Here is a 144179-nt window from a genome sequence, read left to right on the forward strand (position 1 = left end):
TTCTTGGATGGGAGTTTAAGTTTAATATCTTTAGTAGATAGCCAAACCAACTGTTCTGGGTGGTATTGTGGAGCAGGTTGTCGATGTCGGTCAGCCAAGGTCTTTGACGGCGGATAGCTCTTTGGAGACGGACATGTGTAGCATTCCAGACATCTGCAACTGCGACGGAACCAATCATCGACTGCTGGGATGTTGGTAGACTCCTCATTCCAAGGAAACCGAGGTGGTTGGTATCCTAAGACACACTGAAAGGGGGTGAAGCCTGTGGAAGAACTGGTCAGGAAATTCTGGGCATACTCAGCCCATGGCAAGAAACGACTCCAATCATCTTGGGAGGTACTACAGTATGAACGAAGAAGCGTATGATCTCTTGATTAAGACATTCTGTTTGACCATTAGATTGTGGATGGTAACCGGAGGTGAGACTGACCTTAATATTCAGAGCCTTGAAGAAAGCAGACCAGACGTGGGAGGTGAATTGAGGGCCTCTGGTCGGAAACAAAGTCTTCAGGAATCCCATAAATGCGGAACACGTGATGGAACAGTACTTCTGCAGTTTCAAGAGCGGTGGGAAGCTTCTGTAAGGGTATAAGCCGACATGATTTAGAAAAAAAATCTATTGCTACTAGAATGGTAGTATAACTCTGAGAGCTGGGAAGCTCAGTAACAAAATCAATAGAAATATGAGACCAGGGACGCCGTGGAATTGGAAGAGGTTCCAGGAGACCAGAGAGGGGATGTCATGAAGATTTAGACTGGGCACAGATGGAGCAGGTGTTAACAAACTGGGTAGTATCTTGTGCCAGAGTGGGCCACCAGAATTTCTGTTTGATCAAGGCAGTGGTGCGATGGATTCCTGGATGTCCAGAAGCAGGATTAGAATGAATCCATTGAAGAAGTGTAGGACGTTTGGATGTAGGTACATAGATCTTATTGGAAGGACATGAGGAAGGGGCAGGATTAGAGGAAAGTTCCCTTTGAAGTTGATCCAAGAAATTCCATTTGATTGGGTCGACAATACAGGTAGAGGGTAGAATTGGATCATCAGATAGGGGTTCATGAACCGAGTCAAACTGACGAGAGAGAGTGTCTGCTTTGATGTTTTTTGATCCTGGGCGATAAGTCATGGTGAATTGGAAACGAGTAAAAAATAATGCCCAGCGCGCTTGATGGGGGATGAGACGTTTTGCTGCTCGAATGTATTCCAGATTTCGATGATCCGTGAGTACCAGAAATGGGTGTTTGGATCCTTCCAGCCAATGCCTCCACTCCTCAAAGGCCAACTTTACTGCCAAGAGTTCCCTGTTACCGATGTCATGATTCCTCTCCGCAGGTGATAATTTCCTAGAGAAGAACGCACAGGGATGGAGCTTTAGTGGTTGACCGTGTCTTTGAGAAAGCACTGCCCCGATGCCATTTTCAGAAGCATCTACTTCCACCACGAAAGGGAGATTAGGGTCTGGGTGCTTGAGGACTGGAGCAGTGGTGAACAAGGACTTGAGTTTCTCGAAGGCGACCTCAGCAGAATCCGTCCATAATAAACGACGAGCAGAGCCTTTTAATAAAGAGGTTAAAGGAGATGCGACTGAACTGAAGTTACAGATGAAGCGACGATAAAAGTTAGCAAAACCCAAGAAACGTTGCAACTCCTTAATTGTTTGAGGCTGAGGCCACTCAGTTACTGCTCTCACCTTCTCAGGATCCATGTGAACTCCACTGGCATCGATGATGTATCCCAGAAAGGCCACTCGCTGTCGATGAAATTCACATTGCTCAACTTTGACATAGAGTCCATTTTGCAACAGACATTGCAGCACCTGTCGAACCTGGGAGATATGTTCTGAGAGAGTAGAGGAGTAAACCAGAATGTCATCAATGTAGGCAATCACAAAGCGATGAAGATAAGGACGTAACACCTCATTCACGAAAGCTTGAAAGACTGAAGGTGCGTTGACCAGACCAAAGGGGATGACTAAATATTCATATTGTCCAGAGTTAGTAATAAATGCCGTCTTCCATTCGTCTCCTTTTCGTATTCGGATTAGGTTGTAAGCACTACGCAGATCAAGTTTAGTAAAGTATCGAGCTCCTTTACCTGTTCCAAGGCAGCAGGAACTAAAGGTAAAGGATATCTATATTTGACCGTAATTGCATTAAGTCCCCTATAATCAATACAGGGTCTTAAACCTCCGTCCTTCTTTGCCACGAAGAAGAAGCTTGCCGCAGCAGGTGAAGTGGATGGCCGAATTATGCCTTGTGCTAAAGCCTCCTTGATGTACTCCTCCATGGCCTGCGACTCTGGAAGAGAGAGAGGAAAAATTTTGCCCCGAGGTGGAGTAGAACCAGGGAGAAGATCAATAGCACAAGGACGATGTGGAGGCAGAGAGGAGGCTCGGGATTTGCTAAACACGGCAGCCAAGTCTTTGTATTCCGGTGGAAATTCAGGCGGGGTTGATAGAAACGGACTCTCGATGTGGGTGGCTCTGCAAGGTGAATTAAGACAGTTAATAAGGCAATGTTCTCCACAAGAAATAATAGTTCCCTTAATCCAAGAAATGACAGGATTATGATGAACGAGCCAGGTATGTCCAAGTATTATGTCAGCTCCAGGGAAATCAATCACTAAAAAAGGCAGTTTTTCAGAATGCTGGTTTCCGATGGACATGGTGATTGGCTTGGTTTTCTGTGAAACTGGACCGGAACCGATGGGTTGGTTATTGATTGCTCTGACATTAAGTGGTGGTAAAAACGGTGAGAGGGGAAGTTTCAAACGCTCTGCAGTTTGGGGACAGGTACTCACTGATGTCTGTGGAGTTGCCGAAGTAGATCCAGGAAGACTAGGACAGGCGTTTCGGAAAAGACCAGATTGACCACAATAAAGGCAAAGGCGCTGTTGAATCCTCCTCTGTCTTTCCTCAGCAGGTAGTCGAGTCCTTCCTATCTGCATGGCTTCTGGTTCTGTAACAGGGCTAGGCTTGAAAGATGATCTGGTGAATAACCGGGATGTAGTAGACAAAGATCGTTTGCCTCGGAATCTCATTAGGTTGTCAAGTCTAATGGCTAGTTGTATCAACTGCTCCAGATCGAGCGTTTCTCCCTTGCAAGCTAATTCTGCTTGTAAATCATCAAGTAATCCACGACGAAAGAGAACGATTAATGAAGGCTCACCCCATCCACTGATCTCAGCCAAGGTCCGGAACTCCAGAGTATATTCAGCGGCAGAAGAGGTACCCTGACGGAGAGAGAACAGTTTTTCACCAGCGTCCTTCCCGGCTGTCGGATGATGGAACACCTGTTTGAAATGTTCAAGAAATGCTGAGAGAGATCGTGTTACTGCCCCTTTACGAGCCCATATAGCTGATGCCCACTGAAGAGCCTTTCAGGTAAGTAGTGTAATATTAAAGGCAATCTTAGCGTAATCAGAAGGGAAGGAAGTTGGTAAATGGGCGAAATAAAGGGAGCACTGTAATATAAAACCCTCGCAGCGGTCTGGTGAGCCGTCATATTTGTCTGGAATGGCCAGATGTACAGGTCTGTCGGGAACTGGAGGAGCTGATGGGCCGGGGGTTGCTTCTGGCGTTGTCTAACTGGTGGACTCGAGAGGTAAAGCAGGTAATCTTTTCATTAACTGTTCCAGAGTGGAGTTGATCTGTCGTAACATTTCGTCATGTTCACCCAACAATGCCCCCTGAGCCATCAAAGCTGCAGCAACATCTGGTAAAGCCACTGGATCCATGTTAACAGCGAAGTCTTCTGTCACGTCCACAAGGACCAAAGGAAGGGATCCAAGTGCAGGCTAGAAGTTGAAGCAGATAATCCAATAAGGGCAAAATGAGAGAGAGAAAACAGAGACAGTTGAAGGTCGATTGATCAGGCGAACAGGCTAGTGGGGAGATCCAGAAGGGGTAAACGAGAGACGATAGCAAGAGGTCAAAAAACACGGAGAAGCAAACACGAAACAAGGCTCAGAATTGATTCTAGAAAGAAAGCAAGACTTCGCGATGAATCTATGAAACAGGGGTTAAGTACTGTGAAGGAGAGAGGGTTTGAATGAGGTGAATGAAAGATTGACCAATGATAGGAGAGGAGGACAGAACAGGTGCACCTGGTAGGAAAGAATGTGGAAAGACTGGTTTGACTGGACAAAGGAAAGGAGAAGCACTAGACTAGTATTCGGGAGAGGGAGACCTCAGGTGGTGAACTAAGGTAGAAGCAGGGGAGACCATGACACAATATGAAGTTTGAACAGCCTTCAGTACAACTAACTAGTAACATTCTTACAGAGGGGTGTGTGTGTGTGTGTGTGTGTGTGTATATGTGTGTGTTTACATATATACCGAGTGCAAGCTGGAGATCACGGCCCCAGGTTTCTTTTCTTTTTCTATTTCAGATCCTAATAAGATTCAGCCCTTCCACCACTTTGCACAGATTTTTACTAGATTGCAACTTTTACGTACAGAGCTAAAGAATGATAAGTCAGGCTAAATGGTCTAAACTTTAGAAAATCATGAATATGCACAAAAGTAAAAGAAATGTAATACAGAAAATATAATTGGAACTTTCAGTAATGAACATAATATCAGCAAATACCACTCCTACCCAAGACCTATATTTTCCTGTATTGTAGAATATATCAAACGTGTTAATTAAAGAAAAGGTAAATGTAAAGCTTGAATAAATACAAATATAATGTTTTAAATGTGTGTGTGTGTGTGTGTGTGTGTGTGTGTGTGTGTGTGTGTGTGTGTGATGTAAATGAAATGTAACGTTACTAAGTTAACTTAAGAAATCCTTAGAAGAACCATAGAATACATATGTAGAAACTGTGAAATTTCAATAAAACTCAATAAAAGCAGCATTTGTAATAATATTAGTAACAAAACATTAAATTATTTTAAATAAATATCTAATGTAATCCATTCATGCAATAAGATTAAGTAAATACACAATATGATTTAAGCAAAAACCTATGTGTGTATGTATATTTATATAATTTACACATTACAATAGCTAGGGTGCAGTCTGAAGACCTTAATGGTCTTGGTTGTATTGACAGTATGAAATTTGAACAGCCTTCAGTACAACTAACTAGTAACATTTTTACAGAGATAAAGAACGAAAACACAATTTTAATAACGACAGTAAGTAAATGAAACTAAACCACACTTATTTAACTTAAGAAATACAGTATATAACTGACATTTAACTGAGCACAGCTCTCTTTGCTAGTTAGATAACTCTCCAAGGTCAAACAGAAGCCTTATAGTAGTAACTTTCTTACAGAAATAAAGAATGCACCCCATGATGTTAAGAAAAAAAATAATTAAAAAATACTAAAGTAACTTTAGACATATTAAATATGTATCATTCATTAAGTATGTGTCTATAAAAACAGTAGATTTATACTTTTTCTAGAAAAATAATCTCCAGTCTCAGAATATCAGGGAGTGAGACCAACCTAGCAGCACATAAACACAATACAGACAGAGGCCAGTGGGAGCAGCAACCTTAGAGACCACAGCGAAAGATAAGTGCAGGGAGACACAGTCACACTAGAGTCACACCGGATCATGCATGAATCCAGCAGGTCTGTAGTGAGATAGGGTTAACACAAAACAATCAGGCACAGAAAAAGAGAGATTGGCTAGAAATAGAGAAAAACGATAAAAAAAAATAAAAAAATACAGACTCATTGTCTGTATCTAAGTAATGTACAATTGTGTTCAAACATGCACAGTGTACTGAAATACATGACATACTGATGTGATAGATTTGACTATTTTGCTACAAATGTTGAAATTTGAGAAATGCTTTATTATTATTATTATTATTATTATTATTATTATTATTATTACTAATATTATTATTATTATTATTATTATTATTATTATTATTATTATTATTATTATTATTATTTATTGGCAGACGCCCTTATCCAGGGCAACTTACAACATAAGTGCAATATAAAATGTATTTTCTATATCAAAGTCAATTCCGGTTGTAACAAAGCACACATAGCAAACAGAAATAGTCTATATGTTATATTCAAAATACTTTGTGGGCTTATTGCATATATCGATTTTATTATTTTTATTACACATAGGTCTCCTCAAGAGGAGTTTAAGCGGCTCTGTATGGGTTGGGGTGGGGGTCTGAGCTCAGGCATATCCAGAAGCCTTAATGCCCTGCTCTGTTTCAAGAGCCAAGTTTAGCCATTTGGCATTCCTTTTAACTGTATGTAGTCTGGTGATAACATAAAGCTGTTTTTTATGTTTACACATAGTGACACACTGACAGACAGACACAGCATTACCCTGAACAGATCTGTCAAATCAACAGCTGGGACCAAACAGCATATAGCTTAAGCATCTAGGGTTTAAAACGGCATCGCAGATTCTCATTCACCCGGCCAATAGTTTACTGATTATCTTTACAACGTGAGCAGAAACAGCACCAGCGCAATTCAGATTAATATTCTATACATTGAGCTGATGTAGCATAATTTCCTTCCTTCCTTCCCACCTTGTGTATGTTATTAACAATAAAGAAGCATTTCATAAAATAGATACCTCTCTGATTCTTATTTTGCACAAAAACATGTTTTTAACAGCTTGTGTCTCTCTCTGCTAAATCTGATTTCGCTTTACTGTACAACTCGTACCCCAAATAACGTTAAAAATCAGTAAAGTAGTTAAAAAGAAAAAAGTTATGCACATCAACCTGTTTGATGTGTCCCTGTATACAAATTAAAGAAGTATTGTTTTAATGAACTCCTTGACTTCTGTACACTCTGAATCATCCAATGTTTTGCTAAAAAGGGCTGATCTGACCGCGGAGAAATCGATGGGGGAGGAGAGTCCAGCTAAGAAAATTAAAAAAAAGCTCCGGCCTCTGTGGAGAGTCGCCTGAAAAGCTGCGGGGAATGCGGCCCGTACATTCACAGCCCCTCTCTTATCTTAACCCCCTGACACAGATCCTCCAGAGCAGACCGGACAGCACAATGTCACATTACAGCGGTGCAAACACAGGGTGTCTGTCTAGTTAGTTAGATAGTTGTATGAATTCTCAGCATTGACACTGTTAAGGCTGTACAGAAACGCATGAGAACTGCAAGGTCTTGATGTTTTTATTTTTCCTTACTAAGGTATTATCATTTCCAGACAGGATCAGTTAACTCAAGGAAAATAAAATGAAATGTTTGTGCTTTTAAAGATTAATTTCACTTTACATTTGTATTGATTTGTATTACAAATAACTTCAATAATAACTAAACTGACCACCCACCACCGTCTGTCTGTAAGCGCACTAAAGACAAATTAAACTTTCCAAATAGTGACATTAAAAATACACTAACTTGAAAGTGTAAAGATTGCATCTAAGAGGGGTTTAAAATTAAATGATTGAGATTTAACAGATTAGTAATTGTAAGAATAAGTAGCATCTTAATGGTTACCTTGAATTCAGGGCAACACAGTTAATGAACGGGCATGGCTATTAAGCCTGGTTGAACATTATTCAAAATACAACACTAGTGATCGTCTGGAGCGTTACACAAATTGGGGGACAGGATTTCTCAGGCTTTAAGGGGATTGAACCACCGTCACACGTTCCAGAGCATAGGACACTGACTCTCATAGCCAGTCATCTGTCTGCATTACCCCTGAAATTAAAAGTACAGCCTCAACAACATCAGTCTTTCTGGTCTGTCAAGAAGTATGGTGCCATGTGTATCACCTTTTAACTGCATGTTTAATAAAATCTTATTGATTTGTTGTTTTATTCAGCACATGTATTTTAAATCATATGAACACAGTTTCTATACTGGTGGACATATTTGGCTTTTGGGCCCGATGTAAAAGCTATTTTTAAGCGGGGTTTGACTTAAAATACAGGTTAAAGACAAAGGTTCATTTTAACAAAGATCAAGATTTTTTTTTTTAATTATTATTTATTCAACCTTAATCAAATGCATTATTATAAATCACAATGCTGAATACAAACAGGGAGCCTATAACAAATACTCAGGGGAAATCTGTTTTAGATTAGTATGTAATTTCAAATAACTAGACCAAATACCTCAAACACTGTTTACAAAGACTTTCCGTCTTCATGACATAGTCGGCTGAATAAGGTTTTCAAAGTAAAATAAAAGAAACAAATGTGTAACTTTAAATAAAAAAAAAAACATTTTACTCATTTGTGACAATAAAGAAAACTAAGTTGAGGCCCTAAAACAGAAACCTAATAAATGCTTAGAAACAACAAAACATTTGTGTCATTCAAATAAGAAAACTGAATAGCGGGTCACCACAGCCCAGGTGGAAGGGATCTAACTGTGTCTGTGTGTTAAAAAGTCACGAAACATGGTTGTGAAAACTCTGACTCATTACATAAGTTTGAATTACTATTTATTTATTTGTTTTTACAGTTTTCTTTCTGGTTGAGCATCCTGAAAAGAACTGCACATTCATATCAGATCAGGGGTTTGATACGAGAGAGCTGTGAACACAGCGATCGGTAATAAGCATCAGTCACAGGCTAGGGGCCCCAGGCCGGGGTGGAGCCGCTTATCAAAACCCCTGCAGGGGCAGAGCAGGCGCCTCTAAGAGCTCCTCTGGTTGGTAGCACAGACCGAGGACCTAGGTAGTAGGAAGTCAAGGAGTTCATTAAAACAATACTTCTTTAATTTGTATACAGGGACACATCAAACAGGTTGATGTGCATAACTTTTTTCTTTTTAACTACTTTACTGATTTTTAACGTTATTTGGGGTACGAGTTGTACAGTAAAGCGAAATCAGATTTAGCAGAGAGAGACACAAGCTGTTAAAAACATGTTTTTGTGCAAAATAAGAATCAGAGAGGTATCTATTTTATGAAATGCTTCTTTATTGTTAATAACATACACAAGGTGGGAAGGAAGGAAGGAAATTATGCTACATTAGCTCAATGTATAGAATATTAATCTGAATTGCGCTGGTGCTGTTTCTGCTCACGTTGTAAAGATAATCAGTAAACTATTGGCCGGGTGAATGAGAATCTGCGATGCCGGTTTAAACCCTAGATGCTTAAGCTATATGCTGTTAGGTCCCAGCTGTTGATTTGACAGATCTGTTCAGGGTTATGCTGTGTCTGTCTGTCAGTGTGTCACTATGTGTAAACATAAAAAACAGCTTTATGTTATCACCAGACTACATACAGTTAAAAGGAATGCCAAATGGCTAAACTTGGCTCTTGAAACAGAGCAGGGCATTAAGGCTTCTGGATATGCCTGAGCTCAGACCCCCACCCCAACCCATACAGAGCCGCTTAAACTCCTCTTGAGGAGACCTATGTGTAATAAAAATAATAAAATCGATATATGCAATAAGCCCACAAAGTATTTTGAATATAACATATAGACTATTTCTGTTTGCTATGTGTGCTTTGTTACAACCGGAATTTACTTTGATATAGAAAATACATTTTATATTGCACTTATGTTGTAAGTTGCCCTGGATAAGGGTGTCTGCTAAGAAATAATAATAATAATATTAATAATAATAATAATAATAATAATAATAATAATAATAATAATAATAATAATAAAGCATTTCCCAAATTTCAACATTTGTAGCGAAATAGTCAAATCTATCACATCAGTATGTCATGTATTTCAGTACACTGTGCATGTTTGAACACAATTGTACATTACTTAGATACAGACAATGAGTCTCATAAAGCAGTTTGCAAAACTAGTGAAATAGATCTGGTGTCTCACATATCTGTACAATATCACCCATGTTTCTGTTTACTGTGCATGATTAATAAAGACATTTTGAACTCTTTATTTGAAGGTTCGAAAAGGGTCTTTTGAAGAATTGGAAAATCAGAAGTGTTTCTTACACTTGCATTACAAGAGTCATTTAATTGCAAAAATGGTTTAAAACCATAAAAAGGAAGACTTAAAGTCAGACACCCAGATAAGAACTTCATAGAATTTATACAGAATATCATTTAGAGATGTTACTGAATCACGTTACTCAGACAGGGTAGAAGTGCCTGACCGCTGGATTTGTACAGGTTTTCTGGTGATAAATTCTCAGTCATTAGGGGGGCTAGTTTGTGTTGTTGATGGAACCGTGCCGCTCCCTGCAAACCGCCCCCGCGGTGCTGAGAGCAGGACGTGCTGCTTCTGAAGCCCCTCCACTGCAGTGTGATCCTGTCAGGGGCATCATTGAAATGACTGTGTAAACTGTTTTGGTAAAGCAAATTCTTAATAAAACGTTCAAATATTCAACTGTGTCGGTTTGGTCTGTATAACTCACCCTGTTATTATGGTTATTTATTTATTTATGTATGTATGTATGTATGTATTTTTTTATTTTTTTAATCGTTTTTCTCTATTTCTAGCCACTCTCTCTTTTTCTGTGCCTGATTGTTTTGTGTTAACCCTATCTCACTACAGACCTGCTGGATTCACGCATGATCCGGTGTGACTCTAGTGTGACTCTAGTGTGTCAAAAGCCGCCAACCCCAGCCCGAACCGCTGTCATCCCAAATGGCAAAAGCCCCACTGAAGAAGGAGCACCAATGTCAAGTACGAGCCGAGTTGAGACAGTACTGCCACCAAAAGACAGTCGGACTAGACATTGGCAACCCAGAGTCATTCAAGGAATCGGAGCTTGATACAGTGCTGTGCAGCATGAAGTCAGGCACTGCAGCGGGATATGAACACATCCTGCCTGAGTTACTTCAGCATCTGGGCACGATCAGGCGAAGGCATGGCTTGCAGCTTTCTACACACAGATCATACGGGAAAAGAGGGTGCCATGAGCTTGGCACCAGGCAAAAGTAATCACCATCCTTAAACCTGGCAAGGATCCAAACACTGTGGCCAGCTACTGCATAATATCCTTGCTCTCAGTTTGCTTTAAGCTTCTGGAGTGCCTGATTCTTCAGCGATTCAGCCTGATTCATTTCGGAACTGGAAAACATCATCACAATTGACAAGGAATATTTTAGGCAAGGATGCAGTACATGTGACCAAGTCCTTGCTCTGACTAAGTTCACTGAAAACATATTCTGGCAAAACCTTAAAACTGGACCAGTTTTCCTTGACCTAATGGCAGCATATGGCATGGTCTGGCATGCAGGCCTGTTGGTGAAACAATCCAAAGTGATGCTAGTAGTTGAAATTAGCGTTTCCTCCGTAACAGATGGTTTAGAGTGCATATTGGAGAAAACAAGTGAATGGACTACCACAGGTTTTGGTCCTGTCTCCAAGCCTCTTCAACATCTATACCAACGATCTGCCAGTGACACAATCACAAAGTTGCACATTCACTGAGGTAGAGAGCATGCTTAACATGATGGCAGAGTATTAGACTGTATCATGAGCATTTGAAGAAGACAGCAGCAAAAGTCAGCACTCGGAACAATCTTCTTAGAAACGTACCGGGTACAAGGTGAGGTGAAAGTGCCCAGCCACTCAAGACTGCAATTGCCTTGTGCTACTCAACAAAAGAGTACTGTGCTCCAGTCTCCACTCCACGTACAGTGTAACAAAGCACATGCGTTATTCTTGATGTCCCGTTGGGATCATGTTAATCCAACTCAAAATGTGTCTGTTGTTGAATGGTTAGAAATATGTGTTCAAATTACACACAAAAATACACTCAGATAATATTTTCAGTTTAATGTTGGACAAACTTGAGTTGGTAACTCATAATATTGAGGTAAATTTTACAAAATTATTTTTTTACGTTGAAATGCATTTCCATTTTAAATAATTATGACTATCTTTGCTGAATCGTTTTTCAGAATGTAGGTCAGATTTTGATTCAATCCAGTCCAGATGTTCTTAGGAAGATAGAACTGAAAAAACAATGCAAAATGGAAAGCATGTGCTTTGAAAAAACGAAATGAACAAAAATCACAGAGGCTTGTGTGCAAATCAATTTCAAATAATTTTCATTATTCACAAATTCTTGATGGCCATACAGTTTATAACTAATCATTCTGTGTCCTGGGACAGGCACATATGCTGGGGCTTATGTATTACTGCTCAATCAAGTACACTCTAAACTTTGTTAAAAAAACAAAATCAAAATAATATCCAGCACTCAAAGAAAGACATTTAAACTGGGCTATACACCGATCAGCCATAACATTATGACCCCCTGCCTAATATTGTGTAGGTCCCCCTTTTGCCGCCAAAACAACCCTGACCTGTCGAGGCATGGACTCCACTAGACCTCTGAAGTTGTGCTGTGGTATCTGGCACCAAGATGTTATCAGCAGATCCTGTTGCAAGGTGGGGCCTCCATGGATTGGACTTGTTTGTCCAGCATATCCCACAGATGCTCGATTGGATTGAGATCTGGGGAATTTGGAGGCCAAGTCAACATCTTGAACTCGTGATTCATCAGACCAGGCCACCTTCTTCCATTGCTCCGTGGTCCAGTTCTGATGCTCACGTGCCCATTGTAGGCGCTTTTGGCAGTGGACAGGGGTCAGCATGGGCACCCTGACTGGTCTGCGGCTACGCAGCCCCATACGCAACAAACTGCGATGCACCGTGTGTTCTGACACCTTTCTATCAGAACCAGTATTAACTTCTTCAGCAATTTGAGCTACAGTGTAGTTTTAACATGTTTTCACTGTACTTTACTAGTCTAACATGGCTTAGAAACATCTATAATGGTATATAATGGTGTTCCCATGATCCAGTGTAGTAAAACACACTGAAAGCATGCTGACCCCATAGGAAACCTGTATAATACAATGGTAAAACCACAGTAAAGTCATACATCTAAAACTACAGTAAATGATACATTTACCAGGAAAAGTTGCATCAGGGCTACAGGTGTGGAATGCAGGCATCTGCTCTATTAGTTGTGTATAGTGAGTGAACCTTTGGTTATTCATGTCACCTGTCAGTGGTCATAATGTTATGGCTGATCGGTGTATATGACTCTTATATAGGATGAAAAAGACTGAGAAAGTTTAAACTCCCAAACTTCAGATTTAACAAAGAGATCAGGATTCCAGACAAAGTTTTTGAAAAGGACACTGTCATTAATTTCTAACAATCTATCTTAAAGATCTACTTTTCACTTGTTCTGAAATAAAAATGCTTTTCATTAACGTTATTTTTGAACATAAGCATCCATGTCATGCTTAAGATTAAGTCTTTGGCAATACAGTTTCTGTCCTCAATGCTGAATTGTATTGTAAATAATGTAATAAAATAAATAACTAAATGTTAATACAACTTTTGTAAACGAGAAGCTGAGATGTTGATAAGTAACTATTAGAAGTAAGAAAACACAACTGTCTGACCTAAAATATGTCAATTGAAATAATCTTTGTGGTGGGTGAGACCATGCTATTCCTATTGCTTTATGTAAGTGTGTATGTTCCTATATCATTTAAAATGGTTTACTGGTTAAATAAACACATCAAAACAAACAAAGAAACAAAATAAAAAATCTCAGATCGGTGAACAATTTTAACTATTTGTATTTCATTAAGTGAAGATCTGAATCTGAGTTAAGTTTTTCATGTCATATGCACAGGAATTTGATGACCCTAATTTAATTATCCCGTCAGTCTACATGGCATATTTAATGCATGTGTTTGAGTTGAGCATCACATTTCCTATACCACACTGTTGCCACGGATACCCCAGAGTAGTTAGAGCTGCACTTTCCAAACGAAAATATATAATAACCATCACCTTTACATATTTCAGCACAGTCATATTTCATCTACAAATGTGTGTGAAGTCGTGTCATATCCATGGCAAGCAGCAATCATGATCATTGTAGATTTCTTTCAAGTTTATTTCTTTACTATGACATGGCAGTTGTTGTTGGTATCCTGGTTTTAGATAGATGATAGTAGGTATATGATTATACAATGAGTATGTGGAGTAAATATAATATAGATAGATAGCCAAATTTATAACATTATATACAAATTCTATAAATAGACTGATACTAATAGATAGGAAATAGGAATTTAAGTACACTTTGCACTCAGCACAGTATGTGCTGCTTTTGAAGTGGTCACTACAGATGGCTAAACTAATTTTATCTCCAAATGTGCATCTGTCATTCACTCCCCCCTCCTGTACCCCAAAATAATCTGTTTTGTTAATCTGGTGGAAATTAAAACAAACTCACTACATCATTTATTTTTAATTTATTTTTATTTTTTGGTTTGTTTTTCTAACACTAGCAAATTGTTATTGTCACCTGTTTCGACGCAGATTTAATATCTTTGTACACACATTGGATGTTACATGGTACATGGTAAAAAACATCAGCAAATAGAGTGTTATTTGCTGTATTTTACAATATGAATATTTCTGTTCTTGCAGAGGATTTGACTTAAAGGTTAAGCATGACATGAAATGTATTTTTAATCAGAAAGATAATGGCCGGGATTAAATCAAAATTTGACCCACCCACTAATAGAAAACTACAGAACTATACCCAGTTGCAGCTTCATTTTTAGTAAGATGCCACTTTCTCCTAATCAGAAATGTAACCGCTATGATGAACAGGTTTGTAGTTTGCGATTACCGGGTTCTGGTTCTGGTTCTGGTTCTGATTTTGGTCAAAGTTCTAAAAAAGCCTAGGTGAAATAATACTGTAGCAAAGAAAATGAGTCAAGGGCTGAGGCGGATGAAAATATCAGCTTATTTTTTATCTACTGGAAGTGAAAAATAAATATTTCAAAATAAGATATAAGAAAAGAAGTCACAGCTGGTTTTTGCTTTAAAATAAATATAAAATGAAGGGATGTATAGATTTTATTTTCTACTTCTTACATGCTAGCAGAACAAAATAGCCCAGTCCAAAGGAGTATGATTCACTTAGTCTGTACAGTAAATGCTTTTAAGGGAAAAAAGTAACATTTAAATAGCTTGGGTTCAGCTGAAGAGAAAATAAAGATGTTCTGAATGAATCATACAGTTTCTGGACCAAAATCAATAGGCTGCACAACTGAGGAGTAAAAAAAATAGAGAATTCTCCTGGGAATGCAGGTAATTTGTGGTATTAATTACTGTTTTTTCTACAGTAAATGTTAACTGTCAATGAATTAATGGAATACAGCTCTTTCGCTAATGAAAAGCTTGGAAGAATGATGTCATTCTTAAATGCCTAGGAGATGCTATTGATAATCATTTGATTTCTAGCATACTGTGGGACTACTTGAGCCCTACCCAGCATATTAAAGAGGAGAGATGTAAAGCAAGATAACCACATACACTGCAGGTAATACAACTGCAGCCATGAAACAAACCACAAATTACATCCAAAGGTCATTTCAAAGATGCAAATAAGAATGCAGGGCAGACAAAATGAACAGATAACACTCGTTAAACAAATACATGTATTAATATAAAACCCACCATGTAGATTCGATTAGAAGCAACAATTGAATATATAAATCATGTTCCTGAAGACCATTATCAATATCCTGTCAATGTTATAATCATTGATGATTGTCATAAAGCATTACAAATGTTTCATTTGCAACCACTGGAAAGAACCAGCATTTGGAATTCAGCCTTACCCAGTCAAGAGAGAAAATGCTTTTTGTAAAACTAATAATAATTAAAAAAAAATCATGTTGCCCTTAACACATTTAATTTGACTCTTCAAAGTTATTTGTTCACATGCTTATGTGTCATTTGTTTGCTTTATTTAATTCTTCAGTTCACCCTCAGGAGGCAGATCACACCCCTGGTCCTGAAACACCTCTCTCTTGCTGTGCAGACAGGGTTAAAATGGAATGGATGCATTCAGGATCCAATGACTATATGAAAAAAAAGGTTAACATCTTCTTTGTAATGTATTTCAAGATCACTTGAAACCTAGGGAGTACAAACCATTCAACCCTGGGGCTGGGGGCATGGTGTCCTAATGTTGTTGTTTTTTTATGTCATACCGAGCTCTCGATCACTTCAGTGTATTTATAGCTTGCCAAAACAGAGCTTCTTAATTACTTTAAACGGTTGGAGATTTCCAATTAAATATAAAATGACACAAGGCAGTTGAATTCTGCTACGTTTTTATACTGAGTGATTTAAAAAGTCAGATTGAGCAAAACTAAAATTAGATCCATTAAGATTGTAGCTGAGTTATTGAGAGCTCAGATGGAAGAAAGACCAGCTGGATGGTCTGCCCCCTAGGATCTGGGAGGAGAAGCACTGATCTAAGCCCTCACCTCAATGGTAGATTTGACCATCTATGTTGGAAGCGAATCAGAGCACCTGCAATTTCAACGGTTGTGTGGTTCTCCATCAAAGCTAGGCCTTCCACCAAAATCTATATCTAGATTTAGTTTGCATGTGTGTAGTCAGCTTTTCCTTCTGTGTACATAGGCTATGAAACTCAATTTCTAACAGCATATGAAATTCAGCCTTTTGAGGAACATACCCAGGGGTAATTTGTTCTTAACTTTTGACAGACTGCTGTAAAGCTCTGTTGAGTAGGCCATACTAAAATAGTCTCCCCCCACCCACCCTGTCCACTTGAAAAGCAATTTGGAACAGCTCAGTGTGAAAGCGCTGAACAAGTTGTTATGCTTTATAATGTATTGACTGACTTAAAAACTATATATATATATATATATATATATATATATGTATTTGCCCTGCTATATATATCTGTATTTGCAGGACCTCTCCATACATCCATTTGGATTCGACTCGTCCGTGGTGTCAGATAAATTGGCTGTGGTTATACAACTAAAAACACAACGATTACAACTTTCCTGGGGATTTGATAGCCTAATGGACAGAAGAATTGTGAGGGAAGTTTGATTGTCCGCCTTCATTAATGAGAGACAAGTCTGGGCTCTGGAGTGAGAGAAAGAGGTTGTTTAATGAGTATGAAATACAACTGTCTGAGTTTTTAATGGAATGAGATACTGTGTTTACTTTCAGCCCTATAGGCACGGCTGATATTTTATTTATATTCTGATATATTTACTCTGGACTCACCCCTATTGTGCTCATTTCCATCATCCTGGCCAGTCACCAATTGATCCAGTTTAATCAAATCATGGGAATAAATCCAAAGATGACTCTTTCACCCTAAGGTTATTATTATTATTTTTTTGTATCTGTACAGGTTTTCTTTGTTCATAAGAATTTAAAAGATTAACCTACTTTCCAGAGATCACGGTATCATTTGAAAGTATAATTTTGAAGCTTATATGATAAATACAATATTGAAATATTCAAACTACAGGGGAAATACTTTTGTTTTGCATGAAAGAAATACAAATTGAAAAATCAGATATCAATTTCTAGCTCCCGTAATCCAATAAATGACACCTTTTAAAAACAATATGCATTTGTACAATGCTGGGAAAAGTATAAATAAATAAATAAATAAATAAAGTAAATATATATATTCACTAAGAAAGGATAATATATTATTTATGTTACAGTATTGTAATTTGAAATTTTTGAAATCAGTTCATTTACACATTTAACAACTTGTTTAGGGGAACAAAGAATTAAATATAAACACAAAATACATAAAATGGAACACATGGAATATGAGGAAATGCCACACAATGTTATTGAATGTATGTGAACTATGGTTTGTCACACAACTTCTTTATATGCACGTGCTAAATGACAGTAGTAATGTATTTACTATAGGACATCAACACACAGTTGGCTGATGCAATGTTTGTAGTCAGGAAATGTCTCAGTCAGCATATACAGTACAGGGTAGTATTTCTAGTGGCATGAAACTATAAAGTGCACCCATCACAACCCTAATGTTTTTATTGTTTCTAGTTAAAGCTTCATACTAAGGGATCCATTTCACTAAGTACAGGAGTTCTGGTGTAAGGTTTGTACTTTATAAGAATTTTGAGAAATTACCCACCTGTCCATTTTATATTGCATTTATATTGTATTTTCCACAATCTGTATCAGCTACAAAAGATGTTTACATGAGCAGCAATGCCATTCCCAATACAATAGGCAGACAGTAACTTAAATCTAATTTGCTGGCTATTCCACTGTGACTAGTCTATTCTCCTTAAATCTGTGCATTTCAATGAGTACCTTTTAGTTTTTCTAACTTTAAAATTATGCAAATTCTGCCTTTATCCTCACTTAGAGTATGTTCCACAAACCCTCAGATTTTATCTGGGTCATCTGTTTATACCTTGGTTTCTGAACTATATTTAAAAAATACTGATCCTATCTGAGACTTACTACTAAATCACTCAGTAGGGAGTATGTCACAAAAAGCCACAGAGTCCAGCAGACTTGATTAATAAAGCTAATAACCATCCTCTTAATTATAATATTTTACAAATTATTGTAAAAAATAAAATAATTCATAAAATGGAACTGGGTCAACTGAAACTGCTGTTAAGTGTTAGGCAATGGATTACACTGGAGATATCTCTGCAAAAAGTCCCTTATACCCTACACCTTCTACACAACTCTCTATATTTAATAACTGCAGGATGAAATTGTCCATTACAATCTGGTTTTCAATCTTTAACTTTTTTGACACCTGCTAAATGCAAGTAATTAGCCAACAAAATCTGTCAGGTAAGATGTTGTATCAATCTCTAAAGCAGTAATGAGCTTCTTTTGAAGAGGCTTGTGGCAAAGTTGGAAGAAATGGCTGCAAATCCCAGTGAAAAACATCATGTATATATGTTATATGAGCTGCAGGTTAGTTGATTGCGTAGTTTCCTGCATCTGTATATGCAATGTAAATAGCCATAAACTGAAACAAACCCCTGAGCTGGATGTCAGCTTTTTTTAAATACCTATATAAGTGCAAAAAGTATGTGTTAAAAAAACATTTTTTGAATAGAATAGTGCAAAATGCTAATAAGAGATGACAAAATTAATTGGAATTAACTGATGTTCATTCAATTGAGCATCCTTGAATGTCAAATGTTTGCAGAAATATATTGAAATGACTGGGGAGGAGGAGAGACCAACGCTTACAGAATTATAATCGAAGAACGAAACTAAATTAGGTCAAATTAACAAAACGATTGTATTTAAAATCATTATTGGAATCACTTTTTTTCTTAAGGAATACTTTTACAAAAGGGGCATTTAACAGCTGAGATCCTTAAAATTGCATTCTTATAAGTCCCATTACTGCCACACACGATTTAATAAAAATACAGCTGTAATTATGAACTCAAACTGTGCCCTTCTGGATTCTAAAAGAAAAATGTTCCAGTTCTGTGTAAATACAAATTAGTTATTACTCAGTCTTTAGCTGGCATGCATTCATGTGGAGTGTAATTCACTAATGATTGAAAATCCTTTAATTGATTGTGTGAAATGTGCCACTTTGTGCTTATGACTTTCTCATAAATCTATAGCAATGAAACTTTAGGGTATAAGTATACACCTGAAACCAGCATGTTAGACACTCTGAAACATTTATTCAATACAATTGAAGGAAGCATCAGTGTAAATATCTGTGAACATGTTTGAAGGTGCTCAAATACATTGAAATGCTTGATGCATAATTGTAAACCTTTTTAATCAAAATAAGTAATTAATCCCCATAGAAACTCACTCTGAATAGAGCAAATCGCACTTACATTAAAAATACATTAATAAACAAAATGAAAACTTGGCTTGGTAGACCATCATACAAATAATAACATAACATAAATATAAATATTAGCTGTAGCAATATTCAACCTCTTTAGTTGACTAGGTATAACTGCTCCTTCTATCAACTCAGGCCATTGCAGTTCCTAATTTCCTTCTAACAGTGCGAATTAAATAACCTTCAATGCCATCCATTTTAACAGATCGGGAATAACTGAACTTTACAAATGGCTGCATCTCTACTTGTATAGCTAGCCTAAAGAATCTCCAAACCAACCAAGTCCTGCCCATATTTCCTTATCAAGAGAATTCTAACTTTTTCCATATACAATGGAAAAGAGGTCTCTGGAAGTTTAATCTAATGACACAACATGGCTGTAACTTTATATGCTCTACATCCCACACACTGTCATAAACACAACCATCCATACCTTCATGATAACAATAGCCCCTAAACCCCTACTGTGGTATGGGCAGCTTGCAAGGGAGAGGAATTCAAAACCAGTATAGCACTTATAGCAACAAAGAAAGGCCTGCAATCATACAGGCACTCTGATACAGTATCAAGATCAATATTAATTCTATATTCAAGATCCAATATGGCCATTGAGACAAAATGTCAATAAATAAGGATATATGTATTATCATATGGAAGACATACTAATAGAATGCAAAACAGTGACCCAAACAGTGACACTCTTGTCTATGAAGTGGCTTTGAATGAGGTAATCTATGAGAATGAAGTGAGGATGGATACTTAATTCAATTTCAGACTGGTGGACCTTTTGAACCTTATCATCAAACTACTGACTGATAGTTGTGTGTGTGTGAGGGCTCCACCAAAGGTTCACTCACTGTACACAACTAAAAGAGCAGATGCCGGCATTCCACACCTGTAGCCCTGGTGCAACTTTTCCTGGTAAATTTATAATTTACTGTAGTTTTAGATGTATGATTGTGGTTTTACCATTGTATTATACAGGTTTCCTATGGGGAAAAAGAAAGCAAAAAGAAACATGCAACTGCAAAAAGAAACACGCAATTGCATAAAGAAAAACACAAAAACAAAAAACTGTACTACAGTCTACCATGAATAAACCCTAGTTACCATTTTAAATATGGCTTAGAAACATCTATAATGTATGGTGGCCCTGAAGTGCAAAACACAAAAGCCAAAAGAAACATGCAACTGCAAAAAGAAAAAACGCAAATGCAAAATGAGAAACACAAATGCAAAAAGAAAAACGCAACTGCAAAAAGAAAAACACAAAAACAAAAAGCAGAACGCAAATGCAAAAAGAAAAACAAATGCAAAAAGAAAAACATAAAAACAAAAAGCAGAACACAAATGCAAAAGGAAGAACAGAAATGCAAAAAGAGAAACACAAAAACAAAAAGCACCATGTAAATGCAAAAGGAAGAACACAAATGCAAAAAGAAAAACACAAACACAAAACGAGAAACACAAAAACAAAAAGATTTAGATTGCGTCGTCTAGAGTCCTACCAATAGAAAATGTGTTCTGTCTCTTCATCCCAAACCGCTGTTCTGGGCAGCTAAACGCCCACACAGGACTGACGCGCTGCTATCGGTCAGTGTCTCTATTCTCTGCTCTGTGCTCTCTGCGCACGAGAGAAACGATCGATTTAAAGTAAAGTGCTGATGCAGGTTATATTACAAAACAACTGATTTCTCATTAATGAAGAACATCATGCTTTTATTAGCTGAACACTAAAACATTACAGATCACACAATATTGTCTGTGTGTATGTGAGCGCGTACATTTAATACATATGAGCACAGTGTTCATGTAAACACTGCAGGGAACACGCACATAACTGGTGCAATGAACATGAGTTAAGCTCTCTGTTTACACAGTATTTATTTCTGTTATTAAAAGTGATTTAGTCCCAAAGCTGGTATTTTTGAATTCTGTATTAACAAATATAGGTCTTGCGAGATATGAAATTAGCCTTCAGGACCTACATTTGTCACTCTATACAGTGCACCTCAACTTCTAATTATACTTCCCTGTAAAGAGTTTACAGTCAATAGAGTCATTATTTGTATTTTGTGTTTTTAATAAATGAAGCGAGAGTGACATTCAAAATTATCTTAATTCCAGGAGCTGCCAGATTACCAGGTCTGCATCAATACATATACTTTAAATAGAGCTCTTCTCTAGCGCAGAGAGCACAGAGCCGAAACGCTGACCAATAGCAGCGCTTCAGTCCTGTGTGGGCGTGTCGCTGCCCAGAACAGCGATTTGGGATGAAGAGGTGGGACACGTTTTCTATTAGTAGGACTCTAGATGATGCAATTTAAATCTTTTTGTTTTTGTGATTTCCAGTTTTGTGTTTTCATTTTTCTTTTTGCATTTGTGTTCTTCCTTTTGCTTTTGCGTTCTACTTTTAGTTTTTGTGTTTCTCTTTTTGCATTTGCATTGTGCTTTTGGTTTTTGTTTCTCTTTTTGCATTTGTGTTTTTCTTTTTGCATTTGTGTATTGCTTTTTGTTTTTGTGTTTTTCTTCTTGCAGTTGCGTTTTTCTTTTTTCATTTGTGTTTTTCTTTTTGCAATTGCGTGTTTCTTTTTGCAGTTGCATGTTTCTTTTTGCTTTTGTGTTTTGCACTTCAGGGACACCGTACATTATAGATGTTTCTAAGCCATGTTTAAAATGGTAACTAGGGTTTATTCATGATAGACTGTAGTACAGTGAAAACATGTTAAAACTACACAAAACCACTATAAAACTATGGTACAACTACATTAAAACCATGTGCTTGGTTTGACTATGATTAATTACTATGATATCATTACCTCATAAGGGAGGTCTTAAGGAAGTCAGAAGAATACACTACTAATGTTTCAGTTAGGTTATACACCGATCAGCCATAACATTATGACCACTTACAGGTGAAGTGAATAACATTAACAATCTCGTTATCATGGCACCTGTCAGTGGGTGGGATATATTAGGCAGCAAGTGAACATTTTGTCCTCAAAGTTGATGTGTTAGAAACAGGAAAAATGGGCAAGCGTAAGGATCTTTGACAAGGGCCAAATTGTGATGGCTAGACGACTGGGTCAGAGCATCTCCAAAACTGCAGCTCTTGTGGGGTGTTCCCGGTCTGCAGTGGTCTGTACCTATCAAAAGTGGTCCAAGGAAGGAAAAGCGGTGAACCGGCGACAGGGTCATGGGCAGCCAAGGCTCATTGACACACGTGGGGAGTGAAGGCTGGCCCGTGTGGTCCGATCCAACAGATGAGCTACTGTAGCTCAAATTGCTGAAAAAGTTAATGCTAGTTCCGATAGAAATGTGTCAGAACACACAGTGCATCACAGTTTGTTGCTTATGGGGCTGCATAGCCGCAGACCAGTCAGGGTGCCCAAGGTGTTGACTTGGCCTCCAAATTCCCCAGATCTCAATCCAATCGAGCATCTGTGGGATGTGCTGGCCAAACAAGTCCGATCCATGGAGGCCCCACCTCGCAACTTACAGGACTTTAAGGATCTGCTGCTAACGTCTTGGTGCCAGATACCACAGCACACCTTCAGAGGTCTAGTGGAGTCCATGCCTCGACGGGTCAGGGCTGTTTTGGTGGCAAAAGGGGGACCTACACAATATTAGGCAGGTGGTCATAATGTTATGGCTGATAGGTGTATATACAGTGAGGGAAAAAAGTATTTGATCCCCTGCTGATTTTGTACGTTTGCCCACTGACAAAGACATGATCAGTCTATAATTTTAATGGTAGTTGTATTTTAACAGTGAGAGACAGAATAACAACAAAAAAAATCCAGAAAAACGCAGTTCAAAAAAGTTATAAATTGATTTGCATGTTAATGAGGGAAATAAGTATTTGATCCCCTATCAATCAGCAAGATTTCTGGCTCCCAGGTGTCTTTTATACAGGTAACGAGCTGAGATTAGCTCTCAGCTCGTTACCTGTATAAAAGACACCTGTCCACAGAAGCAATCAATCAATCAAATTCCAAACTCTCCACCATGGCCAAGACCAAAGAGCTGTCCAAGGATGATAGCGACAAGATTGTAGACCTACACAAGGCTGGAATGGGCTACAAGACCATCGCCAAGCAAGCTTGGTGAGAAGGTGACAACAGTTGGTGCGATTATTCACAAATGGAAGAAACACAAAATAACTGTCAGTCTCCCTCGGTCTGGGGCTCCATGCAAGATCTCACCTCGTGGAGTTTCAATGATCATGACAACGGTGAGGAATCAGCCCAGAACTACACGGGAGGATCTTGTTAATGATCAGCTAAGGGACCATAGTCACCAAGAAAACAATTGGTAACACGCTACGCCACGAAGGACTGAAATCCTGCAGCGCCCGCAAGGTCCCCCTGCTCAAGAAAGCACATTTACAGGCCCATCTGAAGTTTGCCAATGAACATCTGAATGATTCAGAGAACTGGGTGAAAGTGTTGTGGTCAGATGAGACCAAAATCGAGCTCTTTGGCATCAACTCAACTCGCCGTGTTTGGAGGAGGAGGAATGAGCCCAAGAACACCATCCCCACCATCAAACATGGAGGTGGAAACATTATGCTTTGGGGGTGTTTTTCTGCTAAGGGGACAGGACAACTGCACCGCATCAAAGGGACGATGGACGGGGCCATGTACCGTCAAATCTTGGGTGAGAACCTCCTTCCCTCAGCCAGAGCATTGAAAATGGGTCGTGGATGGGTATTCCAGCATGACAATGACCCAAAACACACAGCCAAGGCAACAAAGGAGTGGCTCAAGAAGAAGCACATTAAGGTCTCCAGACCTTAATCCCATAGAAAATCTGTGGAGGGAGCTGAAGGTTCGAGTTGCCAAACGTCAGCCTCAAAACCTTAATGACTTGGAGAGGATCTGCAAAGAGGAGTGGGACAAAATCCCTCCTGAGATGTGTGCAAAGCTGGTGGCCAACTACAAGAAACGTCTGACCTCTGTGATTGCCAACAAGGGTTTTGCCACCAAGTACTAAGTCGAAGGGATCAAATACTTATTTCCCTCGTTAACATGCAAATCAATTTATAACTTTTTTGAAATGCGTTTTTCTGGATTTTTTTGTTGTTATTCTGTCTCTCACTGTTAAAATACACCTACCATTAAAATTATAGACTGATCATTTCTTTGTCAGTGGGCAAACGTACAAAATCAGCAGGGGATCAAATACTTTTTTCCTTCACTGTATGTGAACTTTCAAAAAAGAGGACATTCCAAGGGGGAGGGATGGGGGGCACTTATTTGTTCAATACATGGTTGTATGGGAAAACAGTGCAAAAATTGTTTTAGCAATAAATAAATAAAAAAACTCAAAAAACAATTGTGCTAAAAACATAACTTATAGCAATCAATAACATGAAAACAATAAATAACATAATCTATTAGTATCATGTTTCAAACAAATGATGTTCATGTTTGTTTGTTGTTGTTAATACATTAATTTATATTTTAAAAAGTATTAACTTTGCAGAAACAAAATGAGATTACATGAATACATTTTAACAGTAGTAAAAGATAAAATAGTACAAATATAAAACTAACACTACAACGATAACTAAAACTATACACTATAAGCTAAAATAGTAAAACTATGAAGAAACAGTAACAACTAAACACTATTTATTAGAGGTGAGAATATGTGGATTTCATGAGAACTGCTGTGACCCACGCCTTTCACTGCTGTTGCTGTGCTGCAGCTCCCCTCTCCTCTGAGATGAATAATTTTCTTCACCTAACCAAGTAAAACATCATCCAGTGCATCTTCTTCTATTTCAGCTAAACCACCTGTTTCTTCAAAGATAATGTTTAAAATATCCTGTTGATTTTCTATTAAAAATCACAAATTCTACCTTTTCACTCACATGCTCCCTTCACATCTCAACTTAACTTTTTTAACACCCCAACAATAAAACCTTCCCGATTGGTTGTTGAAGTCTTTATAGACGTCAGTCATTTGTTAACAAACAAAAGTTGTTCAAAAAGGCTTAACATAGGTGAACACTATCACCATACACATTATCGTTCATATATGATCGAATTCCAGCGTTTCCGGAGCAGCGGGAATTGTAGTTCAGCAAATTCTGGACATTTTTAGATATTTAAAAAATCATGACATGGAAAAACCATATGTATGTTAACCCTATTTCAGTATGCTTATGGAGAAGCAGTTTCTTATGACATGCCACAGGTTAACAATCAGTCCAGTCAAATCCTAAGAGAGATCAGGATAAATGAGGAGGAAGTACTAAAGGGACTAGCAGAATTAAAAACCAACAAATCACTTGGGCCAGATGGTATATTCCCAATATTACTTAAAGACATGAGGGAAATTATTTATAGGCCGCTAACTCAAATATTCCAAATGACACTTGAACAGGGGTTGTGCCAACTGACTGGAAGACAGCAAATGTCATACCAATTCACAAGAAAGGGGACAAAACTGAGCCAGGAAATTACAGACCAATCAGTCTCACCTGCATTACTTGTAAAATGTTGGAAAAAAATAATTAGACAGAAAATAGAGGAGCATCTTAATGAAAACCATATTCCTGGAGATAGTCAACATGAGGTAGATCATGTCTTACTAATTTATTCGAATTTTTCACACATGCAACTGCAGCTGTAGATCATGTGAATGCATATGATATGATATATTCAGATTTCCAAAAAGCTTTTGACAAGGTTCCACACCAAAGACTGATCCTCAAATTGGAAGGTGTAGGCATTCAGGGTAATGTAAGTAGATGGATTATTAACTGGTTGATGTATAGGAAACAGAGGGTGTCGATTAGAGGAGTTGCTTCTAACTGGAGTTCCACAGGGTTCAGTACTAGGGCCTTTGCTTTTCCTAATCTATATTAATGATCTGGACTCTGGGATAGTTAGCAAACTTGTCAAATTTGCAGATGATACTAAAATAGGTGGCTCAGCAGATAAAATCTTAGCAGCACAGGCTATTCAGAGGGACTTAGATAATATTCAGTTGTGGGTTGACACCTGGCAAATGAAATTCAATGTGGATAAGTGCAAGGTAAATACATGCAGGTAACACAAATGTCCACTATATTTACTCTATGGGAGGTACAGATCTAGATGAAGTAACGCATGAGAAAGATCTAGGAGTCTATGTGGACTCCTCACTTTCTCCATCCAAGCAATGCGGGGAAGCAATAAAAAAGGCAAACACAATGTTAGGGTATATTGTCAAAAGTGTAGAATTTAAAACAAGGGAAGTAATGTTCAGACTGTACAATGCGCTAGTTAGACCTCATCTGGATACTGTGTACAGTTCTGGGCTGCACACTTCAAAAAGGATATTGCTGCTCTAGAGGCAGTTCAGAGGAGAGCAACCAGACTTATTCCAGGTCTGAAGGGAATGTCCTACTGAGAGACTGAGGGAACTGAACCTTTTCACCCTGGAACAGAGGAGACTACGTGGGGACTTGATCCAAGTCTTCAAAATCATGAAAGGCATCGACCACATCAAACCAGAGGAGCTTTTCCAGATCAGCAGGGACACACGCACCCGGGGACACAAATGGAAATTGGGCTTCAAGGCATTCAAAACGGAAAACAGGAGACACTTCTTTACACAGAGAGTTGTCACAATCTGGAACAAACTCCCCAGCGATGTGGTAGAAGCTGAAAATTTGGGAACATTTAAAAATAGACTGGATAGGATCCTTGGATCACTTAGATATTAATGGACACCAAACGAGCACGATGGGTCGAATGACTTCCTCTCGTTTGTAAACTTTCTTATGTTCTTATGCATACTTCTATACAGCTGAGATGCATTTGTTGTAAGTGGGGTTCGAAAGAAACCACTGGGTGATTGAAGAAACCCTCTTAAACGGACGAAAACGGCAGCGCAGGAGTTGTGGTGCAAATGCAAAAGAAGACTTTATTGCAGGCCGGCCCGGAAGAACAACAGAGCAAACACGAGGCAGTCTCGTGTTCAAATAGCTTTCTTACAGTTCTCTTCCGGGTTTTGCATTTTATATCGTTCTAAACAAAAGGTGATTATGTCCAATCGGCAGAGGGCAGTGTCTCGAATGTGCATGTGGATTGGCTCAGCCCTCGCTTCTCTACTTCCTCTTCCTCCGCAAAGCATTGTGGGATGCACAAAAGACTATAGTTCCACATGTTTTTACACGTGGAACCAGACAAAGAGAGAAAAGTGGTTGTGCATGGGGAGGGGAGAGAGAGACAGATAGAGCTATACAACACAATATTTTACATATTCAATTCAAATAAATATATACATATTCATATACATTTGAATATTTATGCAGAGATGATATGTCTTTTATTGTATTTAAATCTCTGACAAGACCTCAGGTCTTTCAGTCCCTCCTTGTCCCCAAGAGCAAGCAGTAGAGGAACCGCAGAAAAGGGAAAAGGAAAATATGACTCTATGCAAGAAGTTAAAAACTAATTTGTGAGGACAGCTGTATGTGTGCATTCATCCCCTGCGCGGACACAACCTTATGCTCTGAGGCAGAGTGATCTTGTACTCAGTGTTGTCATTCCATTGACGACCCACAATGCGCTGTGGCAACACAGTGGAATTGATGGTGAAGTGCTGCTAGGGGAATATTTTTTGTTAGTATAATGTTAAAGGCAGTCTATGCCCTCCTCATGAAGACTTCTCGACTTGCGGCGGACAGACTGGCAGGCAGAGACAGTGGAGGTAAACAGGGAAGTGAGGGACTTTGTAGAAAAAAATAATTACACATTTCAGGCATATCAGCAAAGCATAGATTATTATTATTAAAATTGACAAAATCCCTTGAAATAGCACATATCCCCAATGTCCCATTATCCCTTTTAACCACCTTAACACCCCCCCCCCGCAGGAGGAGAAGAAGGAATCTCATGATGGTTTAAATCTGGGGAGATAAAAGGTATTATTTGATGTACCTCAGGTCTGTGACGGTAGCTTTCCTGTGGGATACAGAAGATTTGTTATTTTCAGAATAATTTTTTAGTTTTTCAAAAATTTTGACCAGTGCTTCCATCTGGATCCCCCCTCCTGTCCATCGATACAAACAGACGAGTCTGTTGTGAGGAGGACTGAGTGTCGGCCAGACCATTTGGACCTGAGGGCTGGTCTAGCAGGAATTATTTTGACCATTACTTTGGAGCCTATAGGGGGATGCTCAGGTGGTTGCAAGTCCTGTGACTCGAGATCGTGCATATTTTGGAGCTCCTGTGTGTGGGAGCGCATGGACTGTAACTGTGTACAGAGGTGCCGTACATATTGTTTCAGATAATCATTAAACGGAGCACTAGAGTCAATGGGTCCCCAGAGGTCAAACGGGAGATGCGTTGCCTTGCCTTTCATGAGCTTGTAAGGGGAAAGTTGGGTGCCCTTATTTACAGAGGTTCTGAGTTTAAAGAGAATGGCAGGGAGGGACACAGTGCAGCCTTTACCTGTTGTGAGCAGAGCCTTTGCTAAGCTTTCTTTTATAGTGCAATTTGTTCTTTCCACCAGGCCAGAGCTCCGAGGGTGGTAGGGGATGTGAAACCTCTGTTTCATACCAAGGAGCTGACAGGCCTGTTTCATAATTTTACCTGTCAGAGTCCATCTGTTGGGGGACACCCCAGCGTGGAATAACTTTGGCTGTGAGAATGCGGGCAGCAGTGGTTGCAGAGGAGACCTCAGGTCTTTCAGTGGTTTTCTTAAATTGAACATTTCTATCTGTCAAGACAAAATGGAGCCTAATTCATATCTCAAGCCAAGGCTGCAAATTCATAATAATATCACCTCGGCTTTGTTTATTTTGCGATATATTTGTCTAACCAAAGTCAAACACCAAATAGGGCAGATATCCAGGGTACATTATCAGGCTGCCTGACAAATCCAGGGCATTTTTACAATGGGGTAGTCTGCGATTACACTGACCATCAAAACTTGACCTTGCTGAGCACTGACACCTGAAGTCACTGCAACTCACAAATGGAACTAGTAGTCTTTGCAAGATGCATGACGTGGTTTGCTTAGCAGATGCAGAGAGTTGCACAACCAGTGGCTTCTCACAATACAGATCACATCCCTTTTTCAGCCACTTGTGTGCAATCCATTCCCGACACACATATAGCTCTTAACCAGCTCTTCAATATTGGAATGTGTGATCGAGAAAAATAATATCAGTGCGCAAGAGATCAATAAAAGTGTGTCCTTCTGCAGGATTAATTCAAACGCTTTCCACTGGCCAACCAAGAAGGCCTATTTCACTAATGAACACTTCAGAGCATGCTGTTCAGCTGCTCTCAGGATCTCAGTAAATTGTCTCATTAAAGAGTGCTTCAGTAGAGAGTTTTTTGTATAAATTCATCACAGAGTTTCATGTACTTTTGTTTAATCTGTGGTTAGAATATCTTCAATGGAGGATCAGATGTTTACCATGTAATCCTTGCTGAAGGAATGGGTGGAAGTCGCATGGTCATCCCCCATGGTTTCCAAAATGAACACCACAGGAGCATTAGACAGACCTCAATTTCTCCATTTCAGCCTATTTCGCATGACCCACCATTTTTTGTTTATGCTGTCACTCTAATACTACATTCTGCATAGGGTTAGAAAACAGCATGGGCTTCTTCAAAGGCCATTCCCTCAAAGATAGCATTGATATGTATTTGCTTATTCTTTTTCCCCAATGACCTGAAATATGAGGCAGCCCCAGAAATTGTGCACAGGGGGAAACCATTTTTAGGGAAAAAGTTTTCAGGGATATATCCATTACTGAAACTAAAAATATTAAATCTGACTTCATATGGCTTCCATCTGCTTAAGGGAGGTTTGCTTATGAAAAAGTAAAAAGTAAGAAGATTGATGTATATAAGAAGTCCAGAAACAAAGATCATTTTAAATCTAACTCCAGAGTATTGATAGTGTGCTGACTGCTGAGGAATGCCACAGTCCTGTAATAGAGTAGACAACTTTAACATGTGGTCCAATGTAAATTATTTTAAACTGGTTTACTAATCATATCACATACTGATTACACTTTACTCCCCCCCCCCCACACCATAATGTACTGTACATTTTACATCAAATGTGAGATAAGTCAACAATATGTATTTACTTGGATGGAAAGTAAATTATACTTTTCTATCACATCTATGTAATTTCATTGATGTGAAATGAAAACTTAGGTCCAGGAGCTGCACCGTGAAAACAAAAAACAGTTTCCAATCTGTTGTTTATTCGTGCTAATTGTATTTGAATTGCTAATACTTAAGTCCAATAGACTACAGGCATCCTGGTAAAAGGCAATAATCTCCTTATGAGATTAGATTTAAAAGAATTATCTCAATTCTTTCTTTTGTGCGTTCTTTAGATAGCAAGGTTGCAAACCTCTAGGGTTGTTGGATCTTCATATGTTTCCTAGGGGCAGAAGGGAAGTCAGGATCAAGCAAACCTTCTTGGAATATGTTATTGTCGGTGTCCTGGGTGAGATACTCTCTTTGAATAATTCATAAATTATTATCATTTCATACCAGCTGTTTGCAGGCTTCAGGAAAATATGCCTCTTGAATCTGCCACTACCTCTAAAGGCTGTGCAGTGGCAATACATTTTTTCTTGCTGTGATTAGAGAAAGACGAAATAAAAAAGCTTATCTGAAACTATTCTCATTCAGTCTCGGTCTCTTGTGTGCATCTATACATATATACATTTGTTTGTATGTGTATACTGTATGCGTATGTATGTAGACTATCTATGCCTGTATCCCTTAGGAAACCTTACCATAACCTCAATTATTTTCAAAAGTATTATTTTAGGATTTCTGAAAATCGGGGAGGAGGGGTAAACTTTCTTAAACATCTACATTTTCACTTCATGTGCAGGGATAACAATAAACTAGTCAAACAGATAAATGACATTCCAAATCTGTATTCTCAGCTGTGAGACTGTGTTGTGGAGTTAAATGGAATAAGGACTGTTATTATCAGTAGCAACTCCCATAACCCCAGATATACCTAATACAAATATTTCACCCTATGCCCAGTTTGCCTCTAAATTAATCTCCTCCATTAGCCTAATGATGCCCTGCACAAAGTAACCAATTTAATTGAAAGACATTTTTCAAATATTCAAGCATTCAGATTTATTTATTTTAAAGCATCGGTAATAAAAACACAACATAAACCCATTATCACAGTTTGAGATTTCCCTGCCAGTATGTTTCTTTGAGTAACACAATTGTATCTGAAACCAAGTTATAAATAAAACAAAGAAAGGGAGAAAAGTGCATGAGAGAAGCAGAGTCAGGGGATGTGTTGTGGAAGAGGTATGCCTTCGAACTTCAAAGTCTATTCACCCTAACCTACAGACATGGCTTTAAAAGGCAAATGCATTTATTTTGAAAACATGAGAACATTCTACATTGGTTCTAATGTCCTTGCCCCTGTGTCTGACTGCTTTGTTGTGGGAGATTTAAGAGGCGAAATGATTATTTTATCAGTAGAGGTTCTGTGCTTATATATGGTTTTGGTATGACAGGCAGAGAAGGGTGAAAAGTAATTTTGTGAAAGGGCCAGAAAAAGTTTGGATGCAAGAGTATATAGCAAATTGATGGCCCTACTTTTAAAGAAACCATCTGAGGCTACAGCTGTGTTTTCCATTAAATATTTAGTTTTGCTTTGTACTTTTGACTATACTCATTCCAACTTTTCAAGTTTACGGTCACATCCCAATTACGTTAAGTATACACTATAATAATAGACTTAGAGCATCAGACAAATGCTAAGGGATGGTTGTTCACTATCTTCAACAGGACACTGACCGATTGCACGATGTAGAAAAGAGGATCCATTGTGAAACATCCATCCATCCATCCATCTTCGAAACCACGATCCCAGCAGGCAAAGGGCAAGGCAGGAAAACACACTGGACAGGACGCTAGTCCATCGCTGCTCTGTGAAACATTGTAATTGTAATTTGCAATGAGCTTGTGGGTCAAAATATCTTAATTGGCCTGAGCTGTAGTCTCCAAACATGAAACCAAAGTTAAGAATAAGAAAACTAAAATGTGAATGAAATCCAAAATTTGTGTACTGTTTTCTCAGTTTGTCATTTTCCTGGGATGTATTTTAATTGATGCACACCATTATGCATTTTGTGTTATTGTCTGGCTTGCTCATTGGTAGGTATACAAAGCAATATTAGGCAACCTCTAATTTTAGTTGTGTTGTTGGACTGAGCATCAGAACTCTGATCCAAAGGTCTTTTAGATGTGTTTGCAGCTTATTTCCTTTACATGTGCCACATTTTGTTCAAGAACCTCTTGGGTTTCTCTCATAAGGGCTCCTTTGTAATCCCACAAACCATCACAGCTTCCATAATCTCACACCTAGATACATTCCCAGTCTCTTAATTTAATCCATTAATGTCACCCATTTATACCCAAATCAATGAAGGAAGGACAGAAAGGCCACACCAGGGGCAGGATTAAATAAAAAATGTTCGCAAGGTGCGAACGCGAAAAGTCGCTGAAGAGTCACAGGAGGGAATGTCGCAGCTCAGCTCCTCGCTGAATTGAATCTACAATAGGAGGAGCTGCATGCGGGGAGGAGACGTGTTTTGCTGCATGGCTTCCGGGATGGGCGGGCATCGCGAGAGGCACTGCGAGCCAATCACAGTGTCTGAAATTGAAGATAATTATTATTATTATTATTATTATTATTATTATTAGCAGATGCTCTTATCTAGGCATTATCTATTAGCAGGTGGATCAATGGTGTGTTGGGTGAATAACAGGTCATATTTAACAGGTGAAAATATTTTATTCAACGTCCACTTCCCAGCTAACACACAACACAAAATAGTAAATAGTGGTTACATTTATCATTGGAATAAACTAGCTACTAAAAATAAGCCGCAACTGTTAATTGGGAATCAGCTGTTTGCGCCTCTATGTAGGAGTTTCTGTGTGAATGCAAGTGTCCTGTTTTGAAGCCCGAATTCATCTATAACACCAACAGACATTAGTGTGAGTCCTTATGTACAGGTGCGCTGCCCAAAGACTTTCTTCTGTCATAGTGGAGTGCAAATAAGTTTGAAGTAGTTTTAGCTCACTGAACATCACAATAGCATAATATGAGCATATTACAAGTGACATAACCCTCCGCCACCAGCGTCAATATATCTACCTAATTGATCTAGCAGGTGTAACAGTATAGGGAAGCTCTGAGTATCTGAGCTGCGCAGTCGAGTGCTGAAGACTCTGTATAGGAAAGCTGAAGAAAGTGTTTTATGATAATGTTTTATATTGATGTTAGCATTAGAAATGGCTTGTATACAGACTGAGAAAATTAGTTTTATCTAGCCTAGCAAAACCAACAAAGTGGTTGTTAAAGATACATCCTATTGAAATTATTCTCTCTGCTTCTACTTCTGTTTTTGTATGATAAAAGAAATGGGTTTCTCCGAATGTATCGCCCATGGGTTTTCCCGAATGTACCCATCCTTGGGTTTGTCTGTGTGTGGATTTCCTGTTTCTCCTCTCAAAGCTAAAGATGTTACCTCGTTGTTAAGAAAACCACAAGATCGTACCGTTCGTATGCTGTAACAGGACCAGACATCTGCCTCTATGATGACCTCCTCCCTTGGGAAGGGCAGCCTACAAACTTTCCAGAGCTTGCATCTTTTGAAGCTTCTGATTAGATGAACCGCCACAAGATTCTACGTCATTTTTCCTATAAAGCTTCACTCATGTTTGTAAACATTAAGTTCTCACTGAAGGAATTTCCTAACGTGGTGCTTCCAAGCCGGCTTGATTAAAGTTCTATTTGCTTTATCTCGACGACTTTTCCAGTTATTTCAGAGACGGGGTCTACAAGTGCCAAACGGGGAGCTCCGTACGTGTATTTTTTCAAAATTGCCATGGCACCGTGCCCCACCCCAAGAAAAATACGCCACTGCTGGACACAATATTGTGATATAAATGACTACTGCAATTTGTATTATCATCACTTGAAACTGATGTGTACATCAGTACAAAGTACATCATTTTAATATCACTCGATGCCTTCAACTGTAAGAGGCAATAAGTACAAACTTTATGCTTGGTGTCTCAAGGTGCAGTTCTTACCTAGTTAACACACAACGTTGTGACAACATTTTGTGTTAGCAGGGTCCTGACAGTAGACCCTGCAGTGCAGCACACCTGCGCACTCACCATCTCTCTCCAAAGACTGTGTGAACTGTGGCCACACTGACAAAATATGTAATACAGAAACCTATATTCAATGTTTACACATACATGTTAAATATATGATCATGTTACACAGATCCATTGTACCATTGTTTAAATCGCATTTCCATAAATACTCTTTACAGTACACCTTATAATATGTCCGGTTGTGTGTGTGTGTGTGTGTGTGTATGTGATCCGACCGCCCATCGAGCCACCTACAAGATTATCTGTTCAGATTATTCTTATTTTTCTAAGATTATATTTATCCGCTACGTTTTGAAAATTTGCCTTTACCCGATTATTTATGTATGTATTAATGTATTTAATCCACCCAATGTGCAGTGAACAAACCTCATACACTGTAAAAAATCCAACTCGAGAAAAGTTTAAATAGTTAGACATATTTAGTTGATTGAGCAATAACCCTTGAAAAAGTCAGAACAGTGGTTGTAAGTGTGTTTGCAGAACATAATCAAACTGTTGTTGGCAATAGTAAAAAAAGGTTGTTGGGTCTAAAAGATTTAATTAGTCCAGTAAAAATTACACAGTGAACTTAAAGTCTTGAGTCAAGTCAAGCAAATTTGTGCTAGTAATGTTTTTTCAAGGTCATGATAATCAAATTAAGAAAACTAAATTACCAAAATAAAAACAAAAGCTGAATTTCACACCCAACATTTTTGAAAGGAGGAAGGGAAAATGTAAAGTAAATTGCATTTTAAATATATATATATATATATATATATATATATATATATATATATATATATATATTAGGGTTTGAGATCAAATATTGTCATCACATTGATTAAAGTGTAACCTTCCCTAAAATCTATTAGACCAAAATATTTAATCAAAAATATTATTTCAACTAAGATATTGGATCATTTTAAAACGTGTTGACCACCTATATATGTGCATTCAGTTTGGGATGGAAAAATATATTTATATTTAAAAATATATTCTAACTTCTTGTAGGGCCATATAGGTAGTTTCCCTCCAACTGCTGTGTTGCATAATACCCAGTCCACATGAACAAGGACGAGATCATTTTTCATTGGATGGTAATTTCAAACAGACCACGAGCGGGAAAGATGTTCGCTCATGTTAATGACTGACAGAAGAAGGGAGAAACATGTAGATCGATGCAAAGTTTGAGGTAAGTCTAATTTACTTGTTTATATGATTGTCTATATGTTATATATTGTTTTGGATACGATGACTATGGCAAGCCAAATTGTCATTTAGGGATATCTCAAAATACAATTCAAGATATCTTAAATTGAATTGCAGATCTCAAACTAACTCCATTTCAAGATATCTCGAATTGGAGCTTTAAATTGCATTTGAGATATCTCAAATTAATAACAATTTCAAGATATCTCAAATTCAGTTTGAGATATCTGCAATTCAATTTAAGATATCTTGAATTGTATTTTGAGATATCTCTAAATGACAATTTGGCTTGCCATATGATGACAACTTTTTAATGTGTTCATTTATTTGAATGTGACATGATCAGAAGGAAAACAAAAGTGAGCGTGCAACATTCTCCATCAATGGGAGACAGCAGCGTTTAATAATGTCACCTTTATTATTTTTTAACTGGCTGTTATTTTAATCAGACATAAAGAAAACACAATAATAAAACAGCTTATTATTTTCTGTTTAAATACTACTAGAGAACATTTAGACATATACATCAGTATATTTTGTACATCCATTTCAATTTTGGTTTCATCTGACCACAACACTTTCACCCAGTTCAGTATAGGGGTGGAAGTCCAGAAGAAAAGAGAGGAAAAAGGTACCTGCTCCAGTCCAGGCCGCACCCGCTGCCGAACCAGAGGTCCCGACCCCGGCCGCGCCCGCTGCCGAATCTAAGATCCCGAAGAAATTGAAAAGAAAAAAGAAAAAAGTACCTGCTCTAGTCGCCGAACCAGAGGTCCCGATCCCGGCCGCCGCCGAACCAGAGGTCCAGAACCAGGTCCCGATTCTAGCCGCCGCCGAACCAGAGGTCCCGATCCAGATCCCGATCCGGGCCGTCGTTGCCGACCCAGAGGTCCCGATCCCGGACGTCGTTGCCGACCCAGAGGTCCCGATTCCGGTCCTGATCCTGGCCTCCGCTCCCGAATCAGAGGTCCCGATCCCAACAGCCGCCGCCCAACCCGAGTTCCCAGCGGTCGCCGCCTTCATCGCTGCCGCCCAGCCCGAATGCCCAGCGGTCGCCGCCGCTGCCGCCCAGCCCGAATGCCCAGCGGTCGCCGCCGCTGCCGCCCAGCCCGAGCAGTTGCCGGCTCCGCCCTCGACGGTCCTGGTGCCTGTGTCTACGGCTCCGCCGCCTGATGCCTCCATGGCACTGCCTCCTGCAGCTCTGCCTCCCGAACCTGCTACAGCTCCCAAGGCTTCCATGCCTCCTGATGCTTCCACGGCTCTGCATCCTGATGCTTTCATGGCACAGCCTCCCGAGGCTATTGCGTCTCCGCCTCCTGTGGTTCCCTCGGTGCCGCCTTCCGCGGCTCTGCCTCCTGAGGCTACACCTACAGATGCTTCTACAGATCCGCCTCCTGAGACTGCGCCGTCTCCAGTGATACCGGCTCCTGTGGCCGAAGCTTCTAAGGCTCCACCTCCCGAGGTTCTTGCAGCTTCACCTTCCGCGGCTCCGTCTCCTGAGGATCCACCTCCAGATGCTTCCATGGCTCCACCCCCTCAGGCTGTGTCGCCTCTAATGATGCCGTCTCCCATGGTTGAGGCTTCTAAGGCTCTGCCTCCCGAGTCTCCCACGGCTCTGTCTTCTCTAGCTTCTATGGCTCCGTCCATCAAGACCTCCTTGGCTTCCACGGCTCCTGCAATTCTGCTTGCCGAGGTCCCTTCGGTTCCGCCTTCCCAGGCTACGCCCCCAGATGTATTTACGACTCCGCCTTCTAAGGCTCCCACGGCTCCGCCCCTCAAGACTCCCCTGGCTTCCACGGTACTGCCTTCTGTGGCTTTTACAGTTCCTGCAACTATGTTGTCCACGGCTCCTGCAACTCTGCCTCCCGAGGCCCCCTCGGTTCTGCCTTCCCAGGCTCTGCCTCCAGAGGCATTTACAGCTCCACCTTCTATGGCTCCGCCTACTGAGGCTTTCATGCCTCCCGAGGCATCGTCCGTATCGCCTCATGTGACTGCGCCTCCATGGGCTCTGCCTTATGAGACTTCTATGGTTCTGCCTCCCTTGGCGCCGCCTCCTCCCGAGACTTCCAAGGCACCGCCGCCTCCCGAGACTTCCGAGGCTTCAACAGCTCAGCCTCCTGCGGCTTCCACAGCACCACCTCCCGAGACCTCCGCAGCGCCGCCTTCCACTGTTTCACCATCTCCTAAGCCTTCCAAGACTCCACCTCCGACGGCTCCGCTTCCCACTGCTCAGTCAGCTTCGCCTCCCAAGGCACCTCTCTCGGAGTCTCCTAAGGCTTCAGTGGCTTCGCCTTCCCAGGCCCCGGCTGGCGCTAATGCTTCTGCGAGCGACTCGCAGCGTGAACATTTTTGATTTAATCCTGCCCCAGTTTCACAATAACATTTTCCTTTTTTCTGCTTCAGACAGGCTTCCCCAAGATGCCAGTGCCAAGAATACATTTGTCTGTGTTTGCACCACGTCTAACAGGGTGAATCATCTTCGAGTGACACTGAAGACATCAGGCCTTCAGAGTTTGGTCGGTGGAAAGTCATTCTTTTGCAGGCCGAAGAACCTCGGAGAACACTGGCATCATCCATGATGAAGCTCACTTCTGCGGCACACAGAGAGGTGAGGGGGTTCGGAATCCTTTTTCCTTTCCTTTTGGAATGTGATTTCCCAGCATGAAAGTAGACAATTGATTTGTTGAGATAAAACCAAACACACACACAAAAGTTTAAGTGTGAATCATGTTACTGTGTTATATATATATATATATATATATATATATATATATATATATATATTCATTCGGCATTCATGGTTTCATGTTCAGAATATCTTTTGACAGGCCAAAGAACAACTCAAGAATGTACCCTCAACAGATCTATAAAATAAAAAGATTTCCAGGAAATGTTTTAAAAGAAGCTAATCAAGAATCCATGTGTGTTTTGTGGCAACCAGCTTGATAAGTAATTACATGAGCTATTTCTATTAATGGAAAGCTATTTATACTAACATATAAACTAGTTATACTAATCTAAGCAGTAGGGGTTTAACTTTGTACATGTATTTCTCATCAGCAACACAATGTTACAATTATATTTTGTCTTTTCTCCAGAGGTGTCTCAAAGGAGTTTTTAAAAATGTCACTGGGTTCTTCTAAGTCAATATTCAAACGTGAGTAATTGCACATCAACAACTGTATTCAGTAATTTAAATCTCCTCTGGTAATTATTCTGTAATGAACCGTATTCAAATAATACCTGTGTTGATCATTTCTCTGACAATGCCAGTTTGGAATTAACTTGTATTACTACCAGTTTTCCACAAACAAAACAATAACATTTTTATTCACACAGTGATTATGAAGGACATGATTCCAAAATATGTTTGAGTATTGTGGATCTGCTCCCTGCACACATTAAAACAATTGCAAATGATACAAATCACAAACAATTATGTTTTGCTTTAGAGAAAAGAAAATGTTTGCTATTATCATTTTACTTAAAAAGTCAAAGTCAGATTATCAGATAATGCTCTGTTTTTAATAATATGCACAGAATAATGCCTTAGGAAAAATGCAGCTCTGTGCTAAAAGGTTTGTTTGTTGTATTTTTTAATGAAAATTAGCTTAATATTTAGCTTTTTCACACTGCACACCAAATTTTAAATAATGTTATTCAGTGAGATGCTTAAAATAAAATGAAGATGCACTGTACATAGTGCAACTAATTTGAACCTTTCTAATCTATTTGTGTTAATTATGTATTCATTACAATGCAGAAACTTTGTTGTATGACTGTATGATGTCCTTGGGCATTGATTAGGCAGACTCTAGTAATGAGGTGCTGACCACTTTAAATAGACACTACTAATAGAAAGATACATGTTTTCCTTGCAATAATATTTAACTATAAAAAATTGATTGTATTTTGCCATTAATATATATATATAAACTTGGAGGTGTTTAAAAAAGAGGATAACAAAATCAGACACGGCAAAGGAGAAGCTACAGCGAGCTAGAAGGAAGCACAAAGATGATTAGTATCTAAGGAGGTAGCTGGCAAGCAGAGCAAAGGAGGTTGAAGATCATGTCATTGCTGTACTTGTCACAACTCTAACTGAAGATGAGAACAACATCAGGCAGGGGCACAGATGGGATGGAAGCCGAATGCTCAAGGGAAAGAATCGCAAAGGAGGAGGTGCTGTTTTTTGTGTGTCTATGTCTGTTGCCACAAAGCAAGAGATAGAATCTGTCTCTAATCTAATTGGCACAAGTCCAAGATGGTTGGTATAGGTAAAAAACAAAACTATATATATATATATATATATATATATATATATATATACAGAGGGAGAGAACTAACAGTATGGGTTATTCACAGAGGGCCTCGGGAGCAGGCTTGCAATTCAGTGGCCTGACTGACTGATGTGAAGGAGGAGAGTGATGAGTCGCAGCATGGGATTCGCAGACGCTCCTCTTGTAGGAATGTCTCAAATTAAGCTGAGGCAGACCTGATTCCTAGGTAGGGAGTACTGTTGGGAACTGTGTCAATGCCGCACAAAATATTTGATTTATTCTTCCACTTTGGTCCAGTGTGTCACAGCCCATTTGCTTCATTGTTCATTAGGGCTGTACGATTTGGGGAAAATATCTAATTGCGATTTTTCTGACCGATATTGCGATTGCGATTTGATTTGCAATTTAATTTTGTAAAGTCAAGCTTCAGCACAATATTCTCAATAGTGTGCAGCACACACTCTACATTAGAGAACAACATTTAACTTTAACTGTAGACCCTTCCACTACCTTGTAGTCTAGCAGATGCAGTGTGCCTTTCTCTCCAATAGATGGTTAGCTTCTTGCTGCTAAAATGCAGTCATTTCTGCCTACAGAATGCATTCTAATTCAAGAAAAACAACTGAAAAGATATTAACTGATTCTAACATTTATTACAATTTATTTTTAAATATCCAGTAATTAAACACTCACTTTTCTCTAGTGCAAGCAATTGCCAGTAAGAACATAAAATGACCTTACCTTTCTGTAAACAAGCTCTTCTGACTTTGAAATAAGGTACGTCTAGCTTATACTGACAAAACACAAAATAATGATCACAAATGCTACACAAAATATTCACTATCAACTAAAACTGTCAGGACTGATAACCAGCATTTAATATATTGCACAGCACACATTCAAGTACAAATACTTTTAACTTGTTAACTTTTTCTTCACACAGTGAATGGGATCAGTGGATTTCTGCAGATCTGTGCAAAACTGTGGAAATCTGCGCAACAAAGAACACGACCACAAACTGCAGTTGCTGTCCGTGTTCGTGTGTTGGACAAACACAAAAAGCGAAAAGAAAAGAGGATGTGTGTGCAAGCTGACATAGGAATACACAATTTTTATTTTTTTTATTTTTTTTGTTCTGATTTCACGCATGTAAAAACTGGATGCCGGTGCCAGTGTGCAAAGGCCTTTAGCCTCAAGAGTTTACAGAACCTGCTTCAGTCTTTTTGCCACTTTATAAAACACTGTTTTAAAAGATGATATTTCTGTTGTCATAATCTGCAGGTGGATAGCGAATAAGAAGTACAGACAATAACAGTTCACGGGCCTCGTTGTGTGCACAATGGGACTCTCCTGTCAAACACAGCAGTATCAAAAGTGATGCACCCAAAGGCCAACAACTAGCTTGCAAAAATGGCTCCAATGTTAAATTAGACTGTTGGCTGAGGAATACTTTTTTAGATTACCTCAACAAGATGTATTAAGTTAAATTGAAAACAAAAAACATTATCAAAAACAAATTTTTAAAAAAAGTTTCAATCAAGCAGTTTGTTGGGGATCAGTCAGTGCTCTTCAGGCAATTTGAATAAGATAACTGTACATTTTGCAAATTATTATTTTATTTGATGATCAACAATGTGTTCTAATGTATTTGGTTATTATATTTTGGTCACCCATTCACCCTTTGTTTTGTTTTGCGACCTCCCAGGTTGAAGTCACATTTCACTTGTTAACTTCTAATCAGAAAGTTTCTACATTTTCATGTGAATCAATACTTACCTGGGCAATACTTAACTTATATGTTTAAATAAGGAACACACTTTATATTGTGTTAGAGTTATTTATATTGCAGTGCAGCTCAGTGTCCTTTTCATGATGGGAACTCTAATTCCTCTACATGAGCAGCATTATTCAGCATCTTAATTCATATCAGGTGCCTTTACACAAAACATAAATACAGCTCTCATTGGAAAAAAGCTTAGTTTTAAAAATGTGAACAGCAACATGTTGAGAAAAATATGCTTCATGGTTTCACAAATACATTGTTTGTGTTTTTAATATGTATTAAGCATTGCTCTCTGCTCCAGAATTAGCTTTTCTTTTTCCATATATGTTTTTTGGGGGGGAATCAACATTTTTAGGCAAACACAATCCATAGACCATCCTTGTTTGTGCCAAAGGCTATGCTTTTGATGAGTCAGGCATTAAATTATGTTAGAGGGAAGAGTAATGTGGACCATTTAAGGTCAAGAAGAGTCATTTTTATTTTTAGATTCATGTTAATTAAACACACACAAAAACTCCACAAGAAATGGTTAAAGCCATGTATTCTAGCAAAAAAGCTTTTGTAAATATAAATTTTTTCATAATATTTCATAAGTCTGATTTGTAAATAATTTCAAGAGATTGCAGCATGTTCTACAATATTTTTAGGTCTGTCTTATGTATATCAAATGATATACATAATTGGGGCACAGGTATTTGGTTAAGGACATACAACAATGTCTTTGATAAACATCTGTTGCCTACGAATGCTGACCAGCACCAATAATCTCATCAAACACTTCAACAACAGTAACAAACTTAGGTCTGTGTTAATTATTATGTATGTAGTAAACTATTTTGTACAACTGTATTTTAATAAGATTCAATCACTTCTGACAGAGAAGACTGTAACCCATTGTCTCTGAAGATACAAAAAGGCTCCTCCAACTCACATCCTTAGTTCTTTTCTTCACTTCATGTGAGAGGAGAGCTCCGGGTTAACGTGTATTTATGTTTTCTGTAATAAACTTGTTATCGGTGTATGCTGGGACTTACTAAAACCACTACAAAAGTGAGCCATTTTCAATAATTAATCGATTCACTGTATTCTTTTTTTTTTTTTTTTTTCACAAAGTCAACAAGAGGCATCAGGCTGCTGAGCTCTGTCTACATATACACAAGGTCAGTTGAGATTTGAGGTCCATTTGCTGTCATCTTCCCATATATCAGTGACTGCTTTATGGGAAAGTAATCCTGCCCTTGTCACTTTTTTTTAAACAGTTCAATGTATAACTCACATTCATCACAGGATAAAGCAAAATGTGGTGGTCTACTGGGGAAGATGACAACAACATAGCAACAATGAAAGAAGCACCTGATACACTAAAAGCCCTATTTTTCTTTCATCAAAATAGGAACTCAACTGCCAAGCCTGAGATTGATGTTGCATTAAAATCTCTACATGCTGTGAAGGATAGAAATGAAATAAATACCAGCAAAATGAACAACAAGTTCTCAAGAACCAACCACAGAGCCATCTGATGCTCAACAATTGAAATACAGATGTTTCCACATGCTGTTACAAGCTTTAGTTGACAACATCCGATTACTATAATTTAATGATAATGGGGGGCAGCTGTACACAACCCCACATCATGGCCTGTAGAAGAGGATGCAACAATTTTGTATGTGGACAATAAAGTTAGAAATCTGCAATACTGAAAAATATTGGGGGAGAACCTGAACAAACTACGAACAGTAGGTGTAATTCCTGTGTCTATTTCTGAATGTGAATGTTGCTTTAGTGCGATGAAGGTAATTCTGACTGACCAGAGTGAAATGCATGTAAGCACACTGAACAGCATGTGGGTTAAAGAGAGACAATATAGCACTATACCAAGCTGTTTTAGAACTCGATCCAGCCTGATCTTGCTGAAATTGGTGAGTTTAAATCATTTAATTGATCTTATGTTTATTAAAATGTAAAACTAAAATTGATTTAAGTAAAAAGTAAAAAATTGCTTGAAAGTTTTTCCATTTGTTTTCAATATGAAAAATACGCCTTCAACCTCATGTCATCAGGAGTCTCCGAATCAGTTTGTTATGGTAAATATATTAAGACTGTTTTAAATATTAATAGTAGATAAAGCTGTTACAATTTCCAAATGTATCGGCTAATGTTTCACTCTGCAGTGAGGTTATGTTTAACTGTGCAGGTTCTTTTGGGTAAGATTTTATAATTGGCTGTTATTATTATTATTATTATTATTATTATTATTATTATTATTATTATTATTTATTTCTTAGCAGACGCCCTTGTCCAGGGCGACTTACAAAATATAAGAGCAATACAAAGTGCAATAATACAGTGCAGTTCAAGTCATAATACATTTTACAAATTCAAAATTTAAGTGTATACGGGATATACAGTAAACAATATATAAGGTCTTACAACATAGATTGTAAAAGCTGATAAGTGCAGACAAGATGTTAAGTCACAGTCAAGGGCCAAGGGAAAGGGCATAGGGGAAATCAAAATAACAATACAAATACTAGTAAAGCACAGCAAGAAGTATTACAAAACATTGTATAAGCGCAGGGCGACTTATAAAATATAAGCGCAATACAAAGTGAAAAAATACAGTGCAGTTCAACGTATAAAACATTACAAATTCCAATTTACATTATACTAGTAACGCAAGGCAAGAAGTATGATAATACGTAAAGTGCTGTCTTACAGGAGAGTAAAGGACTAAATTACAAGTACTGTCTGAAAAGATGTGTCTTGAGTAAGCGCCGGAAGGAGGTCAGAGGCTTTTTGACTTCAATGGGAAGGTTGTTCCACTACCTAAGGGCCAGTGACTGGATGAGCAGCTGAGTCGAGTAGTCGGTGAGGAAGGGATGGATTCGGCGTATGTTGCTCAGGAAGAATCTACAGGTGTGTGTCAGCGTGGTGATGTGCTGAGTGTTGGAGAGCACAGGATCGAGGGCGACTCCTAGGTTCTTAGCAGAAGAAGAAGGAGAAAGTGTTGTAGATTCCAAGGGGATCGAGATGGAGAGGTCAGCAGAAGGTGAGGAAGAGGGGGGAAAAGAGGAGATCAGATTTGGAGAGGTTGAGCTTGAGGTGGCAGGTGTGCATCCAGGTGAAGATAGCAGACAAACAGGAAGAGACGCAAGAGGGGATGAGAGGGTCAGAGGAGGGAAAAGACAGGAAGATCTGGGCATCATTTGCATCAAAATGGTAGGAGAAACCATGGGATGTGATCAGGGGGCCAAGGGAGCGAGTGTAGAGAGAGAACAGGAGGGGGCCCAGGACGGAGTCTCGGGGTACGAATGTGAGGAGAGGTTGGGGGGTGGATGAGGAACCTTGCCATGTCACTTGGTAGGTCCGGTCGTTGAGGTAGGAGTAGAACTAGGTGAGAGCAGTCCCAGAGATGAGGGAGGAGATGAAGGACAGTAGTTCAGGAGCAGTCGTTTGGAGGAGGCGAGTGGGGAGAGGGTCCAGGGCAGAAGTTGTGGGTTTGTGATCTAGGAGGAGAGAGGAAAGTTCAGAGACCAAGAGAGATGAGAATGAAGAAAAGGAAGCTTGATCGGTGGGGGACTTGGGCAGGATGGGAGAGGAGGGAGGACTGTTGAAGAGCTTCCGGATGTCTGTGATTTTGGAGGAAAACAAGGAGGCAAAATCATCTGCAGTGAGAGATGAGGGAGGAGGAGGTGGAGGGGGGGCGAAGAGAGAGGAGAAGGTGGAGTACAGTTTGCGGGGGTTGTTGACAAAGGATTCAAAGAGTGATTGGTGGTAAGACTTCTTGGCTGAGGTGAGTGAGGAGGAAAATGTGGAAAGTAGAGAGCGGTAGAGTTCAAGGGCAGCTGGGAGTTTGGACCTCTTCCATTTCTGTTCAGCGGCACGCAGACTGGATTGGGTTGAGCGTAGAACGGAAGAGATCCAAGGCTGAGGAGGGGAGGAACAGACAGGACGAGACGTGAGAGGACAGAGCAAATCAAGGGAGGAGGTGAGGGAGGAGAATAAAGAGGAGGTAGTGCAGTTAACAGACAGATGGGAAACACAGTCAATGGAAGGTAAGAGAGTGAGAGCAGTGGAGGCAAGGGTGGAAGGTGAGATGGAGTAGAGATTATGGTGGAAGGTGACGGACTAGGTGGGGTGGGGAGGGAGGGGGGAGAGAGGGAGAAAGAGATGAAGTAGTGGTGTGAGATGTCCAGGGGTGTCACAGAGAGCGTCGAAGTGGAGAAGCCTCTAAAGAAGATGAGATCTAGCTGGCGGCCTGCCGTGTGAGTCAGGGGAGATGGGGAGAGAGTTAAAAGAGTGGAGGAGGGGAAGAAATCTGGCAGAGTGGGAGGGGTGGGAGAGGTAAATGTTGAATTCTCCCAGAAGGTTGGGAGGTGAGGACAGTGAGGGGAGGGAGGAGAGAAGAAAGTTGAGTTCATCCAGGAAGGAGGCAAGTGGACTAGGAAGAGCAGTAGAGAACTAAAAGGAAGAGGTGAGAGGCAGAGGTGAGTTCTACTACGTGGAATTCAAAGCTGTTAGCCATGATAGAGGAAAGAAAAGGGGGACAGAGAAGAGGAGAAAAGGGGAGAGCAGGAGCCCTGTTCCTATACCCCGCCAGGTAAGACGAGTGGAGTGGGACAGGACAGAGAGAATAGGGTGGCAGGGATGGTTGAGTTCTCAGAGGAGATCCATGTCTTGGAGAGAGCGAGGAAATCCAGAGAATGGTGGGAGGCGAAGGCGGAGATTAAGTCAGCCTTGTTGGAAGCTGAGTGGCAGTTCCACAGACCTACAGAGAGGGGAGGGAGGAGGAGGGGAGAGGCAGGGAGATGAGGTTAGATAGAGGTATTAGGGAGGCAATGGCATGCAGGTGCACGCCGAGAGGAAGGAGAGAGCAGGACTGGAATCGGAGAAATAGTCATGGCTGCCTGCTGTTGTTGTGCGGTGTTTCCTCTCAGTCTTCTCCTGGCTGGAGTCACACAGCTAGAGTCCCTGCCCTTTGGAGATGGGGCCCTTCGGAAGGGGCACTGAAGGCTGCTGGTGCTAATTGCTGGCGCAGAGGTCCTGGGGGCTGTTAAATACTTCACCTGTAACTAATTAGGAGGGTACACACCTGCATCAGGATTGCGCAGTCCCGCCCAGGCAGGACTGCTAATAGCACAATTAATGGCCGCATTAGATCTGAATACAGACAAGGGCAGTGCTGGACACACACAGTTACACTGATCAATAGCTCGCAATGATGCTAAATAATAGAAGCCTACAATGTAACTGCTTCTGATTTACAGAAATTGTCAATCTTTGGACAAAGTGCGCTAAGTAAGTCACTATTAACTAACAAACAGTTGCTGCTGTTACTGCAAAATAGGAGCAATATATATATATATATATATATATATATATATATATATATACATATATATATATATATATATAAAAATCTCTTAACTAAACTAGTAAACACGTACAAAAATTATACTTAGCTGAGCTGAGCTAGGTGACTGCTCTACTGGCTTGTTTGGCCGTCCAATTTTGAACGACAACAACAATGCCTGTATATTTACCTTTTTGATAAATATATTTTCAGGTCAATCAAAAGTGTATGTTACTCCTATACTTTTTTCTATTCAACATTTTAACACACACACACAATTATATACATGTGGATTTTGGAGTGTCACTTATCCTGTATTACAGAAAATAATGGGACAGAAGATAATTATGCTTTGGTTAAATTATTATTATTATTATTATTATTATTATTATTATTATTATTATTATTATTATTATTATTATTATTATTATTTCTGTGGTCCAGGCTATCTTATACACGTTTCTTGTTGGTGCGTGTGTATGTGTGTTGTCAGGCTATTGATTTGTCTTCTACCTTTTTCCAGCCCACCCATGCTTAAAGTGCTCCAGACTTTTGAAACACAATAATCCCAGGTCAACTTAATAGAATTCGTCACCCTTAGGGCTTGCATATTTAGCATTTGAATGTTTCGTTCAGTGTGTTTCGTCCAAAACAGCATAAGTAAACATACACAAAAGGTGTTTATATACAACAGATGTAATACTTTCCTATTGATCAAAGCTGACAGCTACATATGTAAGGTACAAAGAAACAATACTGTGATGTATTGCTGTTGCAGTATTTACCTCAGAGGCAGTGCATCTCTTTATTATTGTTATTTTTTATTATTATTTATTTCTTGGCAGACACCCTTATCCAGGGCGACATACAGTTTACACAAGCATACAAAAGTGCAGTTATACAATTTAAATTAAGCATTAATACAAAGTTCAAAGACATGATGCAGTGAAGTCATAGGTATGTGCTAAAGGGAGGGGGGGCATATGGGAAATCACAGTAAAACAAAAGGAAATCTAACAATATATAAGTAAACAGGAGCATGATGAAGCATAGTTATATAAAATGCAAAATTACAGGAGTGCTGAACTCTGCAATAGTACAAGTACAGTCTGAACAGATGTGTCTTGAGTAATCGCTGGAAGGTGTTCAGGGACTCTGCTGTCCTGACCTCATTGAGAAGGTTATTCCTCCCGTAAGGAGCAAGGGTTGAAAAGGAGCGGGCTCTGGAGGAAGGGAAGCAGAGAGGGGGCAAAGTTAATCTTCTGGCACAGGAGTATTGGAGAGGTCTGGAGTGGATGTACGGAGAGATGAGGGTTAGCTCGCTGCATTCTGGTCGAGAACGGTAGGTAAGAGTCAAAGTCTTGGAACAAGATGTGAGATGAGATTGGGAGATAATGGAGGGAATAGAGTAGTGGAGTAGCGTGTGCAAATTGGGGCAAAGAGAACACAACATTCTTAGTGAAAGAAGATGGAGAGAGTGTGGAGAGATCATGAGAAAAGAGGAGGAAAAGAAGAGCAGATCCAATTTAGAGAGGTTGAGCTTGAGGTGATGCAAGTGTATCCAAGAGGCAATAGCATACAGAGTGGAAAAAATCCATGGGCTTCTATGAGGGGATCCAAAGAGCATGTGTAGAGATAGAACAGGAGGGGGCTCAGGACAGAGCTTTGGAGCACACCTGTGAGGAGAGGTAGCGGTGTGGACGAAGATCAACGTCATATCAATTAATCAATCAATTTTTATTTGTATAGCAACCTTTGCAGGGTAGCCACAGAGCGCTTTACACAGTGGTAAACAACAAACATACAGCAAAATAAAATAAATAAAATAATAATAGACCTTTAACAATTGTATTGAACAAAAATAAATAAACCATCATTAAATAAACCATTAGGCACAACAAAGCCTAGGCCTAATGGTTGCCTCCCCTCCAAGCAGTATAGTTGTTACAGCAGCAAGGAGATCAGAAAGTTCTTAAACGGTGCTGCTGGCTGTGATCTTCCCTCTGGTGGGAGCCTCTCGACGGACCTCGGGGGGCAATGGCTCATCAGACCTTGGGGTGTTGGTGCACTGTTAGCCCTCCATGGTGGGGTGCCTCTGGGGTGGATTGTGCCTCTTCAGGCTTCCATGGTGGTGGGACATGGTGCCTCTTTGGCCCCTCAAAGGGGGCTATTGCTGGAAGACAAAAATAAAATTGTGCTCAATAGCAAGGCTGGCTGCCCTAATAGAGCATCTAGAAGCGAGGCCGTATATCTACTTGCACAAAATGTGGCGCGGGCAATCTAGCAACTTGTGCGCCTTCTGCACATTAACGTGGCAGTGAACCCCTGATCCTGCAGGAGTGGGGCCACAGACCCACTGAATAACACACAGCTGACTAGTTCACTGAGTACCTACAGCTGGACATAATAGTATACACAGCGCGGCAGCAGGAACATTCATGCTGCCTCCGCGCAGCACAGGAAAATCATGTTCACTGAATGGTACAGAGCATCCAGCTCCACTGTGCTGTCATAACAACTAAACACATCACGGGGTGCAGGAAGCAAATCATGCACCACCACGAGTGGGTAAAAGTCAGAGGGACCAAGGAGAGGGAGTCAGTTTCAGTGGAGTGAACAGTGGAGAAGTCAGATTACAGAGTATCAAGGAGTAAATGATGGGATACAGATGATGGTGAACAGCCCACACGAGGACTTTTGAGAAGGAGGGAAGAAGGGAAACGGTGGTAATTCTGAGGAGAAGTTGAATTTAGGGTGGGTTTTTGGAGGAGTGGAATTACAGAAGCTTGTCTAAAAGTAGAGGGGAAACAGTCAGAGTGGAGTGAGGAGATGAAGGGGAGTAGATCAGAAGCATTTGCCTGGAAGAGGTGAGTAGGTAGTGGATCAAGGGCGCACATGGTGGGTTTGTGGCAGAGCTCAGAGAGAGGTCAGAGGAAAAGAGGAAAAAGAAGGTCAGTTAGTAGGAGATGTAGGAGAAGGAAGGGTGTTGAAGAGTTTGCAGATATCAGTGATATTAGAGGAGAAGGAGACAAAATCATCTGCAGAGACAGAAGAAGGTGAAGGGGGTGAAGAGGGAAGATAAGATGAGGAACAGTTTGGGACTCATGAATTATAAAACGACCTTTTTAATTATTTGCATTATGTTAATTTGTTGTATTAGCACAATTTGTATCACAACATTGACTTAAACCTAGGCACTCATAAGCTGCCCCACACTCAGGCTCTGCACAAGTTTGATTTATTATGAGGATAATAATCTTCAAATAATTTCAGACCTTGTATGCGCTACATCATTAGAAGTGTTTACTTCTAAGTTTCCAGTTCTACAAAGGGGAATCCCTGCACTTAGTTTTGATCAGGCTGCTGGCAGAATTGAGAAGACTGAAGAAGAGTAACTACATTTTTTGACTGGACACCAGCTTGCTCTCGACGTCATAGCTTCAAAAAATGTAGTTAGTCACTTTTCTTCAGTCTTCTCGCTTCTGCCAGCAGCCAGATCAAAATTAAGGGCCGGGATTCCCCTTTGGAAAATGAGCATCCGTAGTTTTCACTCCACTGTAAATGGCAGTCCCTCAAATAAAATAATCATGTAAAATAATAGTGACAGTTCTGGGTGGTGAAATAAACTTTTTATGATTACAAACCACTGGTTCTTCCGGAAAATTGGCTGATGGAGCCATCGAATGTGCATAAATGTTAGTTTTTAATGATTTTTGTGACTTTTATGATTTTCCTATTGACTTCCAGCAAAGCAGTTCCAGAGTTAGCACCTGTACATAGAATGAGCTGAACAGGATAAGCACACTCCACAGAATATGTTTCTACTTATAGAATAACCTGAGAAACTATAGAATTTCGGTGCAGTTCCTCTTTAAATCAGAGTTGCTCAAAGTCTGGTCATGGGGGGGCAGATCTCACAGGTTTTGCAGGTCCTCTCATATGTTTAAGACCTCAGACAGATAATAACTGTGATCAGTAAAGTACATACTATAGCGACCAGTATACTGTATTGGTTTCATGAATAAGTGGTGATTCTTTAACTTTTCTTACTCTCCAGATCTCTGACCCTTCAGAATCTAGTCAGTTCTAGCAGGCCATTAAATGTATCAAAGATGTGCTGTGTTGTCTTTAATGTCCACAGTTTTTGGGGGATATGGACATCTTTGTAGAAAGCCATCATTCAGGAGATGGGACTTCAGCCAGCTTGGTGCCAGCTTGACACTTTCCTACACAATCGAAATCTACTGAGTGCCGAGCAGCGCATTTCTTTTCGTATCCTCATGACCCTCCGTGTGGAGCTGTTGAACAGAGGGGAGAGAGAATTCTACTCAAACCCCGTAAATTAATCTAGCCTCAAGCACATTTTCTTTGTGACTCAGACAGATTGTCTTGTGTCCACCGCAGCGGTTTCAGCATGCCAAGAGAAAAGGATCTGTGTATTTGGAATCCCCCGTCTAAACTGATCGATTATGTGACACCTTGATTTAAAATCATCCTAATTATCACTGCTGTCTGCCGTGCTTTACAGCTGTCTTTCTGCTTTCATGAAAACACCTTAATGTCTTTTCTTAGATTCCAGCTGAGCTTGTTATCATTTGTATTCTTTAGACGCTATGTGTTAAGAAAAAAGAAAAGGAAAGAAAAAAAAAAAAAACATAGAGGGTCCCCAGTGGCGTAACATGATAAACTGGCACATTCCATGATGTGTGAGGTTTGCCACGTGTCTTGGAAATTGATGGTTTGGGGGTGAAATGCCAGTCTTGTGTAAGGTCTCATGGGGAGTTCAGAGATTTAATCGCAGACCACACAGAGGTAGGGAGCCATAATTGTCATGCACCCTGTAAGTGCAAATGGAAATCACTCAGATTGAATTCTGTCCTTCAGGGAATCAGAAAGCTCAAGAACATTTGAGTCCGTTTGCTGAGCGAGAGAGAGAGGGGGAGAGAGAGAGAGAGAGAATATATATATATATATATATATATATATATATATATATATATATAAAGGATTTACTTAGTTGTGGACTCATACCTTAATATACACTTTATCAAAATAAAATAAACAATGATATTGGGAATGTTTTACTGAAATGTAAAGAATTGGCTTCAGCTAGTGATTTTTATAAACATGTTTTATCATCGTTAAAATAAAATGCAAAAGAGCATATGATTTTCTATTCTTTTACCGGAGGCTTTTCTCACCAGAATATACTATTTCCTTCTCAGTTTGTATTCACAGCTGTGAAAACTGAAAGTAGTCTGGCAACTTTTTGGCACTTCTCAACTTAAGCAGGATATCTTCCTCCAAGGCATATTGATACTGGTTGCAGGATCTGCACTAGCATGGTCAGCTTTTTACACCTTAAGGTAAGGTTAGTGATTCAGAGTTTAGGGTATTTGCCTTCTTTTTTTCCAAATGTCAGAGATGTGTTGTTGTCCCCTCCACCCCCACCTCTGAAACATTATGCAACCCTACCTACATGCTTGCCTTCCAAACAAATCCAAAACACATCTGTTCTATAATGCATAATCTCAGATGTGTGTGTGCATGTGTTTTTGTCACGGGCGGTGCGTGACGGGCAATTTAATCACTGATTAGTTAATTATTGTATTTGTTTCTTTCACTTTTATATTGTTGCGTGCACTTTAAATTGATTATGGTTATTTTCACTTATGAAGTATGTTCTTTTACTTCCTTATTTTGGTTGTATCATTCTCTGTGTATAATTGGGTTATTGGGTTTTTAATTGCTTTATTGTTTGTCTGGCCTAGTACACGCCGCCAGATACATTCTCACCTGGACATACCTGCATAATCTCTCCCAATCACCTTCACCTGCACCCCGGTTCTCTGCCCTTGGTATATAAGCTGAGAGGGATCCTTCAGGCAGACATAGAGATTCACAGAAAGAGATGGTGTGTGAGGTGGTGAACAGCAGGCTGTGGAAACCAAGCCAGTGGGGGAAGCAGAGGAGACTTTTGTGGGGCTGATGAACTCTTTATCTTCTGGTGGTTTACAAATAGTACGACGGAGACTCTGAACCGGCTACGAGAGATTTTAAGGACTTGGCAGTAGAGCAGTGACGGCGAGAGCTTCGAGCAGCTCAGTCCATGTGTTTTTGTTGACCTGTATGTGTAACAGAGTGGTAATTAGTGAGAGCACAAGTGAAGCGACTTTGAACATGGAAATCAAGAGGCATATGCATTAGTACTGTTGAACTCTGCTTTATTTGGAACTGGGTGCATCCCCTCTCCCCTGGTATTCACCACATTCAGCTATATTTAGAGAAGAGAATTATTATTGTGGATCATATTGCAGAGTTGTGGCAAGAAATGAACTGAATTTTTCTCCTTACCTGAGGTCTTCTATTTCCAGTCTGCAGCTGTCGGTTTGGCCAATGGGGTGCTGTCGGGCTATGAGGAAGAAAGAGAATGAGAAGTTAGAACTGACTCACCTGTGTGATTGGAGTGTTGATCATATTTGCGAGAGTTATTGGTGTCTTTTGTACATGAGATATAATTGTATAAGAAATGGTAGTTTTATAGGATTTTTTTTTTTTTTTTTGGTTATATACACAAGGTAGGGTTTTTAGTGTTTTATTGCCCTTCTAATTAAAGGCGGTTTTAGTTCGGTTTTACATAGTTACTTTTTATATAATTCTGTACAATTATCCAGTACAGTCTTCATGCCCTGTCTGGAGCTTTGTTAAATAAATAGTTATATTTTACCTGCCTGTGTGAGTATCTTGGTGTCCCGTCGAGCCTGCCGGGGAAAGCGAGCTCCTCCCTCGTATAATAAAGGAGGTGGCATGATTGGGTAGCGTAGTCACCCCTAAGCACCCACTAGGGTGTGACATTTTCTCTTTAATTGTTAATCAGATTTTTGGTACAATATATTTTAACTTGGAGCCCATAGTGACCCATTTGTCACATACAGAGGGCTGGTAAATGTTTGAATCTGTCAGGTCAGGTTCCTAAGAGTTCATATAATTTCAGAAGTTTATAACCCCTGATTTGTGAACTGGTGTGAGTAGTGTCATTGTAATGATGTTTGTGACTTTACTCGCACGCGCGCACACACACCTCCTTATGGGGAATGAGCTGAGGACCTGTTGCAGAGGTGTTTTCCTAATCGTCTTTGGATCAGTCAATAGTATAAATACATAGATATATATTCAATTTCAATCCTAAAATGAATTACACATTCATGCATTTCATATTGCTAGGAAACAAGATGTGATTCCACTTGTGATTTTCTTTATCAACCAGAACGAAATCTGTCCCTGCATTTCCACATGAGCATACCCTACAATAAAAGACTGAGATAACGATGTGCACTAACGAGAGATAAGAAAAACAATTGGATTAGTATCTCCTATCAGTCTGCTTATCATTCCTGTAATATATTTTACTCAAATTAAACTCATGCTGTCCTTGATTTTAATAAGTCAGTGTTTTGTTTGGCTTGCCTCTAATGCAAAGGGCTTATTGACTTTGCCAAGATGCCGTTAAACAAACGAGCTGTAAGCTACAACTGTGAATGTAATAGGTTTAATTCATTCATGAAAATGAGAACTCTAATAAATGTGGTGTACTACAAGAACAAAACTAAAGAACCCCCTCCCCAACACACACACACACACACACACACACACAATTCAAATATGAAAAATAATTATTCATATTTTAGCAGAGGAAGTATTACAGACAGAAGTGGCAGGATACACAGTGTCACTGACAATCTTCAATAAACAACAATGATCAGGGTAGCAAACGGCTCTTGCATGTAGCACACACAAAATGTCCTGAAGAATTAATTTAACTGCAGTATTTATGCAAAAATACACATCACAAATTAAAAAAAAAGACAAGGAGGTTCTCGCCTGTAGTTCACTCGAATTGTTATCCAGTTTTCAGAATCCATTTGTTAGAACTCCAGAAAACTAATAATCACCATGCGCAGTCTAGCTGCATCACTTGGTTGAAATTCTTATTAGCTGTCCTTATCAATAGATCGGTTGATTGATCAAAACGGAGGATTTTGAAAATGTAGGAAAGCTTGAGAAATGTGTCCAGTGCAATTCCCCATATACAAAGGGAGGAGGAGATATGGGTTTTTGGAAGCATGACATGACCTTGAACCCCTGCCACCACTGACCTGTCTACTCATAACAGAAAACTGTTCCATACATCATTAATGAATTGACAGATTAGGTAAAAATAATACATCAAACATAGCATGTATAATTTTATCAATCATTTCAATAAGTTCAGAAAGATAAGCCTTTAATTGTACAGATTAATTTGATCTTAAAAAATCACCTAGACAGACATACTGCAGCTTTTATTTGTGCAGATCATGAATAAGAAAATGTATTACATTTAATTAATTCTACTATATTATCTGGTAGGGCCACAGTCTCTCTGTTTAAGTAGTCACACTAATTAGAGGTTGGTATGTTAACGGAAGCTGTGGATAAACATGCTCTATTTATGCTTCATTTATGAACATGCTCCTAATTAATGATTATATACAAGATATGTATATTGTATTGCATTCTGGTGCCTCAACCTTGAACAAACATTTACATTTCTACATAGTACTCATATTGTCCAGTTTTTATTATCCAAAAAAAACTGTACTCATTTGCCTATATTAATTTCACAGAGGTTTTAAAAAAAAGAAAAAACAGATAACATGCCACAGGTTAACAATCAGTCCAGTCAAACCCACAGTACTACTCAGGTTTTTCACAAAAACAAAAAATGTGACCTTTTTCCTCCATTAAAGTCTATGGGAAATATATTTTTTTGAAAATGTTATGTTGTAAATAGCAGAATAAATTAACAGACCTGCCAACAATGGACATTTTTTTGGAGTAGCACATCAGCAACATAAGCTAAAGATACTTAAAATTGTTGTGTGCGTTTGCGCAACATTCCACAACCTGTCAACCAGAAAACAATACAGTATGCATATATTTCAAAAAACAACTCCTGATATCAGGATAGTGCTCCATTTTCTCAATATAAAGTGCAAGTAAATGACAATGAGGAAAAGAATCCCCCGTTTTTAACTCTAGCCCCCTGTTTCACCCTACATTTCCCCCCATGCAATATTTCCCCCCATTTTCCCCCCATGGCTTCAGTGTCTCCCCAGTCTGGCAACCCTGCATCCTGATGTTAGAGCTGTGCGCGCGGTAGAGCCTATTGAGCGACAGAGGGTGTGACAGAAGGCGGGATCTTGTGAAATTATCAATCTTCCATATTTTGAGCCTGGATTAGCTCTGCTCAATGTTTTAATCAATCGGGTTAATAATGGCAAGTGTGCAGAACTTCAGCCCTATTTTTGTGTATTTTGGTGTTACAATGTGTACCACCGTACTTTGATGTCAAAATGCGTACATGCTACACAAAATGCGTGCAGGTTGGCAGGTCTAAATTAAGGAATAATTTGTATTTGAAAGAACCTAACCTTAGATTAGAGAAAATGTGTACCACAAAATACTTGCAAAGGGGCCATTTCTCCATTATAAGGGCCACAAGTATTTGAGACCACTCAAATGAAATCATACAAACTACAGAGTCAGTTTCTGCATTGTTGATCATGATTAGATGCACTCTATTGCAAAACACTACCACCTTTGTTTCCAAGATAAATAATAGCATAATTATGATTTATGACATTTTTTTACAATTTTCCCTTAAAGTACTATGCATTGTCAAAATGCATAAATGCAGTTTAAAACAAACTGGATGACAATTTGATAAAAAATGAAGGAGTTATGATCATTTAATTTTTAGGTATTAAAATTACCAACATCTTTCAACCTATTTTGCAAGTCAGTATCGCCACATATAAAAACAATGTATCGATGTAACAGTGCCAGAGTTATTAATACATATATTTCAATCCGTCTGCTTCCTGGGTTCAAACAGGATAAATAGGAGCATTACATATATAGAAGTCATAACATTAACTTGACAAAACCATTAACTGGGATGGCGTGAACCCATCAAGTACTATGCAAGTACAGTGTTTGCAAAATATGTTGTTAGTATCTGCATACCATTTAAATACCATATTTTTGTTTTTGCCTTCCTCCAGATTCTGAAAACTGTTCTTTAATTCTGAAGAGCTGGCACATTTGAACATTCACTGAATACCATCCTCAAATGATAGCTTCCATAATTTGATTCCCGAATTACTACCTGAGGATCATTTAATGCTCACTCTCTGGAATCTGACCACTTTCAGAGGTCAATGTGCGGTCCAGGTAATAATAGTTATAATAATAATAAACGAAATTGCAGGTAAATGGGGGATTCTGCCTGAATGGCCAAAGTCAGCTGGGGCAGATACAAACTGTGAATGTTGGCACTGTATTCTGACTGCACCAAAGTGTACGTGTATTAATATGTGGCATTTTGAAAGATAGACCATTACTGTGCTGAATACTACTGATGAATATCACTTTGATTATCCCAGAGAAGCTCCATGTAGTGCATTTACATAAATCACACCTGCTGCATTATAAATCATACAAAATATGCAACACGCTAACTGGATTTTAGGAGGTTTTCAGTGTCTAGAGCTTGTGACCACATATTCATTGTGGCTGACTTAAATGACATGATAGACAGCATAAACAGTGAGTGAACACACAGTGCCAGAACATAGGAGAGCTACACTGTGGGTGAAACTGGAGAAGCTGCAATAAGATGAGAAACTAGACGATAAGATGTGACGTTTTGCTTTTCTTGGACTGACTGGAAGGTAGTTTGGTAGTATTGATTGAATATGTGAAGATTATGTTAGGGGAAAATAATGTGTTCCCCCTAATCCAAGGAGAGTTCTGCTCGAAGGGAACCCTGCTGATATATTGTCAAAGGACGTTTAATTAAATAGTAGGATACGATTACAGAAATTGCTTTAAGGCCGCTTGGCACCGTTCAGAAGTACATTTCATGATTCTTCATTCTACAGCTTTATACATTACTGTTGTTAATACTATAAAGCCCTTCTGCTACCTACTACACTGTAACTAATAACCATTCTGAGCATGTGAGTTCACTCACAATGCAGAGTCAGTCACACCAATCCCTTCTACTCCACAGAGATAAAGGTAAGAGCCCAGAACTCTAAACATTAATGGTTCAGGACTCTAATATTTGTCCAAGGAATCTTTATAGTGTGCAGGCTATTTCACTTCCTCAACATCACAAATATTTTCTCATACGCTCTGCGTTTTTCCATCTCAGAGAACTGTGCAATAGTAATGCTGGAACCAAATTTAAGAAAGACGAAACATCAGTAAAGGATTTTCCAAGAATAATAATTGTATCTTGTGACTTGACTTTAATGTATTTTTTTAATTTCATTTTTAATCTGAGGCCCCCTTTTGTCCCTGCATATTTAATGGAAATTTTGGGAGACAGCCATCATGCTGTTAATTATACCAAAGTCCAAATGTAATTAATTCTTTTAGACCAGTTAATCGATTTCTGATGAAAAGGAAGATTAAACAGATAGATCCCTTCTTCATTCATTTAGCCCCCTTCTTCTTATTCAATTCAGCTGGATTACTTTGGGAAGTCATTATTTCTAAATCAATTTGTAGCACTTTTCTGGATGTTAGCCAGCCATAATAAATGGGAAAAAACCTTTCAGATTGTGCATTGGGCAGATTGTAATATTAAAAAAGGGTACTGCTTTCAAAAGAATATATATTCCTTAATGGAGGCCTGAATTGCATCTCGTTAACATTTAAACTATTGTGAAACTGATCACAAGGCCAGTTGTTTCTTGGGAATTTTAAATACACTTTCTGCCAACACCTGCAGTTTTGAAACTATCTTTAATAATCAGCTTTACTTCTTGCCCCCTTGTTTCCTTCCGTATCCCCGGTTACATTTCCATGTGCTGTCAATCCATTGAATTACAAATGGACTTATTCATAATTAAAACCCATTAACTAGCCTCCCCCTGTTCAAACACAACAGCAGCAACAACAAAACATATATAAGGTCTCATTTGCCAAGAGTGCTTACTGGAGTTTAAACTTCCACTTGGTTGATTGTTGTGGCAAAAACAAATAATAATAAAACTCATTTAACATCTGTAGCTGGTGCTATGGACACCTGCTGCTAAATCCCTAATTATGATATTGAGGTAGCTTATTGTTTTTGATGAGAAGCTAAAAGCAGCTCATTACCTTCAAGCATGGAACAGGTTTTTTATAATGTGACCAGGCCCAAAGACAAGGAAGACAGGAGAGAGCACTAAAACCCATAACCTGGCAAGGTCAATGAGGTTTTTAGCATGGGAGCAATGCACTGCACAAAGCACATTAAGGTTTAAGTGTCTCTCCCATGGCCTTCAGAAAATGGTTCTGGTAACATCTGGCTTGAGCTTCACACTCATGCAATCTTTGTTACCCTGTTGAAAGAGAGGACTAAATAACAGTTTACTTGGTTAGGCCAGCAGGAAGAGGAAGACCAGAGTAAGTGACACAATACTAACCTTCGTTAAGTCAGTGATCTGACAGTTATTCCATGCCATGCTATGCAAACCCAAACATCAGGTTAGGAGTTAAATTTGTATCAATCAGTTGCACGACAGAAATACTTTGCAATGTGTATATTCCTACAGTTTCAAGAAGTCACAGTTCTCCTCTCAAAACAGGAACATTCATTGATTTCAAACTCCTTTCATGGTAGCAATCTCCAGCAATCTAACCCCTGTTGTTACAACAAGATTAACAGATCCCCTTAAAGTGCAATTGACAGCACGCTTCTACAGTAGAAGATGAGAATGTCAAGGGAGGGGAGATACAATGACAAAATAAAAGGAGCAGATGAGGCAGAAAGGGATGTTTGAGATATCAGATGTAAAAAAAACAAAAACAAACAACATTTCCCTGCGAAGTGCCAAAGAGGAAAATATAACTGGAATGATGACAGCACCATCAACCAAACAAAAAATAAAAATAAAAAAAAATAAAACACTTGGCAAGTTAGAAAAGCAGGGAGGATTCACACCAATTCTGTTTTACTTCTTCTGTAAAACAAATCCCAAAACAGAAATAAATATTAGCTTTTTGGCACAAGAGGAATCTTTGATCCTCTTTTCTGCAAAGTTTAAAGGGTCAAGTCTGGCAACACAGGTGTGGAAAAGAAAAATACAATATATATATAGATTGGGGAGTGTTTTCTACCTTTCATAAAGGGATGAAAATGTTGAGTAAATATTTCCACTGGAAATAAAGCTGTCCTGATAGTCTTTAGGCTCTTTCTCATTTTCCCTGGTCATTTGGGCTCCCGCTTGTGCCATGTGTTCAAGCAGATGTTGATGTAAAGAAGGACAAAGGGTGAAGAGGAGATTCACCCAGTAAGGGAAATCAATTAATTTGTGGTCTACAGAAACATGGTCACTTAGGAACCTTTTCCATGTTCTGTAATGCGTTACTAAGCTGCAGAGATGATGGAAGGGAGGGCTTCAGACACTGGCTACCAATTAATGATGAGTTGGAAGTACCCTGTTGCTTTCAAGGGCATGACAAGTGCAGACCTACAGGTGTGTTCCTATACAGGTGCAGGCTGTGGTATCTCACCTGACATTGCCCATCGGTTCTCAAGGAAATTCACGTGTCGGTCAGAGGCAAGACGCTTGGCAGTACATCCCAACAAGGGTGCCAGGCCTTCCCTTGAAATCTTCGTTATGTAATACCACAGGTGAGTTTTTCCTAACTGGCAGTTTAACACTGCCCTCTCCTGGGTAGATAATTTAAGCATTCTCAATTTTTATGGAAACACACAGGATTCTAAAGTAAAGTAACACATTTGTATTTTGTTTTACTGGAAACATTGAGCGGTTGATCTCAGGTCAAAGGAAAGTTCAAATGAAATAATTCCGGGCACACTTATAAGTGTTAATATCACCCAGCCAATTTGCCCTTTACATTGATTCCATTCACCTCAGATCAAATCCGACTTTGATTACAATATGAACGGTCAGTTGAGTGAACAAACATATATTTTAACCTTCATTGGGTCTTATTACTTCCTAGTGTAAAAGCAGACGTAATAAAGTTCCACCAAAAAAGAAACTCCCCATTAGTTAATTTATAGTTCGTATCCTAACAGAAATAGACATGTTTGGGACCGTGTAAACCCACAGAGCTTATCTCTCACACACAGCCATAGGTGTAGGTTTAGGGGGGCATGGGGGAGGTTGAGATAATGTGAAATTATGCCCCACAATAATATGTGCCTGGCTCCATAGGTGTAGTGGATGCCCCCTCCCCCACCACACACGCTATTACCCCTCGGCCTCGATCTGAATGATGGTGAATCTGTCCCCAACCTCTTGGCAACTCTGCGCACATGCCCCCCAGCTTGACAATTATACAAGCGCCCCACCCGTGGACTAGAAATCCATGTCCCACCCAATTCTGAAACCAAACCTACTCCCCGGCACACAGCATTGATATATTCACACAGATCAGGAATTTTAAACATTCAGATATAACGTTGTTTGTGTCCTGTTTTTATCAATCCTTTTCATTTGATTCAGTATGAGTGCTATAATGTTATATGAGAGGCACTCATAGATCTGCTAAGAGTGGCAAAATCTTTTGACTATATTGCAATACTTAAAATGACAATCACATTTGTGACACTAAGACATACATGACAGCTTGATTGTGATAAATAGTTTTTCATTATTTTGGATGTTATTCTTATCGTATTGCAAAGTGTGACAGGTAATGTGGCATGTTTACTATACGTGGGTAAAATGTTTTGACTTCGGGAATGAGATGCAACCCCAATACAGACATTTGATACTGTCTTCCTGACATGTTAACCTCTGTGACTCTCAAGGGGAATTCTGTCAATGTTTGACAGAATGACACCATACATATTTCAGAAACACTTTACAATAATGGGCACCAATTCTTAATGTATTAATATATTCATATATGATTCCCATAGGAATAACACATGAATACCTCATGCACTTCCACTCAGTTCTGATGTCGATGACATGTATAAGCTTACCCACAACCTAGTCTGTAACTCCCTCCCTCACCTTTATTAAACATGTGCTTAACTGTGAGGGGCCATTCAATTAAAAAATAACAGAAAAAATAAATCATATACCAAAGTCCATATATCATATAGCAGAAAAAATAATGAATATACCAAAGTGGATATATCATACAGCAAAAAAACAAAAAATCATATACCAAAATGTATATATCATATGGCACAAGACAAAATAATGAATATACCAAAGTGGATATTTTTTACAGCAGAAAAAAAAGAATGTATAACAAAGTTTACATATATCCAGAAAAAATATGTCACTGAAAAAAAAAATATATATACCACAAAAAAATATGTCACGTTGCACAAATAACATATACATTGTGGAGATGTTGGGTTGGACATGCGCAGTGCGCCAGTTGGTTAGAGATGAGAGGATCCTTCACAGGGTCACAGGCATTAGAGCCAAATGAGGGAGACATCGATGCGAATGTTTATGAGCATGAGATGATCATTATCGCTGAGTGTACATATACATTAATATACATATATTATATTACAATTATAACAGTTTTTAAATTATTGGTACTGTATTTGTTATTTATGATTCATTAATAGCTCCATTTTTAAAAAAAAATTAATGTAATTTGGTGGTGAATTCTCGATTTATGACCAATGTGATGCTGTTCAAGTTTATAACAAATAGAGGCAGCATCAAATTGACCAAACATATCGGCTAATGATCAAAATCAAGGCAAGCCAATTCAAATAGTGAAACCAATCTAGTTTCATGACTGTAAAGTACTGCCCTTACATTCTTATTTGTTATTTGACAATAATTGACAAATATGGCCAAATGAAGAATTGACATGTTGATTTCCTGTATAAAAAATTGCGGGCTATCGATAAGTGTTGTTATTTCACTTTTTAATTAACCATTATACAGCTTTCACCTGTGAGGATTAGTGGTCAGGACTCTGGACTCCTGAGTGGAAGGTTGTGGGTTCAATCCCAGGTGGGTGACACTGCTGCTGTACCCTTAAGCAAAGTACAGCGGTACTCCAGGAAAAAACAATCTGTATGTTCTGTATCTGTAATTCTATGTAAATATAATATGATAAGTCATTTCCATCTGCTAGGAAATATTATAATAAAAGAATCAGCTTCCCAATGTTTCAGTGTGCATTTTGTAATCTCTTTCTCTGGGAAGCATGCTCGCATCTGACTTGTTTTTGACTTGTTTTTATTCTAAGCTATATTCGTATTGGTATAATTGTGTTAAGTGGGTTGAGAACGACATCATTGTTGTTCTCATCATTTTGGTGATATTAATTAGAATAAAACTTAATCTGTCATTGCTTATTCATAATTTTCCTGTTTAAATTATGCTTGTTCTGATAGTCAGCTTCCAGAACGCATCAACATGTGGCTTGTTTAATGTTTAACCAATTAGTGTTTATTATAGTTAGGACTCATTCAGATCTTTACATCTGATTGTGCCCTACCAACGCATAAACCCACGGGCCACCACTGGAGGTCTGACCTCTATTTGCTTTCATATTTGGTCTGACCAGATTCTGCTCAGGTGTATGGTACAGCATGAAGTTACTTTAATTGGAAAGGGGTGAAACATGGCCCAGAAGTATAGTAGCAGGGTATTGACATATATATAACATTTATAACATTGCATTCATTTTTATCACACAAACACAGCAGTATCCAAAACCAACAGTTTTTAATGTATTTAATTTGGAACAAAGAATTTGACTGAGATCTTTATTTTTAAAGGCATACATTCAAGCTGGGCTGTTATATAGAATGTGATGCATTGTCTTATGGTTGTGTTTTCATGAAATGCTGTGTCGGAATGTGAATTTCACATTAATTGCATTGCATATTCCTTATTATTTGACATAGTTTGTGCAGGGGGCAACATCTTTCGTCATTCACTTTAACACTCGTGGCTGTATTCTATATATGGAAGGGTTGGATTACACTATAAGAAGTTTAATTAAACCCTGTATTTCAATTGACTGTCAATACATGCAGGGTTGATTCAGACCTGCTTCGAGGCTTGTATAAATTTCCACAAACCTGATAAAATGAAACCTTACATTTATAATAACAGCAGGCAACACAACAAAAAAAAAAAAGGATTTTCAAAACCGATTTAAATAATATTAAAATCTGAAGCAATACAACTGGGACATCGTTAGCTCTACCAGCAGATGACTACCTGCACAGGCAAATGATAAGAGACAGCATTTGGAATCCCCCCCAGCAGTTTTGTAAAACTTCCTAAAATCAGCTGACATTCTGAAAACGTACATGCAAAAGATACAATTAATTCTCAACACCCACTTCTAGTGTTTTGCTAAACCTCTGGATGGTGTGCTTAAATATTAACACTTTAGCGAAGGCACTGTGCTGCGACTACATTATATAAATTGTTAATACACCGAAACACATAATCCAGCTATAATGAATAACGTAGCTTATTATGGGTGAAAGATTTCACAAAGCTAAACAGCAAGTTTTTTCTTTACAGATGCAACTAATGTAATGAAAGTTACAAGAAACTTTTGAAAGAACTTACATAAACAACTCCGTTCTATTATTTATACAATATAGCCAAGTGCTGTAATGGAAGCTTCGGTGTTGACCAGCGAATACTTATTTATATGGATATGTCTTGTCCACTTTAGATGTCTAATTAAAATCAACATCTTGTTGTTGTACCCCCCCCAACAGCGCTTGGGTTTCTATTATGCAACTACAACACCAGGCAGCATGATTCCAAGGATTTAACAGAAACTGCTGTTGATCTGTTTGAGACGGAAGAAGGATGGAAGGAACAGCAGAGCTTTTGTTTGTTGCAAGCAGCAATCAATTTTGACATTCAAGCCACACAGCCTTCACAAACATAATTAACCCTCAACCAGAGATGTGCAGTAAAAGTGTACCCCTTTGCTCTTTTCAAAAACTCTTCTACTTCGACTCACAACCGAAATATGAAAATGGGCAATGGCTAAGCAATCCTGAGCTTGGCACGGTGAAGCACTCCAAACTTTACCACTCCAAATTAATTTTAGACAAGCATTTACATATTTCAGTCAGACACTCTCAGTAGTGACCTGCATTTATGTGCAGCTGTAATGACCTTCCTGACCCACTGCGATCCCTTCTCTTCATCTTGCACACTGACCAATATGGAACGAATAAACAGTATTTTGTCAATGTATGGTAGAGATGTGTGATCCTTATCATTATCATATGCCCCACTTGCCCCCTTTCTGTATATTTAAAATATATGGGATATATTTTAAGTATATTTGAGTTTGTGATCTATACATTTATTTTATATTGTAGCGTGTCAGGGGAGTACCCCCCTCGACTAGTGCTATGTGTGGCAATATTGTGCAAGTCAATAATAATTTACCGTATGAAAAAGGAGTGCTAAGGGCACATATTATTTATTTATTTATTTATTTATTTATGTATTTATTTATTTATTTTCTATTAGCAGATGCCCTTATCCAGGGCGACTTACAAAATAATAGCATTACAAAAGTGCAATAATACAGTACAAATCAAAACATAATAGAATTTCAAGTTCAAAATTACAGAAGTGCATGGGAAAATATACAGTTAATACAAATTAGTCTACATCCTAGATTGTAATAGTTAATAAGTGCAGACTAGGTGTGAAGTCATAGTTAATAGCTAAGAGGAAGGGGGCATGGGGGAAATCAAAATAAACAACACGAGTGCTAGCAATGCAAAAGCAAGAAGTATGATGAAAACATTATATAAGTGCAATTTTACAGGAGAGCTGAGCCACACAGGGGAATAAACAACTAAACTGAGTAATCGCCAGACACATCTTTTCAGACTGTAGCTGTAATTTATTGTATATGGCATGTAAATGTGGAAGGCTTCCTGCTAAATTAACTCCCTATCATGTGTTAGAAGGTTATGTTTATTGTCACCTAGGGTGAACGTGTGGGCATAGGTGAAGTACTGGCAGGGGGGTTGGACCTGCACGGTACTCATGCATAGTGAGGAGTTCATATAGAGAGTGTGGGATCTGGAGACTTGACACCCCTAGTGTGGAGTTACTACGTGAGCTGGTTCTGGAGAGACTGACCACGAGGTGAGTGGGCTTTACAATAAATGTCCCTATCAAATGGTCCCTATCAAACTAATGTCTTAGGTTTTTTTCATCCCTGTGTTTCGTTACGTTGGTGTTGGAAGCAGGGATGTTAGTCCATGTTTCTCCGGGAGCCAAAAGCAAGGAGGAAGCCGGGGGACACCCAGGCTGGAGACCACTACTTGTGGACATGACAGCGGTGAGGGCCAGATAAGTTAAAGATTACATCAACAGAGAACCATGGGTTTCCTGGGCAGATTCATACATATTCTGCACAAGTTTCTATTTTGGGGACAACATTGTACTAGAACTCGTAATTGTTTGTATGCATGACAAACTAAAATATCACCCAGTGTCTTTCCCTTAATTTAAAAGACATTGGGAGAAAATGACATATCTCTGGTAAAGGGGAGTTTTTTTTGTGTGTGATTAAAAACAGAGAACAAACAGAAACTTTCTGAGATACACTGCTTGACGACTCAGATGACTGCTGAATTCCTGCCTTGAGCACACACAGTAATTCTTTGAAACACCTTCTGGTAGGTTGCTAAACATTAGCTGGTGCAATGGGGGCATTGATGTACATTTTTTTTTTTAAGTCTTTCCAGTGACACATCTGACAATCTTCCTCCATGCACAACACTCTCTCACACACACAACTAACATGTTTACCTGGGCAAAAGCCTGAAGCATGCGTCTCTGATCTTGTACTTGTTACTTAGTGTGACGTGACCAGAGTCCCTTAAACATCTGCACTTCTATTTTGATTAAAGGCAGGGCCAGGTAAGTCCTTTGAGAAATCCCCCAAGTATGATTTTCAGATATTGTGGTGTCTAATGTCTTACATAAGATTCAAAGTTATTCCCATTTCTAATGTGTGTGTGCGCTGTCTCTTGTGTTGATTTAATAGGCGCACATAAAGCCTGGAATGGAGATAAACGGGGAACTGAAGTGACACACAGGGTCTCAAATGGTTTGTTAAACACACTTTTACTCTCTGTTGTACAAATAAAAACAAGTTATTTAAATATGAATTTCCATAAAGGAACAAAATGCTTCCTGATGGAACATTTTCAGTCGCAATGGTGTTTAATATTCATGAAAATGTTGCTTTGATTGCCTCTTTCCCCCCACAAGTTTGACGTAGTTTGGGATATGTATCTAATGCATGTACCCACACATCCTGCAACAGAAATGATTATAAATAACTAAAGAGAGACTTAAAGACACAAGTCTTAGTTATGCTTCTGTGGGGACAGAGCAGGGGAAGAGTTCAAATAAAAGAAAATAAACCAAACACAAAACTAACAAAAAGGGATAAAAGGATGCAATTGCCTTCTATTTGAAGTACAAAGTACAGTTGTTAGGGTGAATGGTTGAAAACCATTTGTTCAAATTTTCATGTGCATAAGATTGTATATGTGGTTGATTTGTACCCCTTACTTGAGCCAGTTAAGATATTGTAGCATGTCAGGGGGCTACGCCCTCGTCTGGTACTATGCAGGGACTAGTTCCTCTTGCATATCAGCATAGGAATACACCGTATGCAAACAGAGTGTCAGGACAATGTGCATGTGATTGTGGGAGGGTGTCTGCTAAATTAAGTCCCTACCATGTGTTTCTGTTGATGTATAATTGGTTAATTGGTGGTGATCACGTAGGGTGAACGAGTGGGAATAGATGTGCTACCAGCAGAGGGGTTGGACCTGCACAGTTGTTATGCATAGTCTGGGTATATAGTCTGGTTTGGTAGGGTTCACTTTAGTCGGCGCCCCATATAGAAGTGGAGCTTTTCCACAGTAGAAGTGCCTGTAAATAAAACCTTTTGTAAGTAAGAGCTGGACTGTCTCAGTTGGGAAAATCACTACAATATTTTTCCATATTTTCCATATACCTTCCATATCTGTAAGACACATTATGTTTTCTAAATCCGTCATTAAGTCAGATGACAATGTATGATCTGATATAGTTTATGCATTTACTCATTTGTAGTTGTCTGTCTATGTATTTATTTATTCATTCATTCATTCCAAAAGATATTCTATTACATTATTCGGAATCTGTGTGTTTGTATCCATGGTATATCCTTCTGTGCTGTTTGACAACATGTCTGATTCAAGCTATGTATTTAGCACCTAACTAAATATCTGTGTCAATTATGGAACTAAGCCATGAGCAAACTCTGCTAAAAATAATCCACACCTTTAGTCAGTCCCATCAAGCATATTAACGGGGCCCTCAGGATTTTACCCCACCCTTTATAAATTGAAGCAGTTGAAGCACTATGCCGTAGCACAGGGAAAAGTGATGAAATTTTACCAAATAATGCCACTACCAAACTGTAAAACAATTGAAGACTTGTAACTAGTTTGAAATATATTAAATTGGTGGGGTCCAGGTAGGATAAGTCCAACCACGATTTATCACATATACTTGAAATAAAGCAATAGTTAGTAGCACTATCACACAATAATTAGAGAGGAAAACATAAATTAGCTGCATATAGGACGTTGAAGATAGAGCCGTAAATTCTAATCTAACAAGGAGTTTTGATATAGAATACAAGTCTGATGTTTATTATTATTTTTTTATTATTATTTTTTATTTCTTGGCAGACGCCCTTATCCAGGGCGACTTACAACATAAGTGCAAAAATACAGTGAAGTACAAGGCATCATCAGCGTAGAAGTGGTAGGAACCATGAGAAACCATTGAAAGTGATGAGGGGGCCCAGGGAGCGAGTGTAGAGAGAGAACAGGAGCGGGCCCAGGACAAAGCCTTGTGGAACACCTGTGAGGAGAGGTTGGGGGGTCGATGAGGAGCCTCGCCATGTCACTTGGTAGGACCGGTCACTGAGGTAGGAGGAGAACCAGGTGAGAGCAGTCCTAGAGATCCAAAGGTCAGCGAGGCAGGAGATGAGGATGGAGTGATCAACGGTGACAAATGCTGCAGAGAGGTCAAGGAGGATGAGGACTGAGGAGAGGGAGAGGAAGGGAAGTAGGGAGACAGGGCGGTAGTTCTGAGGAGAGGTGGGGTCAAGGGTTGGTATCTTGAGCAGTGGGATGACAGCAGCTTGTTTAAATGCAGAGGGGAAACAGCCAGAGAGGAGGGAGGAGTTGAGGAGGGAGGAGATGAAGGGGAGAAGATCAGGAGCAGTTGCTTGGAAGAGACGAGAAGGGAGAGGGTCCAGGGCACACATTGTGGTTTTGTGATGTAGGAGGAGAGCAGAAACTTCGGCATCTGAGAGGGGTGAGAATGAAGAAAAGGAAGCTTGGTCGGTGGGAGGTTTCGGTGTGATGGGAGATGAGGGTGGAGTAGTGAAGAGCCTGCGGATGTCTGCAATCTTGGAGGAGAAGAAGGATCGAAATCATCAGCAGTGAGAGATTGGGGAGGAGGAGGGGGAGGGGGGGTAAGGAGGGAGGAGAAGGTGGAGAAGAGTTTGCGAGGGTTGTTGACAGTGGATTCGTAGAGAGATTGGAAGTAAGACTTCTTGGCTGAGGTGGGAGAGGACGAGAATGTGGACAGTAGAGAGTGGTAGAGTACGAGGGCAGCTGGGAGTTTGGTCCTTTTCCACTTCTGTTCGGTGGCGCGCAGACTAGTTCGGGTTGCGCGGAGAACAGCAGAGAGCCAAGGCTGAGGAGGGGAGGGAAGGGCAGAACGAGACGTGAGAGGATAGAGAGAGTCAAGGGAGGAGGTGAGGGAGGAGAACAATGAGGAGGTAGCACAGTTTAATATTCAAAGAATGGTGTGAACTAAGAAAAGTCACTCCAACCAGGGTTCAATTGAACCTTTTCAGTTTTCCTCTTCGCAAGACTTTTAAAACTCACGAGTCCATCTTCTGTCACTGTTAAATAAAACTGCTTTGCCCTTACATGACAAAATTGTTAAGGAATCCATAGAATCCATAAAACCTACTTTTCATTTTCTCTTTGTCTCTCTCGGCCTCTTAGGCGTGTCTCTCTAGGCATGTCTGCTATGCCATTATGCCTTTTATTATATACATCACAAGAGTCCCGGAAGAATTCAAAGTCTTATGCCCATTTGTCACCAATAAGCCACTGCTTGAATGCGTTTACAAGACTTAAATAGACCCAAATGCCCACTCAGTGAGCTATCATGATAAGCCTGCAAGATCTGTGGACGTAAGCATACTGGAATGTAGATCTGATGTACGACATTACACAGTCGAAGATTTCCAGTACACTTTATCTTCAATGATTATAAAGAAATATGAAGCAGTCATTATCCATAATGTCCCCTTTTTCAATAATGTATTGATATAGTGTGTGGATTTGAGGCTCATTTTGTTGGACTTGCCAAATGACTTCATCACTGATGGGAAAGTGCATAGAAGGCTGGATACTAGCTTGTACCAAAGCACAAATACTGGAATTAGCCCACTGGAGCTCTAGACAATGCATCTGGGATCACATTAAGTTTTTCTTTCCGATACTCTATATTGAAAGTAAACTCCTGTAATTGTAAAGCCCATTGAATTAATAGTGATCTAGGTTTAATTGTTTGAAACACCCCCAACATAGATGAGTGGCCCGTAACAACTGTAAACAGTTCCCCTTCGAGATATTGTCTCCACTTCTAATTTGTGATGTATTGATGTGGATAATGAGTTTAATTTTTTGGGAAATATATAAAATGTGCCATGTAAAGCATATGCACCACACACTGAAATACTCTTTAATTTGAATTTGGGGGCCATTCTATTTTCTAGCTAGCCCATATATCAAGTAAATCAAAACCATCAGGGAGATTCAAACATTACTTTATGTGTAACCCAATGGCAAGGAAAGAGTCTGTGATGGTCTGCCAAGGGGCCTGTCACTTTAAGACTTTAAATTCTTCTGGGACTCTTCTACCTCGAATGCTCCAGTAAAAACACAGCTGTATAAATGGGTATTTGTAAATATAAAACAATGGGACATAGTGTAAGTTTGAGGATAAGAGTGTTTCATAGGAAAATAAATCATAATAAAATTAAACAGATGCATTACAAGGTTTAAGTTAAAATGGGGTTAAACCCAAGTTTTCATCAAGGTGATATACTTTTACATATAAACTGGGAACACAAGTGGAATTCAAAATTATTCATATCACTAATTAAATGAGATAATAATCACATAATTAAATGTATTCAGCACATTAAGTATACTGTAATTATAGTGTACCTACACCAATTGTTAAATTATCAATTCAATTAAAGGTTCAATTAAGTAATCGAGAGCTCGGTTGGAACAAAAAACAGCAGGGTAGGGGGTCCTGCAGAACCAGGGTTGGGGGCTGCTTGGTGCACTGCTCTCAAGTAGGCTATTTACTGACTATTCTCTTATATAGCCTAACCGCCTGCCTGTTTCCATTAAATGTTCATGTCATCATTAAAATCTCGATTTCAAATGTGTGTTAGTGATTCAGGGACTGGAGTCAGTATCCACCCCACCATCGTGTAAATGGCCACGAGTTGCTCCTGGTGATTTCACTGGCTACTTCTTAAATTGGGAAGAGTCTACTCTTAACACTGCTTTGTAGTATGCAGCTATAACACCCTAAAGCAAAGATTATTGTATGTATGTATTTACATATTTGAAGGGTAGATGTGAGGTCTTTAAGGAGCTCAAAGATAATAAATAAATAAATAAATAAATAAATAAATAATGCCAGAAACTGCAATCCACTTAATGTCACAGGAGAGATATGTCATATAGATGTTTCGCTGTCTGTTTCGCTGTCTGTTTCTCAGGGTGCCAATCGATTGCCCACTGAGATTTTATGTTTTGCAGTGTTATTTACTTTAAGCAGAAGGGGATGAAATCAGCACAGCTGAGTGCTCAATCACAAACTGATTGAGTTAATTGCAGCGTTTTACTTTCAATAATGGCCTTACTGTGTTTTTTGGTTCCATTATTGCATGGTTTGTAGGGGAACTTTTTTTTTTTTTTTAAGTAGGCTGTAAGCATCTTTGTTGAATGGTCATGAGCTGTCCAGTTTAGCTGAGAGAGACATATTTTATTTTCAATTTCATGTTAAACATCACTGTGAAACTTCAACAATTCCACACTTTGAACTTTAGTTAAGTAAGCTCAGTTCAGTTAAGTAAATGCTATGCTACTCAATTTAGTGTTTTTATTAGGTACGTCTACTCCTTACCCGTTAGTGATGACTGAAAACACTCAGGTTAATGGGTAACACTTTACAATAAGGTACTGTGATTCCTCATTAATTAATATATGAATACCATAGGATTTAAACATCAATACATCATGAACATCATCTGAATTCTGATGTGGAGCACATGAACTCTCACTAACTCTAACCCTAACCCTGTTATACATGTGATTAACATAAGAACTCAGATTAAGTGCATGACACATTCACGTGTTCATCTGTGGTTTTCATATATTAATGCGTGAGGAATCACAGTAACTATGGGCCAGATTAAATCAAAACTTTGACCCGCTAATAGAAAACTACAAATCTATACATAGTAGCGGTTACATTTCTGATTAGAAGAAAGTGGCATCTTATTAAAAGCCACAACTGAGTACAGTGTTGTAGTTTTCTATTAGTGGGTGGGTCAAAGTTTTGATTTAATCCGGCCCTATTCCTACTTGGATGATCTGAAAAAAGCAGTTTATTCTTAAAAACAACTGAAAAGACTGAAAAGCACTGAATGTGCTTAAATTCAGCACTTGTGCTTAAATGTGCACCATTCAGTGCTTAAACTCAGATTACTAAATCCATTGTATGCAGTCATGCTTGTGGAATTCCTTAACCACCATTTAACATAAAGACCACAGAAAGAGAGATGGGGTTGAAACTAGAGTGGAAGAGACAGAGCATACCACCTTTGATACAAACAAGAACGCACAGGGGGACTGCATGACTGACACAGAGTGGCATCAACCACCCACAGACTGAATGAGAATCATTGGAATTACACGGACAGGATGTCACATAGCATATAAACCTTTATAATAAACACATTCCAGTCTTGTGTTGCCTTGCAATCCAATTTGCATGCTGTACCATTTACTTAATTTATTAGTTTTAAGTCTTCATGAGTTCATATTAACCTATCATTAAGAAAAACTATTGTTCTTACTTATCAGGTTCCCCAAATACATGTATTAACGATTAAATTGAATTTCAAAAATGTACATCATGGAGGGCTATTTTAAATTATACATACATTTAAAAAGAGGCCTGTTAATTCAGATGCATAAAAGTAAACGTTACAGAAGAGTCTTAAGAAGAGTCCTTGTGAACTGCAGCACAATAATAATATACATTGATTAGATCTTAATTTTTTTCAACTCCAACAATAATAACAATTACAAATAATATTAATAGGTGCAGCACTGCCTCACTCCTAATGGGACCTTTGATTGATTATGGCCTTGGGTTTTCTGCCTGTGTCCTGTTCTCCTGGGTTTTTGCAGAGTGAAACACATGCCAAAGACAGGTTGCTTAGGTTGACTGGCAACTCCGAATTGACCTGCAGTAATGCATGTATGTTAGTGTGGCTCTCCTAATTAACTTTGCCTCTGCCTAACTCACCATGACCCTGTACTAATGTAATTATCGCAAACCTATACTGGATGAAGTGGTTATTGAAGATGGATAGATAATAATAATAATAATAATAATAATAATAATAATAATAATAATAATAATAATGAACCTGTACTTGATTAAGCATATAGATGGAAGGATATAATAATGCAACAATGGCTGTGTCTTCGCTGCAGGTCACCAGGTCAGTTCCTCTGATGGTTTTCTGAACTTTCAGAGAGAGAAATTAAATTGCAACTGCAAGTTTACATTTATGAATAGTTTAACAATTGCCCTCTAGATTGCACATTTCTGGACACTATCCAATGACATTAAATTATGTGGGGATGCTGACAAAAGCAAAAACCATTCACTGTGATATTGTTAGGTCTGTACAAACCTGACAACAGACTCAAAGGGGGGTATGTTTGAATGAAAGTGAACTAGTTTTACTGAAGTCAGATAAGTTCATTTAGATGAATGCAAACAACTTTATGGTATACAGAGCACTACTCATGAAAGCTAACTTTTGAAATCGAATAGGAGTGATAGCACCATAAAAATCCACGCTGTACACGAGGAGCCTGTTATAATATCACATTTTTAAGAGTTGTGTCAGGGTTAGCTAATTCTCACTTGTCTGCCCTTTTTCAAAGATAAAGCATGGTGGCCCAGTATATTTACGCAAAGTAAGAAGTGCATCACTCCTCATTATCACTGACACTCTGCCTTCCCACAAATCCCACGAGTAAAAGGCATTGGATGGCACCCTGTTATGATCACAAATCTAAATGAGATCTTTGCTGATTTAAATACAAGCTTCATATAGTGAAATGCCAATTCATAGTCCAGACTCCTGAAATGTTCAGTGGTAGTTTACATTAAAAAATGCCACCAACAAAGGGTCTAAATGACCAAGCTTAGGGTGTAGAGTCATTTTGCCTGGAATCACTAAATTAAAATAAGAAACATAACAAAGTTTACAAACGAGAGGAGGCCATTCGACCCATCAAGCTCGTTTGGTGTCCATTAATAAGTGATCCAAGGATCCTATCCTGTCTATTTTTCAATATTCCCAAGTTTTCAGCTTCAACCAGCTTCAACGCTGGAGAGTTTGTTCCAGATTGTGACAACTCTCTGTGTGAAAAAGTGTCTCCTGTTTTCTGTCTTGTCCAAAATGTTTTGGACTAGGAAAGGTAAAGTTTCAATATTTGTTCAATATGTTAGCAAATGTAGGAAATATACTCAGAAATGCCAGTTAAATAAAATAAGCTTCAACTGACCATGTGCAATTGTGGAATGTGCTGATTAAACAATACATTTTAATTGAACCTTTAATCAATTGTAATAAAAAAAAATGCAAGGCAAGAGTTCGTGGTTTTATTTATAATTATAATTTCAGATAATACATTTTTTCACTTTTCATATGACCAGCACATCTAAATTAAAAAGTTATTTTTAGTAGTTGCTGGTCCCATTATTGATGTATTCCTCACTCTCATGGTTAGCAGAGTCAATTTGGTGTCCCCACATCTTAGCAAAATCTGTCTAATGTCCTTCATCACTTCTAGGTAATTTTGAATCCCTGGGCAGCAAGCTTAGGAAGTCAATGTATTGCCTTAATAATAATAATCAACATCAACTAGTTTTACTGAAGTCACATTAGTTAATTTAAATTACTGCAAACGATTTAACTGTTTCTTTTATTTCCCAGTGGTTTAGTTTCTAAACCAATAGGTTGCGTAGGCAACCCCGGTTACCTGAAAAAGGAAGCACTGCCCAAGGGGGAGGGGTTTCTGCCCACTTCCGTAGGAACCCGATCGAAACGTCACTCTATCAAAGCTGCCATTGGCCCCTGCGCTCGTCACTCAGAACAGGTCCCTTCTCACTTCCTGTTCTATAAAACGTGACATCAGCACAGGTTCGTCCCCTTTTGACGGGAGCCTGGACTCCCGCGCAACCTTGCAACCCTTGGGCAGTGCTTCCTTTTTCAGATAACCGGGGTTGCATACGCAACCTATCGTTATCTTTCAAGTCGGAAGCACTGCCCAAGTGGGAGGGGTTACTGTATAACAAAACCGTCGCAAGGGAGGAGGCAGCGAGCGGATAAGGGAGCCTGCCCCGAGGTGCACCGCTAGGGAGCCTTGGCAACACAACTCCAGACAGTAACCTCACGCTCTACCGGGAACTGTCTGCAATCAGCATATACAAAGCGGGGCTACAGAGGTTAACTCTTACGCCCTCTGCTTACAAGAGCAAGGCCGGCTGCTCTACTAGTGCATCTAGGAGCGAGGCCGTAATCTACTTGCACAATGTCTGGCACGGGCAATCAAGCACTTGTGCGGCCTCCGCGCAATATCATGGCAGTGGATCTCTGATCCAATAGGAGCGGGGCCACAGACCCAGTGAGAAAAATACAATATAATACATAGCTGGCTAGTCAACAGAGTAGCCGAGCTGAACAATATACAATTTAAACATATCGCGTGACAGCAAGACCTTCGTGCTGTCAGCGTGCAGCACAAGAGCATCCAACTCAACTAAACAGTACAGAGTGGAAGAGCTCCATTGTGCTGACAATTTAGATTTCGTACAAATTAACTATATACACCACGGGGCGCAGGAACGAAGTAATGTGCCGCCCATGGAACACAGGAGCAGTTGACACCTACTGGTTAGACCTGCTAACACAGGGCAACATTAGTTCTACTGTGTTAACAAAGGAACTATATACACAGCGAGGCAGCGAAACTCAAGCGCCATCAGCTGGGAACAGCGGCAGTGAACTCCATTCTACAATTTTAGAACAGAGCCACAGTCCTGATGTTTAACACATAATACAGATACACATATATACATCACGCGGTGCAGGAGCTGGCTCATGCACCACACGTGGAACACAGGAGCAGTTGACACCTGTCGAATAGCGCAGCTAACACAGGGCAACTACAGCTTTTACTGTATGAATAAATGAACTATGTACACAGCGGGGCACTGGAGAACTCAAGTGCCCTCCGCTGGAGGACAACAGCAGCAGTCCCCTGCTCTATGGCGTAATACAGCCAGAGCGGGCCACAGACCTGCTGACCAATATACAGAGCAGGGTACAGGCCAAACACATGCACCACCGCAACACAATGCATAATGAACAAACTATATACAGGGCGGCCTCGTAAGGCAACATGCCTGTATGCCGCATGACAAGCCCTGGGAAACACATCGACAGGGCTGTCTGTACATCCAGGAGCAGCTCGCGTGGGTGCTCGACTGGAAGGCATAGTCCGGTGGAAGGGAAAGACACGGTTCACTAGCTCCCTCAGGATGCAATTATAGGGGCAGACTGGGAGAGGAAAGGCAGGAGCCAGAGCCCATAGGCTACTGGGGCTTGACTGCAGCCAACACCGGGTTCCCAGTGGAAGGGACCGGTCCCATCACATCCAAGCTGTAGAACCGGGCAAATGTAAGCAGCGAGGCCCAAGCTGCAGCCGCACAAATGTCTGCCAAGGGGGCACCTTGAAAAAGGGCCCACGATGTGGCAAAGCCTCGAGTCGAGTGGGCCACCAGGTGATCAGGCACCGGGGTCCAGGTGGACTCGTAGGCCATGGTAATGGTGTCCACAATCCAACGCGAGAGGCGCTGCTTTGAAAGTGCCTGGCCCTGTGTCCACGCTCCAATAGACACAAACAGTTAGTCTGAGTGCCGAATGTCCTTAGTGCGTTCCAAATAGCACCTGAGGGCCCACTCGTTTTGCAGAGGTGATTGCCAGCAAAAACGCAGTCTTAAGTGACACCAGCTTCAGCTCAGCTGAGTTCAGTGGCTCATATGGAGCTTGGGAAAGTGCGTCCAGCACTACATCAAGACGCCATGCGGGCAGTGAAAGGGTTAGAGGAGGCCGTAGCCGTCGAGCTCCCTTTAGAAACTGCACAGCCAGAAAATGAGACCCAGGAGGCTCGCCATCAATCCGAACATGACATGTGGAGATGGCTGCCAGATACACTTTGAGCATGGACAGGGACTTGCCCTGGTCCAACAGCTCTTGTAGAAATTGCAATATGATGGGGCAATTAATTGGGTCTTGACCGCCGTCTTGGCACCAGGTGCTAAACGTCCAGCGGTAGGAATACTGCGACCTCGTAGAGGGAGCTCTCGCCAACTAAATAGCAACTACCGCGTCCGACAGACCCCAGGCATTCAATCGCTCAAAGGAGGCCCGGATTGGGGTGCCAAAGGGACAACAAGTCCGCTCTCACTGGGAGCTGCCAAGGCTCTCCTTGGAGGAGGGTGATCAGGTCCGCGAACCAGAATCTGCGAGGCCACAGTGGGGCTATCAGCAGAACTGTCTCTCGTTCTCTCCTGACCTTCTCCAGGACCACCGGGAGAAAGGGGAACGGTGGGAACACGTAAAGGAGACAGTGTGGCAACTTATGGGCTAGCGCATCGATCCCTAGGGTCCCTGAGCGGTCTTGGATGGAAAACCATAGTGGGCAGTGTGTGGACTCTGCCGAGGCGAAGAGATCCCACTCAAGAAAAAACAATAAACCCCAACATAAACAACAGTGCTACTAGAAAACAAAAGACAAAGAAGTATATAGATGCCCGAATGCACTGTTGGTAGGTTGATCAAAGTAAATAGTAAATAGGAAATAGGAAGCTAGAATAGAAAGGTTTGAAAACAATAGTAATAGTAATGGAGTCACCCCATCACGCAGCTATGGCTTCCCTATATATACACTAAACAGGGGCTGCCTAGGCTGTGATTGGATAATGGAGGATTTGAATGAGCCAATGGGGGAAGAGATAGAACCAGAGGACTGTGGGAAATGAAGTTTTTACCTGGCCAGGCTACTAGTTAAAGGGACAGGTGGGTGTTTAGTCACCCATTGTGAGTGTTACAACATGTCTGTCCCGCAGGACTGGCAGGAAATGAGACAGTCCAAGGAGTACTGCCTGTAACTCCAGGATGCTGATATGGAGGGCCTGTGCGGGCTCCATCCACCTGCCTCAGACTCCAAGTCCATCGCAGACAGCTCCCCAACCCTGCTTGGAGGCCGAAGGCCCAATTCAGAGAGGCGGCCTAAAATCAGGTCCGTGTGTATCCGAACCTGTTCCCTCGAGTGAGAACAAACCAGCCAGTCATCTAGATAATTGAGGACGCGGACCCACTGGCAACTCAAGGGGGCTAGCACGACGTCCATGCACTTGGAAAAAGTGCATGGCGCTAGTGACAGGCCGAAGGGGAGAACAGCAAACTCGAACGCTCGGCCCTCAAAGGTGAAGCGTAGAAACATCCTGTGCGCCTGCGCAATGGGGATGTGAAAGTAAACATCTTTCAGATCCACTGTGGTGAACCAGTCGCCGGGCTTGATGGCCTGGGACATGGTGCGCAGGTTGAGCATCTTGAAGCACAGCACCTTGAGGTGGTGGTTCAGGCGCCTCAGTTTCAAGATAGGGCGGAAACCACAATCTTTCTTGGGCACAAGGAAGTATGGGGAATAAAATCCCTCGTGCTGCCCCAGCGGGGGCACTTCGTGGATTGCTCGCTTCTCCAGGAGAGTGGCAATTTCGATGCGAGGCGCCGCACACTGCAACAGGTCCCTCACTCGCGTCCACACCACGCCCTGGAAGGGGGGTGGACGTGTCTGAAATTGCAGGGAGTAGCCAACTGATATAATTTGGAACACCCAAGAGTCTTGGGTGCAGAGTTGCCAATTGGAGAGTTGCTGGGGGGTTTAAGGGTGGGCCAGAGGCTGCTGGAACGCCTCAGGGATGGGGCTCGGGTGGTGTAGGAGGTGGGGTTGGACCGGGTCCCCTCCTACCACGAGCTGATGTGGGCTGCCGGGGGCCAGGGCGGCCAGCCTGGGGGGGCGCCTGCCTGCCAGTGAGGCGCTGGTGGAGATCGGCAGGTGGGCGGGGCTGTGACCTGGACTGTGGCCTCCCCGCCGGCGAGCTGCCGCAGACGGCCTGCGTTGCTGAACCTGAGGTGCCACTGGGTACACTCGGGCCAGCTGCAGGGACTTCTCCCTCTCCTGAAGAGTGCGTGATAGCATCTCCTCTACAGAGGGGCCAAAAGTAAAACACGTTGAGAGTCCTGTCCGCCTCAGGGACCCGCCGTGCCTGGGACAGCCAAAGTTGGTGGCGTGCCGCCACAATGGCTGCCAAGGATCGCCCTGTTGCCCTTGCCCCCTGGCGCATCACCGTGACCAGCTGATCTGCCGCCGCCGCTATCTCCGAGATAGGGGGAGGGGTGGGTGATGCACCATGTTGCTCCAAGGGCTCTGCCAGCTGAGCCAAGTACAACACTAGCAGGCTTTCCGTATTCCGGAGGCGATCCGCTTGGGCTCCAGCCTCATACGCCCTCCGGAGCAGCGTCTCCGTGACGCAACTGCCTGTTGGGGCAGGCCAGGTGGCGTGGCTCCGCGGACAGCAGAGGTAGGGAGACGAGCGCGGCTATGGTGGAATTTACGTGGGGAAAATCCACCAAGCCCGCTTCTGCCACGCCATGGGTCCTGGCATAAGCCTCCCCTCTCCTGGCTAGGGTGGGGGCTGTTGCCGGATGGTCCCAGGTAGCCCTCAGCTCATCAAGGAGGTCAGGCAGCAGCGGGAGGGCCCGTGTGGGCTGCTGCGCGCACTGACCCCTCTTGATCCTGGAGCATGGCGGGGCAGGATCAGAGGGCCAGGGGAGCTGAAGAGACTCCACAGCCCTCTGGATGACTGCCCAGAACTCCCTGTCCTGTCCCGTGGGAGCAGGAGGGGCATCGATGCTCAACGGAGGAGGAGGGGTGGGAGCAACCGGCTCCTCCTCTATGAGCTCCGCCTCGAGCTCTGAGTCCTCGTGAGGACCCAGAGGCAGGCGGTCCTCCTCCCAGGTGGCCCGTCTGCTGCTCTCCTCCTGGGATGGGGCAGACAGACTCCCCTCAGTCTCCACCGGCGCGGTGTGAGCCGGCGGTGAAGCATCATGGTGTGGGGGGGGCGGCATCTGTTGCGCTGCTTGCGCTGCTTGCGCTGCCTGCGCGGCCAGAAGAGTGCAGATTTGGTCCATCCTGCTGTTGAGAGCAAGGATGGCCTCATTGCACTCTCTGTCCGCTGAGCCTGACCTCCTTTGCCGACGGCGTGGCAGGGAGGAGGCCAGCGAAGACTCAGTTGAGCGGGATGGAGCCCGGAGGCGTCGCTCCACCGCTCTTCCTTGTCGTTCGCATACACGTGCGACGGCGCACACCGCAGGCACGTCAGGCAGGGGCAACGCGGCTGTCGCAGGGGGGCCAGTGCGGTGGCGCCCGGTAAGATGGCGGACCTCCGGGTGCGCCGTAGCGGACCCAGAAGTCACAGCCAAATTGCGCTCGCTGTCGGTGCCCAGACAGACGGGGTATAAGACTTCCCCACTCCAGGCGGGCAAGGTGTGGTGACCGCAAGCGGCACAGTGGCAGGGGCGAGAGGAGCTCATCGCAGAGCGCCTGAGCGCACACGCGCGTGCACAGGGAAACGTGAAGCTGAGGCGCTGGTCAGTGATTGCACCGGGGGCACACAACAACTGGAACATCTCTGCAACAAGTGGAGCGCCTAGCGTATCCGCCGCTGTAAGTGCGTCTCCACCCGGCAACGTTTATATACACGGGGCGCTGCGACACCAACCACACTCAACCTTGCTGTTGCCAGACTGAACACTGTGTATACCAAGCACCAGGTGCTGGATACAAGCGCCGCGTAGGCCCATAGGCAAAGGCAAGAATATGACAAAACATTGTGCAATCTTACAGGAGAATAAATTACTAAATTACAAGCAGAGTCTGAAAAGACTAGAATTGCTTTCTAGTGCATCAATGTGTTCATTTCTGTGGTGTAGGGCCAGTCCCTGAGCCATTATACTGACCCGCCATTCAATACAGACCAGCTGTGTCAACGCTTTATTAATTATTATAATTATTTGTTCTACTCTGATACTGTTAAACACAGGGATATATATTCAAAAAATTTAATAAAACAATAAAACAATCTGTACATAAGAAATAACATCCACACATCGGGACCTGACCCGCAACCCTGAACTCACAGCCCTGTTCATAACCACTGCGCCGCCAGAAATGAAGATTCATCTGACACTGGATTTAAGAGCCTACAGCCACCGCAGACAGGGGTCCTGATTAGTTGGATATGATTGAATTATTGGAATCTCCAATTAAGGTATTAATTCAGAAAAAGGCAACATAATATGTGTACATATTTATATAGCATTCCTATATGTATATGTACTCTATACACAGCTATAGCCACTATAGTTACTTCAATCTAGACTATAGCTGTGTATAGCGTTAACTATATTATATTAACTATATCACTCAGCACTGGATCACCAAAAGATGTTTCAAGTGAAAACATCTTTGAGTGATCCACTGCTGGGTGATATATAATATATAATATCACAATTTTTAATATAATTAAAAAACGAAAAATAACATTAACATACTGTATATGCACAAATGGTGTGGCAGACACTTAATTGACAGTTTGATCAAAATACGTATGTAAGGGCAGTCATGAAACTAGATTGGTTTCACTATTCGGATTGGCTTGCCTTGATTTTGATTATTAGCCAATATGTTTAGTCAATGTGATGCTGCCTCTTTGTTATAAACTTGAACAGCATCACATTGGTCACCACCAAATTACATAAAAAAACAAAACAAGCTAGAGCTATTAATACATCACAAATAACAAATACAGTACCAATCATTTAAAAACTGTTATAATTGTAATATAATATGTGTATATTAATGTATATGCACAGTCAGTGATAATGATCCTCTCCTGCCTTGATTTTGATCATTAGCCGATATGTTTGGTCAATTTGATGCTGCCTCTATTTGTTATAAACTTGAACAGCATCACATTGGTCATAAATCGACAATTCACCACCAAATTACATTAATTTTTTTTTTTTAATAGAGCTATTAATGAATCATAAATAACAAATACAGTACCAATAATTTAAAAACTGTTATAATTGTAATATAATATATGTATATTAATGTATATGTACACTCAGCGATAATGATCATCTCATGCTCATAAACATTCGCATCGATGTCTCCCTCATTTGGCTCTAATGCCTGTGACCCTGTGAAGGATCCTCTCATCTCTAACCAACTGGCGCACTGCGCATGTCCAACCCAACATCTCCACCATGTGACTTTGGTATATATTTTTTTTCCTATGTGAAATATTTTTTCTGGTATATGATATATGCACTTTGGTATGTGATTTATATTTTTGTGCCATATCATATATACATTTTGGTATATGATTTTTTGTTTTTCTGCTTTTTGATATATCTAATTTGGTATATTAATTATGTTTTCTACTATATGATATATCCTCTTTGGTATATGATATATCCATTTTGGTATATTAATATTTTTTTCTGCTATATGATCTATTCACTTTGGTAAATGATATATCCATTTTGGTATATGATTTCTTTTTTCTGTTAATTTTGAATTGAACAGCCCCTCATACTCAACGAGCCACCGTAGTATATAACTCTGAAATGTACATTATTTTTCAGTTATTGGTAACCTAAACTTTTTTTTAAAAACCTCTGGCAATTTAGCGCTTACCTTTGTATCGTTTCAGGTTATTCACTGGACTTGAACTGCTTAAATTTCAATAACAAATGGAAAAATGGGGGTGTTCTAAAACTTTTGAACGGGAGTGTATGTCAGTTTATTTCTTCAGGTCGAGCATCTGCTTTGTTAATACAGTGAAACAGTTAGCATGGCTAATTTTGATCTTATGTCCTTGTTTGTGGAGTGCCCGATCCATAAAGTTATAAAGAAATAAAGAAAAGCAGTTGTGCGCACAATACATTTTGGGTAAGTTGTGAGACCTGTAAGCTGTTCCTAACTGATTCATCATCTCTATAAAGGCCTCTAAATATGGGTACATGCTGACAAAATCCAAACCAGTGAATAGTTTCAAGGTCTTAATTTAACAAACAGTCACCACATGTATTATTCAATATCCCGTTAACCCCCAGTTTTTCTTTTCTTTTGATGTTCACATCACTGTACAGATACTCTTTTGATGTAAAATAAAGGGATGTAAAGTCCCAAATGAGACTTTCAAACATATAACACAAAATGTTTCTGGAAAAGATTGCATACCCTACCTTTAATTGATTAATAACTCACATGTGTTTAGGGTGACCTATAAGAACTGGATTGGGGCTCTCCAGGACCAGGGTTGGAGACCCCTGGTATATGTGATCATTGAGCTAGCCAATTGTGATTTACCCTTGTTTACACCCAAAATAATTGGATCACTTGATGGAATGGAATTATTGGGAGAGGGTGGGTTTGTTAATTGTTATTTAAAATACTGCTATGGTAATTGTAATGGCTACCTGATGAAGACACAGTAGAGTCGAAAATAATTGCTATTCAATAAAATGAAACTTTTTAAATACAAGAAATAATCCTGTCTAAATAAAAAGTGAGTGTGTGGCTACAAAATACATTTTTCATTATATACAGTGAGGGAAAAAAGTATTTGATCCCCTGCTGATTTTGTACGTTTGCCCACTGACAAAGAAATGATCAGTCTATAATTTTAATGTTAGGTGTATTTTAACAGTGATAGACAGAATAACAACAAAAAAATCCAGAATAAAGCATTTAAAAAAAGTTATAAATTAATTTGCATGTTAATGAGGGAAATAAGTATTTGACCCCTTTGACTTAGTACTTGGTGGCAAAACCCTTGTTGGCAATCACAGAGGTCAGACGTTTTTTGTAGTTGGCCACCAGGTTTGCACACATCTCAGGAGGGATTTTGTCCCACTCCTCTTTGCAGATCCTCTACAAGTCATTAAGGTTTCGAGGCTGACGTTAGGCAACTCGAACCTTCAGCTCCCTCCACAGATTTTCTATGGGATTAAGGTCTGGAGACTGGCTAGGCCACTCCAGGACCTTAATGTGCTTCTTCTTGAACCACTCCTTTGTTACCTTGGCTGTGTGTTTTGGGTCATTGTCATGCTGGAATACCCATCCACGACCCATTTTCAATGCCCTGGCTGAGGGAAGGAGGTTCTCACCCAAGACTTGACGGTACATGGCCCCGTCCATCGTCCCTTTGATGCAGTGCAGTTGTCCTGTCCCCTTAGCAGAAAAACACCCCCAAAGCATAATGTTTCCACCTCCATGTTTGACGGTGGGGATGGTGTTCTTGGGGTCATTCCTCCTCCTCCAAACATGGAGAGTTATGTTGATGCCAAAGAGCTTGATTTTGGTCTCATCTGACCACAACACTTTCACCCAGTTCTCCTCTGAATCATTCAGATGTTCATTGACAAACTTCAGACAGGCCTGTACATGTGCTTTCTTGAGCAGGGGGACCTTGCGGGCGCTGCAGGATTTCAGTCCTTCACCGCGTAATGTGTTACCAATTGTTTTCTTGGTGACTATGGTCCCAGCTGCCTTGAGATCATTAACAAGACCCTCCCGTGTAGTTCTGGGCTGATTCCTCACCGTTCTCATGATCATTGAAACTCCACGAGGTGAGATCTTGCATGGAGCCCCAGACCGAGGGAGACTGACAGTTATTTTGTGTTTCTTCCATTTGCGAATAATCGCACCAACTGTTGTCACCTTCTCACCAAGCTGCTTGGCGATGGTCTTGTAGCACATTCCAACCTTGTGTAGGTCTACAATCTTGTCCCTGACATCCTTGGACAGCTCTTTGGTCTTGGCCATGGTGGAGAGTTTGGAATCTGACTGATTGATTGCTTCTGTGGACAGGTGTCTTTTATACAGCTAACGAGCTGAGATTAGGAGCACTCCCTTTAAGAGAGTGCTCCTAATCTCAGCTCGTTACCTGTATAAAAGACACCTGGGAGCCAGAAATCTTGCTGATTGATAGGGGATCAAATACTTATTTCCCTCATTAACATGCAAATCAATTTATAACTTTTTTGAAATGCGTTTTTCTGGATTTTTTTGTTGTTATTCTGTCTCTCACTGTTAAAATACACCTACCATTAAAATTATAGACTGATCATTTCTTTGTCAGTGGGCAAACGTACAAAATCAGCAGAGGATCAAATACTTTTTTCCCTCACTGTATAATTAATAAAGAATAATTATCTAGAGTGACTTACAAAACATAATAGCAATACAAAGTGTAACAATACATTTTGTTTTGCAACATCCATGGCTACATTTAATTTAGAAACAACACAAAAGTATTGGCATTAGAAGGAGAGTTCTATATGATGACAATGATAATAATAATAATTATAATCAAAAATGTATGTAAATATATGTATTTATTTCTTTATTTACTTTATGTATTGATTTATGTGTTTTGTTGGTCTTGTCTTCTGCTCCCTCAGTCCCTTTAGTGAAGTTTAATTAATAGGATGTGAAGAGGTAGGTGGAACTGAAAGGTCAGCCTGTACCATAAGCTTTGAGATGATTTAAATGAGATCAATTGAGTCATACATTGGGGACAGGAATCCATGCATAGCTACTAATTCAATGGTATCCAATAAAACCACCCGAAGAAACAAAGCTCCACTTGGCTTCACCTGAAGTGCAACAATCCCACATGATAACAGCATATATTTAAAGACAGATTTCTCATTAATCTTAAAGTATCTAATCCCATGATGTTCAATACATTCAAGAATTTAAAAGGATATGATATTGCATTGTAAGGTGTAAAAACAGTGAGTGGTCTGTAAAATCAAATTATCATCCTTTGCTCTTGACAAACTAATATTTCTTCATATTGTTTTATTTGAATGCTATTGTGTAGAAAGGTATTATATCAATATATTAGCTTTAAACACTTTAGCTGATTATTGATTTCAGTTCATTTGTTTGTTTTCTATTTTTGTTTCTATTTATTTATTAGTTTTGAAAGTTGTTCAGCTGAATGAACAGGTTTAGAATGCTTATGTCTGTCCACACCCTGAAAATGTAAGGTTAATTAATTCCAATTGAAAGTTAGTAAGTGAGCTCTCTGGCCACAGGGGCATTTAAATGTTACAGATCACATACACTCTGATCACTGTCCTGTGCCATCATGTCAAAATACAATCACACTCATTAATCTGTTTGTCATGTTGAATGCAGTACGTGCGAGAATGGGCTTTATAACCCGTTACTTAGTGTGCAGATGTACTGAAATACCAAGGTGTTTCTGTGTTTTCATTCGTTGCACACGTCCAATCAAACCTCCAGAACCTGAAATTCCTAGCAGTCAAAATAAAACTAAAGTTTTTACTGAAGACATTAATATGCAGCGCGTGAAGTTCATTTAAAAAACATGACTATACATGGAAAGTTTTAAAGGTTGGGAGTTGGTCATCTTCATAAAATAGATGCCAGATAACCAAATAATGTTGTGGCAACACTGCAATAAAATATTGTAGCAACAGAACTTTGTAGACTTCAGGGGGTTTGTGAGTCAAAATGGTCTAAAACAGCATTGTAAATTAACATAAATAACTGCATTGGAGAAAAACTAAATCAAAAATGGCAAATACACAGATGAAAATGTTTAAGTAAAAAAAGAAAAAACTAAATTAACATAATATACTGCCTATATGCAAGTTGAGCTTGATATGTATGGGTGAAGAGAAGTGACTGCGATATGTGCAGCAATCAGAGAACATTGACAACTCGGCCTGGTCAGGAAAATATGCTTGTACAACATTTTTCTCATATTTTTTGTCAGAACCGAAATACAGCCAAACTACAACCTCACACAACATTGCAGAATGGGATCCCATCTTTCATCACGAACATTTCATCACCAGCGTCAGTTCATCACCAATTTGCATATTCATCTGCAATTTGCATATTCAGTTAAAAATTACACAGGGACTTTTAGACCGGCAGTTGTAGTCGGTGTTTTAAAGTACATATTCAATTCAGTAAATAAATATGGAGGGTAATTTGTGTCAAAATAAATAAATACACACACATATATATATATATATATATATATATATATATATATATATATATATATATATATATATATACACTCACCTAAAGGATTATTAGGAACACCTGTTCAATTTCTCATGAATGCACTTATCTAACCAACCAATCACATGGCAGTTGCTTCAATGCTTTTAGGGGTGTGGTCCTGGTCAAGACAATCTCCTGAACTCCAAACTGAATGTCTGAATGGGAAAGAAAGGTGATTTAAGCAATTTTGAGCGTGGCATGGTTGTTGTTGCCAGACGGGCCGGTCTGAGTATTTCACAATCTGCTCAGTTACTGGGATTTTCACGCACAACCATTTCTAGGGTTTACAAAGAATGGTGTGAAAAGGGAAAAACATCCAGTATGCGGCAGTCCTGTGGGGGCGAAAATGCCTTGTTGATGCTAGAGGTCAGAGGAGAATGGGCCGACTGATTCAAGCTGATAGAAGAGCAACTTTGACTGAAATAACCACTCGTTACAACCGAGGTATGCAGCAAAGCATTTGTGAAGCCACAACACGTACAACCTTGAGGCGGATGGGCTACAACAGCAGAAGACCCCACCGGGTACCACTCATCTCCACTACAAATAGGAAAAAGAGGCTACAATTTGCACAAGCTCACCAAAATTGGACAGTTGAAGACTGGAAAAATGTTGCCTGGTCTGATGAGTCTCGATTTCTGTTGAGACATTCAGATGGTAGAGTCAGAATTTGGCGTAAACAGAATGAGAACATGGATCCATCATGCCTTGTTACCACTGTGCAGGCTGGTGGTGGTGGTGTAATGGTGTGGGGGATGTTTTCTTGGCACACTTTAGGCCCCTTAGTGCCAATTGGGCATCATTTAAATGCCACGGCCTACCTGAGCATTGTTTCTGACCATGTCCATCCCTTTATGACCACCATGTACCCATCCTCTGATGGCTACTTCCAGCAGGATAATGCACCATGTCACAAAGGTGGAATCATTTCAAATTGGTTTCTTGAACATGACAATGAGTTCACTGTACTAAACTGGCCCCCACAGTCACCAGATCTCAACCCAATAGAGCATCTTTGGGATGTGGTGGAACGGGAGCTTCGTGCCCTGGATGTGCATCCCACAAATCTCCATCAACTGCAAGATGCTATCCTATCAATATGGGCCAACATTTCTAAAGAATGCTTTCAGCACCTTGTTGAATCAATGCCACGTAGAATTAAGGCAGTTCTGAAGGCGAAAGGGGGTCAAACACAGTATTAGTATGGTGTTCCTAATAATCCTTTAGGTGAGTGTATATATATATACACTTTTTTATTCATCTGTGTATTTATTTATTTTGTATTTTATTTATGTATTTATTTATTTATTTATTTTATTTATTCCAAACTTTCCTTTAGAATTCAATCTTGATCACATTGCAAACCCAGGTTTCTGGATCAATGCCTTGATCAGTCACCTGTTTGATCATGAATGCTAATTCTTTTGTATTAGTGTAAGGCACTGTAGTGTTGAAAAGTGTTGTAATAGACTGAGCCATTTCAAAGTGCTTTCATTGCAAAATCTGTACATATTTCAGTTTTATACTGTTTTTATAACTGGTTATCTATGTTGTATAATTATATAAGTGCTAAGATATGTGCATACCGATTTATAAACCAGTTTGCACAGTTTATTTTCTAACTTTCCTTTTTAATAAAATTTGTGGTATTAGGTATAGGGCAGGCTTGCTGGTGTTAGTGTTTAGACAATTCTGCATCTATACAGGACTGAAGGTACCCCTCGGCTTTCATCCAGCTGCCCACTGGCACACAGAATAAAGCACTGCCAGGTTACTAAATGCAACACAAACAGACCTGTTTAAAAGCATGTTTTCTGCATTGATGTGCACAGCAGTAATAGACAGATGGAGCCATTTCAATGTGCTTCACGTTGTATAATGTAAAAAATAAGTGTATTGTATTATGTATTAACATTTTGAGTCTAATAAAATAATATGTATAAACTGTTTTATGTTGTACAATATATAATATAATATATTTTATTGAAATTAATATTATTTATGTATGTATTTATTTAGCATATGTATTTATGTCTTAGCAGATTCCCTTATCCAGGGTGACAAAATAAGATTAACTAAAACTTAAATACTTAACTGAGTACAACAAAAAACTTACATTGAGTGACCACAAACATCAGATATTCACCTGGTGCACTGTACATTATGGTTACATGCTGGTTCATATGTAAGTATTCCTCCCAATATATAATACTGGAATATTAGATCATGTAAACAGCTTCCTCACACTGACTGCAGAAAGTCTGCACAACTTGAACACACCCGTGTAAACAAGCCGACTGAGTGATGCATTAATCAATAAAAAGGGGAGAAATTAAAGTGTTGAAAAACATTAGAACTAAGGGTGGGTGAAATTCAAGAGCTGAAAAACAGACTACAACCGCCGTAACTGTAGGATTTGATAAAAGTCGGTTTTGGGTCATTAAAGAATATTCAATATAAATCAAAAGAGAGTGTGCATGTGTGTAGTTTGTAACTGAATATGCAAAGTGCTGATGAATATGCAAATTGTTGATGAACTGACACTGGTGATGAAATATACGTGACGAAATGCCAGTGATGAAAATTGTGTGATGAAAAGATGTAGACCCAATGCGGATAGGAAATCAGTGTACAGGACCCAGGCGTGGAGAGAGAGAGGATGGTTGATCAAGCACGGGGTCATCGGCCAGCAACAGGAACAACGGAGTAAGGCTAGAGACGTGGTAAAACAGGGTAAGCTAAAGATCAGGTCTAACTTTAAGTCTTAGCCTTAGTCTAAGTCCTGTGAAATTTGATTTACATAAGACGTTGCGATAAGACCGTTGCATGAAGCAAAACCTCGCAGCTCCCGTGTCAGCCCTGGCTCACCTCCTGATGTTGCTAAGCAACAAAGTCTAGTCTTATTATTTTTGTGATGAACGTACAAAAAAAATGGCTGCTTGTAAAGTAAAAAAGATCAGTTTTACTGAAATTCATGATAGAAAAGCATGTAATTTTGGGGAGGTTAGGGGGCTCCCTAAAAAATAATAAAAAAATAAAGCCTGGGACAAAATAACGCAAAACGTCAATGCCATCAACCCTGCCTTTATATGCACTGTAAGTGAAATAAAAAGAAAATGGAACATTATGCTAGCTGAGGCAAAAACTCTTATACCATTAACAGCACTAATTATCAACATCTATGGAGAAAAGTGTCCCATATTTAATGGTATAGAAGAAGGTGCCAAGACTGGAGTAGAGGACGATACACAGCTATTAACAGTAGTAGCACAGCCATCAGCAGTAGAAGTTGTAGCAGGTAAACCTATTGTTACAAATTTCAATGTTTAAAATCTAGCAACAATTTTTTTCAAATACCATTTAATTTTAAATGTAGGCTATTACATGTGTACATATATACGGCTATCTGTCTATAAACAGAAAACACTATTCTTGTACAAATATATATATATATACACCAATCAGCCATAACATTATGGCCACTGACAGGTGAAGTGAATAACACTGAAAATCTTGTTATCATGGCACCTGTCAGTGGGTGGGATATATTAGGCAGCAAGCAGCATTTTGTTCTCAAAGTTGAAGTGTTAGAAGCAGGAAAAATGGGCAAGCTTAAGGATCTGAGCGACTTTGACAAGGGCCAAATTGTGATGGCTAGACGACTGGGTTATAGCATCTCCAAAACTGTAGCTCTTGTGGGTTGTTCCCGGTCTGCAGTGGTCAGTACCTATCAAACGTGGTCCAAGGAAGGAAAAGCGGTGAACTGGCAACAGGGTCATGGGCGGCCAAGGCTCATTGATGCACGTGGGGAGTGAAGGCTGGCCCGTGTGGTCTGATCCAAGAGACGAGCTACTGTAGCTCAAATTGCTGAAAAAGTTAATGCTGGTTCTGATAGAAAGTTGTCAGAACACACAGTGCATCGCAATTTGTTGCGTATGGGGCTGCGTAGCCACAGACCAGTCAGGGTGCCAATGCTTACCCCTGTCCACTGCCGAAAGCGCCTACAATGGGCACGTCAGCATCAGAACTGGACCACGGAGCAATGGAAGAAGGTGGCCTGGTCTGATGAATCATGAGTTCAAGGTGTTGACTTGGCCTCCAAATTCCGCAGATCTCAATCTAATCGAGCATCCGTGGGATGTGCTGGACAAACAAGTCCGATCCATGGAGGCCCCACCTCGCAACTTACAGGACTTAAAGGATCTGCTGCTAATGTCTTGGTGCCAGATACCACAGCACACTTTCAGAGGTCTAGTGGAGTCCATGCCACAACAGTTCAGGACTGTTTTGGCGGCAAAAGGGGGACCTACACCATATTAGGCAGGTGGCCATAATGTTATGGCTGATCGGTGTATATATATTTGGTAATTATTCATTTTTAAAAGTACTTGTGTCGTTTACATTAAGTTTAAATACAGTACAATCAATAAATAACAAAGTGGAAACCACGCCATGGCATCCTGATGATTCCGTGGAGCTGCAGCAGGGTTTCTTTGAGAGCAATAGTGTGCTCAGTGAGTTGTTTTTACCACTGAATGAAAGCACTTTAAAAAGAAACACAGGTATATATAATACTCACTGACATCTACGTTTAATGAAGCACATTGACGGTGGGCGAACACTTCCTGCTTTTGCTCATTACATTTCTTAACCCTCTACTAGGCACTGTGACAGTTTCTGAAAAACCTACCCAAAGTGACAAACCTCACTTTTCTCACATGGTGTGATATAATATATTTTAAACACACTTTTTATATTAAAAATATGAATAAATCACAGACACATAATATGGGTATTTGGGGAATAGTGTTTAATGCAAATACACATGTTAACTTAAGGCTATTTGTATATTTACAATTATTAATATATATTGCTTATTTTACAGTTGTTTTACCAACTACATAACAAAAAGTAATTTACTGATTTAATTGCAGATTTTGAAGATGTTAAAGTTAAACGGGGAAGGAGAAAAGTACTGTTGTTATTATTTTGAGTTGTTGGAACATTTGTTATTTTTTATAATACTCAATAATAGATATGTTTTGTAAATTGTATTGTAATAGTTCATCTAGATAATTAAATTAAACATTTCAGTATCAAATTAGTTGCAACTACACTTAGTCCAATTTCCATTGTTCATTGTCAAGTTGAGTATTCAAACAATTTTAAAGCTTTTGCATTCTCCTTTGTTATTTATGAATTATTTCTAGGAAAAATAGTTATTAGTGAGCACAGTCCTTGTTGAACTCCCTGCACTCTCCATTTCTTCATTGCATGCTACATCTTGTGGTACAGAGTCGTCGGGAAGAGGGGTATCTGCAGGGTCTCCAAGATTTTGTAGTCTGTAATGAAGTAAAATACGTACATTTTATACAGTTGTAACAGTTTAATAATATCTTAAAATAAAACATTACTATATATATTGTAACGAGGTGAGGGGCCGGGTCTTCGATCATCGCTATGTGCCTGCCTTAATGCTCTCTTTTGCCATAGACAGGACCATGGACAGCAGAGCCAGACCCTCCATGGATCAGGACCATGAACAGCCGGTGGAAAAACACTGCCAAGGCAGCAGAACAGCCACACCTGCCTGTGATTACTAATCACCCAGACTGCAAGCAGGTGCGGCTGATCAGTGCAGGCTATATAAAACTCACCCTGTGGTTCCTTCTTTGTCTTAGAAGTTGGGGAGTGGATGGAAAGACAAGGAGGGCGGCTTGAGGAGCAAAGAACGGACAAACTAACTGAATTGAAAACTGGATGACAACTTGGACTGGCTGAGGACCTCGAGCGGCGTTTGGATTGTTTTGGAAGACTACGACCCTGGTGAAGACCCCTGGAACCCTTTTGACCACGAGACTGCCTAACCCCTCAAGACTTTTGTTTGTTTTGTCCGTTTTTGTTAACCCTGGGAAACCGCTTAGCTGTCCAAGGCTAGTTAGGGATTTTGTTTTGGGTAGCAGACCATTCCGGCTACAGATAGCGCTCCTTACAAAGAGCTAGGCTTTTGTTTTCAATTTTTTCCCAATATCCGAGGCGGGACTAAAATGAACCAACAGCCTGGGGCTGTATTTACCCTCTTCCTTGGTTTGTCTTCCTGTGTTTTTGACATTGTTCCCCACCTCACATTCATTGGCTGCAGTAGCCCAACCCTGCACCTTGTTACTATATATATATATATCTATATATATCTCGCACACATGAACTGATTATTCAAAAATCACAGCAAAATTACATACCTTGCAAAATTATGTAGTGCTGTGGTTGCACAAATTATTTGCACTCCCTATCTGGAGCCATTATGATTTCTCCATGCTAGATATGAAAACGCCTCTTCCAGACTCCAGTGCATCTCTCCACAGTGTTGCAGGTTTTGCAATGAGCCTGGTTGTAGTTAACTGGTGCAGGACTTTGCAGGTTCAGGTATGGTGTCACCAGCCAAAGTTTTAGGGGATATCCACTGTCTCCTAGAAGAAATCCCTTCACAGCACCAGTTTCAAAAGCTGACTATGTACTGTACTGTACTGTGTGTACTGCCTGGACACCGAGCTGAGATGTTGTTTATGAGCAGGTTAGCTTCCGAAATTAGTTGCACATTAATTGAGTGGTATGCCTTTCTGTTGCATAAACATTTTCATTATGATTTGGAGCCTGAATTGTAATACTGTATATGTCCCTGCACTGCACTGACGATGTTTGGAAATCCAGCGATTTCGAAGAAGTTTAACTTTAAGTTTTCTAATTTTGCTTGGATCGGTTGGAAATGCAACAAACTGTGTGATCTTTCTTTTCAGTGCCAGTGAGACTCGGTGGACAATCCTGCTGGCTGATGACTTGTGGATTCCCACAAAGTCTCCCACAATATTTAAAAAATGAATTGCCACACTCGCCTGAATTACTGCAGGAATGCTGTGGCTTTTAACACTTCGACCAAAGTTAGGATGTCTTCTGTGCCAAAACGTAGCCTTTCAAAAACAGCAATGTTATTGTAATTTTCTAATGGGTTTTGTCTATCCTTAAATATTTTGTCTCGATTAAACGCCCTTTCATTTACAAAATCAAAATCAACATGGCAGCACACATGCCAGTTAGTTTTTGTCAGTTTCTATAGCAACAGATACTTTTTTCCCATTTAAGCCTGGTGTGGGGTAGGCTTAAAAAATGACTTAAAGTTAAGACCAAAATGATATAGATATTTTTTGTGCAACAGGCCTATTTATTTTGGGCTTAAATGTAAGTCTAAGACCTAAAAAATGGTCTTAAAAGCATTTAAGACCTGTTGTGCAACCAGCCCCAGGTGATCAGGAAAACCAAGGGAATCCAACGAGCTTAAACAAGGAAGGCAAGCAATGAAGAGTCAGATCAAAGAGATGAATGCTCGGTAATGATACTAGAAAGTAATAAAGACTTCACAATTAAGTCTGTGAATCAAGGGGTTTATATAGTGACGGAAAGGGCAGAGGTAACCGGGAACAGATGTGTGGAAGGCTGTGAGAACAAAGCTGAATTGGGATGGTCAAAGTGAAGGTAACCAGTAAGCCATGGAGCATCGGCGACCTTGGGTGGTAATCCAGGGAATTTTCATAATGGGGACATCACACTAATTGACTTCCTGTCTGAATTTCAAAAATGCATAATAACTGATGGCCTTAGCATACTGTGACCACTGCTCTAAACATTATTTGGGGACAATGTCTGGAAACAATGGTGAATTTGACAACATGTTGAGATCAATTCAATTTATGTCCATTGAACACTAAATAAAAGGTGTCTGAAAAAATGTATACACTATTAATGCATGTTATGGCTGATGTGGATACATTTTGAGACACCGTATAGTAAGCAGGGAAGCTTGTTAATTCCTTTGAGAAATAATGTTCCTCAATTTAATTAAAGCTAGAACAGCAAAGATACAGACATTCCCTGCTTCAGTAATGAAGATCGCCTGCTTGCTATTGAAATGTCTGAAAGCAAGCTGTGTGTGTGAAATAAGTATGCTTAGAGAATTAGATGTTTTGCTGAACATGAAAGATTTTTTTTTTCCCTTAAATACAAAAAATACTGCCTGTAATATATAAAGCATACAGACATGGTCAAGAGGTTTAGTAGATGTTCAACCAAAAATTGGAATGGGGAAGAAGCGTGATCTAACTTTGACCATGGTGTGATTGTTGGTGCCAGATGTGATGGTTCCAGCATCTCAGAAACAGCTGATTTGGGATTTTCACGCACTACATTCTCTAGTTTACAGAGAATGGTGCGATAAACACAAAACATCCAGTGAGTTGCAGTTCTGTTGGCGAAAACACCTTGTTAATGAGAGAGGTCAGAGGAGAATGGCTAGACTTGTTCAAGCTAACATGCAGATAACAAAAATGTCCACTATAATTACACTATGGGAGGAATAGAACTAGATGAAGTAACTTGAGAAAGACCTAGGAGTCTATGTGGACTCCACACTTTCTCCATCCAAACAATGTGGGGAAGCAATAAAAAAGGCAAACACAATGTTAGGGTATATTGTCAAAAGTGTAGAATTGAGAACAAGGGCAGTAATGTTCAGACTGTACAATGCACTAGCTAGAGCTCATCTGGATACTGTGTACAGTTCTGGGCTCCACACTTAGTAAGACAAGTAAGATATCGCTGCTCTAGAGGCAGTTCAGAGGAGAGCAACCAGACTTATTCCAGGTCTGAAGGGAATGTCCTACGGAGAGACTGAGGAACTGAACCTTTTCACCCTGGAACAGAGGAGACTACATGGGGACTTGATCCAAGTCTTCGACCACATCAAACCAGAGGAGCTTTTCCAGATCAGCAGGGACACACGCACCCGGGGACACAAATGGAAATTGGGCTTCAAGGCATTCAAAACAGAAAACAGGAGACACTTCTTTACACAGAAAGCAGTCACAATCTGGAACAAACTCCCCAGCAACGTGGATAAGCTGAACATTTGTGAACATTTAACGTCAGACTGGATAGGATCCTTGGATCACTTAGTTATTAATGGACACTAAAAGAGCACGATGGGTCGAATGGCCTCCTCTCGTTTTTAAACTTGCACTTGTCCACATTGAATTTCATCTGCCAGGTGTCGGCCCACTACTGAATATGATCTAAGTCCCTTTGAATAGTCTGTGCTGCCGAGATTGTATCTGCTGAGCCTATTTTAGTATCATCTGCAAATTTGACAAGTTTGCTAACTGTCCCAGAGTCCAGATCATTAATATAGATTAGATACTGATACTAATACTGATCCCTGTGGAACTCCACTAACAACCTCACTCCAGTTAGAAGCAACTCCTCTAATCGACACCCTCTGTTTCCTATACATCAACCAGTTCATACTCCATCTACTTACATTACCCTGAATGCCTACAGCTTCCAATTTGAGGATCAGTCTTTGGTGTGGAACCTTATCAAAATCTTTTTGAAAATCTAAGTATCATCATATCATATGCTTCCACGTGATCTACAGCTGCAGTTGCATGTTCGAAAAATTCCAATAAATTAGTATGACATGATCTGCCTCGTCTAAACCCGTGTTGACTATCACCAAGAATATGGTTTTCATTAAGATGCTCCTCTATTTTCTGTCTAACAATTTTCTCCAACATTTTAAAGGTGATGCAGGTGAGACTGATTGGTCTGTAATTTCCTGGCTCAGTTTTGTCCCCTTTCTTGTGGATTGCTATGACATTTGCTGTCTTCCATTCAGATGGCACATCCCCTGTTCTAAGTGTCTTTTAGAATATTTGACTTAGCGGCCTATAAATATTTTCCCTAATTTCTTTAAGTACTGTTGGAAATATACCATCTGGCCCAGGTGATTTTTTTGTTTTTAATTCTGCTAGTCGCTTTAATACCTCCTACTCATTTATCCTGATCTCTCTTAGGGTTTGACTGGACTGGTAGTTAACCTGTGGCATGTTATCCATTTTTTATTTTGTAAGAACCTCTGTGAAATACTCATTTAGAACATTTGCCACAACTTGTTTGTTTTCCAAGATACTTCAATTTTTCCCTTTAGCTGTTTCACTTCCTCCTTTATTAACCTCTTGCTGTTGTAGTATTGAAAAAAGCTCTTTGCATTAGTTTTAGCTCCAAGTGCTATGTTTCTTTCTATTTCCCTCTTTGCTTTCCTGATCCCTTTCTTAAAATAACTTTGCAGCTCAACATATTCTTTGTATTTTGTTTAGTCTCTATCCCTTTTGTGTGCGCTATACAACATTTCCTTTCTCTTGATATTTTTTGCATACTTCTATTAAACCATTTTTGCCAATGTTTTTTGGTCCTCAATTTGCTAAGTTTTGGTACAAATTTCTCCTGAGCCTCAAGTAATATATTCTTAAAATATAACCATCCATTTTCAACTGAATCTGTATCCAGTGTGCTCCAGTCTAACTCTTCTAAGTGCTGCCTCATGCTTTCAAGGTTTGCTTTTCTAAAATTGTAGACCATTGTTTTAGACTTGGTCTTTGTTTTTTGAAAGAATGCCTCAAACCATATTGTGATCACAGTTTGCCATTGGTTCTCTAACTAGTGTCCCTCTGACTCTATTTGGTCATTTGAAAATATCAAGTCAAGGCATGCTCTCTCTCTGGTTGGTTCCCTGACAAATTGAGTTAGAAAGCAGTCATTTACCATCTCAACCATTTCTATTTCTGATTCTGTAGTCCCAACTGGGCTTTCCCAGTCTACGTTTGGGAAATAGAAATCCCCCATTATAACAGCCACATCCTTGCTACATGCAGTCCTGATAACATTGTACAATGCAACATCTTGCTGAATATCTGAGTTGGGTGGTCTGTAACACACTCCTACCACTAATCCTCTGGATCTCTTGTTCAAAAGTTTGGCCCACAAAGATTATGTCCTCTTACTGGGATCTAATTTGAGTTCTTCTGCCTCAGTGTCATTTACCCCACCTCCTCTTTGATTTTGCCTGTCCATCCTAAACTGTGTGTATCCTTTCAACTTGTATTCATCCCCATCAATTTCTGTAAGCCATGTTTCTGTCACTCCTACAACACCATAGTCACATGCCAAAACTGTAGCTTCTAGGTCTACCATCTTGTTCCTTATACTCCTGGCATTGAGGTACAAACATTTCAGCACTTTCCTACTAACAGTTTCCCTTGGTTTTCTTTCCTTAGTGGAACATCTCCCATTGTCAGAGCTCCCTGCCCCCCTGGTCCCTAGTTTAAAAGATTCTCAATTACTCTGCACATACACTCTCCCAATGCATTAGCCCCCCTTCTGTTTAGATGTAGACTGTCCGGTTTGTACAGGTCCCATCTATCCCAGAAGAAAGACCAATGCTCCATAAATCTAAAGCCCTCTTCCCTACACCAAGATTTCAACCATGTGGTAAACTTTCTAATCTCAGCCTGTCTCCCTGGCCTGGCACGTGGTACCGGAAGTATTTTGGAGAAAACTACCATGGAGGTTCTGCTCTTTAGTTTAATTCCTTACTCTTTAAATTTGTCTTGCAGAACCTCTGCCCTACCTTTTCCTGTGTCACTGGTTCCAATGTGGATCATGACCAGTGGATTCCCCCCGGCTTTGGCCAGTAGCCCGTCTACTAGTTTAGGGAGATCTGCAACCTGAGCACCAGGCAGGCAAGATACCATGCGGGTCTCCTATTCACTAGAACACACTGTGTGATCTACACCTCTAAGAATTGAGTCTCCTACTATAACTACCTCCCTCTTCTGGGGGGGAGTGGGCACCATGGTGCTCTGGTGCTCAACTACCCTCCCATCACAGTTGGAACCTGTTGGGCAATTCTAGCTCTTGGGGTTGTGCACGCCATTTTCTGCAGTTAAGAACAACTGTAACCCAATAGGTCCCTTTCCACATCCCATTCCATAAAACGTGATGTCAGCACAGGTTCGTTCTCTTCTGCCATTTTGCCTGGACCCTAGAACGTGAGCTCTCTGTGTCTTTGTCTGTGCGTTAGACCCTTATTGTTATTTAACAATTATTATTCGGTTGGCTTCACGGCTGTACTGTTCACCACCGTTTATTATTGTCTGTGTATGCTTGTATTATTATTAGTTTTTATTCATAGCTAATCCGACTCTGTTCTGTCTGGCTCCTGTGCGCTTTCGGTTTCAGTTTCGGCTACAAATAGTGCACTTTAAAAATAATAGTTGTTTATGTAGTGCTCTATATATTCCCAATGCTTGCTGTGGTTTTTTTTTTTGTCCACAGGGCTTTTACCTCCACAGCAGGAGCGCTAGCAGCGGCAGTAAAATCCGAGGCCTGGCTTGCACCCGCACTACAGCCTGCGACTGCTAGCCCTCCCCGTCCGTGCGTGTAGGCCTCGGTTTTAGATCCCACTACGGCTCCCACGGGCTCCTCTTCCCCTTCTGGGTCATCCCCTGCCTTCTCCCTGCCACGCCGTCGGCAACGGAGGTCAGGCTCCGTGGACAGGGAGCGTGATGAGGCCATCCTTGCCTTAGACAGCAGGATGGACCAAATCTGCGCTCTCCCCGGGTTAATTCCACCATAGCTCGTCTCCCTGCCACCACTGTCTGCGGAGCCATGCAGGTGGATCTCCATCCAAGACCGCTCTTTAAGAGGGCAATATCTGTAATTATGATGTATATTGCTGATGTTTTTTTAACATGTAAGCTGCATTGGATAGTTAGCAAGTTAGCTAGTTTGTACTAGCTATTCATAGTTACCGTAGTACCTACCTTACACTTACCTGTTTTTTGTGTAGTGCTATGCTGTTATTTTACTGCATTTAGAAATAAATATGTAAAGTTACCTGAATACGCATTTGTTATTTGTATTTGCAGTTTCACACTTTTATCCAAATAAAGCTTCTAAAAGATATACCCCGTCTTGTGGAGAATCATTTCCATGAGTGTTTAGTCAACTGGGTAATTACATTCAGCAAGGCCAGTACAGTAGTAAAAGGGCTCTCCTATCGACACTGCATTAGTGTATCACAGGAAAAAAGGGAAAGACAGAAGTGGAAAATTTGACCAAGCTAACTTATAATTAGGGATACAGATAAGGGCAGGAATGGTCTAATGGGTACATTTAGATAGTTTAAAGGATATTATTTTCCAGAAGGCACTGCTGGGGAAAATCTGTTGTGAGTAATTCACAAAGCTATATTTATAAGTGATACACAATTGCACTGTGGTATGTTCCAATGAGGCACCCTCAAGTGCCAAAAAGAGTAATAATGGATATGTGTGCAGCATCATGAGGGTAGCAAACAAACGTAAAACAACATATATATACTAGTTCAATTGACTCCAAAGGGATCCAGTGCACTACTTAATAAGTAACTGTAACAGAGTGTGTAGGTCAACACTTTCTCTTGTTAAATACTGCAGTTCTGTGTATTCAAAAGGTATACATGACTTAACCCCCAAGAACAGTGTTGGAGTATGTGAATGACAGGTTTATTAGGCTATAGTATAGAGATATATAGGAACGTTTTGACTGAGAAGTGATTTTAGTGTTCTTGGTGGTATTTTTTTTTCTAGACCCTCAACAGTTCAGTTACCTCATAGTGAACATTGACAACACTATGTCAGCCACCATGGTGGAATTCCAATTTGTGGATTTGCATACATGAGTGTCATAATGGAATTTATGATGTTGTGGAACAGGTGTTTTGTGTCACTTAAGAGCACTCCACTAGACTCAATGAATTACTTTCCATCTGAAATTCGTATTATAAACACAAAACAAAGCAAAAACATTAAGGATATTTTGCCTATCTTTTTCCTCCCTTAAGGGCACTAATTAAAATGATTCAAACAAAATCTGCTACTCAATCTGCTACTCAGATACTGTACATATATTAAAGAACAGAAGTTCAAGACATTTATCTCTTTTTGCTTTTTTCAAATTTGTCAAACATATTGGTCAGATGACACAGTCAGATTCTAGGGATGCACCTTTTTGTTTTTTTAATAGCCATGATGTGACAGAAGAGCGCATACAAATGACACAGACGTAGCCAAACTGGGGAACGCACCCCTACACCAACTCACTTGAAGATATTGAAAGTTACAGCAGTAACACGTGTAATGGCAGAGAGGTTTTCTTCTTGCAGATAAAAGCCAGTAGAGAGAATGGGAAGCAATATGGAGCACCAAAAACATGCACACATTACATGCTACATTTAGTAATAGAGAAGGACTATCAATCTGTCATCTCATCTTTTGTTACTTAGTAATGGCTGTTCCAAATCCTGATCCTGGAGTATCCCTGTGTGGAGCTGGTAATTGAACCCTTAATTGAGCTAATGATCACCTTATTTCAACCTTCTCAGATGTTCTCCGCTCTTATGAACATCGTTCAGGAATGTAACTGACAGCTGGGCTGGAGTGAAAACAAAACAAATGCAAGAGACAGAAAATATAAGCCATTAATAAACTGCATGCTTTTTCAGATTATATATTAATGTATTTCTTACATTGGTTTCCAGTAGTTTACCTCTCCTGAAAACTCACAGCACAGCCCACTGCTGTTCATATTCAATACACAGCTGTGAGTACCAAAAATAATACATAATTATAATAAAACCTATCAATACAATTATGAACACCTTTGTTTGTCTGTGCATATGGTGTGTATGTTAGTGTATTTGTGCGTTATCTAAATCAAGTAAAACGTGTAACCAATATGTATCAGAAACCCTTTTATATATAAGTTAGAAACAACTTGGCAGGATGTGAAAAAAATGACAAGTGGGTTGCTTCAATAGGTTGAGAAACAGATGGTAATGCTTAACTTTATATTTTTAATAACCCTGATATATATCTATATCTATATATAGTTTTACTCAGAACTGGTGTTGGTTTTGTGTAGGGATATAAGCAGAAATAATGTGTTTTTCATGAACACAGTAATTTGTTGGTTTTATTCAACATGTTGGTCTATTAAAGCTAAACAAAATATCAGTTTAACAAAGAAAAACTGTGTTGTTGTTCAATGTAAACAGAGAAACCATAATATAAATCTAATTTAAATTAATACTGTTGTAAACATGTAGCAGATGCCGTCATCCAATTAAATTATTTTTAAAAACTACCTTGTAAGCTAGTATTGGTTGGTCAGAGCATTGAATGATCTTGCGTGACTATACAGCTCTGGAAAAAATTAAGAGACCACTGCAAAATTATCAGTTTCTCTGGCTTTACTATTTATAGGTATGTGTTTGGGTAAAATGAACATTTTTGTTTTATTTTATAAACTACTGACAACATTTCTCCCAAATTCCAAATACAAATATTATCATTTAGAGCATTTATTTGCAAAAAACTGGCCAAAAAAAAAACAATGCTATGTTGTCAGACCTTGAATAATGTCAAAGAAAATAAGTTCATATTCATTTTTAAACAACACAACACTAATGTTTTTAACTTAGGAAGAGTTCAGGAATCAATATCTGGTGGAATAACCCTGATTTTCAATCACAGCTTTCATGTGTCTTGGCATGCTCTCCACCAGTCTTTCACATTGATGTCGGGTGACTTTATGCCACTCCTGCCACAAAAATTCAAGCAGCTCGGCTTTGTTTGATGGCATGTGACCATCCATCTTCCTCTTGATCATATTCCAGAGGTTTTCAATGGGGTTCAGGTCTGGAGATTGGGCTGGCCATGACAGGGTCTATATCTGGTGGTCCTCCATCCACACCTTGATTGACCTGGCTGTGGCACATGGAGCATTGTCCTGCTGGAAAAACCAATCCTCAGAGTTGGGGAACATTGTCAGAGCAGAAGGAAGCAAGTTTTCTTCCAGGACAACCTTGTACGTGGCTTGAATCATCCATCCTTCACAAAGACAAATCTGCCCGATTCCAGCCTTGCTGAAGCACCCCCAGATCATCACCGATCCTCCAACAAATTTCACAGTGGGTGCGAGACACTGTAGCTTGTAGGCCTCTCCAGGTCTCTGTCTAACCATTAGACGACCAGGTGTTTGGGCAAAGCTGAAAATTTGACTTATCAGAGAAGATGACCTTACTCCAGTCCTCTACGGTGCAACACTAATGTTTTTTTTTTAATCTCAGCCTGGCTCTTCTTTGCTTCTCATTGATGAAGGGCTATTTTCTAGGTTTGCATGACTTCAGCCCTGCCCCTAGGAGCCAGTTTTGACCCGTCCTCGCAATACATTTCACCTCAGCTGCCGTTTGCCATTCTTTTTGTAGGTCACTTGATGTCATCCTATGGTTGTTGAGTGACATTCGAATGAGCTGGCGGTCATTCCAGTCAGTGGAGAGTCATTTTCAGCATCTGCCGGTCTGTAGCTTTGTTGTCCCCAATGTCTGCTGCTTGACCTTGTTCTTATGAACCCCCGTCTTTGACATTTTAAGGATGGAAGCAACCAGACGCTCACTGTATCCCTCTACCAGTAAAGCCAGAATTGAACCCTTCAAAACTTTCTTCTTCAACTCTTTTGGCATGGTCAATAGTTATTTTTTGATTCCAATTACTTTTGAGGTACTACTAGCACTGTTTTTGCCATCCAGCTGGTCCTATTGCAAGAGGATAGTGATGACCACAGCAGTGGTTTTTATACTTTTCCTCATTAAATAAGATTTGGTTCAGGTGATCACCTAATCAGTACCTCATTCAGTAGAAGGTGGTGTGCCTGTGTTGGAATTCAACAGACACTGGAATGGAATGGCTGCCATACATGTAGAGATGCTGATTTCAGAAACATTTTTTCCAGAGCTGTATGTATGGCTAGTAGAACTGCGCTGAACTGCGTGCTATTATTATTATTTTTTTTTTATTTTTTTTATTATTATTATTTTTTTTTTATTATTTCTTGGCAGACGCCCTTATTCAGGGAGACTTACAAAATATAAGGCAATACAAAGTGCAAAAATACAGTTAAGTACAAGGCATCAAAGCATAATACATTTAAACACTTCCAATTTACACAAGTAAATACAATAAGTGAGGTCATACATCTTGGAAAGTAAAAGCTAAGTGCAGTCAAGATATTAGGTCACAGTCAAGGGCTACGAGAAAGGGAGCAAAGGGGCAATCAGAAATAAAAGTATTAGTAACACAAGAAGCATGATAAAATGTTGTGAAGCGCTATCTTACAGGAGAGTTAAGGAATAATATTACAAGTACTGTCTGAAAAGATGTGTCTTGAGTAAGCGCCGGAAGGAGGTCAAGGACTCTGCTGTTTTGACTTCGGTTGGAAGGTCGCTCCACCATTTAGGGGCCAGGGAAGAGAAGGAGCGGCCCAGAGGAAGGGGAGCGAAGAGGAGGTAGAGTTAGTCTTCTGGCACCAGAACACCACAGTGATCTGGAGGGGATGTATGGGGAGATGAGGGTCTGAAGGTAGCTTGGTGCAGTGTGGTCAAGACAGTGCTAGGAGAGGGTATTCTGATGAGTAGAGAAACGTTCAGTTGTTGAAAGTGAGTAAAGTGTGCAAAATCACTTATAGTTAACCTATTAGGATAAGCTATTGAAAGTTTTAAAATGCCTGGAAGATGTAATTTTAATTTAACATGGCTTAAGAATAAGGAATTGTGGCAGGGAGGGGGTTAATTGTCCCTCCTTGCCTGCTCATGGACTGCAGGTGTTTGGGATGATTGATTAATTAAGGTCAATCAACACCAACCACCTGCTATATAAGGAGGCCTCAGCCTCCTATTAGGAGGTTGGCTTGGTTTGGGAAGGGTTGGAGCTGGGGAGAGCAAGGCGTGCGTGCGTGCGTGCGTGCGTGCGTGCGTGCGTGCGTGCGTGCGTGCGTGCGTGCGTGCGTGCGTACTACTCTGTTTAGTTAGTGTTGTTAATACACAGTGAAGACGTGGTCCACCCTGTGTGTCTTTTGTTTTGTTTGTTTGGTGTATCTTTTTGGTTGGCCCTCGTGCCCATTTAATTTGTGTATCTGTAATAAAAGTACTGTCTCTGAGCCTCCATTCCTGGCCACCCCACCACAGTAATATAAAAATTGGCTGCAAGAGGATAAAAAACAAAACAGAAGGCATGGTGTTGGGTTTGTCAGAAAAAAACATTGATATAGCAATATGGGTGAAAAAAATTTGACGCATTAATAATTTAATTGATAATGTTGTTACACCATCCCCTGTCGAATTTAGAGACTTTGTTCCCAGTGATCGGGTCGATGTGCTTTACATGTTCGCAGGATAATAATGCCTCATATGCAGATATTTTGAAAGTTTGCAGTTGTTTGTGGCACGGTCTAGCGACCCTGGAGTGGCTTTTCATCAATACAGAGATGGAAATTGAAAATTTGCATGAGGAATCTTTAATGTCGCAATTAATTATTGTTGATCAAATTACATATCTCGGCGGCATAAACAATGTAAATATCAGATAGGACCTCGTGTAGTATGCATCTGGTGCGAGGCAAAGATGCATGTCCGTCTCGAGCGCGAGGAGTAGCGACCAGTACAGGAGAAGCGTACCTCGCTGACTGGAATCGAGGAGCTCAGGAAAAAGAAAAAGAGTCTGAAATCTGCAGATGATTATGCGCTTAAAGTGCCAAACCCTAATATTAAAAAAAAATCTATATTTCCAAATAGTATGTTATAATAGTACCATTCACAAAATATATATACACATGCATTGTGTATTGTTTTGTGCAATATTGGGTAAAAGTTGTTGAAACAAAAATAAAGTATTTTCCCCGTCAACAGATTATTCACCCCTTAAAGCTTTTCTAATGCCGAAATTGTGATGGTGTTTAGTTTACCGAGAAACGCAGATAAAAAAATAGCTCTGCAACCTGTACAAAATTAACAGATTTAAAAAAAAACCTAGAAAGAAGTAATCTTCTTTAACACCACCTGTCAAGAAGAAGCAAAGCAGTTCATAAACTGGATATAAAGTTTGTCAGTTTGTATTTATAACTATAAACATATGTGATGTTGTCATGGTCCCCTAGCACTCCCCCTCTATCCCCACTAGGGGCTGCCATTTCCCTGCCTTCTCCCTGCTCTCATCACTCATTCAGTCTGTTCACATTCCGTACACCCTTGTGCACTCGTGCTTCCACCCTATGTTCCCATTGGCCATGCACCTGCCTTCCCAGTTCCTGTTCCCCTTCTTAAACCCCTCACTGCCCTCACTCGGGGCGAAGTTTTGCCAGTGTCAGTTCCTACTGCAATCCCGAGCCTTGTCCCAGTGCCTGTTCCAGTCTTGTTCCCTCGAGCCCTGTACCTGCCTTGTTCCCTTGACCTGTTTTCCCGACCACGACTCAGTCTCACCTTTGCCTGTCTGTATGCCTGATCCCACGACCAACACCTGTGACTACGACCACGTCCCTGCCTTGCCTTCATTGCCTGCTTTGCCGTTTTCCGAACCACGCCTGTCCAACCATCCTGCGATCCAGCACTGCAATTGGGTCCCCTGTTCCCGTGCCCCCGAGGGTAATCATGACTGAAAACTTCGCCTCCAAAATGGACCCAGCAGCGCTCCTCTTCGAAACACGCCAGGGAAACCGTCCTGTGGAGGCATATATGGAGGACTTTTGCGCTCTTGCTGCCGAGGTAGATTTCAACGAGGTTTGCCTCAAGGACCTTTTTCGTTGGGGGCTGAGCGAGCCCATAGCCTTCTTGATGCCGGAAGGTAAATGTGACTGGATCTTGGTCACGTATATAGACCCCGGTCCCGACCCCGGCCGCCCAGCCAGAGATCCTGATCCCGATCCCGGCCCCGGCCGCTGCTGCCGCCGAACCAGAGGTCCCGATCCCAACCCTGGCCGCCACCGCCGCCGAACCAGAGGTCCCGATCCCAGCCCCGGCCGCCACCGCCGAACCAGAGATCCCGATCCCAGCCCCGGCAGCTGCCGACGAACCAGAGGTCCTGATCCCGGCCCCAGGCGCCGCCGCACAGCGTTGCCGGCTCTGCCCTCGCCCGTCCTGTCACATGCGTTGCCAGCTCTGCCTCCCGAGGCTTCCACGGCTCCACCTACCACGGCTCCGCCTCCCGAGGCTTCGCCCGCTCCTCCAGCACCTCCTCCACCGGACCCCGATCCTATTCTGGAGCCGCCTCCCAGACCTTTTGTAATCTTGACAGATGTATAGATTAATTTAGCATAACTATTTAAATTAATGAATTATGTGCTTCATCTAGATTATAATAATGATACTGAGACTCTGTATAGGATGTTGAAGAAAGTGTTTTGTGATAATTATATAATGTTTTATATTAATACTAGCATTAGAAGTAGTTTGTATACAGACTGAGCAGATTAGATTCAGCAGGACAAGTAAAGGGTCAACAAGGTTGGTTTGTTAGAAACTCCTGTCAGTAATGAAAGATCACACAGTGCCGAAATAGCCCACAGCTGTTTGCTGAGAATTTGTTTATGACTTAACCGTTTCTCAAGATAGGCAGGAATTGTTTCTGTTAATGGGCGATTGACACTAGGTAAATGACGACCATGGGATCGCATCTTCCTAGTGCACATCAAAGACAGACATCTGCTTTTTGTATCCATCACCTCTTCACGGGAGGACAGATCGTAAACGGACCCGTACCTATATCTTCTGATTGGATGAACGGCCATAAGATGTTACGTCATTTTTCCTATAAAGCTGCACTCATGTTTGTAAACATTAAGTCTCACTGAAGGAATTATTCCTGACGTGGGGCTTCCGAGCGGCTCGATTAAAGTTCTATTTGCTTTATCTCCGCGGCTTCTCCAATTATTTCCGAGACGGTTCTACAATACATACCAATCTTTTTAAATGTGCTACTGTGTAGATAATGATTTGCAGTAGTTAATTAGTACAAACTGCAATTACAACATTGAATGTTAATTTACACATTCAAATTGCTATATATGATTGCTATCTTCACTGTCATACAGATTGCATACAACACCAGAAACACAGCAACAGTGGATTTCGCTGTCAGAAGCCATGTTGTCTTTTCAACTTGTGTCATCACACCCACTTTTGGCCTTTTTGGAGCATTCTGTATTTTTTGGACTTTCAAACAGCCATGTATATCAATCCATCCATTTTCGAAACTGCTTATCCTACAGTCATGTACATATAGATACATATACCTAAAGTATAGCAATTAAAAGCATATAGCCAAAAACTATTTTTTCTATGTGGGATATGGACATTGAGGTATTGCGCTAATATTAGGATGCTTGGTAAATTACCTTGATTTCTGACCGATCTTTTCTACTAGGTTAAATGGCAATATACACTCACCTAAAGGATTATTAGGAACACCTGTTCAATTTCTCATTAATGCAATTATCTAACCAACCAATCACATGGCAGTTGCTTCAATGCATTTAGGGGTGTGGTCCTGGTCAAGACAATCTCCTGAACTCCAAACTGAATGTCTGAATGGGAAAGAAAGGTGATTTAAGCAATTTTGAGCGTGGCATGGTTGTTGGTGCCAGACGGGCCGGTCTGAGTATTTCACAATCTGCTCAGTTACTGGGATTTTCACGCACAACCATTTCTAGGGTTTACAAAGAATGGTGTGAAAAGGGAAAAACATCCAGTATGCGGCAGTCCTGTGGGCGAAAATGCCTTTTTGATGCTAGAGGTCAGAGGAGAATGGGCCGACTGATTCTAGCTGATATAAGAGCAACTTTGACTGAAATAACCACTCGTTACAACCGAGGTATGCAGCAAAGCATTTGTGAAGCCACAACACGTACAACCTTGAGGCGGATGGGCTACAACAGCAGAAGACCCCACCGGGTACCACTCATCTCCACTACAAATAGGAAAAAGAGGCTACAATTTGCAAAATTGGACAGTTGAAGACTGGAAAAATGTTGCCTGGTCTGATGAGTCTCGATTTCTGTTGAGACATTCAGATGGTAGAGTCAGAATTTGGCGTAAACAGAATGAGAACATGGATCCATCATGCCTTGTTACCACTGTGCAGGCTTGTGGTGGTGGTGTAATGGTGTGGGGGATGTTTTCTTGGCACACTTTAGGCCCCTTAGTGCCAATTGGGCATCGTTTAAATGCCACGGCCTACCTGAGCATTGTTTCTGACCATGTCCATCCCTTTATGACCACCATGTACCCATCCTCTGATGGCTACTTCCAGCAGGATAATGCACCATGTCACAAAGGTCGAATCATTTCAAATTGGTTTCTTGAACATGACAATGAGTTCACTGTACTAAACTGGCCCCCACAGTCACCAGATCTCAACCCAATAGAGCATCTTTGGGATGTGGTGGAACGGGAGCTTCGTGCCCTGGATGTGCATCCCACAAATCTCCATCAACTGCAAGATGCTATCCTATCAATATGGGCCAACATTTCTAAAGAATGCTTTCAGCACCTTGTTGAATTAATGCCACGTAGAATTAAGGCAGTTCTGAAGGCGAAAGGAGGTCAAACACAGTATTAGTATGGTGTTCCTAATAATCCTTTAGGTGAGTGTATAGTGCTGGGCTTTGCCATAGTTTTGTGTTGAAAAAATTACAAATGAGGTCCTGGACAATTTTGGAATCAGTCCTTGAAAGTGCTTAAAAAATCCTTGAATTGTAATCTTCTAAAAGCATACAAACCCTGTAATAAAGAAAGCATTTAATTTCCCCATAAATAGGGCAACACCCCCATTTTACAGACTTGGTATACATTCACACGAAAATGATGGTATTTTCCATATTATTCCAGGCAGTTGCAATATTGTGTTATCAGAACAAGATAAAGAACATTTATAAGGATACTTAACATTTCCTGTCTAGTTATTTGAAAGCAATATTCAAATATATATATTTTAAATAATATATGGCCCTGGTATGATTTATGTGTATATAAATTCACTTTATCTTCTGACTTGTGGACCTTCTGACATCAGTCCCTGCTGGGCTCCACTGTTCAGATGACCAATGAGAATACATAATGAATATATAAACGGGAGTAGACGCAGGACAACAGCAAGCTCTACCATATTGTGATAAATGAACTATACACACCGCAGGGTGCAGGAGCCAACTCATGCACCTCTCGTGCAACACAGGAGCAGTTGCCACCTGCCAATTTAGCACAGTCCACAATGTACACAGTGGGGCAAGGAGAGCCAGCTCCAGTGCCCAGCACCAGTGCCCTCTGCTGGGGTCAGCGGTAGCGGCCACAGAACTGCTGTCCTGGGAACAATCTACAGGGCAGTCACCAAATTCAGGAGCAGCTCACATGGGTGCTCGACTGGAAGGCATAGTCAGATAGGAAGGGAAAACAGTTTGACATCCAAGGTAGACCCCAGGATACTCTCACAGGGGCAAATGGGGAAAAAAAGGTCAGGAGCCTGTGCCCATAAGCAACTGAGGATCAACTGAGGCCAAGACCGGATTCCCATTGGAGGGGGCTGAGCAGACAAAAGTGTGCGGTGAGGACCAAGATACAGCCGCACAAATGTCTGCCTGGGGGCTCCTTGAAAAAGGGCCCACGATGTGGCTACCCCTCAAGTTGAGTGGGCCACCAGGTGTTTAGGCACCAGGGCCCCAGTTGACTCGTAGGCCATGGCAATAGTGTCCACAATCCAATAGAGAGGCATGGCTTTGAAAGTGCTTGGCCCTGTGTAGGGCACAAACAATTGGTCCAAGCACCAAGTGTCCTTAGTGTTGTCCAAGTAGTACACCCGCACAGGGAATAGCAGGAGAAGAGAAGGGAGGAAAATGAAAAGCCATCAACTCAATAGGCCAGATGACATGAAATGGAGACTAGGCTTAGGCTAGTGGATTAGGCTGGAATGTAACCCTGGAGCCATCTCCCGTGGGCAGTGAAGGGGCGCAGCCAGGAAATGAGTCCCGGAGGCTCACCATTAATCCTCCAGATACACTTTGAGCATGGACAGGGACTTGCCCTGGTCCAACAGCTCTTGTACAAATTGTAATATGACCCCAATGGGGCAAGTAACTAGGTCATGACCCCCGTCTTGGCACCAGTTTTCGAAACGTCTGCCAGCAGTAGAAATACTGCAAACAAGTAGTTCTGTGAGCATGAGCTCTCACTGACTGAATAGTGGCTACTACTGCATCTGACAGACCCCAGCTCATCAGGTGATCCTGCTCAGGGGCCAGGCTCAGATCTGGAGCAGGCACAAGTTGGGGTGCCAAAGCGTGTTCTGCACCTGGGACAATAAGTCCTCTCGCAAGTGGAGCTGCCAGGGCTCTCCATCCAGGGGAAAACCGTCTGGGGCGGTTATCAGCAGAAATGACGCTCGTTGCCTTGCCTGATCTTCTCCAGGATCACCAGTAGAAGGGGGAACGGTGGGAACGCATAGAGGAGACAGCGCGGCCACGTGTGAGCTAGTGTCTTGATCCCCAGGGTTCGTGAGAACCATAGTGGGCAGTGAGTGGACTCTACTGATGCAAAGAGATACACTTCTGCTCTACTGTACTGGCTCCACAGCTATTGGATCACAAATGCATGGAGGCACCATTCAGAAACCAGGGGGCCTCCCCGAGAGAAACAGACGGCACGCTAGACGATACGTGTTGTATGTCCAAACCAGCACCTGTCTGTCCTGTAGGACAGGCATAAAATGACAAAGTCTGAGGAGCACTGCCTGACACTCCAGGACATTGATCGGGTTCCAACAGAAGTGCACTGAAACCCCTCCCCCTTGGGCAGTGCTTCCAACTGGAAAGATAACACATTCCTTCTAAGTGTGTACCTCTCACGGCCTGAACTCGTCACACAGGTAGCAGAGTGGTGCAGTACATTTTGACCCCACCCCCTGAAACAGCCTTCCCTGTCCTCTGCATCATGACATTCTGGAATCAAATACATATGTATATATTGCATACCCAGTGTATACCCACTTGAACTTTTTTTCACATTTTGTTGTGTCAGTGCCTCAGAGATTCATGCATTTAAAAGAGGATTTTTCCAACTTATCTACACACCAAACTCCACACTGTTAATGGGGAAAAAATGTTTTGATTAAAACAAATATATACACTACCGTTCAAAGTCCAGTGAATAACCTGAAATGGTACAAAGGTAAGCTCTAAACTGCCAGAGGTTAAAAAAGAAAGTTTAGGTTACCAAAAACTTTCAGCGTTGTATACTGTGTTACTACACCCTCTTAAGCATTATTTTTTCAGAAAAAAAGGGTACAAAGTCCATATTCCTGTGCAGGACTTTTACAGAGATAATAGAAAATAATAAAATCTAGCTAAAATAATTTGTATTCTACCCACGAGTAATAAAACGTTTAATGACATCACCAATGGTAAATAAAAATACATTTAAGCATGAAAAAGACTAGCTACTAAAACCTAAACAATATATCTCTGTATCCACAACAATTTTGAAAATAACAAAATCCCTCTCCTTACAGTCCAAGCAAGTGGATCTCTCCATGCAGCATCACACCAGTAAGTGTTATTTGCTGTAGTCCTAGAAATGATCACCGATGGGGTCTTTAACTCTAACTCTATTCTTCTTCTTCCAGGGACACGGAACCCCATTCACACGGAGCCACAATGGAGAGATCCACATGAACTGTAAGTATTATAATACATACACCTGGCCATGAACAGCAGCAGAACACCTCAGAAGTCACAGCAGTGTCAATTCAAAGCTTTCTTCGCACATTTGTCTGGAGTCCTTTTCATGACTGTGCAGTTTTCTATCCAGTTATTCCTGCTGTCATTTCCAGGCTGTTGTTTTTCACCCCCTTTATTTTCCTAGTGACTGAACTTTGAAGAGATAGCCTGGTACCGTAAGGACATGCTGAAATGGTACATTAGCATTCTTACGTTATAACTTAACGCAGTGACTGGGAATGGCTCCAGGATTGTCGGGTCCCTAGGCTGCATTGTCAGTGCTGTTTAAAGAGGCAAGACTTTCTGTATTTATTTAAACTGACAAGGTTTTCATCATAGACTCCTGAGGCATAAGCAAAACCCTTCCTCATGCTAACAAAACTACTTGTTTGCAGATGTAAACCATTGAACATAAAACTGCAGTATGGAATATTGGGGTTGGGCATGTGGGCATAGTTATAACCTGTGCTATTTTTTTTCTGTTGTCTATTTATTATAATAATTTATTCCTCTTTGTTTGCAGTCGAGAGAGGACTTGCGAGAGTTGACAGATCAGGGAGAGTGCCCTGGGTGGCCCACTGGGCCGGTAAGATGACTGGGCGTTGGTCCGGACCGGAGAGGAGGGTTCGGTTGGAGACGCCACCACGATTGGAAGAGTATACTGTTGCCGGGCAGGGATGGCTTGGTGCCAGCAAGGGGTTTCCAGTGAGTGAGCACGTACTTTTGTCCAGAGGTATGGACTTCTGCCAGAAAAGGATGTTCTGGCTCTCTATGGGAGGCAGCTGCTGTGAGGGGTTCTGGCTAGCCAGCAAACAGCCCCTTCTATTTTTGTATTTAATTGGACTTTTTGATAGGGCACTCCCCAGTGACTGTGGAAACTTAGACTTTGTTTGGTGATGTCTGCAATGTATTGGATTGTTCCAGGTTTAAGAGGAGACAGATTGGGACATAGCTCGATTGCTTGGGACTGGAACAATACGGACATTATACAATTGTTGCTGCTCTCGTTTATAGTCTGAGTAATGAAGAATACTGAATATGTAGATTTTAAGTAAATTAAGAGTTTAATTTTTTATTGATGTATAGCGTGAATGTATGTGAATGTTTTGATACTTTATTGATTTTATGTATTAAGGGTTTTATTATGCAAATTAATTATTGATAACGTGAATGCTGTTCTTGGTGCACTCTCTGGGATTTATAATGAACCTAGGGGATCGGTGACCGTGAGGTTCCCCTCCACACATTAACCCCAATTGGGGTGGAATAGTCTTGCAGGTGGGATTAACGATATAGTTACTGGGGGTCTCCCGGGTCTGGACCTCGCTTTGTGCACGGGGGTATTGTCACTGCTGAAACAGGATAGGGCCTTCCCCAAACTGTTGCCACAAAGTTGGAAGCACAAAATCATATAGAATGTCATTGTATGCTGTACTGTTAAGATTTAGAACTAGCACAAACCATGAGAAACAGCCCCAGGCAATTATTACTCATCCACTAAACTTTACAGTTTGCTACCTGCCCGAATGCATAGTGCCAAACCCAGATTCATCCATCGGAAAGCCAGATGGTGAAGTGTGATTCGCGTTTCTCCAGAGTCCAATGGCGGCGAGCGTTACACCACTCCACCACTCTTGGTATTGCGCAAGGTGATCTTAGGCTTGTGTGCGGCTGCTTGGGCATTGAAAACCCATTTCATGAAACTCCCAACAAACAGTTATTGTGCTGATGAAGCTTCCAGAGGCAGAGGTTTGGGACTCGGTAGTGATTGTTGCAACCAAGGACAGACAATTTTTACACACTACACGCTTCAGCACTCAGTCACAGCCTCTCCCCTCCTCCCCTCTGTCTGCGTGCATCCCTGTTTCTGCTGAACAGTGTAATTTAATGATAGTTGTAAGTGCACCAGTACTAAATAAAGAGTTCATGCTTGGCTGTTTAGAGGAAAACTATTGCAATATCTTAAAACACAGTCTAATTGAGAAGATTATTGAATGGGTTAAGTAATCGATAGCTTCAACTGGAACTTAAACCAAAAGATGTTGAGGCCCTCCAGCAACTAAGTTTGAGAAGACTGGTCTAACACATCTGGTTTGTACATTCTTTGGTTTTATATCTGTTTGTTTGTGTATGCATAAACATAAACAAAATACTTGAGGTTAAGTGCATGAGTAACAGTTTTGCTGAAGAATAAAAAATACTCTTAAAAGCCTGATTCTTTGGGAAGTTTTTCTGTTGTCATTGGATTGACCCAAAAGTCACAAATAATTCACTGCACAAAACAAACATATTTTAATTCTTTATGTTCTTTGATTTCCTGAGAGGTGTAATACTTAATGTTATGACTGAGCTATTTGCAAGGCAATACAGGAAAACATGCCCCCCCTTAAAAATGTAAGAGTATGACTGCACTGGATGTATATCTTGTTCATGTTTAAAATAAATACAAAAAATAGTACATTGTTATGTGTTGGGGTCATCCTTAGGCAACAACAGATGACTTAAGGGGTCAAGGCAGAAATCTTGCAGAGCATCCCAGTGGCAAGTCTTGGCTAAAGGCTTTTTACTTTCACTGGTTTAACAATGTAAAATTAACTAACTTTTCAAATGAAACTGGACCTTTCACTTTGTGTATTGATTGAGTTCTTGAAATTCCTGGCAAAAATCTATCTATTCTTGATTTCACAATTTAAAACAATTCACCCTTATCCATTTGACATTTAGAGTACACTGGCTATTGTTCTTATCAGTCAGTACTTGTACCTAGAGTCTCGATAGCACATTATCAAAACCCATGCCACTCATTCACCTTCTCTTCTGAATAAAAGTAATTTTACTAACATTGACTGCTGAGACACTGCCAATAATTATTTAAAGAGGGAGTTCATATTTTCAGAAACCCACAGCCCATTTATATTATCAGATATCACCGTAAAACATTCATTATGTGAATAAAAGGGCAATGTCGCTAGAAGAAAATATGAATAATTTTACATTGTAGCCAGATAGCAGAAAAACTAGGTGAATACAAATGAATCCAAGAAGAATTTATTTGCACATTCTCTGTGGAAAGCCCACTTTTGTTGGAAATGCAACATAGCTCGTGGCAGAAATCTATATCAGGCGAGATCTTTTAAACACACTATTAAATCGAACATTTCAGTGTATTGTTTGGTGGTGTTGCAGTCATTGTTTTTATTGTTCTCAGAGTTCACAAACCTTTCATCATGAGGTTAGTAGGCAGACTTCACTACTTTGTAAGCATATACCATGTTGGCTGTGCACAGGCAAAACTGACCAGTACTATGGTAACATTTCAGTTTATCATCAGCAATCTGTGGGCCAGGCAACAGTAAACCCACAACCCTATATCCCCCCTAACCAAACAACATTGGGCTGCAGTTTCCCTACTGATTGGTTATTCAGTTCTTATCTATATAAATTGTCTCATAGAAAACTAGAGTGACACATCCCTTGATATTTTGGTCAGCTGTTTCTACATCTGTTTATCAGCATACAGCATACAGCATTTTCAATGGCAATCTGTCCAGCACTGGCAAATCATTCTGTATTAGTTAATTTCACCTTTACACCTTCAAAAGGCCTTGCTTACCTGTCTACAGCCAATACTAGTTTAATCTTTCTCTCTGAACTCCCTGTAGGACAATGAAGAAGACAGTGGTGTGACTTATATTTTAAAATACAAATTACATTCTTTGCAATTTATCACCTACGTACATTAATGATATGTGCACATGATCCTTTCACATGACACATGATCAGTAATCATCACATTATATATCACACCCTTTCTAAAATTAATTTAGGTACAATTGACAGGCTGGGATCATTTTAATTCCAATCACCTAAGAATTGCTGTCTTTCTGGTCTGAATTGTTATGGAACCCTGAACCACTGAGCTCTTAACCATTGGCAACTCTGAACCGTGTAATATCAACATTCAATATTTTTGGGAAACTACAGAGATCCTCTTTTTTTTTATCTTGTTCAGATACTATACAACACCTTATTTTTCTGACCTTCATGACATTGAAGTAGTTTGGCTTGTTTAGAATGCTGCTGGCAGCCTGCTCGCTCACAGTCACTGTTCATGGCACAACACCAAATTCCTAAAATCACTAGACTAGATTTTCTATAAAATGTGTATTTTGTTCTCCACTTATGATGCCCTTCATGGTCCTGGGCATTCTCTCCTCCAGGAATGACTGGCTCGTTATTTTTCTCATTGCAGGAGTATTGAATTGTGATTTCAGAGGCCTGCAATTCAATTGGCTGAGTGCTGCAGGGTTGGGTTGGGTCAGGTGGCATCAACTTGGGGGTAAAAGTGGAAGCCAGCTGGGGAAAAGTCCACTTCCAGCAATCGAGTGACTCGTGCGGTTTCTCGTGCGCTCGCTTGTTCAGGGTCTTTAGTGTTACATCTATATCAAATCCTCTGGATAATAGACTATAGATAGTCTATGATTGCAGGTTTGGGAATAAATAGGGGATGCATATTGGACGTCTGCTGTGTCTAATTAATTGATTCCAAAATTTGGAGCGAAAACAAAAGGGGGGGGAGTAAATGTACAATTAAAATTTGAATGAATAGCTGTTGACAATATTTTTAAGATCATGAGAGATTTAACTGCAACTATTGTACCTCAAAATGTTGTTGTTGTTTACTAATAATCTAATCAGAAAACAAACATTCTTATTGACATTATGCAATTTGATTCCATGTTAGTTTTCACAATTTTCACATATTTTGGCATTTCAAAAAGAGGCTTGCTTAGCAGGTATTGCTAAAAAGTGTGACTATTATGAGACTTTTTGTTAAGTTTGAATTCTAGGGCTGAATGTTCTGTAGAAAGGGAATATTTCATATCACGTTAGGATAGTTTCCTTGTTATTCTACTGTTACTGTTATGACTTCCCTCTAGCACGAAATACACACAGGCGCCAAGTTTTATTTTACATACACAGGGTAGCACTTCTGTAAAGCTCAGTTCACGCAGTTGTGTTATTATGGGCCTGAGCTGGCACTGAAGAATCATGTTGGGCTGTGTGAATTGCCTATAAATGCACAGCAGTGATATATTGTATGCCACCTCTGAATTAACTCGGGAAACTGCTCCGAGATACTCATGTAAACAGGCTGTGTAAAGGGCTTTGCCAGTAATGAAACAGTATAGTTAGAAAACATGCCATATGAAAAGTAAATGTAAATCAGACTTATAAGAGACACAATAGTTCATCTACAGCTGACCAAATATGGGATTTTAAAAATGAGTCATTGAGTCAAAAATGAGTCAAGATTTCTGGCTCCCAGGTGTCTTTTATACAGGTAACGAGCTGAGATTAGGAGCACTCTCTTCAAGGGAGTGCTCCTAATCTCACTTTGTTACCTGTATAAAAGACACCTGTCCACAGAAGCAATCAATCAATCAGATTCCAAACTCTCCACCATGGCCAAGACCAAAGAGCTGTCCAAGGATGTCAGGGACAAGATTGCAGACCTACACAAGGCTGGAATGGGCTACAAGACCATCGCCAAGCAGCTTGGTGAGAAGGTGACAACAGTTGGTGCGATTATTCGCAAATGGAAGAAACACAAAATAACTGTCAGTCTCCCTCGGTCTGGGGCTCCATGCAAGATCTCACCTCGTGGAGTTTCAATAATCATGAGAACGGTGAGGAATCAGCCCAGAACTACATGGGAGGATCTTGTTAATGATCTCAAGGCAGCTGGGACCATGGTCACCAAGAAAACAATTGGTAACACACTATGCCGTGAAGGACTGAAATCATGCAGCGCCTGCAAGGTCCCCCTGCTCAAGAAAGCACATGTACAGGCCTGTCTGAAGTTTGCCAATGAACATCTGAATGATTCAGAGGAGAACTAGGTGAAAGTGTTGTGGTCAGATGAGACCAAAATCGAGCTCTTTGGCATCAACTCAACTTGCCGTGTTTGGAGGAGGAGGAATGACCCCAGGAACACCATCCCCACCGTCAAACATGGAGGTGGAAACATTATGCTTTGGGGGTGTTTTTCTGCTAAGGGGACAGGACAACTGCACCGCATCAAAGGGACAATGGACGGGGCCATGTACCGTCAAATCTTGGGTGAGAACCTCCTTCCCTCAGCCAGGGCATTGAAAATGGGTCGTGGATGGGTATTCCAGCATGACAATGACCCAAAACACACAGCCAAGGCAACAAAGGAGTGGCTCAAGAAGAAGCACATTAAGGTCCTGGAGTGGCCTAGCCACTGACCTCTGTGATTGCCAACAAGGGTTTTGCCACCAAGTACTAAGTCGAAGGGGTCAAATACTTATTTCACTCATTAACATGCAAATCAATGTATAACTTTTTTGAAATGCGTTTTTCTGGATTATTTTGTTGTTATTCTGTCTCTCACTGTTAAAATACACCTACCATTAAAATTATAGACTGATCATTTCTTTGTCAGTGGGCAAATGTACAAAATCAGGAGTGGATCAGATACTTTTTTCCCTCACTGTATATATATATATATATATATATATATATATATATATATATTAATAATTTTAAAGAGGAGTCCTCAAGGAAGTTGGTTACTTCCTGAATGTTTCAGTGTGCAAAGCTCGTAATATACAAATATCCCCAAATATCTCCACTTACAGTGGCTCTCAAAAGTATTCATCCCCCTTGGACTTTTCCACATTTCATTAAATTGGAATGGATTTAATCAGGAGTTTTTGCTACTGATCATCACAGAAAATGTCAATAATGAAAAGTGAAAAATATAATCTGCAAATTGTTCTAAATTAATTACAAATACAAAACAGAAAATACTTGCATAATGCATAAGTAATCACCCCCATCAGTCAATATTTGGTAGAGGTACAGTACTGTGCAAAAGTTTTAGGCAAGTGTGAAAAATGCTGTAAAGTAAGAATGCTTTCAAAAATAGACATGTTAGTAGATTATATTTATCAATTAACTAAATGCAAAGTTAGTGAACAGAAAAAAAATCTACATCAAATCAATATTTGGCGTGACCACCCTTTGCCTTCAAAACAGCATCAATTCTTCTAGGTACACTTGCACACAGTTTTTGAACTTGGCAGGTAGGTTGGCCCAAACATCTTGGAGAACTAACCACAGTTCTTCTGTGGATTTAGGCAGCCTCAGTTGCTTCTCTCTCTTCATGTAATCCCAGACAGACTCGATGATGTTGGGATCAGGGCTCTGTGGGGTCCATACCATCACTTCCAGGACTCCTTGTTCTTCTTTATGCTGAAGATAGTTCTTAATGACTTTCACTGTATGTTTGGGGTTGTTGTCATGCTGCACAATAAATTTAGGGCCAATCAGATGCCTCCCTGATGGTATTGCATGATGGATAAGTATCTGCCTGTACTTCTCAGCATTGAGGAGACCATTCATTCTGACCAAATCCCCAACTCCATTTGCAGAAATGCAGTCCCAAACTTGCAAGGAACCTCCACCATGCTTCACTGTTGCCTGCAGACACTCATTCGTGTATCCTTCGGCAAACAAACTGCCTTCTGCTACAGCCAAATATTTCAGATTTTGACTAATCAGTCCAGAGCACCTGCTGCCATTTCTCTGCACCCCAGTTCCTGTGTTTTCGTGCATAGTTGAGTTGCTTGGCCTTGTTGCCACGTCGGAGGTATGGCTTTTTGGGCGCAAGTCTTCCATGAAGGCCACTTCTGACCAGACTTCTCCGGACAGTAGATGGGTGAACCAGGGTCCCACTGTTTTCTGTCAATTCTGAGCTGATGGCACCGCTGGACATCTTCCGATTTGCGAAGGGAAGTAAGCATGATGTGTCTTTCATCTGCTGCAGTAAGTATACTTGGCCGACCACTGCGTCTACGTTCCTCAACATTGTCTGTTTGTTTGTGCTTCTTCAAAAGAGCTTGGACAGCACATCTGGAAACCCCTGTCTGCCTTGAAATTTCTGCCTGGGAGAGACCTTGCTGATGCAGTATAACTACCATGTGTCTTGTTGCTGTGCTTAGTCTTGCCATGGAGTATGAGTTTTGACAGTAAACTGTAAACTGTCTTCAGCAACCTTTGATTTAGATTTTTCTTCTGTTCACTCACTTTGCATTTAGTTAATTGATAAATATAATCTACTAACATGTCTATATTTGAAAGCATTCTTACTTCACAGCATTTTTTCACACCTGCCTAAAACTTTTGCACAGTACTATACCTTAGGCAGTAATTACAGTAAAAAAAAAGCTATTTTTTGGTCTCCTCAGACTAAAGAATCTTCCTCCACTGTCTCAGAGTCTCCCACATGCCTTCTAACAAACTCTAGCCCAGATCTGATGTGAGTTTATTCAATATTGGCTTTCATTTTGTCACTTTCCCATAAAGGCCACTTTTGTGAAGCACCCAGGCTATTGTTACAGTATGCACAGTGTCTCCCACCTCAGCTGTGGAAGACTGTAACTCCTTTAGAGTTGCCATAGGCCTCTTGGTGGCCTCCCTGACTAGAGCCCTTCTCACCCGGATACTCAGTTTTTGAGGACGGCCTGATCTAGGCAGATTCACAGTTGTGCCATATTCCCTTAATTTCTTAATAATGGACTTTACTGTGCTCTGGGGGATATTCAATGCCTTGGAAATGTTCTTATATCCTACCCCTGATTGGTGCTTTTGAAGATTCTGATTCTGGATTTGCATTGAATGTTCCTTCATCTTCATGATGTAGTTTTTGTTAGGAATTATACTAACCAACTGTGGGACCTCCCAGAGACAGGTGTATTTAGCTTGAAATCATGCGACAGACCTTAATTGCACAGAGGTGGACTCCATTCAACTAATTACGTGACTTCTAAAGACAATTGGTTTCACCACAGCTCAATCAGGTGTGTCATAGCAAAGGGGCTCATTATGTATGCATTCAATTATTTTCTGTTTTGTATTTGTATTTACTATAGAACACTTTGCAGATTATATTTTTCACTATTTTGATTATTGACATTTTCTGTGTTGATCCATTCTGATTTCATGTTGTAACACAATTACATGTGGAAAAGTGTGTGTGTGCTATAAATCATATGACCTTATTTTGGCAAATGTATACAGAAATGCATATACCTTGCTAACTGAGAAATTTAGGACTGTGGTAAAGGACTTTGAAGTTCTGTGTTTTACAACAGGCCTGTGCTCACCTAAGTATGACAGATAACACACCACCATGCTGCAGACCCCCCCACTGACATATGGGCTGCCATGCCCCATCTCCGGAGAGACTAGCATCACATTGAAGATTTTTTGTGTGAAACTCAGACATTCAAGGTACTTTATATATTCCATAGACCAGGGCAACAAACCCAAATACAAACTACATGCTGCTAACAGAAGTGTTACCCAGCTTCTTCCTCAGTTTGATACAAAACAATAAAAGGTGACTTAACCTAAACTTAATGACACTTAAGTAATTCTACCTCAAAACCAAAACATGCTCAAGCCATGTTTGGTCTTAAAAGCTAAAACAACCATTGGACCATTTATATTTCAAATACAATGCAACATTAACATTTGGTAAGAGAATTATTCACATATCCTAATTTATCCCCCACTGACATGGGCATCAGACCAGCCCCCCCCTGAAATCCCTAGAAGAATGAACACCTGGCTGGTCTGGTATCAACTGTAAGGTCATGTTTTGAGGGAATTGAAAATGTAATTGCTAGAAATAAAACTTGACAATATAGAGAGTTAAAAACTCTAGGTAACATTTGAACCATTTTCACATTCCTCATCACACCCCCAATAAACATTCTGTAGGAATCAAGGGAGAGGAATGGCAAAGACTACTTCGATTCGAATTTCAATTTTATTATCCCAAACCTGACCAATCAGAAGTTTGGAAAGAGATTATAATGTCTTTATCTAAAATGTATAAAAGCAGAATGTTAAAACTAGCAATTTGGAGTGGAGTGGAACAACCTGGGAGAAGAAACCAAGGAGACGAAATTCAGGAAGACTGAACGGAACCAAAACCAGAACTTCTCCACCAAAAACCTGAAATCTTTGCAACCATCCTCAAGTGGACGCAGTCTGCAAGCCCTCTCCAATATCGCACATCTGCTTAACTGAATCTCAGTAAACCACACAGGTAGTATATTGCGTGTACTATTCAAGAATTAGGTAAACCACAATTACATAAAACCTGGTTGTGTATGAGATCTAAATTGTAGGAACGGGTAGCGTAATCATAATACTTGTTTGTTATTTTACATGTTTTGTGCTCGAGTATTGGATAGATCTCCTCTCACTCTCACTTTTAATATTATCCACCCTGCTTGTCTCTATCCTATCTTTGCAAATACATGTTGTCTATTTACATTTTTAATAAACCTATATCATATATAAAACGAAACAGCCTCAAGGTCAATTCATGCAGATCAACCTCACCGCTGATCTGAGCTTGTATTAGTAAAGTATTCTGGTAACTTGCATATCAACCCGGTCTCGTTTTCAGAGGATTTGACCACTGTGGGTTGTATGTGTGGGGGTCACTAGATAATAGGACTTCATTCAGCAATTATTATTTCTTCTGATATTTGATACCAGATAAAAACAAAAACTTCAGTTTAAAGTCCCTAGGCCAATCAAAAGTACTTACTAATAAAACAATAACTGTAATGATAAATTAAAACAACTTGTCCATTGCATCATTTTGGCTGTATCCTATCAAATCAGCATCCTTTAATTTCATTAAACTATTGACAGTGCTGCCACATTTTAATTTCACTACACAGAAGGCGAGAAATGTCAACAGACCCAAACAGCCTCAGACGTTTGATACACATATAATTGTTACTATACTTTTATAATCTACTACTTTGTCACTATAACAATATAGAGGTGAAGAAAATAGATCAAGAAAAGATCTACCATTTACGGTTAATTTTCCTTGAAGATCCCTAGGAGAAGTGAGATTTTTTATTTATTATTTTTTTTTTACATTACAGACATTACTTTTAAAAGTACTAGAAAGACTAATTCAAATACATCCCAAAAATAATTATCGTAGTTTTTAAATTGTTCAGAGGGACTTTTTAGAATTATCAAATGCTGAAAATAAAATTGGTCCTGATACAAACTCCAGTCTTTCATCTCAACTCAATTACAAGGTCTAATAGATACAAGAGTAGTACAATCTTGTAATTTACAGACAGGGTTGCATGCTTGAATTTTCACCTATCCGCTGGGGGAAAGAAAAGGATGACTATCCATTTTAAAGTTTCCATTGAAAAAAAAGTACACAAACTTGGTTTTAAAGGGCATTTGCAAGAATGCAAGAAAAAGTTTCTGATTTATTTTGTTTTTTCTAATTTTCATGTTTCTGTATTTTTATGTTCTGTATCTCTGTAATACAGTGTACCTGAAAAAATCAGTTCTAGTAACCTACTAACCCGCTACACCAAGAGACTGGTCTCCCAATCTGGGAGTTTATATACTGCATTCAGAGGGATTACATCACTGTAATGAGCTTGTGTGCACGCCATTACATTTATATGTATTTCACAAATGTATTTACAAAATAAATGTTAAAATGAACAATGGTGCATTTCATAATGATCTGCACAATGATTATTATTCAAAGGATGTGCTAATACTGATGTCTAGGTTATAGATGCCATGATTGCATGCAGATGGGTCATAAAACAAGTCATTTTGTCTCCCACCATTTTTTGTCCCAAAGAGGAAAGTAAAATTTATGTACCTTGCATACATTGTGAATCACACAGCATGCAAAGACTACATGGGATAACAGAATGAATGGCAATATCACACCACTTTCATAAGCGACTCTCCTTTTCCTTTTAGTCAATCAGATGCATTCCAAATTTCCACACTGACAGAACTGAGGTGGTGATTGAATATCTTGTCTTTGTGTGACTCCGTGCTGGGAAGCCTTTGATCAGATCTTTCAAGTGTGTTGAAGTTATCACCAGTTATTAAAACCTCAACTTCTGAGGCAGTAACGACCTCTGACTTGTAAATACTATAAATACATACATACATAATTAATTAATTCATAACTATTTAAAAATATTGTAAAATTATAAACTTTTCTGTGAAGTATTTAAATACAGTGGGCATATTGGGAATGGAATGGAAACGGTGACATACTACTCAAATTCTAGCAGAATATTCAACTGTTAGTCATGAATACCTTTTTCCACAAAGACCATCAGGAAAAGGAAATGAAGAAGCTACGGAGCCAGGTAAAATAAACACATATATAAAGTAATTGGCAAAATGCTTACAAACACGTAGCTGCAGATCAGCCCTGTGTAAACTGATTTTGGAAATCAACACAATACGGTATTTAGAAAAATTAGTTTTGTGCATCTTCTGTGCTTCACAAAGGGTAGCGTAAGACTAGTTTTCTGATATTTACTCTGCTGAATTATAAACTTATGTAACAGAAGAGGCAGAAACCGCAGGCATTCATCTCAATTACCATGGACTATAGCTCAGCAATTAAAAATCTGTCGTGGATGGTATTTATGGGTAGTAATATCTGTATCAATCAAAACATATAATAAAAAGTAAATCTCTAATGAGCAGTCAGGAGGTTTATGGAGCACAGACATTCTGAACACTCATAACTGGTTGCTTCGGATGCAAATTAATTTCATTTTTTCTGGGATTCTACATAAGGGTAAATAATTTACTAACAGTATAAACTAAGCATTCAAATTTGTTTTTCACAAGTTGCCAATCACTTTCAAAGTAACTGCCCATTTAATTGGCTTGTACAAAATTCTTGCATTTTACAGAAGCGATGGAAATAGTATAATACTGCAGACTCAGTAATGGAGAAACTGTCAAAATAGTTTATAATTTTGCACATCTGACTTCAATCATAGTGACTTACCCCTTTCTTCAAAATGACTCCTGATGTAGAAATATAATTATATATATATATATATATATATATATATATATATATATATATATATATATATATATATATATATATAATTGTTTTAAATGTTAACCAATCGCTGGCAGCACACACACACACATTCTTGTAGTAACAATTGCAGCACTAAATATTTGTATTTCATCAAATTTTCATACCTATGCCATCCCATGGACTTCCAACATGAGTCCCTAAGCAGTTTCACTTTATACCAGTGGCTGTTATAAAGTATAGAAGTATATTATAATATTAAGAACACTTTGCTGTGTACATTTTTTTGCAATTTGTTGTTAGGTCAGTTAAGATGTACATACCTATAAATGTACAAGCAGCCCAAATCATATTGTGAATAGAATCAACAGACATATGTCAGTTTCATGTAGAGGAATATTGGTTTCAAAAGACGACATCAAAATACCAGAAACAAATGTAGCACTTATGTTTTTAACCATGAAACAGTGATGGTTATCCTGCATTTTCACTTTAATAACGCAAAGCATGAGTAATGTTTCATAACTAGAAGTAGCTTTGTTCTGAGAATTTCTCCTGAGTCAACTTAAATACAGTAGCTCATGTTTTGCATGGAAGATAGCAATGGTGAGAATGTAAAATGAAAGCTTAAAACTGGTTGGTACATTAAAAATAATCATTAATTTCAAGCAAAATCTAATGCCGCAAAGATGTAGGGCAATTACATGCCTAATTATTGCCCTTATTTGTAAATTGATCTAATAGCACATGGAACAGATCAAAGAAGGTTATTTAAACCTGTAAATTATTTGTATGGGCACATCCACAGCACATATACAGCATCTGTATATACCACCACAATTATTATAGGAAACCATCAGCTTGTATCTTATAATGTCTGCCATTTTAATGCAGAATTCCTGGACGTTTCCACCATCAATATTTAATTGCATATTCAGATAGTATGAAGGTATTAGATTTGATCATTACTTACTTCTATAATATTTCATACATCTGCCAACAGACATCTCCTGCTGTGATGTATCTCTGCTAAAGGTTGCCTTGTGAGTCTTTTTAGAAAGATTCATGAAAATAAATGCAAATGAGATTCTGTACTTTTCCATTAAGATTTAAAACATGTTTCTGGAAATACTTATATTTTAATTATGGACTTTGTGTTGCAATTAAATAACCTGTATCGTAAATAAACTACCCAGAGTAGTAGTTTGTGCTGTTGAAACTGTAAACAGTTCTGAGTAAATAAGCCGCCTGTTTGTTTTTGTGACCAAACATAGCAACGGCAAAACATATATGCTGTTGTTAGTTAGAAGTGCTGCAAGCAAAACACATTAGAACATATTTTCAAGACCTTTACTACCATGCTAAGTTGGCACCTGCAACAAATCATTCAAGCGGCAATGTGATGGCTTGGGCTTGTTTTGCTGGGGCAATGACCAGATCTACACGCCATATGACGTAAACACTATATATAGCAGGTTTTCAAAGCACCATATCGTTACATTCTTCGGCATCATGTAATGCTTTCAGAAAGGTGTCTGAAGGTTTATTTCTGAACATGATGATGATGAAAGAAATGCACAGTGTAAAGATAAAGACTGGTAATAAAAAGTAAGAATTAATAAACATGTGGTGCTATAATGCTAACCAGCTCAAACTCATAGACTCGGTTCCAAACGCATAGCCAGGCATCTCCATCTTTTCTGCAAACCAGTTGTCATCAAAAATTGCTTTAAATGATTGTCAGTTTATCAATGTACATGTCGCATATATAGCAACAGCAATGTAATAGTTTGTTTTTGCTGCCAACTTTGATTGACAATGAAAATTGTCTACACTGAGCTAAAAAAATCACTCACACGCATAATACATGCCAGTGACAAAATGCCCGCAAGCCACAGATTTTTTTTTTTCTGTTAATTGGGCTCAAGCTTGTCAAACACAATCAAATACTGACAGCAGTAATGCAATATCAAATATATAATTTGTTGCATGATGAATAAATAATAAAAAACAGCAATATTGGTGACCTTCCACACAGACACGAGTTCATCAGGGTGTATATTTAAGAATATGCCATCAAGCTATAAAGAAGTATGGCCAATAGAAACAATATTGCAGCTATATAAAATAGTATTTCATGTTTGAGCAAAGTGACAGTTATGTTAACTTTTGCAGAACTAAAATAGATTTCCTCTTACCACTAAAGCTTGAGACTTCACACCTTGGAATAAGAGGATTGCGTATGTACAACAGATGGGCAACTCTAAAGATGTAACCATGTCAATGGATTATTAAACCCCAAGAGCTCTCTGATTTGAGGTCTGAACCAATTCAGTATTTCAGGTTACAAGGATAATTGTTTTACTCAGACAAATCAGACATGATGAGTTTCAGAATAACCAAAAACAATTCATGTGAATAATTCCACAAAACAAACACATTTTAGTTGGTGTGTTTATGCATATTTATTCATAGGTACACTTACTTCCCATATCCTCCTCCTCCTCCTCAGCCTTTAATTGTGTTGTCATTCACCAGAATTGGGAGATGTTTATTTGTTACGTGTTTTTTGTTTCTTTAAGTTCAGGTACAGACCCTTTTTCAAGGTAAACTCATTCTTGAGTTCACAATGGTAAATATCCTTGGATTGGAACAAGCACAATCTATATTTTTGTGTAAGTTCCATGACCTATTCGACCGTTCTCATCCCAGTCCATTGGCTGTCCCATTTTGCAGTTTTCATTTCCTCCCTGTCCTTGATTAGCCTCATTGACGATGTTTCTGCTGTGTACACGATTAAGTAAATGTGTGACTTTTCAAGGCCTTGATGCTATAAGACATGAAAAGACAGTATTATTTCAGCCATCTTTAATTCATCATACTACATCTTGATTTTATAGCATTCCAACTGATTTGTTTGTTATTATATTTGGGTTGAAAGTACCGTTTGCTTTACCTGCTTTTGTAATGTAACAGCAGCTGACCATTACAAAAATATTTCATATGTTGCAGGTGTCCATTTAGTTGATGAGAAGGTGAATACACATTCCATGGATATAATATCTCCCCTCTAAATTTCTCCTCCTTTCTCCAACACTTCTAATTGTACACCACTGCATTGTTCACATCAATGTATCCTTTAAATGAAAGCTTCTGTGGTAACAGCCTATGTATGAGCAAGAACAGTTGTGGTTTGGAAGATGAGAGAAATCAAAAGTTCCAGTCTTCATATATGTATTTTTTTTTTTCTTAATCTTGAATGTTTTCCTTTTGAACCGTAAAGTCAAAGTGCTCTCTCTTGGAATAAAATCTCTCCCTTGCTGACACCTTTTGAAGATGACAGTTGGGAATCCATAACGGCCTCGTTTGTGTTAAAGGTAGCCTCTCCCAATTTCTCCCTCTCCTTCTCCCAATGTACTCTCACAAAGAACAGATCAGAAATGCCCCTTTTGACAGTGTTTTTGATCCCTATTCCAAATAAATGAAGAAAAAAGAAAGAAGAAAAAGGGCTCATTCTTGATCTTCAGATGAAGGCATACATTGATTTATTTATTTCACTTCATATTGGCTGTGAATAGTTAAGGACAATGTCTGCTTTCACCATACCTAGCACATTCATTATTTAATTTCACAGCTTGAATATGTTTGATTGCTTTGTCCAAGGAATACTCACTTTTAACATCAAGTGTCTTTTACTATTTGTAGTTTGTGCCTGTGATGGAGCAGTGTCCCTCACATTCAGTAAGAAATGACTAGGGGTATACAAACTTTGTGAGTGTGCATGCTGAGAAAATGTCAACTTACCTGTTGCAGAGACTCTGTGCTGTGTACTAACAGTAAATGGGGATCAAACTGAGGAAATTATAACAGAAAGGTGCACAAAAGTGTGGTTATCCACTTGGCTACCTTGCTAAGAGAGATCTAACCATTGTATTATTACTATTATTATTATTATTATTATTATTAGTAGTAGTAGTAGTAGTAGGAGGAGTAGGAGTAGGAGTAGTAGTAGTAGTAAGGAAATGGAACAATAACTACTACCTTACCTGAGCTGGAACAAGTTTTATGGTGGTTTTAAGGGAAGTAAAAGTTTATTTAAGAGGTGTCATGGCTCAGGGGGCTTTGAAACTTCCTCTTGCCTGTATCAAGCTTGTGGGAAGATTCCAGCATGGGCTGAATAGAGGGGGGAGGGAAGAGTCAAGTCTTTATTTAAAGGGTTCAGGAGAAATGTGTGTTTATATACACCGATCAGCCATAACATTATGACCACTGACAGGTGAAGTGAATAACACTGATAATCTCATTATCATGGCACCTGTCAGTGGGTGGGATATATTAGGCAGCAAGTGAACATTTTGTCCTCATAGTTGATGTGTTAGAAGCAGGAAAAATGGGCAAGCGTAAGGATCTGAGTGACTTTGACAAGGCCAAATTGTGATGGATAGACGACTGGGTCAGAGCATCTCCAGAACTGCAGCTCTTGTGGGGTGTTCCCGGTCTGCAGTGGTCAGTACCTATCAAAAGTGGTCCAAGGAAGGAAAAGCGGTGAACCGGCGACCGGTCATGGGCGGCCAAGGCTCATTGATGCACGTGGGGAGCGAAGGCTGGCCCGTGTGGTCCGATCCAACAGACGAGCTACTGTAGCTCAAATTGCTGAAAAAGTGAATGCTGGTTCTGATAGAAAGGTGTCAGAACACACAGTGCATCGCAGTTTGTTGCGTATGGGGCTGCGTAGCCACAGACCAGTCAGGGTGCCCATGCTGACCCCTGTCCACTGCCGAAAGTGCCTACAATGGGCACGTGAGCATCAGAACTGGACCACGGAGCAATGGAAGAAGGTGGCCTGGTCTGATGAATCACGAGTTCAAGGTGTTGACTTGGCCTCCAAATTCCCTAGATCTCAATCTAATCGAGCATCTGTGGGATGTGCTGGACAAACAAGTCCGATCCATGGAGGCCCCACCTCGCAACTGAGATGCATCTTCAGGTCCCAGCTCATCAACAGTGGGCAGGGCACAGAAAGCATTGAGCGTTGGCTTGGCAGAATATGGGCACATCTCATCAGGCTCCTTACATTGGATGGAATCGATAAGAAACCCCATAGTCTCAGTCTGTGACAGCTGTATCCTCTATCTCCAATAGGCTGCCTGAGTTACTTATGTGTCACCAAAACAGTTTTATATAACAGAAATTAGTTAGTAGTAGTAGAAGTAGTATTAGTAGTAGTAATTCAGTATAATAATAATTAATAAATCATAGTCTGTGCTTTTTAAAAAACAGCCTCACCAGTCGCTCACTTCATCACTTGCTCAGATCTTTGCAATTTACAGCACTGAATAACTATATGTCGCATAATGCTTTTCTGCCATTTAAACTGATTTCTGCACTATCAACACCTCACTGTTGTGACAGAAATGCAGGCTGTTAATCTCTGGGTTCCCTTTCTTATGCTGGGTAGGGGGAGACAAGTTGTGAAAGGGAAGAGACAATGTCTATTACAGTACAGTTCTCAGGCTTTGTCGGGTCTGTCATGGCTTGGCAGACAGGAGTGTGGCAGACCCAGGTGCGGGGCTTCACAGGAAAAGGGAGACAAAGATGAAAATCAGGCAGAAGTACAAAGATGGGTAGAACCAGGAGTCATGGTTGGGAAACAGGCACGGGGTCAATCGATCAGGCAAACAGATCCATGGCGAAATCCAGAAAGCGGAGTTAAACAGGAAAGAAGGAGTCGGGTACAAGAAGAAGGCTAGCAAGATATCAGGGCTTGGAAATGTATTGTAAACGATGACAAGACTTAGCACTAGCTGTCCAGCACAAAGGGGTATATATAGACTTGGCTGTGTAGTGCAAGGGAATGAAAGACAGCTACCGTAATCAAGGTAAGAGACCGTGATGATTATTGAATTATCAGTGAGGGAATGAGACAGAAAGCTAAGGCAAGGCCGACATCTAGTGGTGAGGTCAGGGTTGAGACATGACAGCAGCCCCCTCCTCACAGACTGCTCCCGAAGTCGCAAGTCTTCGTTAGCGAGACCGGGGGGGCAGGAGTTGTGGGGTGAGCACTGTGGAAATCGACAATCAAGGAGGGATCCAGGATATCCAAGGTGGGCACCCAAGAGCATTCCTCAGGGCCATAGCCCTCCCAGTCGACTAGATACTGGAGGCGTCCCTGGTGGCGACGGGAGCGCAGCAGGGACCACACGGTGTATGCGGGACTGTCATCCAGTTGTATGGGAGGTGGAGGAGCAGCCGAAGGAGTGGGATCGGGACTAGAGTGAGGAACAGGGTCGGCAATAGCTCATTGTAATCACACATGGGCTGCCTGCCAGACCTCATCACTGTGTCAAAACCACTCATCCACAGCCGGGACTTCTGATGAATCTCCTGACCAGGGAAACAGGGGAGGCTGATATCCAAGGACACATTGAAATGGTGTTAAGCCGGTAGAAGAGCTGACGAGGGAATTCTGTGCATATTCAGCCCAGGGCAAGAACCGACTCTGCAATATTTACATAGGAAATGGCCATTTTCTTGATTTAACCTCTCTGACTGTCCATTAGACTGAGGATGGTAACCAGAGGTGAGGCTAATGTTAATGTTAAGTGCTTTAAAAAAATCAGTCCAGACCCGTGAGGTAAACTGGGGGCCTCGATCCGACCCAATGTCCTCTGGCATCCCGTAAACCCGAAAAAACTAAAGAAAAAAGGAACTCAGCTGTCTGCAGGGCAGTTGGAAGTGCCTTCAGGGGGATGAGCCGGCACATCTTGGAGAAACGATCGATGGCAACAAGAATCGTGGTATAGCCCTGGGAATTGGGAAGATTAGTGAGAAAGTCAATTGAAATGTGGGACCAGGGTCGCTGCGGCAAGCGGCTCCAAGAGACCTCCTGGGAGTTGTCAGGGGGACTTGGGACTGGGCACATGTGGCACAAGCGGTGACATAACGTGTGACGTCATTAACCAGGCTGGGCCACCAGTATTTACCCCGGACCAGGGAAATGGTACGGTTAATGCCAGGATGACTAGAAGTGGGAGTGGAATGGAGCCAGTGGAGTTACTGGGCACGGGCAGAGGTGGGGACATACATGCGGTTATGTGGACAATTAGGTGGAGCAGAATCGTTCATGAGTGCCTATTGGATCTGATCTATGATATTTCAATGAATAGGAGCAACAATGCAGGTGGAAGGGATAATGGGTTCTGCGGGAAGAGTGGTTGTATTGCTGTCAAAAAGCCGAGATGAAGCGTCCGCGTCATGTTCTTTGATCCGGGTCGGAAAGTAATTTGGAACTGAAATCGAGTAAAAAACAGAGCCCAGCCAGCCTGGCTAGGATTGAATTGTTTCGCTGCCCTTATGTATTCCAGATTCCGATGGTCCGTAAGCATCAGGAAGGGATGTGCGGCACCCTCTAGCCAGTGTCTCCATTCCTCAAACACCAACTTGACAGCCAGGAGCTCTCGATTTCCTATATCGTAGTTGCGCTCAGAGGGGGAGAGTTTTTTGGAGAAGAATGTGCACGGGTATAGTTTAGATGGTTGGCCATCATTTTGGGAGGGAATAGCACCCACTCCAGCCTCGACTATGAAGGGAAGAGAAGGATCTGGGTGTTTTAGGACAGGCGCGGAAGTAAAAGCTCTCTTCAGACTTTGGAAAGCGTCAGTCGCTGCCGTGGACCAGGACAGGGAGCGAGCAGATCCTTTATTATGGTGTGGGGTTGCAACCAATCGGTAACTGCTTTAAACTTGTCGGGGTCCATGTGTACACCATCCGCGTCAATTAAGTATCCCAGAAAGCCAATGCTTTGTCTATGAATTTTGCATTTTTCAACCTTGACATACAGTTCATTCTGTAATAGGCTCTGAAGTACTCCACCTGGTACTCTGAGGGAAATTGAAACATGTTCTAAGAATGTTGAGGAATAAATTAAAATGTCATTGATGTATGCGATGACAAAATGATTGAGGAAAGGTCTCAGTACCTCATTAACAAAAGCTAGGAAAACTGATGGAGCATTTACCAGTCCAAAGAGCATGACGAGGTACTCATAGTGGCTGCTAGTTGTAAGGAAGGTTGTCTTCCACTCATCCCCCTCCTTTATAAGATTGTATGCGCTGCGCAGGTCCAATTTGGTGAATAAAGGGGCTCCCCGAACCTGTTTTAACACAGCTGGCACCAAGGGCAGGGGGTAGCGGTATTTCACAGTAACAGAATTGAGTCCTCTATAATCTATGCATGGCCGAAGTCCGCCATCTTTGGCCACAAAAAAGAAACCTGCCGCAGTAAGGGATGTTGAAGGCCGAATAATGCCCTTTTCCAGAGGGAAAGGATATATGCGATGCCTGGGAAGAGTGGTGCCTGGAAGGAGATCAATTGCGCAGTCCCATGACCGATGGAGAGGTAGTTGTGAAGCCGGAGTTTTATTGAAAACCGCTGCCAGGTCCTGGTACTCTGAGGGAAATTCGGAAGGAGTGGAAGGGAGAGGGCTCTCTGGGTCGGGCTGGTTGGTAGGACGATGATTAAACATTTATCTGAAGTGATCCAGGAAGGCTGTCAAGGAAACGGTTACCTCTCCATGTTGACTCCACGTAGTAGAAGCTCACTGGAGAGCCTTTCCAGTGAGAAGTGTAATAATAAAGGCGATCTTGGCTTCATCACTGGTGAAGGACGTGTGCAGGTAAGTGAAATACAGAGAGCACTGCAACAGGAAGCACTCACAGTGGTCTGGATGGATGGGTCCTACATCTGATGCAGGATCCTCTTGTCTTGCTCTCCGAGAAGCTTCCCTTTAGCCGCCAGGGCAGAGGAAATCCAGAAAGTTAAACAGGAAAGCAGTAGTCAGGTACAAGAAGAAGGCTAGCAAGAGATCAGGGCTTGGGAATATCGTAAACGATGACAAGACTTAGCACTAGCTGTCCAGAACAAAGGGGTATATATAGACTTGGCTGTGTAGTGCAAGGGAATGAGAGACAGGTGCCGTTATCAAGGTAAGTGACCGGGATGATTATTGAATTATCAGTGAGGGAATGAGGCAGAAATCTAAGGCAAGGGCAACATCTAGTGGTGAGGTCAGGGTTGAGACATGACAGGCTTGGCCCAACCTGATAACATCTGAAGCAATACTCCCTTGGAAAAAGGCTATTATATCACTAGATATCAAAAGTCGCTGGGCTTCTCATAGATGTGTACTATGGTAATATGGTTATTACAGCTGACAGCATATGTTTTAATTGTAAAACACTCTAGCTTAATACATGCTTCTGGGCATACATTGGGGATTAGGTTTAACAGAAGCACAGGTCAGTGTCTCACAGGTAACAATGAAGACCAGTGAGGTGTTAATGCCGAGGAATGTTTTGAATTCTAATTCCATGAAATTAAGTGTTCACAGAGGAAATTGGAAATGCCAGCTCCCACTGCTAACACACACCATAATCATATCAGAGTTTATCACAGCATTATGGAAATTGAATCAGATCAGGTGCAGCGAGCCACGTTCCATTTGCATTTTGTTTATTTTTAAGTCACATCCCTCCAACAAGGACGACACGTTCCCAAGTCTGGGGATTATCAGTCTTTTAGCAATATATTGGACCTTGTATTTTTGAATTTATGTACCACTGATAAATATATTTCCATTCTTTTTTTCTCGTTATTATTAAGATTGCTGTTATGATTGGTCGTATTCAGAGATTGCAAAGTGCTGTTTCTTTCATTTGAATGAATGGAAGATGCTGATATAAGATGTTATCCCTAGTGCTGGCTAAATTATAAATAAGGTCTAATTAGAAATAGAACATGCATATCAAGGGCATTTGCATATTATTAATGACACGGTCTCTGCAATTCAGATGTTGTAGTGTTCAATTTAAAAGCTGCAAATGTTTCTTTCTTGTCACACACTTAATTAGGCAATTTGTATAATTAATAATGGATTGTACTTAAGAAGAATATGCCTCAGTGAGCACGATTTACAAGATAAATTTGCTTTACGTATAGACCCTACAGTCATATAAAAGAAATGTTATGCCTTACATAGATACAGTATGCTGAATTTGTATTGAAACAAACAGGAACATTTTATTATACTATTTCATGGAATAACTTTTATAACTTTTTTCACCTTTGTGTTTGTTCTAAGGTCAAGATGATCAATTTATTTTAAAACTTTTTGAAGTCATGTCAGAGGCATGCATAACATTTAACAAATCACATTACTCAGTCATTCATAAAACAGGTGGCCATTATCAATCTTTTTGACTTTGATATTGAATATGAAATACAGCATTTTGGCATTGAAGAAAACTCAGTGTTGAGCCAGCAGGACAGTGACATTTTGGATGATATTGTTTTTGAGTGACAGGGGGGATTGATTGGGATTGATGTGCCCTGCCACACTTAAACGACCGTGTCTTCTGAAATAAAAATGAAAAACCTGCACGGGTTTGTGTTCATGACTGTGGAATCATCTTGTTCAAAAGTTAAAATTAGGTCAAACTAAGTACTAGGTACTGCCACAACCACCCAGACAGTCATTCAATGGGAGGATAAGTAACACTGGCCTGATCGGAAACCATCAGGACCCAAGTCTGACAATTTCTTTCATAGACTCCAGTAAGAGTAAGTTAAAATTGCTTTCCTCTTTTCTTTCTTTCGGTCTTTCTTTATTTCTTTCTATTTTTCTTTCTTTCTTTTTTATATTACATTTGGCAATATGTTCTTGTTTGTTTTGTTTGCTGGATAGGGGAACATATGCACATCAGCCTTCCTTATATACATGTTTCTTGTCCACACTTGCAGAGCCCTCTAAGAAACTAAAAAGTTTTCCAAGCAGCGATGAACACAACTTCACAGGCAACATATGAGTGCCAGCAGCTTTTACATTTTTCTATCTTCACGCAGGGGTGTCCTTGATGAAAAAAAGGAAAGGATACAACTTGTCAAATAATCTTTTGAAGTTTCTTTGTGAAGCTTCAGCACCAGCCTTGAATGCTTCATAAAAGATATGAAGACTGCAGCTCTCGATACTGATCAAGAGCTTGCGTGTCATTTTTAAGTCCCTGTTTAATGATGTCATTGAATGTTCAAAATCATATGGAGCTGCAAGAGTTTAGACTGAGCTTCTCTTCAACTGTGTGAAGATGCTTCATCATAGCTACAGCTGTGGTGTTGCCCATGATTTGTATATTTAAGATTCTAGTTTATTTGTTAATATAGTATTTGAAAGCCTTAACTTGTCACTGAGAATTACTGAGTATGACATATTAAGGTAATTCATGTATATATAGATACATGTGGTTGAAAGTATTCACAGCCTACAATTGAAACAGTGTTGTTCTCAAATGCATTATTTTAGTTTATAACATTGCTCACTGCACAATGGAAATTATATTAATTTTATCCTGTCTAGTACCTTCAAGGATTTATTGTTAAATTCAAGCACTTTGAAAATGTTGACAATTTAAATCCCATTTTCAGGCACCTATATAAACAGCATTTAGCAATATCTTTTGTAATTAAAGTATTTGACAGTTATCTTAAAACTTAATTATAACAATTTAAAATAATAATAATACATTAGCAACACGGGTAGCAGAATTAAACTGAAACATTTTTCAGATGCTACATACAGTATCCAAGGCAATATTACAATCTGGAAGCTGAGGGACACACTTGCTTGCATGGAGCTACATAAGCAATATATTTCAGGAAGAGATGCCTGTAACAGCAGTATCATTGTGGACTTGTACATTGAATTCTGAACTTGATTCATTTCAATAAGACTTTGGATTATTATTATTATTATTATTATTATTATTATTATTATTATTATTATTTATTTCTTAGCAGACGCCCTTGTCCAGGGTGACTTACAAAATATAAGAGCAATACAAAGTGCAATAATACAGTGCAGTTCAAGGAATAATATATTTTACAAATTCCAATTTGCACAAGTGTATACGAGATATACAGTAAACAATATATGAGGTCTTACATCCTAGATTGTAAAAGCTCAAGTGCAGACAAGATGTTAGGTCACAGTCAAGGGCCAAGTGAAAGGGAGCATAGGGGAAATCAAAATAAACAATATGAGTACTAGTAAAGCAAGGCAAGTAGTATGACAATATGTATAAGTGCAATCTTACAAGAGTAAATGACTAAATTACAAGTACTGTCTGAAAAGATGTGTCTTGAGTAAGTGCCAGAAGGAGGTCAGAGACTCTGCTGTTTTGACTTCAATGGGAAGGTCGTTCCACCATTATGTCTCTTTGTTTTCTCATGATATACAGTATTATATAGACACCATATATCTATTTTTTGTCATCTTGTGAATATTGCTAGTATTGACTGATTAAAAAACAGAACAAAATCTACATACCTTGCTTGAATTAATGAAGGAAAGATACTGTGCATTTGAGGAAGCCCAATCTAAAATACAATACCACATTTATAATCTGTAGATTAAAACACACTTACTGTCCTATGTGTGTGATTGTAAAAACGCAAACCACAAGTCCTTCCAATAGTTTCTATACCGGGTTTAGAGATTGCAGTGATTATTATTCTTGAAATGATTGTTTCTTGTAACTGTCAAATGTCAGTGACAGCCACATAATTGCACAGTATAGATTACAATCTCCCTTATGTCCTTTGTTAATGCATGTAGTATTCGATATCTCTGTATTTTATGAATAATTATTTAAGAGGTCCCGGCACCATAGTTCATAGACTCGAGAAAATGTAACATAGCTTTTAGTTTCTTTACAAAAAGGCTTAAAAAAGATCTTTAAATGAAAATTTCTGGAAACTTCTGATCAAGATTTTTTTTTTTAAATGTCTGCATATTATCTGGGAGGATTTTTAAACAGTAGAAGCAACATGAACTATCAATTAAGGTGCCATGCTGCAAGATATTGAAGTGTCAGTAATGAGAGTGGTAAGTACAAATGCAGACAAATTATACAAGGTAGAAGACAGTTTCTCAAGTAAGTGCTGATTCCTTAATATTATTTTGGTATCTGATATCTAGAGTCTCTACAAAATGGTAAACAAGAATATGTCATATAAGGAAAATCTTGATGTGGGCTTATTTTTTCACAAGCCTGTCACCAAAAGTAACTTTCTTTTATGTTCTCTTTTAAATCATTGGCAGGTGCGGACCCAGCCTTTACTAAAGGGAGGTAATTTTATAAACCGCTTAAGATGAAAGCTGTTATTTTGTACAGTTTGACGAGTAAACAAAACAAAACAAAAATATACAGAAGCAGAATAAAATAATATATTTATAGATATGACACCACTGTAATAAAAAATAAGTACCCACAAATACAATTCATAATTTTACAAGTGTTAGCTGCCCCCCTCCCCCAAACACACACACACACACACACCCACCCTACCTCACTCAACCATTATTTTAGGGTACAACCCCCTGAAATTGCATCGTAAGTTGATGATGCTGGAGGCCTGAGATTCAAGATGATAAATAGAGACAGACCAAATAAATTACATATACAAAAATGATTTATTAATTTCAAGGTGCTTGTGTGATGAAACATCAGTAATTTGTTTTGAATAATTAACTTTGTTTTTGGGGGGGTTCTTTTTAAATTATTATGCCATGAATCTGGTAACTTCCACCTTTGTCTGCTTGTGCAGATCACCCTTAAAATGCATTGTGGACATAAGAAAAGGCCACCAGGTCACAGCAGATGTTGGTACTTTGCAGTCCTGGCACAATAGGATGTCTGGGTTGAACTGATACAAGAACACAAAAAAACAACCAGGGGAAGGATAATGGAATAGAAGTTCTGAAGAGAAGAGCAAGTGCTTAAGGTGAGATTGAACAACGCTGATCAAAGTCAGACCATATTTCAGAGCTCTAGCCCCAGAATATTGATAGATGACATCAAACATCACTATAAACCTCTGATGTATTCAAGGACAAGTCGGGACAGATGTCCTTGGCCAAGGTGCTGAGGGAGCGAGCGTTCAAGGGGAGGGAGTGACACTTTAAAGGTTGAAGGTCATAGCTGTCTTACCTCCATGCTGCATTTGAAAATGAAACCACCACAGCACAATCTCCATAGAGTACGTTTCATTTGAATATATATATTTTTTAGAATAGTGTGAGCTAAAATAGAGAATTCCTCTGGCAGCAATGCAGCTGAATTTTAGGCTGCCACAACACATCAAACTGGAGCATGCAGATGAAAGTTAGACCTGCATTTGAAGAGCACTAGACATACTGCTGTACTGCTTTGTGTTGTTGTTGTTATCTGGCACAAATCAGAGACGTACCAGAAATCTGATATAGTTTAATGGTTGCAATTGTTGGTAATGTCTAATATTGCAAATGGATCACAAAAAAAGTGTGTGTTTACGTGTGACTTTCAGTTGTTCCAATGTGGTGACAGATTGAAATGAGTGAATGCTGAGTTACAACAGCAGTATTATATAGGCCACTCCTTCTTCTGTGTCATTCAATTCAACATACAAATGACTTTAAACAAATTGGCCCAAACCCACAGCCATGTGTTGGCTTCCACAGTCACATGTCCCAAACCTCACTGAATCGTTATTGTGTTGTGTTTTGATAGGAACAGTTTTGCAGCCAAACGCTAGCAAATATATACCTTCCCCTCAATTTGCTTAAATATAGAACTTTTATTTTCATACAAATCAATAGCTTCTTATTATTCTTCATTTCGTATCTGTGTTTTAGTGAAGCGTATCTTTTATTCTATTAGCTTCCCAAGAAATGCTTTTTTTTTCCATAAAGATTATAATTATATATATATTCAAGCCAAGTAGTACCATAATGAGAAGGCACTCTAACTGTTATGTTAAAATAATAACACTGATCTAAAAGTCATAAACTAAAAGATTAAGAATTATACTGTGGAGGAGAAGCAAAAAAAGACAATATATACAACACATTCTAAAACATTCTAAAACGTTGTTAAACAGTCCTTGGCCAAAAATTCATCCCTGCATATTGACTCAAATGAGAATATAATAATAATGGAGAACATTACAAGGCGCATGTCTGTTCACTAACTAGCAGAGACAGACTGCAGGCCACATCAGCAATTTCCAAACAAATGCGTCATACCTGTGAGCAACTGCGGCCAATGACATAAAGGCCAAAGAATTAACAAGTGCGGTGAACAATGGGGACAGTTCCATTTGGGCAAGGGCTTGCTGTAGAGAGCAGACACGTGTGATTCAAGCAAACATAAATGCAGCAAGACATACTTCTGACTGAAGTGGTGCCTAGTTTTAAAGGGCCCTAGAATAGAAGACACAGACATGCATTTCTAAGCAACAGGGAAACAGAATGTCTAAGAGGATGTCTAAGACAAATCATGACAGTGCTGGACTGGCAATTATAATATGCTGACCTAAATCCAACTGAGATGTTGTTGGTGAAGCTGAAGGGAATCGCAGCCGCTTGGAATGAACGCACCATTGCTTTGCATCAAAGAATAGGCAACCATTTCTTCCAATTTTTTTATTGTATTCATCTTCTGTGTTACACCATTACTAAAATGTATTGTAATACTGTATACTTACACCATGGGCTTGATTTTCCAAAGTTGGCATATTCGTTAAGTAATGAATTACTCATGAGTGAGGCCGGCAAGTCTGAATCCAGTTGATTACTTTTCGCATTTTAATCAGATTAGGACCTTTATTGGCAGACATTCGAAATGAGAAGCTGTACGTGTGTTGTTAACTCTATTAAACATACGTACTGATCCAACTCATTAGTAAACCCTTTACCGACTGCGGAAAATCTGGCCCTATATGTGGGTAAGGATTAGTCTTGGGACACAATGATATTGTAAAATGTAATTTACAAAGGTAACAGAGAAAAAGCATCTCAGGGGCCCATCTGAGTCTGAGAGCAGAGATAAGAAAGAATTTATTTCTATACCCACTGTTTCTTATGAATCCATTCACACACTGCATAGTTCATATTACACGGCCGATGAGATGTTCTGTACCTTATCAGCCGTCACATCCCAGTTGTGACCCTGGTTATTCCTCCCCAGATATGGAACATCGAGAGACCTGTAACCGATAGTATCTGACAGAGGCAGGTGGCTCCTGACAATGCAGCTCCAATGTTTGGATTCTTGCCTATTTGACAATTGCTCACAGCAGGCAGAGCTGATAAGCTTTAGAATCGAGATCTCAAGCTCTTTGCAAACATTGTGCAACATCACCAGCTTGTTTATATTTATGTTTTTAATTACTACTCATGGATAAATCATTCTCACAAGTTTCCCGCTAATTGATTTCTCAATAATCTCAAAGGCAGTCTTCAAAGTCTCTCGTATAACATTTTCTCAGTATTGTTTGTTAGTTTTTTTCAGCTCACTTTTATAGTTCGCTCTGGGATCCTCAACTCATCCACTGGTTAAAAAGCAAAACTTGTGTTGTATTCGCTGCACATGAGGTGAATTTTCTAGAAAGCTACAGAAATGTAACACTTCTTTAACTGTTTGCAATTAATCTTTTTATTTGTATTCTCTGCAGCATGTTAAAATCAGATACAATATGGATGTCAAAATGCCCACGACAGTGCTAGCTCCCCCTCCAGAAGAGCAGTGACTAAAATTACTATTTGATTTGTAAGGTATTATAACTGGGGCAGCGTTTACTTGGTACCAGTGTTTTGGATTAATGGCTTTGAACATTGAATAAAATGGTAAAATTTGATGAATCACTTGTGTCCGGGAAAGCCAATCACAGCCACATGTCCAGCTGTCCTGGCTAATTAGACTAACACATTGAGCAAGCCTCTGTCCACAGAAAAAAGTCAGCCAGATGGAGCCAACCCTACAAATGTTTTTTTTTTTTGTGTGTGTTTAATTTGTACAGCACATCAACATAGTGGTAAGCCTTTCACTCTGATACTCTGTCTTTCTTTCTTTCTTTATTAAATAACACAAATAACTTAAGTTCACTCTAAACTGCTACAATTTAAACTCACACTGGGCAAACACCAGTCTATACTATAAAAAGAAAAGCAAATATAGCCAACATTTTTCTACATGTTTTTTATTTATTTTATTGTATTGCCGCATCAGATCTACAGCTATTAATACATAAACTGTATGTTGCAGTGAACCAGCCAGGAAATTCTCTCACTGTCTTTAACTGTCCCGGACAGGCAGAGGGCAAGTTAAATAAGCTCCAAGGGACTCATTGACTTGAAGACTTATTTATGTAAATTGCGGCCACAAAGGATTTTAGAACTGTGGGGTTTTGGCAATTATAGTTGTCCAGCTTATTGTTCTGGTTAGCCCCTCTGAATACATAATTCTGTACCTATTGTTTAGTGTTAGTATCATCCAAAAAATGCTTGGCTTGTAATAATACATCTGGGATTCTTGCTTCATTAAATAGTAAATGAAGGATTCCTTTTTATTTTTTTGTGGTTCTCATGGATACCTCATCTGTGTGTTCGAGAGTATCTTGTACAGATC

General features: G+C 40.0%; 1 protein-coding gene across 1 annotated transcript; it reads left to right on the top strand.

Moving 5' to 3' along the window:
• Positions 1 to 35975: 35975 nt before the first annotated feature.
• Positions 35976 to 38356, top strand: LOC136713106 (uncharacterized). The gene is made up of 2 exons (XM_066690055.1): positions 35976 to 35989; positions 36619 to 38356. Exons 1-2 carry the CDS (start codon positions 35976 to 35978, stop codon positions 38354 to 38356), a joined length of 1752 nt encoding a protein of 583 aa, XP_066546152.1.
• The last annotated feature ends 105823 nt before the right edge of the window (positions 38357 to 144179 follow it).

This window comes from Amia ocellicauda, chromosome 2 (assembly GCF_036373705.1).
Source record: "Amia ocellicauda isolate fAmiCal2 chromosome 2, fAmiCal2.hap1, whole genome shotgun sequence".
NCBI lineage: Eukaryota > Metazoa > Chordata > Actinopteri > Amiiformes > Amiidae > Amia > Amia ocellicauda.